We start from the raw sequence: 144,179 nt of genomic DNA, 5'->3' as shown, positions 1-144,179 counted from the left end.
CCATTAGAGAAAGGGCAAAAGAGAAGCTTTTTAATGGAAAGATTAACCTGAAAAAATCAAAACACTCTCATCAATGTTGCAGTCATTATAGGGAGGCAAACAGACATCAAGTACCTCCTAATGTGATCATTTTTGTCCCCCTAAACATAAAACTGAATTTGATCAAACCATTCTAGCAAAATCTAGAATATGGGATAATCTATAAGATACACAACAGTGTCTGTAACAAATGTGAGCAATGGCTGATATTTTGTAATAATAAGGAATTATTGTTTGTATAGTTTTTATTGTCTCCAGGCATTGAGAAGCAAACAGTGAAGGACTGTGATCCTTGAGGGGAGGGAAGCACACGTGGTGAGTCCCATGTTCAGCCAAGTATATTCTCCCTATGTGCCCTTCCCAAATTGCAGTGCAGGGCAGTAGAGTCCAAGGAGCAGCAATACTCCTGCTGGGTGAAAGAAACAAAACTCAGAATTTTGGGGCTCCTAGAGTGGTTGGGACTTTGGAATAAAGGTACTATAGTGAAGACAGGTACATGGCTATAACACCCAAAAAATTCGTAGGAGGTTCCTTGGGCCCTTAGCTGAGTCTTAAGCTGCATGTACCCAGGGTAAGACTACATTATAAAGTATGAGAGCTATGAGACATAGTCAAAATCTCCAACATATGTATAATCTGAGCTCCAGAAGGAGAGGAGAAAGGAAAAATGACAGAAGCAGAGGAGGAAAACCATGAGATAATCTCAATAGATTTAGAAAAAGTATTTAATATATTTCAACATTCATTCATGATAAAAATTCTTGACAAGCTAGGAATAAAAGGTGAGATGGTTTAAAAACATTCATAAAATCTTTGATACTTCTTCAATTGAGGTGGGGTCTGTGTCTCCTCCCCTTGAATCTGGGTGGGTTTAAGAGTGCTTCAACCAAATAAAAGTATGGCAGAAATAACACAATATGACTTCCAAGGATAGGTCCAAAAAAGCCATGCAGCATCTGCCTGGGTCTGTTGTAAGGCTTACTCTAAGAAAAAAACCAAGTGCCAAGAAAGAAGATCCACTACCCTAAGACCACCATCAGAGAGGGGCTACATGGAAGCATTCAGGTCAACAGCCTGGTTCAACTCTAATCCAAAGGCCAGCATCAACTGAGTGAGTCATCTTGGGTTTCCAGCCTAGCTGAGCCTATAGATGACTACAGTTCCAGCCAACATCTGATTGTAACTGTTTGACAGATCAAACGATAATTGGGCCCTTTCCAAATTCCTGGTCCACAAAATCAGAGACATAATAAAATGATTAATGTTCTACAACACTAAATTTGTGGGTAATCTGTATACAGCAATAGTAATTTGGAGTGAACTTCCTTCATCTGATAAGAGTTATCTACAAAAATTTATATCTAAAAATTATATTCAATGGTTAAATACTGAACGAAATGTCCCCATGAGGTTGGGAACAAGAAAACGATGCCCACTCCACCACTTTTGTTCAGCATGGTACTGGATGTCCTAGCCAGGCAATAAATAAGTTGAGGAAAAGAAAGAAATGATAGTTACAAAGATTGGAAAGGGAAGATGTTAAAAGGAAAACCACAGGCCCCAAACAGTGTCACTTAGGCCAAGTCCCCAAATATGGGCTTAATACCTAATCTAATTGCACTTTCAACCTCCCCCAGAAATGTAATCTTAACCTGTTAGTCAGGAATTTTCCATTTAGGGCCAATGAGTCTGCCACATGGGCTCTCTCCATCCCCCAAAAGAAGATGAGGTAATCTACAGGATTAGACCCCTCTCTCTTCCCCTTAAGGGAAGACCTTGGCTGGAACAATCTTTTGTGGGGCAATAATTTCTTGCCCCACCCTCCTTCCTATAAAAACTTTTCATTTCATACAACTCCTCAGGGCTCCCCTCTGTTTGCTAGATGGGATGTTGCCCCATTAATGTGTTGTTTAATAAAACCAATTAGATGTTCAAATTTACTCCATTAAATTTTGTTTCTTAAAAAAGAAAAACAAGCTTTACTCACAGATAACATAACTGTGGATGTAGAGAAATCCAAAAGAATCTACCAAAAAAAAGCTATTAGAATTGATTAATGATTTTAGCAATGTGGTTGGATTCAAAATCAAATATTTTTTTAAATATGTCATATTTCTATATACTAACAACACATAAAAATGACATTTTAGAAAAATAGTATCATTTACATAGTACAAAATATCAAATATCTAGAAAAAACAACAAAATATGTAGAATAAACACTGGAATATATAAATCATTGTTAAGATTAATTAAAAGAGAGCTAAATAAATACAGAGATAGTCCATGTTCATAAATTGACAGGGCCAATATTTTTAAGAAGTCATTTCTTCCCAAGTTATAGATTCAAGACAATGCCAACAAAATCCCAGCAGATTTTGGGGGGAAATTAAGAAACTGATTCTAAAATTTATAAGAAAATGTAAAGGATCTAGCATATTTTAAAAGATCCAAGTTACAGGATTTACACAACCAGATTTCAAGCTTCAGTAGTTAGTTAAGCCAATGCAGCACAAGGACAGATAAATAACCAATAGAAAAGCAGAGAAATTCTAGAAATAGATGCACAGATTTATTGATGAATGAATTGGAGGTTCAGTACTGTTCTATCTGCTTTTTTACCTGTTTAAAAATTGTATAGTAAAAAGCCAAAAAAAATAAAAGTAGAGCCCCACAAGACCAAATAACAACAAAAGAACAAATTATCAAATGGTCATTAAGATAAGGAATACTAATGAAGGAACAACAATGTAGTCAACAACATCCCTGCAGTAATTTACTAGTAGAGCTTATAAGAATGCTGTTTGGTAATTTCATAAGGGATCCATTAAGACTCATGGTTTTTAATCTTTTTGGTTCATCCAAATTTTGTTATCTCCGAACACAAAATGGAATTCCAATTCATTTTAGATTTATTTGATATTTAAAGAATTACAAAAGTATGATATAATCCCTGGATCTCAAAACATTTAATGTTATCCACAAGTCTAACATTAATGAAGAAAACTTAATAATCTCAAGATTTTGCTTGATTTTTCTTCATGTTTTCACGTACCTGGTTGCTGTGTTTCCCATCTTATCGTAAAGCCTCTCTCACTTCTGAAATGTTCAGAATGGAGATGAAAATAGAGGGCATTGTCACTACTGAGGAGTTCATGAGGGAGAATGGAGCCACAGAATCTTCCAAGTTGGAGCGCTGCAGAGGAATCTCCATCATGAATCTGAAGAAACTCGTGTGGACAATTGCTCACTGATTCTAACCGGAAAAAAGTGAAAGTGATACGCAGCACCTAAAAATGTAAAGGTCACAACATATTGTTTTTCATTTCCATATTAATTCTAAAGCGTTTCTCCCACTAATTAGGAAGCATTCATAGCAAGTCACCTTTCAAGAGGCATATCTATAATTTCCCAGTTATCCACAAATACATATGACAAATCTACATCTTCAATAACTTGTGTTAAAAATTGCTTAGGCTTCAGCTAATATCAGAATATATCAAAAACCTTAATGTTAATGAAATAGATTTTTAACAGCTTTATTGAGGTGTAATTGGTATACAAAGAACTGAACGTATTAAATGTGTACGAATTGATGAGTTTTTGGACGTATGCTAACACCGTGATGTCATTATCACCATCAATGTAATAGGCATATCCAACAGCTCCCAGAGTTTCCTTGTGTCTCTCTTTTCTTCTTTTAGTGGTAAGAATACAACATGCGATCACTGTCTTAACAAATGCTGAAGTGCACCATACCATGCTATTAGAGGCACAATTTTGTATATCAGATCTCTAGAACTTACACATCTGGCATAACTGAAACTTTATACCCATTGAGTTGTTACTGAATGGGTTAATGAAATATATTTAACTAGATTTCATTAAACTGTCAAGTCCATTAAATAAAGGCACCTCAAATGTATAGTTAACAATGCTTCCACATCAGTAAAATACATCGGACGTTTGAAAAATCTACCTGGAATTATATGTAACTGACAAATAATACCGTTCACAAGAATTTATACCCTGGTCACCTGAATAACCTGCAGTGTGTAGCATACCCACAAATGTTCACTGACCCCCAGAGATGCTGATTCCTGAGGGTTCTCTGAACCTTTGAACAAGATACTAACAGATTGACAAGCTCAGGTATAGACTGAGTAGGCATGGTGTACGCGTGTGTAAGGTCGGCAAGTCCTCAGGGGTTGGATATTATTAAGAGATGAGTAATACCAAGAGTGGGGAATAGGGAAAAAGTAATCTGAGGTGTTCTGAGCAAACAAGTAGAAAAGAATAAACAGAAAAATACATTTCCAAGTTAAAATGTTAGAATGTACAAACTTAAATATAATAATACAATTAATAAAATAAAAAAGATTTTGTACAGATAACATCACTTAAAAGAGCCAAACTACTAAAAGGAGGCTGTCAAATTTGATTTCCCTTATGATCTAAACCACGACAGCATTTAGCTAATGAGAAAAGATATCAGGATATTTTTGAAATTCTATGCTAGGGTATTTTTAAGATCTGTTCCCCAACATTGCATCATTTTTGTCCTTGAAGCAATTTCAATAAAACTCAAATAAATGTTCATGAATTGAACTATCCTGATTTCTATAAAATTTCTACTATATTATGTAAATTGTGGGGATAAGAAGATATGAAATCACAATAATCAAGAAAAACAGCATGATTCTTTTTTACAAATAGATAATAAAAGTATTAAAATTTTTTCACAAAATGACTTTTCTTGAAAGAAAAATGTTTTCAATGTCAGGAAATAGAATTCATGAACGCTAAATGGGAGGAAGGAAATTCACATAACATACCCACTGGGAAATCGATTTTGGAGTTGATGCTATTGTGGGGTCACCAGGCCCCAAAGAATCCTCCCATCTCAAGGGAAAAATATGTTGTGACCATTGTACAATGACCTCTGTAACATTAGTTTGCTGGAAAAAGTTCACAGAGTTTCAAGGGAAAACCTTATCTATTCAGACATACAAACTTCATTTTAATGAGTCTAGGAGTTGGTTGAGAAATAAATATTTGGAAAAGTCTGAGTAATGAATGCTGGGGATAAAAGCACTAAAAACCTCAGGGTCAGATTTAATTTGAAGAGTGTTCATGCAGGGTTCAGAGTCATTGGAGTGGAACGGCCTGGGCTTGGGTCAGGGCTTGCTACTTACAAACCATGTGACCTTGAACAAATTCCTCAGCTGCTCCAGGCTCCCTTTCCACAGATGTAAATTGAGAATAACAATTCTTATCTTTCAGGGTAGGGTTACAAGAGTTAAAATACAATGACACAATGTATACAAAGCAATTAACACAGCACAGTGGCACAGAGAAGGCTCCAATAAGAAAACCATTTTCATAGTTGTCCCCATTTTGCGTAATAATCAACAGAACACTGACTGGTCATCTTCAAACAAGACTGTCTTGGGAACAATAGGACTACAAATTCCCAGCTTGCAGTTGGCCACTCCCTTTGGAGAATCATCTCTACTGGACAAAGCATGGACTTGGAATCAGACAAACCTGACTTTGAAATCCAACTCATCTAATTACCAGCTAAAAGGTGTTTTTTTAAAAAATGACTTAAGGGCACCTGGGTGGCTCAGATGCTTAAGCGTCTGCCTTTGGCTCAGGTCACGATCCCAGGGTCCTGGGATCGAGTCCCGCATCGGGCTCCCTGCTCCTTGGGAGCCTGCTTCTCCCTCTGCTTCTCTCTCTCTCTCTCTCTCTCTCTCTCTCTGTCTCTCATGAATAAATAAAATCTTTAAAAAAATAAATAAATAAAATAAAATAAAAAATGACTTAGCTTCTCTTAGTTTCCATTATCTCGTTTATAAAATGAGGATACAATCACCTATTTCAAAGAGTTAGTGGAAGGCTTGAGAAAGGTGCATAAACTATCTAGCCCAGAGCCTGACACCTAGCAGGTCCTCAGTATATGATGGTTGGATTACCACTATATGTATTTTATGTAATATATACACATATTGCATATTCATGTATACAAATGAAAGGCACATTTGGGCAGGAGATACTACATTTACCTTTCCCTCTTCAGTTCGGATAACCCAGAAGCAGTTGACATCATGTACATAACCAACATCAGGGCTCATGTAGCTGAAACTTCCACTCATCCCTGAGAGGGACCCTCCACACACTGCAAAGGGAAAGAAGATGAATTCTGCTTTACAGAGACTCTGAAAAGGAAGAGGCTCGGCAGCTCCAACCCTGCTGCTGAAATATTAGAGAAATCTGAGTAATTAACCCTGGAGACAAATGCCCTGCCACTCTTTCCTCTCCTGGCCCTCTTTTTCCTCGGACACCCACCTAAGTAAGTCCCACCTGTTGTTCGAAGTCCACTTGGTATCTCCTTGTCACGACCGTGTACCTTCCTGCCTCTTGTTGTTTTCCCTGGCTCCCAGTCTCTCTGCCTCCGTGATACTTGACTTGAACCCACACAACTTAGTTCTAATCTTTAGCTCTTGTCTCCTCTCTGCCATTTTGTATTAGACTCATCTCCTCAACCAGAAGATAAACAGATAATATGAGGATAGTATTTTATGCTTATCTCTCCACAGTATCTACCAGAGTCCTAAACACGTAGTAAAGTCTCAATAAATGTGCTGATTCCGAATCAAGAGTTATACAAGAGGGCTGGAGTGGTCAGAAGAAGCTTGAGGAAGGAGACTGAGGCCTGAAGGTGAAGGACTCCTGAGGGACAGATACATTCAGATGTGAAGCAAAGGAAGAATCTGGAGATATCTGGGGAGAAAAATATCCCAAATAAAGGAACACAGCATGGTGGTACAAGGGGTCAGGTGATAAGAAAAGACGTCTGGCTTGGAAAGGGAGTATTATTAGGGAACTAGTGAAAAATAAGGTTAATTGGATATGGGAAGGCCAAGTTAAAGAGAATAATTGGAAACAGTCCCAATTTTTATTTAACAGGTGGGCAATGGGGAGTGACTGTGTGTTCTAGAGCAGGAGACTGGCATGATTTAGTGTAATGTTATAGGGAAATGAAACAGCTGCTGTAGAGAAAACTCTCCCTAGAGAACTATACTACCGTAGCAAATTTTATTTTCAGAACAGACATAATAAAAATGGCAAGTACTAACTTAATTCTTCCTTTGAAGGAAGGTTCTTCTGGCTTAAACCGAGATAGATATTTACCTTATAAATTCTAGACTACAGCTGCAAGGGAAGGCTTAGTTACAGGAAAGAAGAGTCCACGGCAGGACTCATTAAGGGATGATCCTTCCATGCTGTGAGCATCTGTGAGAGAAGAAATGCTGAGCGTACCTTGCTGGGGAATCTGACAGAGGAGTCCAGTCCAGAAACGTGTACATTCACAACTAAAAGCATTAACGCTATCCACACAAGTTCCCCCATTCAAGCAGGGGTTGCTCAGACATTCATTTATATTTTCTGTACAGTTGATGCCAGCCCAACCTGATTCACACTTACAAAGATAACCAGAGACTGTTTCCTAAGGAAAGAAAAACATAACGCCATAATGATAAACATGAATCAACTCAAATAACAAAGACTATTAGTGTTACATAATGTATGTAGCAGGTGTTGAGCCACAAACATCTTCTGGTAGCCTAACCTGTAATAATTCGTTGAAATGGTAATTGCTAAGTAAGGAAGAATAAAGGACTCACAATGCACTGTCCATTTAAACAGGGGTGGCTCTGGCAAATATTACTGAGTTGCACACATCCATTTGGCCCATAACCATTTCCAGTATACCCCGGGAGACAAGTGCAGAGAGGTAAGGAACCTGTTTAGAAATCAAAATGGAAATATAAATACAGATCTCCTCGATTCAGACCCAGTAACAAAACTCAGGCCCTGTTGTCTAGATGAGAAATTGCCAAAGTCAAGTCTGCATATCTCTCAGAGCAGAAACACCAGGCATAAAGAGAAAATAATAGAATCTTTTTCTATTTTTATCTTAAATATAAGAAAGGCATTATGCATTTCCAATACTTTATATACAAATTGGCACGGGAGCTGTCAGTCCATATGTCATGGTCCTGAGTTGCGGACAAGTGTGAGGTACACCAAGGGAAAGGGGAGTTTCTCATGGAGGGGCTGACAGCAGAAAAGGCTATTCTCATGCAGATGATATCTGTTGCAAGCACTGTACCCATATTGACTATAAATAGGTACTGTTTTAATCCCCATTTACAGATAAAGACAAAACACAGAAAGAACAAGCGCCTTGACAAAGGACACACGGCTAGATTATGATGGAACCAAGGAGAAAATCAAAATCTAAGCAGTATTTTTCTAGAATCCATGTTCCTAACTACTTCAGTATGCTGTTAATTATTTAATAAACATTTAATAGTCACAGTATATACATATATAAGTTCTATGTATATATTACACACATACATATATACACATGTTTTTTTTATATATGTGAATAGATATATTATGTCAGTAAAAATAAAAGTGGTACTTGGAAATAGCAAGAGTTATGATATGTTATTCAATAAATGAAGTTGGAGCCATACATTTGAACAAAAATATCAAGCTAAATGTCTATTTGATACTATAGATAAAAACAAATCCCCAAAAGATCAAGATCTTAATGTTAAAAATAAATGAAAGTACAAAAGAGCAAGCACTTGACTATTTTTAGAGTTCTGTAGGAAAGGCCTAATTCCAAGAAGAGAAAATCCTATAAGAAGAGATTTATCTTTTTGATAGCATAGAAATTTTAAACTTCTAAATAGAAAATACCACCACAAAATTAAAATAAAAATAATGTGCCAGGGAAAATACATGTAAAACATAAGACAGATAATGAGATAATATCCTTAGTACATAATGAAAATTTACAAATCAGTGAGAAAGCAGATGAACAAAGGACATGAACAAATAGAAAAAAAAAAAATAAAGCCAGTAAATATGTAAAAAGTATTAATTATTGGGGTGCCTGGATGGCTCAGGTGGTTAAGCATCTGCCTTCAGCTCAGGTCATGGATCGAGCCCCACATCGGGCTCCCTGCTCAGCCGGGAGTCTGCTTTTCCCTCTGCCTCTGCCTCTCTCCCTTTGCTTGTGCTCTCTCTCTCTCTGTCAAATAAATAAAATCTTTAAAAATAAAATAAAGCATTAATTATTCATGATCAAAAATGAATTTTGATATGGTCAAAATTAAAATAATGGGAAGGCAATTTTTACCTATAAAATTGACCAAAATGAGAAATAACAATAGTATCCATTATTGTCAAGGGTGGGATACATGTATACTTTCATGCACTGTTGGTAAGTATAAATTGATACATTTCTGGAAGAAAATTTAGCAATATATATTTTTTAAATTATAGGAGGTGAAACTCCTCTTACACAGCATTGCAGACACTGTTGGTTATTGCCCTAGATCCACTTTTCTATTTTTTAGTAGTGAATTCTTTATTTTAACTGGGGGCATAAGCACCTGAAATAAACTACATTTCCCAGCCTCCCTTGCAGCCAAGGTTAGCAACAGGGCTCAGTCCTGGCCAATGACATAGAAAAGAGAGTTGACAATGGTCCTTCCTCCTTTTCTCCTTGCTGTTTTCTCGAATACAGTCATAAATTACTTTGCTGGCTTGATTATCTTGGGAAATAATTGCGAATTTAAGGCAGACCAGAGAAGAGCATAGTCTATTACATTAAAAAATCCAAACGTATAATTTTAAAACAAGGATTACTTTTTGGTTTGAAGATCAAAATAAGAATTTTGAGGATAGGGGATTTTGTTTTTAAGATGTTGATTTGTTTTAGAAGGTCATATTTAAATACCACAAACCAGAGGGAGAGTCATCACCTAGAACGGAGGAGCATGATGCATCTGGGTGGCAGCCTCCATTATTGACTGAGCAGATGTCAATGAGTGTGCACACTCTTCCATCACCTTGATACCCTGATGACAGCAAGAGCAGGGCATAACAAACAACATTTAGAATACGGAAGAATCCCAATCCAAGAACCAAATATCATGAACCAGGCTAACCAGAGATCTTCTATCATCAGAACAGGAAAGGTAAATATGAAGCATCATACACAAATTCCTATCATTAAGAAAAAACAACAACAAGAATTGGGAGCCTGATGGCAGAAACAATGTTCTGGGTTGTTTCTAATGACAAAAATAAAAAAAAAATAAAATAAAAAGATGCATGAAACTACTGGTAGACTTAGAAAGTGCTGATACTAAGCAAACTGACATTTTCTAATTACAGTGACTTTAATGATCTGAGAGCTAAATTATCGTATAAGTCCAAAGTACTGTTGTTTCACATTAATAAAACATATAGGGTTTCAATATATCCCTTAGAACTCCCTGAACTTCTTGGGCAGTCACTCAGTTGAGATCACAGAATAGCAGTAATGACTTCTTTCCAGAAGAGAAAGGAAAATAACATACATTATATGCTTACTAGTATGCCTGTTATTTAGTTAACTTTATATATAAAACATCTCATCTCATGACTACATTGTATTAAAAATTATTTGTGGAAACAATGGAGCTATAGATCTGTGATCCACAGAGAAAATGTTTCAAATTCTGCATTTTCTCCCCACGCCCCTTCACAATTTGTAAAGGTTTGTTGTTTTCCATTGATATTAAAAATATTTTGTATTGCTTTCCATAATATAGCTTGAACTAACGTGCCCTGAATCCATAAGTTATATAAAACTTTTGGCACTACTCATATATCTCCTTAGAAAGAGTCATATTTAAAACAGCACAAGCAGGGTGCCTGGGTGGCTCAGTCAGTTAAGTGTCCGACTCTTGATTTCAGCTTAGGCTATGATCTCAGGGTCATGAGATCGAGTCCCACATTGTGTTCGGCACTGAGTGTGGAGCCTGCTTAAGATCCTTTCTCTCTCTCTCTCTCTCCCCCTGCTCCTCCCCCTCCCTCTCTCTCTCTCCCTCCCTAAAAAAACTAAAACTAAAATAAATAAAATGGAGCACGAGACCCCATTTCCAAATGTATGTTTTGCCTGTAATGGTGTCAGGAAACTTGGTGTAGCACCTGGTGGACAGGCTTCACAGTGGTAAGACCCAAATGTATTCACACAGGTGACAGGTGGAGCCACGGAACAACCACCATTATTTATCTCACATTCATTGATATCTTGGCAACTGTATCCATTTCCTTGCCAGCCTAGAAAGATCAGAAGATTTGAAAAGTTAGCTCTATAGACAAGTTGACAACAAAGAAATGCAAATTGTCAAAAATACATAAAAACCTGCTTCACTCTAAGAAACTACAGATTAAAATGAGGAAGACTCTACCTTTCAGGTTGGCAAAAAATTGTCTTAAATTCTCAAAAACAAATTCTGGCAAAGTGGTGGGCATATGAGGTACTCTTAGATGCTTTTAGTCAGAAAAGTTTAATTAGTAAAACCTACTTGGAAATAGATTTAGCAATATTCACTAAAATTTTTAAAATATATACCTGTGGACTAACAATTCCACTTCTTAAAACAGTTTCTGCAGTGATAAAAATGGCAGTATCTACAGACATAGGTAAGCAGATGTCTACTGCAGAATTGTTTAATGGGGGGAAAAAAAAAACAAAACCTCTCAGTGATCAGTAGCAGCATAGCTGAATCTATTACGACTCATCTACACCACTGATATGAAAAGCTATTTTTAATGACATGCACACACACATATTAAAAAACTTCCCCATACACACTTTAACTAATAATATAAATTTTAGAATAATATGCGGAGTCTAATCCCAATTTGGGGAAGAAATTTTTTTAAACCTGCATATGTGTCTACGTGTTTGTATGAGCAAAGGAAAATGAAGAAGAGGAGAGAGAACAATTGTTAACAGTAGTCTCATTAGGAGGGTAAGACTGAAGGTGAAGGAGGAGGGACTTTTCCTCCAGATGTTTCTGTTTAAATCAATTGTTACAGTGAGTTTTATTACTCTTATAATTCAAATGACTAAAATTATGATAAGAATGTTTAAAACCTTCTAAATTTTTAAAAATACTTCTTTTATTTGATCTAAGTGGAGTTCCTTCTAAAATTCTACCTATGGAGATTACATATCGTGGGTGAAGAATGTGCAGAAGAGAGCTGGAAGGAAACATGCCCCAATGTCAATGGTGGTCCTCCGAGTGATAAGACTATGGGCATTTTTTGCCATCTTATTTTTATATTTTTATAGTTTCTTTATATTTTATAAGTAGCATGTATTTATTTTGACATGAAGGAAAAAAATAATGTGATTAACAGGAAAACAAAAAGTTTTGTTTCTCTTTTTTTTTTCTCCAACGATAAATAAAAGAATCCTATAGTTCAAATCATTTATTTTTCTGATTTCTAGTTTTTAAAGACTGTTGCTGGCAAATTGTCTTCAAGGATGTGGTTGTTTTCAAATTTTTTTGCCCCTGAGAACTAAGAGGGAAAAACTTTTTACATGTTTTTTTTTCAGTTTCTTCCTAGTTATACAAGATCTAAGCAGGTAACATGAAGAAAGTCACTAAACCAAAAGTCACAGGAAGCAATAGGTGTGTGGGTTCCTCGATGAGAAGGATCAATGAAGTATTCAGCAGCCCAACTCAAATCCACAGTCAGGCAGACCTAGGTTTGACTCCTGACTGCTTATAAGCTATGTGATCTTGGGCAAGTTATTTATCTTCTCCAAGCCTCATGGTCTTATGTTTTAAAGTGGGAATAAAACTAATCCCTAACGTTTCTTGATTTTTGTCATAGTTGCAAGAATTAAAAATTGCCCCAGCACAGTATCTCAATGAAGTTTCATAAAATAATTATATTCTTATATGCTGTACCTTCTAACAACACACGAGGAGTGCCCAGGGGCCTTGTAGACTCCCTGAGGCCTGGTTAATTGCTCCCCTGTGCACCCAGCAAAGTGCTTTGCTCATAGTGGGAGCTCTACAAATACACGTTGATTGGATGATGATGGTCTCATATAGTGAGAGATGAAGCACAGACTGAAACCCAGGCAGCCTCTGAGCCCAGAGTCTACATTTTCCTTGACTCAGCGTGTGACCTGACCTGGAGATTCGGTCTCTCTGGGTCTGAGATGAAGCCAGATATCCCTATTTACAGCAAGACCACAGGGTCTCCCAGTGACACACACAGGTGAGGACTACTGGACTCCAGCGGTGACACTAAGAGGTGAAATCATCTGCCCAAGTTTGCAAACATCTGGCTAGTAAGGGAGGTGGGGCTGGAATAAATCCGAGTCAGCTGCCGGCCACAGCAAGCAGGTGCTTGACCCTGACCCCTGCATTTGGCTCGGGCCCTCTGCTTTCTGCCGCTGAATTATTACAGCAGAAAGATGGGCCTATGGTGGGAAATACTTGTGAAAATAGGACATGCAATGGGACTGGAAGTCTTCCTGAGCTTTCGGCAGGGGAAGGAAATCTGTTCTGGCACCTTGCCCGGCTGGGTGTGGACGAGCCCCTGTACCTGCTGGGCAGGCCCCGCAGTAGAAAGAGCCTGGTGTGTTGAAGCACTGCGCGAGTGTTGAGCACGGTGAGTGCTGGAGGCTGCACTCATCTATGTCCAGCACACAGGCCGGGCCGTTCAGTGGGGACGTCCACCCCGCATCGCAGATGCAGCTGTACTTGGGCTGGCAGAACAACAAGAGTGTGATTCAAGGCAATCAAGAAAATGAGCAAGAAAAGCCTTTGAAAATCTCACCAAGTCCCCAACTGTTGATCCTCTAGCGTTCGTTTCCATAAGGCCAATTGAGTGGCTTCTCTTCTTCTTCCCATATAATTAAGCATTTAGACCAGACCACGCAAAAAGAGAAACATCTTTATTTCGGAGTAAGGAAAACCTATAATTTGTCCCAAAGATGCCAGGGAAAGAGCAACCACAATCAAGAAATGTAAGTCAATATAATTAAAGTCAGTGCACTCAGCCTGATGTGTTTGTAGAGGGAAAAACACCCATAGAGGCACAGACCTTGGAAAATCCATTCTGTTTGTTTCCTTTTTGAAAGTCTCTCCTTCCCCTCCCACCCACTCTCTCCTCCCACCATCCCTGGAAGGGAACCGTTTTCCATCACAAGGGTAGAAAAAAAAATTGAACTAAAAATAAAGACCCGAAGGTCTCATACAAGGCCAAGTGGGCCAGGTCTGGGTGATCTTGAAGGTCAGGAGTCAAGGTTGTCAGGATCCAGAGCACAGGGGCCACTCAGGGAGGTGGCTCGGAGTCTGCAGGGCCAGAAACAATCCAGACTCCTTAGAAGGGGATGTTGCCCGCAAAAGTGGGCCTTTGGTGTTTCCATGTCTCATCACTGTTCCAACTCATGAGGCCACGAGAGGGTCATGTCTCAGAGACAGGTGGACGAAGGAATAATAAAAATGGTAGTAATTTCTATAATGATACCACCTCTGGGTCCAGTTTTCTGTTTATTTATGGACATCTCTCATCTTTCTCCTCACCTGCGCCCCACTTCAGAGCACGAAGTGACTTCCTCTCTGTTGCTCTGCCAATGCCCTGCTCATACGCAGACATGCCACGTGCTGTGGGGGACTCACCTGGTCAGCCTGCACGCGGACTAGATCCTCGCAGATGCCGTGGACACAGAGCTCCTTGGAGCCCCCTTCACAGTCATCATATCTGGATGCACATTGGGGGCCATGTGTCTCAGGTGAGCAGAGACAACTGTGGGTTACACAAGAGCATAACATCAGGGCAAGTGCCTGTTTCTTAGCAACAATTAAGAAAATAATAATTCCAACTGTAAGTCATTGACATTCACGTGGAATCCTAAACCAGAAAACCAGATTTATTGGCTGGAGTCTTGAAAGAAAATCACTCAAGTTGTAGACTGAGTACTCGTGTTATCTCTCAAATACAGTCTGAGAGGGGCACAATGTACTATCTGGGCATGACTACCACTATAAATTCTTCTGGTATCAGGTCATCAAACAGCACTTTCAAAGGTCAGACATCCATAAACGAAGGGGGATGGAGTTCATTCGGGATGGTTAAAGGGAGAGATCAAGTCCATTCATTGTCCCTCCAACTGGACCCACCAGTAAGCACAGGTGACCTTGACTGAGCTGATATATTCCCAAATGTTCTCTGGAATTGTATAACCCCACAGGCGTGGTATAGCCACATCTCAGGGAATACAGTAATTATTATCATATTACAAAGGGCACTACTTCTATCCATAAGAGATGCAATTAACATAGTAACATTTCTTTCATAGCCACATTTTAACTCGCAAATGCAATTTTACGTAATAGCCAAGCTCGCGGGCGGTGGGTGTTTTGTCATGAGAAAATTTCAGCTCGATAATAATCAGATGAGCAAAGTTGTTTTAAACCACTGCAATCCTTAAAGTTGCTGCGTTAGCTTTCTATCTGTGTTCAGCTTCAGAGGGAATGTGGAAGATGTGAGAATGGCAAGCTGGGGCAGGGAAGCAGGTGAAGGGGTCACAGAGCCTAAGCTTCTTTATTTTCACATGTTTGAGCACTTCTGCTGGAGTGGACAGCCATGCCCAGAGGTCACCATTTGCCTGCCCTTGAGCAGCACTGGCCCTCACAGAAGCCGCTGACCATGGGGGTCAAGGGTCAGAGACAAGGAACAGGGAGGACCTGGCTGGCCAGGAACTACTTTCTCAGTGTTCTGGAAAGGGGCCATTCTATAAGGTAAAGAAGCTCTTTTAACAATCCTTGTTGATGAGGCACAAGGAGCTCAGCTGATGTCAGAAGAGGAATACAAATGTGTGACTGATGTGTGGGAGAGGAGAGTCTGGAGAGCAAGAGCCACGCTCTGGGCACAGAACAGGGTATACCCACAGAAGGCCCCAGAAACATCTGTTGGGGGGGCACCTTTCCGTGGGTTCTAAGGAAGAAGAGATCACTGAGCATGGCCAGAGATGGAGAGGAAGACTACTGTGAGTATCATCCAGGCACTTACACGTAGAGCGGCCAGACATGGCAAATAAAGACACAGGATACCCAACTACACTGGAATTTCAGATAAATGAATACTTTTTTTTGGTATAAATATGTCCCGGTGCAATTTTTAACACCAATAGATAATTGTGTAAAATCTGCTTGTTAATAAATTACATATATGATCATTCCAAGGTTGCCTTTCTCATTAAGACAAGGTCATAGATTAATAGCAATAGAAGAGTAAACTTTAAAAAAGTTTTCAATTATTCATTCTCTGCCCATAACTATTTATCTTCTCATCTCTCTCTTTCCATACTCTCCCTCTCATATCCTCTCCCATCCTTACACAGAATACTCTTTTAGGATATTTCATTAGACTCTTGGAGATTATAGAACTTTACACTATTTCACATACATACTTGAGCACCGAACCCAGGTGGCTTCCATGCTAAAAGTATATTTTACCACCATTTCCACCCATCAAAAAGAATTTTTTCGAATCTTTAAGCCAGCCTCCCTAGGTTTCTGAGCTTATCCTGTATAAGAGGTCTGAGTATTCTTACCCCATGGGACAAGACTGCCCCAGTTTTAAATCCTGATACTACCTAGTAACTGTTCACCTTAGACAATATAATAACTCCCTCTGCCCCTGTTTCTTGTAACATAATAGTGCCAATCCATGAGCACTAGTTTCACCTTGGGGTCTCAAGACATTTTCCCATAGGAAGCACTCAGGAAATTGTGTTTATCTTATCACTAAGTGCTTTGCTATAGGAAAATGACTTAAGATTTGAGAGGAGATTCTGGTTCATGGACCTGCAGTTAAACCCCCTCTCTCTCTCTCCTTCTTCTTATTTGGAGATGAGTGAACTTTCATCCTACACTTTTCTCTAAAGAACTACAAAGTAGACTTCTTTCATTTAAATGTAGCTTCATGTGAGGAACCGAGGAAGGAAGGCAGCCAAGTATACCCCTAGCTTCCTTGCTATGATCCTCAAAGACAAGTATTAATTCCATTTCACTGGCTAGGTTCACATTGCCCAAGGCCACAGGATTAGGAATTGGCAGAAGATGAATTAAAACCTAGGTCTGTGTTACTCTTGCACCCATGCTCTTCTACGTCACATCCCCATATTCTGAAAGGTAGTTAGTTGAAGACTTTTCTTTTTTCTTTTTTTTTAATTTGTTTAAGTAATCTCTACACCCAACAAGGGGCTTGAGGTCACCACCCCAAGATGAAGAGCCACATGCTCTTCCGACTGAGCCAACCAGGTGCCCCGAAGACTTTACATTTTTATGTGTCTTTTTAAGCTAACAGTGTTTGCATGCAAAATATATTCTTAAGGTATCTGGATATGTCCTTTAAAGAAAAAGAGTGATAAATTATATACGTCCCAGCAGAAGTCACCACTGTAAGGACTTTCTATTGCTGGTTTGGTTCTGGGCTTTTCAGTGTTCAAGAACACTGCAAGTGCATTTGGCAATTGAAAAGAGGTCAAATACACTTTCATAGTCATAGTTTAACTTATGTTAGAGTCCATAGTTCAATATTAACATAACTGACTAACTGAAATAGGTAATAAGCTTAATACCTAACTACCACTGACCTAAAACCAGATTATCCTCATCGTTCAACCTCTGCATGTTTTAAAAACCCACCAGTGATGACAGTGGAAAGAAATAAAATAAAATATGCGAACTGTCATTGTGCCCTTGGAGGAAAAAAAAACAAACTCAACTTTTTTTTCTAGAAAGCCTTCTAGATCTGAGCCCAAAGTATATGATATACACCATCCATACATGGCAAATTTGCGTCCCAAGGTCTGTCTTAATCCAAAGTAAGCAGGAGAACAATACGCATCAATTCTTCAGAATAAAGAGGCATTAACAGCATCAGAAGTGGCAAAATATCATCTGGTGGCTGTGTAAAGCAGTTAGGGGCGGGACCTCCAGCCACAGGAATCAGTGGAAATAGACAATGGTCTCCTTGCTGTAGTTTCATTACTCGAAAAAAAGTTTTTACCCGAAAGTTTCCTATGAAACAGGGCTTCCAATTAATTAGTATCTGCACAGTGCTTTATCTTTCAGAGGTCTTTATAATTAGGAATTATTATCCCTTTAAATAAAGACTCCTTTGTGTTCCCAAGTAAACGGGTTCCAAGAGTTAAAGGCTGAACGAGGCCCCAACCCAGAGCAAACCCTTTGTTGTGATCACATTTCTCCAGGTCCAGATTATTCAACAGTGGCTCATTTTCCTTTAGCAAATGTCCGTACAAGTTTCCCGAAGAGGTTTTGAGCCTCAGGGAAGCTACTGATTAACGGGCATTTAATCTCACATAATTAATAGAACACAAGAAAGTATCTAAATGTTCTCTTTTTCATTACACAGATTCCACAAAGCAAGCATATAGTCTTATGCTCGGGCACCTTTTTCTATTTTCTGTTATTCCTCCCAAAAGTCTCCAACAAATGCCTGAATTAGAGTGTTTAGTTCATAGCTATCAATTGGAATTCATGGGGCTTCATAAACTATCCTCATATTAAGAGGAAAAAAAAATTGACTTCAATGTTCGTTCTTAACTGTCCTCCAGCAAATCTATGAAGGACACAGACTAGAAACCAAAACCGTTTCCAGAGTCACCACAATGAGTCCTTGGGTTTTTTTTTTTTTGGGGGGGGGGTTGTTTTTTTGTTTGTTTGTTTTTTTATAGGAAGGTACAAGAGAATGCAATATTGCTCATATAAAGTTGAATCTGTCATTTAGGCAGCTCCCAACAAATAAAAATGGTTCTCTCTTCCTCTTTCTCTCTTGTGATTATACGTGGAAAAAAGAACTCTAATCTCTGACATGCAGCAAATAGTTACATTAATTTTTTTTCTTTTCCATTTTGCAGGAGTAAAAATAATGTGCTGGGGGGAGACAAAAATCAATTTTGCCTGGATCTTTGAGTCCTATCCCACCTGCTGCAAATGTTTGGTATTGGTCTGCAAGACCCCAGAGGACAGTGATAATAAAGGAAGACCAGGAGTGAGATCTAATCTCCAGGACATTCCTGGATATCAGAAAGGCAAGAAAGTGTTTGCACTAGGAGTCATTTTCCTCCAGTATCTCTGAGCAGCAATTCTCATTGATAAGTGCCTATAAACAGAGATCAGGAGATAATGCTTTCAAGGAAATGAAAGATTAGACCTGCATTTTGGATCTAGCCCAAGCTTGAATGCTCATAAAAGCAGGCAGGGATCGGGGAGTTCATTAAAATGAGATACAAAGTCCTGAAAGCAGAAGTCTCTTCAATAACATAATACTTAATTTAAGTCAGAGGTGATTGATTTGGGTTTCGCACGATGATGAAGCTCATGAAAATATCTATCAGAAGTTTGAATGAATTCACTTTGTGACTTGGAATGAGCAAAAATTTTTAAGATCAGATCAAAGAACAAAAGGATCAATTACACGAAAAAGAGAAGGATTGTGACTGCTTTTTGAGAAAACAGTGTGTTAACAGATGACAAGGAAATGACAAAATTACTGCACTCAGTTTTGCTGGAAAGAATAAAATGGATATTGTTACAAGGGAATGGGAGAACAAGACAGCAGAGACATTAGTAAGAAAGCAAATAATTGTTCTTAACTCCAGTGAGATTATACCGCTGTGTATTGAAAAAATTCAAATTCATGTTATAACAGAATAAACTTTTTTACCTTTTAATAATCACAGAATATAGAAGACCAACCAAAAAAATGGGGAAAGATAATGTCTAGAGTGTTTTTTTTAAGTGATTTTAAGGAACTATACAAAAGTAGGTTTGGTGTTGATCTGCCATAAATTTCTAGATTTGATTTTTTTAAAGATTTATTTATTTAAGAGAGAGAGCACAAGTGGATGACAGGGCAAAGGGAGAGAGAGAAGCTCAAGCAGACTCCATGTTGAGCATGGAGCCTGACAAGGAGCTCAGTCTCACAAACCTAAGATCATGACCTGAGTCTAAACCAAGAGTCGGAGGCTTAACAGACTGTGCCACCCAAGTGCCCCAGACTTGATTATTTTAAAAGCTGATGTGTCAGCCACTATAGCTTTAATAACCAATACTCTTACAGTTTGATGGCAACATGGAGGTGTTGGGATGCCTAACTCAACTTAGTAAGGAAAAGGAAGTTTTCTTGGAGAGGGTGATGGCTGAGCTGAGCAGGAGGATGCTGTAGACAAGCCACTTGACAGAGTAGGTTGGAAGAGAAGATAGGAGATGTGTGATGATTGTGGTAAGGGGACTCATGGCTAATTGAGGAAAGGCAGTGAGAGTTAACTATGTGGAGAAAACCATAGTTTAGTCTCTCATCTTGTTATGGTTAACATTTTCCATAGCACTTGAATGAAGACATCCTTACTAAAGCTATCGGCTCACTTCTCTAATGAATGGGTGTGGCATGCGCTCACGGGTATGGTGGGGCAGCCCTCTTCTGCTTAAGGCTCTTCAACAGCAGCCCCTTCAGTGCTCTGACTCTCACTAACCCATGCTCTCTATGGAAGCCACCGGGGCCTTCTGGTTCCTCAGGGACTCCAGAGAAAGACTTTCTTCATGGGGTAAGAGTTGAGGACGCACAAGCTTTTCTTCATCTAAATGAATAGCTACACGTCATTAAAGAAGAGCTATATATTGCTCCAAGGAGTACCTATTGCTGGTAATACTGGTAATTAATCATGGATGCTCTTAACTATGCGATGTTTCAGTCCTTCAAAAATGTATTTAATGAAAGAAAGAAAGAAAGAAAGAAAGAAAGAAAGAAAGAAAGAAAGAAAGAAAGAAAAGAAAAGAAAGAAAAAATAAAGAAAGAAAGAAAGAAAGAAAAAGGAAAGGAAAGAGAAAAGAAAAGAGAAACATTACCTGTAACTCCCTGCTGTATTTTCACATGTGGCCCCATTCTGGCATCCCAAGGGTGTTCCTGAGTAAATCTCACATTCATTCACATCAACTGAGCACAGAGGACCCTGCATTCATATAAAGAACAAAGTCAGGTGCTATGGGTCACAGAAGGATCTGAGGCCAATATTCCTATGATATGCTCAAGGATTTATATATGCACAATAAAGAAGTCTTCAGTTAAGTGAGATACAATCACACTAATACTAATATCCAGTTATCCTTCCTCTCGAACTCAGATTTGGCCTAAGGGAGCCAAAGAGCTCTTGGTAAAATCACGCCAATCACACAAGAAGAATCCTTATACTAACTAATCCTCATGTTACTATGAGGCAATGCCTGGGAATAGTTACTTAATTATTTTAATGCACATGTTCAGGAACATTTTCACCATTAATGGAAAAGGGCAAGAAAATTTACATGGCTACGTCAAGATTCATTTAGTACTTTTAGTGCTGAACAATTTAAATTGACGCTAGCCTAGATATCATGCCCTTCCACGTAGTTATGCAGTCAAGGGGGTTGACTCCTTAAGATGGCTCAGTGGGTTATGCAGTCATGCTTGCCATTGTTTGGATTTTGGCATACATGGTGTAATTCATCCTGATTTGGGAGACCGCAGAATTCTAGAAATTTTGGATGGAGAATTAAATATATCCGAATGATTCCAAAGAAACCGCTGATGCTGACTCATTGTCATTTTTAACCAAAGACCAAGTGACTTACCTTCCACTGGGAGGGACAGATACAATAAAAGGAATCATGGAGATTGAGGCAAGTTCCCCCATTTTGGCAGGGATTGCTGCTGCAGACCTTTCTGTCAACCGTCTGAAACAAAGACAGGGCAGTCAGCAAGACCATCGTACTTTCAGCAGGCAGCAAAGGAAGGCATGTTTCAGGGCAGGGGCACATGTGAAACTACATTTTACTCCTGGTCAAGGGAGGGTCCTCCTCCAGACTTTAAATCAATTACTGAAAGTTCTTCTTCAAATCAACTCTCTCATGGAAAAAACAAAGTGTTTTACATGATCAGTCCTATGCATTTTCCTTCACCAGGGATGAGGCACAAGGGGAGAAGATACTCTATTTTTTGGAAAAGCATTGTTCACCTGAGAAATAGACGCTGGTGGACAAGAGTAAAGATTTCAGGTTGGGAATAATAATGGGCATTCCTATTGTACTAAGAAAACAAAGTGGGAATTCCGGTTCTTTTGTTGCTATTCTTCTCTTCGGTCCTTCCAGATAAGCATTTGAAATCTGATCATCTTTTGCTGCCACCCCTCCTCCTGTGGGTTAAGATGACTGAACTCTTTTCACTCCAAGTAAGTCCCTTTGTCTGAGATGTGGGCTTAATACACCCTCTACTCCCGTGCTCACATGACTACTTTCAGACCAGAGTCACGAACAGACCTGCCTTTGTCTAAACAACCTGGGGAATCTTACCATATGTCAGCTACTAGTTCCAATCTCATAAGGTTTGTAATGCCTTTGGGGGGCAGAAAACTTTAGAGAAGAGGAGTGGTTATGCAAGAAAAGTTATTTTATTAACTTCACCTATTCGTAGTCTAATTCTCTGTGTCAAAAATTAAAATAGGGCTAAAAAATAAAATTTAAAAAAAATTAAAATTAAAATAGGGGCAAATTATTCATGACTTTTTTTTTTTTTTATCCAGTGACTCACAAAGACAGTCATGTCTGTTCCCTTCATTTTACAGATGAAACAGAGCCAGAGGGTAGCCAACTAACTGACTAAGCACCATTTCTTGCCAAACCCATCTCTCCCCTCCTTTGTCAAAAGCAAGGTGACCTCGCATGTGGGGGTCTCTTTCTGGACTCTGTTTTCTTCCATGATCCCATCTATCTTTGTGCCCTGTACCACAAATAGGCCTGTTCATCAGAGGACACGATTATGGAAATTAACCACAAACTCATTAGAAGTCCTCTGGCACACAGGGGCGCCTGCGTGGCTCCGTCGTTGAGCGTCTGCCTTCGGCTCCGGTCATGATCCCAGGGTCCTGGGATCGAGCCCCGCATCGGGCTCCCTGCTCCGCGGGAAGCCTGCTTCTCCCTCTCCCACTCCCCCTGCTTGTGTTCCCTCCCTCACTGTGTCTCTCTCTGTCAAATAAATGAATAAAATCTTAAAAAAAAAAAAGAAGAAGAAGAAGAAGTTCTCTGGCACACAAAAGCAACGTTGTCTGGTGCTTTAAAACTTGAAAGCCTATGGAGCCCCAGCAGGAAATGGAATCAGTAAGCAATCAGAGGAAGATATTGGGAAATGATGGTGCCTATAGTACCAGAGAGCACTTGCCCTATTGGAATGCATAAAAGGCACTTATATCCAAAATCATTAAAAAATTCTTCCTGGGGGGTGGGGGGAGGGAGAGTCTGGGGTCATCTGACCATGGTCTCCAGCTTCTGACCTCTGGTAGCAATAATGAAACACTCTAGGAGACTGGAGGTTATAGTACTGTGCCGTGCTCCAGAGGTATGATTCTTTGCACATTTTCATTCATTCAACTACTCCCTGAAAAAGATAAAGGCTGAGGAGCAATTTATTATCAAAGGCAGGAAAGGGCATATATACATGAATTTGCTCACCAAGTTTAAAACACCAAAATGGAGGACCATACTTGAAGCATAATCACAACAGATCCAGAATATGAGAACAGGGATTTTCAGCCTGGAATCTCCTAATTTTTATTCAGAAATTTTAATATGGGGACATTCTGTGCATTTCTCTGGGTAAAAGGTTATAGCTTCCATGAAAACCTTAAAAACATCAGCCAACTTCAAAACAGATGAGAGGTCTAAAATTACAAGGACAAGTTTATAAGCATGTACTTATAAAGTTATGGAAGGTTTACTCTAAGAAACCTCTCAAATTTAATTACCAGCAAATGTACTTTTAAGGAATTTTGAAATATTTTGTGGGACGCCTGGGTGGCTCAGTCTGTTAAGTGTCTGCCTTCAGCTCAGGTCATGATCCCAGGGTCCTAGGATCAAGCCCTGTATCGGGTTCCCTGCTCAGTGAGGAGCCTGCTTCTCCCTCTCCCTCTGCCTGCCGCTCCCCCTGCTTGTGCTCTCTCTCTCTCTCTCTCTCCCACTCTCTATTTCTGTCACATGTCAAATAAATAAATAAATACTTAAAAAAAATATTTTTGTGAATACCCCAAGCCTTTGAGTTTAATGTAGAAGATGCATGGCCTTTCTTTTTTCTTTTTTGTTTAAGATTTATTTATTTATTTTAGGAAGGGGATGGGGAGAGACAGAGGGAGAGGGAAAGAATCCTCAAGCAGACTGCCCACTGAGCACAGAGCCCGACATGGGGCTTGATCCCAGGGCCCCGAGATCATGACCTGAGCCAAAATCAAGTCAACTCTACTGACTGAGCCACCCAGGCACCCTGATGCATGGCCTTTCAATACTCAGTCCTAGATGCCAGAATCAGCAAGTTGGGGGGTCACTAGCTGACAGGTTTAGCTCACATGCTTCACAAGCCCAATGACCTGGGACTGGTTACTTTATCTGAGACTCAGGTTCCTCATCCGTATCTTGGGAAGCATGAACTGTGCTGAGAATTAAATTATAGGAAAAAGCGAAGTCCTTGGTATGGATCATCCATCTACCTTAAGAATGCAAGCCCCATCAATGATTCTAGTGTATTTTCAGTGAAAGATGTCAGACAAGTAGTAGTTATGGGACCTACCTGCTGTAAGCTTTGAAATTTTCTCTCCATATCCACAAGCTAAGTAGTAGGGAAGAGAAAGCATCAGTTAGCATTTCATATGTGATATTGCCCCTTGGCGTATTTTCCTAACACCCTCTGCTGGGGACTCACTTTGCCTGTTGATTCCTTTTTTACTGCTTTTTCCCTCCTCGTTCCTCTTCCCTTCAGGCTCCCCTTCCTTCCTACTCCCTTCCATCATATAGATTTTTTTTTTTTTAAGGCGTTGATAAGTTGACTCATTGCTTCTCTACACACAGCAACTCTGGAATTTTCATAAATGACAGTGGTTCACCCACTTCACCAATAAGAAGGTTCTATCCGAACGTGGGCAAGACCTACTTATGCAATAAGCTCTTGTCACAGCATTACAACCTTCTGCCCATCACTACCTCTGCATCCCCTATTAGGCCTATGTCATCTAACTGAAAAGTCCATAATTACAATGCTAAATTTCTAAAGAGGATGAAAAGCTACTATGTCTTCTGCAAAACGGTTACTTACAAAGTTGAATTAGGAAAACCCATTTGTGCTAACAATGCGGATGTCAGACTTACCTTAGAATTAAGCTGATGGATTTGACTGGAAATATTTTGAGGTAGACCGACTGCACTCCTTTTTAAATCTATAATATCATCTTTGTTTCTCTGGATCTAATTTCAAAAAGGTAAAGGAGGAGGAGAAAGCTAGTGAAAAAGTCATGCATCTGTTATAGATACAAAATATTTTTAAAGTCGAGTCCTGTTCTTTTTTAAGCACCAAGATCTTGCCCATTATTGTAAAAATCAACACAATGCCATGTATAATAAACATCGGACTAAAATAGCCATGGCATAATTCTCTCCGCCCTTTTCAGTAACAGCACATCAAGCTACTTTCCATTTGCATTTTTTCTCATAACAGTTGGGAGTGCTCGTTGAGAGGCCTGGCCTGGAGACCGACTGCTTGGGGTTTAGATCCTGGCTCAGCCATTTCCTGGGGGTCCTTGGGCGAGCTGTTGTACTGCTGCATGTTTCCTTTACCTCCCTCACAAACGGGGTGATAATAAAGCCAAGCTCACGGGACAATTGTGGGGGTTCGATGGGATAACGCACAGCAAGTGTGGAGCACACTGGATAGCCCCGAGGAAGCTCTAAATAATGCTAGCTTCTAACATTACGACTGATACACCAGTGTGATACCGTAACTAATGGACACTGAAAACACTCAGGAAGGCAGGAGAATAACTGGCCAATCCTGTTCTCTGGCACAAGTAAACTGGTCACATATCACCTTTCTCTGGCCCCTCTCCTTCCTTCTCCTCTTGGGAAGGAGTCCCAATATGACCCTGGGGCCCTTCTTTGGGTTAGATGGATTAGAGGACATAAGCCCCCACCACGAGCCACTTCCCACTAGAACTTCTCCTTCTGCCCATCATTAACCCTGGGGCATTGTTCTTTATAGGACTTTCCTCACCTCCAGTTAGGTTCCCCGGGCTAAAGATTTAAGGTATGGATTCATATAGACCTCTTGAATTAAATGACTCTAAACGGATATACAAAATTACTTCGATATATTTCCATTGTATTACCTGATGTAAACATTCACCAAGGTCTTCCTCATTTAATTTGATTTTTCCCAGGGATCCAGTTCTGAATTCAATGTTCTGAGCAGACCCAGCAAGAAACACTAAATTTCCCCTCTCTGCAGCCATCCGAGGCCTATATAAGTCAAACCAGAGGATGCATCAATGATGAGCACATGTAATTTTTAAACAACATTTCTCACTGAATATCTGTAGACTGCTTACACCTTCGCTCTGTGGTCAGCTCAACCAAATTCTCCCTGCTAATCTGCCCTTTCTTCCCTGCAGATTTCCTAGAGATGGCTCCTAGTAATTGCATACTCGCCTTATTTGCAAAATGGTCAGTGAATAATTTAAGTAGAAGATAATCCCCTACATCAATCTAAATGTTCTTCCCTATCTATCTTCAACATCATTGTTTTCTTGAAGAAAAATTACACCTTTGCTTCTCTGGCTATTTGTGGAAACTAATGACCACCTGCCCTCAACCCTCAGCAGCAATAATCCGTATGTCTACTTACTGCTGGAGCTCAGTACTTCTCTTCTGTCTCTGCAGCTCAAGTTCACCAGTTCCACCATTTGATTCAGCAAATGTCAACAAAATAACCAAACTCCAAAGAAAAGATGATAACATGTTCCTCAGCAACCCTCCTCCGTTGTCAGGAAGAAGGAAGCCCTCCAGCCGAGTGTGGGATTTGAGAGAAAGCAAATCAGGCAGATGTACTTTGGCCTGTGAAATATCCTGCAACTTTTCAGTTCTCTCTTCTTTGCCCTTGACGGCTATGTTATTTTTCCTTCCCAAGGGGTGTAAATGATCTTAGATCTTCAACTTGTGAGAGGTCAAAATCTACCTTTAAGTGATGCACAACTTAATCATTACCTCTCTGACCTTTGAAATAGTAACAAACTGCTTTGGAAACATCCACTAAAACAATCCTTGCTTAAGAAGTAGCCACCTTTCAGCAAATGATACTAGAAAAACTGGATACTCACATGCAAAAAAAAAAAAAAAAGAAAAGAAAAAGAATCTGGACCTTACTTTACACCACATACAAAAAAATTAACTCAAAATGAACCAAATATCTAAAAGTGGGAGCTAACACTCTTTAGAAGAAAACAAAGGAGGAAAGGCTTGTGACAGTGCACTTGGCAATGATTTTTTGGATATGACACCAAAAGCATCGGCAACAATAACAAAATAATGGATACATTGGACGATTTGCAAATGAAAAAACGTTTGTATACCAAAAAACACCATCAACACAGTGAAAGACAACTCAGAGAATGCGAAAAAAATTCACTAATTATATATATGATAAGAGGTTAATATCCAGAATACATAAAGAACTCCCATAACTCACCAACAATAAAAAAGAGCCCCTTTTTAACGTGGGCAAAGAAAATAGGCATTTTTCCAAAGAAGATGTACAAATTGCCAAAAAACACATGAAAAGATGCTCATCTTCACTATTCATTAGGAAAACAAATCAAAACCACAATGAGATATCACTTCACACCCATTAGGATGGCTACTATCAAAACAAACAAACAAAACCCAGAAAAGAACAGGTGTTGGTGAGGATGTGGAGAAACTGGAGCCCTTGTGTACTCTTTGTGAGAAAGTAAAATGGTGCAGCCATTACAAAACAGTATGGCAGTTCCTTAAAAAATTAAACAGAATTGCCACGGGATCCAGCAATTGCACATCTGGATATATACCCAAGAGGCCTGAAAAAAGGAGACTCAGATAGGTATTTGTACAACCATGTTCACAGCAGCATTATTCACAATTGCCAAAATATGGAACCAATCCCAATGTCCATTGACAGATATGAATGGATAAACAAAATATGTTACATGCATACAGTGGAATATTATTCAGCCTTAACATGGAAATTCTGGCACCTGCTACAACATGGATAAACCTTGAAGACATTATGCTGAGTGAAATAAGTCAGACACAAAAGGCCAAATACTGTATGCTTCCACTTATATGAAGAACCTAAAGTAGTCAAACTCACAGAGACAGAAGGTAGCATTGGTTTCCTGGGCTGGGGGAAGGGAGAATAGGGAGTTCTTGTTTAATGAACAAGAGGTTCACTTCGGAAAGATGAAAAAAGTTCCGGAGATGAATGGTGGTGACGGTTACACAACAACGAGAAAGGAAAGTATGTAATCCCACCGACCATTAAAAATGTTTAAAATGAGAGACACCTGCATCGCTCATTAGGTTAAGCGTCAAACTCTTGGTTTCAGCTCAGATCGTGAGCCTCGCGTTGGGCTCCATGCTCAGCGTGGAGTTGGCTTAGGATCTCTCTCCCTCTCTCTCTCTCTCCCTCTGCCCCTCCCCCTGTTCTCTAAATAAATACATACATACATACATACATACATAAAAACTTTTAAAAAATGACTAAAATTATAAATTTTATGTTAGGTATAGTTTACAATTAAAAAAAATTGAAACCAGAGTTAGAAAGATGGGATGGGAACTAGTTGCTATGGGAAACCCTTTGAAGAAATAAAAGGATGCTTTGCATGTAGACTCATTGTTTTCAAAGATTTAGAAAAAATAGGCTGTGAAAAACTTGGAAGTGCCATCAAAAATTTTAGAGAGTATCTACATAAAATTCCCCCCTTAAATAAAGCAGTACAGTTTGATATGGAGAAATATAACACCATTTTACACATGTTCTATTAAAAAATAGCAAGAAAAATAGCTGGCAAGTTGCTGTTTACTTGAGGTGATACTGAGGTTAAGTAATGAGGTTTTTTTGTTATGTTGTTGTCTGTTTTAAGAAATGGGCATAATGCAATAAATGGTATCTCCAGATGAATATATTTCTTTAAACTTACAGTTGCCCAAGTTTTGTTTAAGAGCTTAACAACCTGGGGTGGGGATGGGGGAAAAGCTTGACATGGTGAACTATTTGTCAACTTAGAACTGGACGAAATAGGATGGGGTAGAATCTTCCAACACAAAGGACAATTCTATCCCTCTGAGCTATGACCATAACTATCTTCGTGATTATACTTTCTTAAGGTATATGAATGTACTCAGCAAATCTTTTTGTGCAATAGAAGAGGTCTCCAGCGTGATCTCAATAAGAACTTCCTGTTTTACTAATGTGCTTATTATTAAACAAAGTAGAGATAATTTCTTTGCTCCTAATCTAGGCATACAATTCTTAATTGTCCCTCACATTAGAAAAAAAAAAAAAAACAAGAAAGAAATATCCTTTCAAGGTCTAACTGACTTTTGGTGAGTTGGGGAATTTTACCTCCAGCTCACCTACTCAACTCTAGCTGACATCAATAGACAAGTCAGACCGTGTGCTTATGATGACTTGGTGGAAGCAATATAAAAATCAATTGCTGTTTCCATGGCATTATCATGAATTCTGTTTATCTGCCTTATTTGGAATTTCTTCAGCAAAGAGAAATTTAAAAAGTCTTAGAATCCATGACCTTCAGACTTTGAAGGTGAATAATCACCCATCTTCCCGCCCCCAAGGTAAACTTTCTACTGACCTGAAACCCTGTCTTTCATTGACTAGCAAATCTCCCATTTCCTCCCTAATCCAGAATGCATTCCACAAATATCCTGCGTGTGCCCTTTACGTATTAGCCCTTTACGCTGCAAAATGGCAGGAATACAAATGAAATACAGTGTAGATTTTTCCCTTCGAAGTCATGTCTAGGGGACACCACATGGTTGAAGGGTTATGAACATGGAGTCTGAAGCTCATGCATCCGGGTTCAAACTCCAGCTCCATCACTTCCTAACCCTGTGGCCCTATTTTTTCATCAGCAGAAAGATAATAACAGCACTGAAGGTGTATACAATGTTTAGCACATTTGGTCTCTGGCACATAAGTGCCCACGAAATAGAAACTCTTATTACCATGTGAATAAATATCATAATACCTCTCCTTCCTCTCCCACCACTTGGGTTTGGGTTCCTTAAAGCAAGAAATGATAAAAGAATTCACAGTTGATTTTGAAATCTTGGGTACAAGGAAAATCAGTGGGGTCTCATCTCTCCTCTTTTGGAAGAGGATTCCAGAACATAGACATGTACTGGGGACTTTGAGTGAGCTATATGCAATCAGGGTGGTATCCCTCTCTCCAGATCTGTGTGTCAGTGAGCTGCTAATCAACAACTCATGACTTCTGCTCCCAGTCCTGCCTCATGCTCTCACTTCCCTGCCTCTCCCCACGGCTCCACAGCAATGCTCAGAGAAGTCCCAGCTCCCTTCTCTCCTGCCTTTGCCCCTTACAAAACCACCAGACTGCAGTTGTAAGAACCAGAACTATCTTCTCCTTTCTTCTTCCTTTAACTTCTCCAAGATGTCTTTGTAAAACCTCTGCTCTTTCTGTGTCATATCCACTTCACCTCCTTTTTCTATTCTGAATCCTGAGTCCTCACCCTTCTTAATAATTACCAGCACAATGCACAAATGAAAATCCTGTGGCCATCAAAAATGTACATGGGAGGAAACCCCAATATACCAGAATTTCACATGAGGAAAACTGCTGGTTAAGAAGGGATCACTGTAGTCAAAACACTGATAAGGACAAAAGAGAAGAAAGAAAATAAAGAAAAAAAGGAAAATACTGATAAGGAATAGAATTAACTCTGCCTCAGAGGAGCAATGGCTTCCCTGGAGACCAGCAGCGTCCTACAGAACGAATACTTCCAGGCAAAGTAGAGGGATTGGGAATTCCAGAGAAAATGGCGCACGTGAAGCTTTCCAGTTAGAAAAGAAGTCCACATGGCCCAAGCAGTGCGTGTTTGTGGGAAATGAAATTTCTAAAATAGACAAGAAGTCAGATCCAGAAGGACCTTGAAATGTGATTGTAATGAGCTTAGGTTTTATTTTAAATAATAGAGAATTATGAGAGTATTGTAGGCAGGAGATTAACATGGTCATGTTTGTGTCCGACAAGCATTCCTGCAGAGCCCAAGCTCAGACCCAGAGTTGGTAAGGAGGCTGGACTACAGTGAAAGAGATGTGAACTGGGACGCTCCTTCCTCTCCCCCGTGAAGGGAGTGGCAGAGAGAGCAGGAAACAGGAAATGGTGAGAAATATTCAGGAAATGGGATCTACCAAAGTATTTGGGCAGTTAAGAGGGGATGGGTTGATGTTCAGGTTCCTTGTTTGAGAAAATGGAAGGATAGAGGTGATGATAATTGAATAAGAGAGACTAATCAGGGGAATGAGGTTTGGGGGAAAAAACCCTGAGTTCAGATTTGGCTCCAGAGATCTGAGGGTCACTGACCACCCACTGCAGCCTCACGGCCTCACTCTCGAGTGGTTTAGTCATCGATGATGGGTGCAGGGAAGGTCTGAGATGGCCCAAACTACAGCCTTGCTGCTTACTCAAAGTGTGGTCCACAGACCCAGCACAGGTGTCATGCGGGAGTTTGTCAGAAATGTAAGAATCTCAGGTTCATTCTCGAACTCACTGAATCTGAATCTGCATTTTACAAAGACCCTCCTTCCCTGCCCCAGGGTGGGAGAGCATCTTCACTCAGGAAGAGAGGCATATGGTTGCCACGGTCTGCATCCCTATTTCCATTTCTCTATTTTTCTGAGATTGATCTATTTTTTCATAGCTTTCTTTTCTGTTTTCTACTTCTTTATCTTCTTTGGTTCTACCGTATGAAAAGTTCTTCGTATTTATCTTTTAGGGTTTTATTTAAAAAACTTTCCTATTTTTAAGTTCCAAAACGCTTTCTTGTTCTCATTTCATGGTTGTAACATCCCCTGTTATTCAAAAAATATTAGAGTTGCTTTTTGAAGCTTTCTTCTGTTTACTGCATGGTCTCTGCTTTCTCTAAGCTCTTTTTCTCCTATTTGCTTGTTGGTTCTTTCTATTCCATGTTCGTGGCTTTCCTCAAATACCTATTGATCCTTAGGGGTTCATTTACATTTAAGAAGAAAACATTAAAGACTGGATGATAAGCTCTGTGTGCATGGATGGTTATGAACATAGTAAGTTTTATCATGGGGTTACAGAAGGGCAACCTGGCAGTTTCACTGGGGAACCCCAAATGTTTATTTTTGAAGGTATTTCTCCCCTGGGGACGTTCACTTTCTTCAGAAAATAGGCCTCTAGTTTTCGACCTGGATGAGAAAAATTTGCTGGATATTTTATTACTAAGTATATAGACTTTATTTAGGCCCTAGTTTTCCATCTTCCCACCAAATTCTTGGAGAGTGCCTCAACACTATCAGATTTAGTATAAATCTGATAACTGTTACTTTATATACTGAGGCTCATTTCTCATTCCCACTAGCTTCCTCCAAATTCCACTGTTTTATAGTCTTAATAAACATTTATTGCAGATATTATGACATCCTTAACATTGAGGAAAATTCAAAAGAAGTAAAGACCATGACATTCTGTGGATTGCAATCAAGTTATACGTACTTGTAAAGAGCTGTAATAGCACATTATAAAGATGGATATGACAACATGGGACCAATGTGCCATCAGGAAAATAGCATGTACCAAACTGAAAAAGAGGTCCTCAACCCAGTCTGGGTAGACTTTAGACACAGTGGCTCTGTAAGTCCAGGAGGGTCATTCTGGAGAAAGGTGGTTGGGTCACATCGGGGGCACTGATTGAGGGCCTTCAGTGGCAGGTTGAAGAATTTTGATTGGACCTGCTCTTATATCTTGAGTGAAATAAACCTGGTGGGCTATTTCTGGTAGGCCAGCTGAACTTACCTGGTGAAGGGACTGGATCAGTGTGGGAGTGAGGAGAGGGTGGAAAAGCAGAGGTGTTTTGGAGGAAGAACATCAAGATTCTCACACCCTGAATCTAGCTCCCATCTCTTTTTTATAGCTCCCCCAATCTGGCTTTGGTGCTTTCCTTGGTCCCTTTTAATTTTCATATCAGTTTAAAAGAGAACACTCTAGAATTAATCTGCGTTTTTAGCCATTAGTGGAAACATTGGTGAATATAATGATCTCTTATAACCTTTATGACACTGAGCTCATTCTCTTTTTCAGGGACATAACATTGCTTAAAAGGTACATTTACATATGCTAGTTTTGTGATTTCCTACAAAATTTTGAGGCAATACAATATCGTTCCAATTGTCTGTTCACTTTTCATGAAGGATTACATAAAATAATTATGGAAATTGGTGTAAGTTTAAAACCATTCATTTGCTCATTTTACGGAAATGCATTACCTCCTAGGAAATTAGCACATCCACTACTGTGATGAACTGATCTCTGTGAATGCAGTGTGGTCTTGACTGAGGTAACATAATCCAGGCATTTGTTCTCCATGCTCATTACAACAATGATTGCAATTATCCTTGAGCAGAATGGAAAAGAATTATGAGTTAACCATTACCATTTGAATAATTGAGGTTTGGCAGAGATTTTCCTGAGAAGGTAGATTTGTACATTATTGAGAGTTTGGAGGACTTTTCTGGGATTTTTTTTTTCAGATTTTTTTTAAAGTATGATAATCCCTACATAAACAGAGAGAATATAATCAGAAAGTTCATATTCAGAGGAAGGACTGTAATACAGGACTAGGGTTTCAGATAAGGAGCACTGGGTTGCTAAGGGCACATGCAGACACACACGTACCATCTACATGTTAAACTCATGTCACAGATTCTAGAAAACATAAAATATGGACTGGGGGCTCTTGTGTCATTGTGGGACAGGGACTGGTCCAGGATAGGGCACATACCAGAGGAAACATAAATTGCTAGACTCCGAAATTAATGGCTCCGCAAGCCAGTGAGGAAACACAGCACAGCCTTCTCTACCTCCAAAAGCTCTTGATACCAGGATTTCAGCACTTCCACTGGATTCATCTGAGCTTAATTTCTATGGAGCTGTGAGGCAGTGAAGTTGAGGTTATCTTTGGGGAGTGCCATGGGTAAACCCTCCTGACATTCCTTTGCAAGGTAACCTAAAAACAAAATAAGTTTTCGACCTGGAGACTCCTGGAATTCCCTGAATAAGGCAATGAAGTGCAAGATTCAGACACGGTGATTCATACCAGTCAAAGGAAAACGCCCGAATGCACTAACACTGAATGTCAGGGGCTGAGAAGTGTAGGTGGCAAACAATAGCAGCTTGTAGTGGACCGCATCTTTTGAAAAGGGAGAAATGCATTTCTGTAACAATATTTTGCATATGATAGAGGAAGAGAGCAAGTGAGGTGAGCCTGTCCCCACTGAGCAGGGGCAGGGGGAGGGGAGAAGAGTTTAGGGATATTTGGCACACTACAGAACTCTGCCTCTTGTATTTTTAATTGGGAAGCTACAGACAGGAGCAGCACACAGAAGCATCTTTATCTGGCAATGGGAGGCTTTGCTTCATTGATGTGATTTATGATGGGAGGAGTGTTCTCACAAGGCTGATGCCTTACAAAGCACCATCATTCCCAGGGGATTCGTTAATTGAAGTGCCACACAGATCTGTGGGAAGATAGAAGGTGTTGTCATCAGGGCAGGAAGAAGGATGGGATGACCTCAGCTCTCGGTCTTTTTCAGTGCCCTTATTCCAAGATCTGTAAAAACCGAAGCCTTTGTCCCTTTGTATTTTTTTTTATATAGGAGCTTGGGCTATATTATTATAGAAGTCCTGCTAAATCAAGCTTCGTCAAAAACTCCTAGACTATGTTTATAGGAGGCATAAACAATCCCTTAGGCATTACACACAATTCTGGTATTAAATACTTTTCCCTATAAAACCTAATGTGTTTTTCTTCTTTAAGGTGACTGATAGAATTATTCCAACAATTCCCCAAGTCGTCAAAGACCATAATGATTCGGCTACAAAACTCAGCATGCTCATATTCAAGTCAGATTAACTGGACAATTATTTATTAAGTACCCACCTTTTGTCAGCCTCTGAGAGAGGTGCTGAGCAGACAGAACTGGGTAAGATGCAGCCTCTGTCTTGAGGGGAAAACGTCTGGGGAGGAGACTGTATTACATGCCATCAGAATGCAAAGGAAGCAGTGACTTTGAAGATAGTTTAAAATGATCAGACTCCATGGTAGAGACTTGGAATAGAATATTAGTTTTGAATGAAAGATGTTTTAATAATAAAAGAAATGTAACTGTACTATATTCAATTTGCAGAGTATAAACAAGAAAACTTAGAATTACTCTAAAGTAACCCTTATCTATTATTTTATTCCAATCTACTTACAGATGAATAATTTCAGTTATAATCATAGGATATACATGTATACAATTATGTCTCCTCCTCTCTTTTTTCACATGAACCTAATTCAATGTCACCACCTAGTCTCCTTGACAATAATTATATTGTTATATACAATAAAGTTTATATACTCATATATTATTCATATACCAAATTTATAACACCATAAATTTCATCCTACTTAAGTGTACAATTAAATGCTTTTTAGTATTTTCAGAGTTTACCACCATCACCACTAATCCCAGAACATTCCCATCACCTCAAAAAGAAATTCTGTACCTCTCAAATCCCCTCTTTCCCCTTCCTCTGGAAATCACTGATCAACCTTGCCTATTCTGGACATTTCATATAAAATGAAATTATGTAATATGTGCTCTTTTGGGTCTGGCTTCTCTCACTTAGCATCGTTTCCAAGGTCCATCCATGTTTTAGCATGTGTCAGGACTTCATTCCTTTTTATGGCTGAATCCAGTGTACAGATATATACACTTTGTTTTCTTGTTCGTCAGTTGGTAAACATAATAGTCCTTTCCACTTTTCGGCCATTATGAATAATGCTGCTGTGAACATTCATGTACAAGTCTGTGTGTGGATATATGTTTTCAATTCTCTTGGGCACACACCTAAGAGTAGAATTGCTGGGTCATATGGTAACTCAAGTTTTTGAGGAACTGCCAAACTGTTTTTCAAAGGGGCTGCATCACTGCATAGCATTTTGATTGGTTTCCTAATCACTTATTTCACTATTGTCTCACTGAAGGACATTTAATATGCTTCCAGTTTTTCTATGTTTCATATTTTCATTTCTATAACCTTTTGTCCTTTTGAATTATATCATCATGGTATATTTCCCTTGTGGTTCTTGTTTGTACCATCATGTTTACATTTTTTTTTAAGATTTTATTTATTTGTTTGACAGAGAGACACAGAGCGAGAGAGGGAACACAAGCAGTTGGAGAAGGAGCGGGAGAAGCAGGCTTTCCGCTGAGCAGGGAGCCCGATGCAGGGCTCGATCCCAGGACCCTGCAATCGTGACCTGAGTCGAAGGCAGACGCTTAACGACTGAGCCACCCAGGCGCCCCCATCATGTTTACTTTCAACCCACCTGCATTATTTAATTTGAAGTGAGTTTCTTGTAAATAGCATGTAATTAAATAATGTTTTTCACCCACTCTGCCAATATCTGTATTTTAATTAGTGTATTTTCATCAATTATATTTAAGATAATTATTGATGTGATAGAGCTTGTGTGTGTACCATTTAGTTGTTTGTTTTCTGCTTGTTTCCTCCACTCCTCCGTCTTGTTCCCCTTTTCTTGCCTTCCAACTTGATTTATTTATAGAGTTTTGAGTGCATTTCTTTGTATAGTTTTTGCAGTGGTTGCTCTGGGTATTACAATATACATTTATGACTTATCACAGTCTCCTGGTATCACCATTTTACCACTTCACAGGAAAAGAAGTTTCACTTCCATTTAGGTCCCTTTACCTTCCCTACTTTTAAATATCATTGTCTTGAGCATCAGATGAAATTACAATTTTGGTCTCAATCATCAAATGGGATTCATGAAAGTCACGAGGACCCTGTTTATTGTACGCATCCCTAATTCTATTCTTTCCATTGCTCTTCCTTTCTGATGCTCCAAGATGCCTTTTATCATTTCATTTCTGTTTGAGGAACTTCCATTAGGCATTCTTTTGGAGTAGGTTTGCTAGCAACACACACTTTCAGTTTTGCTTCATTTGAAAATATCACTATTTCTCTTTCAGTCCTGCAGGATAGTTTGGAGTAGTACAGAATTTGCAATTAACAGTTCTTTTCTTTCAGCCCTTGAAAATGTTGTGCCATACCTTTCTGGCCCCCGTGGTTTCTGATGAAAATCTGCTGTCATTTAAATTGTGCTCCCCTCTAAGATTGTGTCATTTTCTCTGGCTGCTTTTGATGTCTTTTCCTTTGTTTTTAATTTTCATATTTAATTATGATGTATCTTTTGGATTTCTTTAAGTTTATCCTATTTGTGGTTCACTCAGCTTTTTGAACCTGCATGATTGTATCTTTTGCTAAATGTGAAACGTTTCCATCCATTATTTTTTTTTCTATTAAGATTTTATTTATTTGAGAGAGAGAGAATGAGAGACAGAGAGCACGAGAGGGAAGAGGGTCAGAGGGAGAAGCAGACTCCCCGCTGAGCAGGGAGCCCGATGCGGGACTCGATCCCAGGACTCCAGGATCATGACCTGAGCTGAAGGCAGTCGTCCAACCAACTGAGCCACCCAGGCGCCCTCCATCCGTTATTTCTTTGCATATTCTCCCGGCTCTATTCTATTTTTCTCCTCTACTTCTGGGACTTCAAATACATGAATATTGGCATTCTTGTTATTGTCCCACAGATCACTGACATTCATTTTTTCCCCAATCCTTCTTCTGTTATTGAGATTGCATAAACTCTATTGGTTTACTTTCAAGTTACTGATTTAATCTTCTGTCATTTCCACTGTACCATTCATTAAGTTTATTTTGGTTATTGTATTTTTCAGTTAATTACCATTATTTCTTTTTCTAAAAATTGGGATATAATGCACACACCACAGTGATTTTTTTGTTAACTTTTTAAAACTCTTTGTTACCTATTTCTTTGCTGAGGCTTTCTAATTTTTGTTCCAACAGAATTTGTAATTATTTGCAGAGGCATTTTTATGATGGCTGCTTTAAAATCCTTGTCAGATAATTCCAGTATCTGGTTCATTTTGGTGGCATCATCAGTTGACTATCTTTTCTCATTCAAGTTGTGGTTTTCTTGGTTCTCGGTATGACAAGTAATTTTAGATTGTATCCTGGATGTTAGGAGGCTCTGGGTCTTATTTTAATCATTTATTTTAGCAAGTAGTCATTCTATGTTTAGCATTCAGACCCTGGCCTGCTTTTTGGTTTGTGATTCCAGTGGCCGTTTTGGTCTGGTTGGTTTATCTGGTACTGCTGGGGTTGCATATGGTCCTTGATGGTGCTACTTTAGGGGGAACTGGTTTTCCCCTGGCACCTATAGATTGGGGTAAGGAACCTCCTATCCATGGTGAAGAAGCAGCTTCCTGGATCAGGCCTTTTGTGGTAGGATCCCCTTGCCTCTGTTCTCTGGCTGTCCAGCATTCTCAGCAAGTGAGAGGAGTCTCAGGCCTTGCAGAAGAGTGCTTCCCCTGGACACTTGTCAAGGGGGAGCCCTGTATATTGCCCTTGCTGGTGGTATCAGACTCATCTTGTGTCAGTCAGCAGGACTCCAGTTCCATCTGAGATAGGAATGAGCCATGCTGGGCTCCCTTATCTTGTGAGGTTGGGAGTCAGGAAACACCAAACATGGGTCACCTTCTTCTGTTGGGTGGGAGCTTGTAAGACATTCTGCAACCATGTTCCCCTTCCAGTCTTGGGATTACCTAGGTGTTTTCCTCTTCCCACCTTTCAGAGTCCTCTTTTTGATGTCTTTTGCATTATCTTATAATCATACTTACCCAGAATGGATAATTGTACTTAGAAGGAACAAAGAGAAATGAGCCTGCCCTCATGTCCAGGCAAGAGGTCAGAATGCAATATTTTTAACAATTTCTATCTGCACAACTTCCTCAGCCAAAAGATCAAGCCCTATCCTAGAACTGTTTTTTAAATCATGTGTTCTAAACTTGAGTAAATTTGGCTATTCGGAAGTGGCAGTAACATAAATAGTTCTCAGGAGAGTGACTTAAAGATACTGTTTAAATTCCACAGGATATTTATGGCCTTTAGGCAGCTTCTATATTGATCCAGTATGGAGACTGTAGTCACTCATCTAACAAGTATTTACTAAGGGCTCATTATGGGCCAGGTACTGTTTTAGTCCTTGGAAAGGTAGCAGTGAAAAAAAAATTAAATATCCCTGCCCTCTTGGAAGTTTACATTCTCCAAAATATGGGATGTTTTTCACTCAAAACGAATTCAAATCAACTATCAAGCTCATTGTCTAATCATCCATAGCATTAGCTTTTCAAACAGCAAACTCAACTTAAATCTACTACACAAAGACTATCACATTCCATTAGGTATCTTCAATCATTTGTGTGTGTGAGACATTTAATTGTACCTGTGTAAGGAAATAGCTAAGTGAGTAGAATAACAACTATCTGAGTAAATATGATACTCATGCTAGATTAAATTCAGAAGGCTGAAATTTGTTCAATGTCCGTATGTTCAGCCAAGCATACAAATCTGGTTGGAAATGGACATGTATGTCTTGAGGTTTCAAAGTGACATTTTCTGTTTTCCTAACATGAATCATTGTTCAGGGAAGGCTTTCTAGGGAAAACCACTTAATTAACAGAAGCTTATAAATGGAATTAGAGTGAGAAAGAAGGTGACAATGATCTTGAGTGACAGGGTTTAAACTTGGGAGAATGGGAGAGAAGCAGTATCATGAAGAGAAGTATTGAAGTTAATCGTGAGTGGAACTGATTTTTTAAAAGTAAGTTTTTAAGATTGTATTTATTTGTTTATTTATTTGAGAGAGAGAGAGAGAGCAGGGGGAGGAGCAGAGGGAGAGGGACAAGCGGACTCCATGCTGAGTGTGGAGTCTGACACAGGGCTCAATTCTACAACCCTGAGATCACGACCTGAGCCAAAACCAAGAGTCGGACGCTTAACTGATGGAGCCACCCAGGTGCCCCCAGAGGGACTGATTTTTAAGTGGAGGATGATTTACTTGTTTTTAAATACGCGAAGTTTGATGTGACAGGAAGATACTCAAGTTAAAGATGTCCCAGCCTAAACCTTCTAGAATAGGGCTTTGGAAAAATATTGGATCTGGAATTATCTGGGTATCCCGGGCAAACGAAGTTGTAGGAAAGGGTGAGACCTTAGAAAAATGGCTTGGAGAGTAAAGGGTAAAGAGAACTGAGGACTGAATCTTCAGTAATGGATGAGCTCCACCCCAGACCTCTGCTCTCCACTCTCTCTCTTTAGACTCTTCAGGTGATCTCATCTGATTATAGAGCCAACTTGGCTAAATAAACATGTTCCCTACTTACACTCTTATAATTTAAATCTGCACTGATATGAATAGACATAAAGGTGCAAACAAAATAAAATATAGAGCAAATGCTTGAAGTAAACAATGGAACTGTGGTATGTACAAGCAAAGAAATGAGAACATTCCAGAGCTATGGTGAAGAGTTCTACGGGAAAATTAACTTCCTATCTTCTAGTTTGGGAAAACTTCTATCTAGATTCCTATTTATAGGAAAAAGAAGTTTTTGAAAGCTTTAGGAATCAGGTATAGTGTACTTGAGGGAGAGCTGTAAGTGTTGGATGTAGCTGAAAATAAGACTCAGAAAACAAATTTGAGTATTTCAGAACCAGAAGCCAAAAAAGTTCTCTGCGCATGTTCATATGCGCATTCCTTATTAAAAGGAATAAACTCACAAGTCAAGACAAAAATTGTGAAATAGTTTGAGTCGTGGTTGCAAAAGATTTTGAAGAGCATGAGTATCTTAGTGTAAAATATTCTTAGAAGTCCTAAAGAGAGAAACAGACATAGAGGCTAGGAAAATAGATTAAAAAAAAAAAAACTGAAGTTTTAAAATTTTAGTAGCAAAGTAAGGGAATGATAAGAGAGGAAAAATAGTGCTGACAGGTTGGCTGATATAAACTAAAGTTGAGGAACACATCTAGGATTCTTACTGCCTTTTAATAAAATGTGCAAAGGGGCATTCCTAAATGCAGTATTAAAAGCATATCGAGATATCTTGGTATGATGAATGGAGGAAGAAGTGGCTGGATTGGATGTAGATCAAAAAAATAAATGAATATCAGGAAATTGATAGGATAGTTGTATGCAGCACACTTTGACATTAGAAGTTGAAAGGAAGAGTTCTAGTACAGGGAGGTTCAAAGGCTGTGTTGAAAAATTACATAATGAGTTCAACTAGAGGCTATGAGAAAACTGCTGGGACCGTATGACCCTCACTCAAGTTCAAAGTCCAAAGCTATTTGTAAACCAGTCTATAACTTGTGACCTAAAATAGTCATAGTTCCAAGTTGTGGACCAAATAATAAAAAGTTAGCCTTCTTTTCAATAAACTAACCACCTGAGGAAAACATGCTTTAACTACTTTGTCTAAATGGGCTTAAAGTTAGATCCTTATTATGTTATCTTGGTTTATTTGGGAACCTCTTGATTCTAAATTCTGATTTTATTTTTTTTAAGATTTTATATATTCATTTCAGAGAGAGAGAGCGAGCACGAGCAGGGGGAGAAATAGAAGCAGACTCCCCACTGAGCAGGGAGCCAGACCTGGGGCTCAATCCCAAGACCCAGAGATCATGACCTGAGCCGAAGCAGATGCATAACTATCTGAGCCACCAAGGTGCCCCTAAATTCTCATTTTAAACTATAAAGTTACCTCCCTTCCCCAAAGAAGGCACCCAGAGCCACTTTAGTTTGGATGTATCTGTCAGTATGTGCTTGAGTTTGGGCCGGCACGGCAGTTGCTTTTTCATTCTGCACTGCTGTCACTGGAATTAACCAGTTTTATGTGTCCTTAGCTTCATTTCTCCATCCTCAGAAGCCTCCAGTTTAATAACTTCTGACCCGAACCATACTGAGATTGAACCAGAGGACAGACTGGGATTTTTGTTAAGGAATCCTACCCTCTACCCACAATTTTTAAAAAGTGTTACATAGTCCTGACTTTCACAGTTTCCACTCCTGGTTTTGTCCCTTGAAAAGGCTCTAATCTTGAGAAGGGGAGCAAGTGGGCTGGCAGTCAGAGGTATTATCTCACTTTTCATGGGCACCGCCCCTGGTGTGGGTCTGATTGAAGAGCCAAAACGAAACATGCAGGGTGCTCTGAAGGTCAACTGATCCCTTAGTTACAGGGTGATTCACGCCCTCCCTCTGGTCACTTGGCTCTACTGCGTCGTAAGACTGTCGAGCTCCAGATCTTTCTCCTACGATGACTACCCATCTCCTTCTCAAAAATTCCAATATGATTCATCTTGTTTGTATTCATTCATCTGGTTATCTCTTGTTTGTTATTTTTGAATCCAAAAAAAGTTACCAAAAGTATGAGGCAGGGTAAGAACTTAAAATTATTTGGCAAGCAATTAGAAAGAGCACCAAAAGGAATGATATAAAAAGGAGGATAAAAAATCAGTTTACTCTTAGAAACGGCAAAGATTTCATTGCATACAGTTCTTTTCAGAAGAAGAGGCTCTAGTTTCCAAAATACTGCATAAATTAACAGTAAGTCCAAACATCAGAAAATAGGATTTCTAGAACAAATGTTAGGCATATTTATTACCAATAACATAGAATAGGCATTCAATAAAATAACATTTTTAAGATTAATTTTCCATGTACATATAAACGAAATAAATCACACTGTTAAATATGTCCTCTTTAAGGTGTGAGTTTTATGCTTGCTCCTTTTTTATTTTCAAGGGCAAGAATCATTATGCCTATGAATATATTTCAATAATTAAAAAAAATTCACAAAGCAAAATTCTGTCTTCTAGTTAGGAAGAAAACACTCTACAGAGCTTTCCTGGGTTTGTAGTTGGTGCACTGGACTCAGCACTTATTTTGTGTAACATTGCTCAGTGGGGCATAGGACACTATAATTATAGCTTAATCATAGTAAAACTCTGAACCTTTTTATTAGTAAGATTCTTTCAGCAGTGAAGAGAACCTAGTGAAAGTGTGCCAAAGTAATTTCAGATTGTTGTATACTAAAATTTATGAGACTTGTAATAAAGTTTGTCTTTAAACATCATACACAAAATGTAGATATGATAATTGATACATATATGCATTGGCCTACAGCTTCCCTATATCCATATTTATCTATGAGTTTTTCTGAAAAAAATTGTGGTGGGAATGATTGTTTTTTGTTAAATTGTGGTAAAATGTATATAACATAAAACTTGTCATTTTAAGGACTGCTAAGTATACAGTTCAGTGGCATTAAGTATTTACACTGCTGTGCAACCATCACCATCTATCCCCACAACTTTTTCAACACCCCAAACAGAAACTCATTAAACCCATTAAACATGAACTCCCATTACCCAGATGCCCTAAGCCCTGGTAACGCCTAGTCTACTTTCTGCCTCTATGAACTTGATGCTTTCACATACCCCATATAAGTGGAATTATAGAAAATTTGTCCTCTTGTGTCTGGCTTATTTTACTGATCATAATATCCTCAAGGGGCATCCATGTTGTTGCATGTGTCAGAATTTCTTTCTGTTCATGGTTGAATAATATTCCACTGGATGTATACACCACATTTTGTTTATCCATTCATCCATTGATGGACACTTCCATCGTTTCCACTTTTTGGCTATTGTGAATAATGCTGATATGAACATTACTGTACAAATATCTGTTCAAGTCCTTACTTTCTTTTTTCTTTTTTTTTTTTAAGATTTTATTTATTTATTTGACAGAGAAAGACACAGCGAAGAGAAGGAACACAAGCAGGGGGAGTGTGAGAAGGAGAAGCAGGCTTCCCGCTGAGCAGGGAGCCCGATGCAGGGCTCAATCCCAGGACCCTGGGATCATGACCTGAGCCGAAGGCAGACGCTTGATGACTGAGCCACCCAGGCACCCCGCAAGTCCTTACTTTCAATCCTTTTGGGTAAATACCCAGAAGTGGAATTGCTGGATCATATGGTAATTGTATGTTTAATTTTTCTTAAGGAATCATCATCTATTTTCTGCAGTGGCTGCACCATTTTATATTTCCACCAGCAGTGCACAGGGTTCCAATTTCTCCACATCAAAATGATTCTTTTAAGAATAAAAATATCATTTTTGTTTTGTGATACAATTTCTGGTCTTATTTCTTCTCAATTTTCTTCTTTTTGTCACTTGCTTTTATAACTGAAATCAAAATCACAGGATTTATGATACAAGAGTCTGATTAGAAACCCTAATTCCAAGAACTCTACTGAGAGAGAAAGCGAAAGTTTAAAAAGCTAATTCACAGAACAGTCATATGAATTGGGGTCAGAGGGCAGATATTCCTCCCTAAAATCTGAATGTCATGCTACATCCTTAGAAGGTGATGGAAAATTTAAGTTACAAGAAGTGCACAAGGAAGACAAAAGCAAGCTCTGATGATAGCAAACTGAAGGAAAGTTATTTACAAATGAAGAAGGGACAGTGAAGTTTCACAGCTCAGATGGAGATAGAATTAAAGATAATCAGATAATGTGTACCTACATCTTCTGTAGCTTCCAACGGAGAGGTAATCAAGAGTTTAGGATTATTTTTCTGACATTTTCTTCAGACTGTTGTATAAATGCTGAATGATGACACTTTGTTTTAAAATATTATATGCATTTGTTTAGATGCAATTAAGAAATGTTTAAAGGATTGGAATTAAGTAAAACATTCAATGTTTGAAACAGGCCAGAATTAGAATCATCATTTTAGAATGAGGAATTAATCATCTACCAAAAAAATGATAGGATTCATAAAGCAATTTGTTTAATTAACATACAAAAACATAATATCTCAGGTTCACTATACTATGCCTGTCATGACACTTCATAAGATACTCATGTAGACAAACTCCAATGTTCCTAAATTTGTCGATACCATAATATTAAAAAGAGAATATTTTATGTGTATATTTAGCAACTTCATATGAAAATATATTCTCCTAAAGCATAATAATAATTTCTCCTTTATAAAATATAGTAATATAAATTTAGGAAAAAAACTGTCATTTTTATGATAAATCCAAATTTCTTTTTAAAGAGATAAAGGTAGCTGGGTTGAATTTCATCAAAATCAATGCAAAACAGAATTTCAGAATTACCATCTGGATATGAAGAAATAATGTGCCCATCTTTCAGAGTCATTTTAAATTATTCATATAGGATTTTGATTAGTTTAGCTACTATATGCACATTGAGACTATTTCCAAGTAGACGATAACGCTGTTTCACTGTTATCTTCTCAGGAAATCCTAGAAAAGAGAGATAATAATTTACAATACAATCATTTAAAATATTAACTTCCAGAGATAAAAGGATAATGTAACCTTTAGTAAGAACAGAGTGGTCATTCACATAAATAAGTCCCTAAGATCTCCATGAAATTCAATTAACAAATGAGAATTTGAAGCCAAAAATATAAGATTATATTGTCTACACAATGTGATATTATCATATCACATAACAGATTATGCTCAGTGTACACATAAGTGCACCCATAACATCCATGAAACTCATTGAAATCTGTATTTTAAAGCATTTTAGGAAAAGTAGTGGCTACCATTATTTCACAGTTGTTTTCCTTTACTTAACAGCTTTATGGAGATAAAGTTCACCCTTTTAAAATGTACAATTCAGTGGTTTTTAGAATAGTCAGAGTTTTGCATGCATCTCCACTATTCAATTCCAGAACATTTTTATTACCTCAAAAAGAAAGCTGGCCCACATCTAACATCATACTCAAAAATAAAAAGCTAAAAATTTTCCTCTAAGATCAGTAACAAGACAAGGATGCCCACTCTTGCCACTTTTATTCAACATAGTATTGGAAGTCTTACCCAGAGCAATTAGGCAAAGAAAGAGATCACAGGAATCCAAAGTGGAAAGGAAAAAGCAAAACTGTCACAATTTGCTGATGACATGATATTATATATATATAAACCCCCCAAAGACTCCACCAAAAAAAAACCTGTCAGAACTAATAAATGAATTCAGTGAAGTTTCAGGATACAAAATTAATATATAAAGATCTGTTGTGTTTCTAGACACTGACAACAAACTATCAGAAAGAGAAATTAAGAAAACAATCCCATTTACAACTCCATCAAAAAGAATAAAATACCTAGGAATAAATTTAATCAAGGAGGTAAAAGATCTGTACACTAAAAATTGTAAGGCACTGATAAAAGAAATGAAAGAAGACACAAATGGAAAGACAGTCTGTGCTCATGGGTTGGAAGAATTATTAGTAAAATGTCCACTATCCAAAGCAGTCTACATATTCAAGGCAATACCTATCAACATTCCAATGGCATTTTTGACAGAAGTGGAATACACAATCCTAGAATTCATACAGAATCACAAAGGACCTAAATAGCCAAAGCAATCTTGTGAAAGAACAAAGCTGGAAGTTCTGCTCTGATACACAAATATTAACTCAAAATGGATTAAAGACTAGAATGTAAGACCTGAAGCCATCAACTCCTAAAAGAAAACACAGGCAGTAAAGTAAGCTCCTTGACATCAGTCTTGGCAACAATTTTTTGGATCTGACTCCAAAACCAAAGGCAAAAAAAAAGTAAAAATAAACAAGTGGGACTACATCAAACTAAAAAGCTTTTGCACAACAAAGCAAAGAAAACCATCAACAAAATGAAAATGCAATCTACTGAATGGGAGAGAATATTTACAAATCATATATCTAATTAGGAGTTAATATGCAAAATATATTGAGGGACTATACATTGGTGCAGCCACTATGGAAAACAGTATGGTTTCCCAACAAATTAAAAATAGAACTATGATATGATCCAGTAATTTCACTTCTGGGTATTTATGAGGTAAAAATGAAAACACTAATTTGAAAAGATACATGCACCCCATGTTCATTGTATTATTTACAATAGCCAAGATATGAAAACAACCTACACACACACACACACACACACACACACACACACACACACACACACACACTGGAATACTATTCAATCATAAAAAAGAATGAAATCTTGCCATTTGCAACAATACAGATGGACCCTGAGGGCATTTATACTATGTGAAGTAAGTCAGAGAAAAAAGGACAAATTCACTTATATGTGGAATCTAAGAAGCAAAGCAACTTGATATACCAATACTCCCTCCTCTTTATAACTAAATAGTATTGTTTTGCATGGATATACCACATTTTATTTATCCATTTATCTGCGGATAAAACTGAGTTGTTTCTACTTTTTGATTATGAATGACGTTGTTATGAGCATTACATATACATTTTTGTGTGGACGTTTTCAGCTCTCTTGGATATATTCCTGGGGGTGAAAATGCTGATTCATACAGTAACTCCACATCTAACATTTGAGGAACTGCAAAACTGTTCTCCAAAGTAGCTGCACCATTTTATACTCGACCAGCAATGTCTAAGGGATCTGATTTCTCCACATCTTTGTCAACACTGTTATTGTTTGTCTTTTTGTGAAGTGGTAGCTTCTTGTGGTTTTGATTTACATTTCCCTAATAACTAATGACGAAGACATCTTTTCATGTGCTTATTGGCCATTTGTCTATCTTCTTTGGAAAATATCTATTCAAATCTTTTGCCCATTTTTAATTGAACTATTTTTCTTTTTATTGTTGAGTTGTGAGAATTCTTTACATATTTTGGATACAAGTTTCTCACAGTTGTTTTTTATATTCCATTTCCACAAATGTGCTTTTTCATATTGGACTTCCATTTGCTATACTGTTTTTCAAAACAAAATGGCCCACAGATACAAAATTTGCTAGGACAAAGCCTTGCAAATAGCAACATAAAAGACTGTCCATGAAGTATATACTATAATGTTAGTTACAATTTTCATATTCAGTATCCTTGACATAGCAATTAAAGGAAAATTTATATAATAAAATGAAGGAAATAATTAAAAAGTATTAAGAAAAGCAAATTACATATTTTGTGAGGACCAGAAGGAAGAGTTGATTATGATAAAGTTGCTTCATCAACACTTGACATTATACTTACTGCAATAAAATTAGTGATTACATAATAAAATTATATTTGCAATTGAGCAAGATCATAAAATTGCTATTATAAAGATACTATGTCTTGCAAGCACATTAGTCATCTAAAAAATTATTTCATTCAAATTAGAAAGAGATACAAATAGATCACAGACTTTTAGAATATTCCGGGATGACCTTTTGTAATATTGCGATTACATCTCAGGGTAAGAAAGGTTTGAAAGCAAACAAGTCAGATTTGTAAAAATTATATATATGTGTGGGTGCTTGTGTATTTTATGTACAGATATAACTTTTTAAATTAAAAGGTGACTTTTTAAAAACTTAGGTACATTAAAAATCATAATAATCTTCAAAAACAAAGAAAGGTAGCATTAACAAGGTCAAGATAGCAGCTTTCATTCTGTAAGTGTAGCTTAGTGGCCTCTTCCAAAGCCTGCTATCTCACGAATGCATGCCACTAGCCACAAAAAGAACCAGCACAAAATGTATGAAAGGATCAATGCAAATCCATCATTGACAGTGGACATGCAGCTCAAACAATGCCCATTCCAGATTCAGAGTCAATAATGCCCATAAGAAGGACAGTTCTGTCACAGTGCTGCTCAGTGGTGACATCAGTCAAATCTGATTATACAAATATATCACATATTTTAAAAGAAGGCTAAGCAATTAAAAAGTCTTTCTTGTATGTATTATACATATATTTTTCAGAGAGCTGTGAAAAATCCTCATTTACCTATGTAAAATTTTTAAATGATGAAAAAAACTACTTATGAAGTAAAGGCTATAAAAGCAAATAAATGTTCATCATTTAAAAATAAAAGCTGGGGCACCTGGGTGGCTTAGTCAGTTAAGCGTCTGCCTTTGGCTCAGGTCATTATCTCAGGGTCCTGGGATTGAGTCCTGCATCAGGCTCCCTGCTCTGCGTGGAGTCTGCTTCTCCCTCTGCCTCTACCCCTCCCCCCTACTCGTACTCACGTGCGCTCTCTCTCTCTCTCTCTCTCTCTCTCCCTCTCTATCGCTCTCTCTCTCACTCTCTCTCAAATAAATAAACAAGTAAATCTTTCAAAAAATAAAAATAAAAGCTGACATTTAAATTTTATATTGTGTGACAGCGTTGTAAACATTTTATATATGTTAACTCACCTAATGGTCACAACGACCCTGTGAAGTTGGTGTGATTACCCCCATTCTACAGAGGTGTAAACTAAAGCAGAGGGGTTAAGGTGCTGCTAGGATTCAAACTCACTCAGTCTGACTCTGGGGTCCATGCTAAGTGTCAGTATTTCTACAGTGACTACCACTGCTTAAAGAAATACACACTCAAAATGTAGGAATTAGTTATTAGATAGTAAATCTCTTCTCTAGTGCTATGGAAAGTACCTTTGATTGCTCATCCTAAAAGAGGAAAAAAAAAATAGTAAGCAAAAAGGCAGACTGGGAATTAAATTCCTGAGTCCAATTCTCAGCTCTTTATTTGTTTTATGATGTTCTCACTCATTTTGTGACATAGAGTAAGACAAGGGAAGTTTGTGTTTTTCTTAAATAACACTCCCCAGGATATTTGTGACTGAATGAGATCACCAAGAAAAAGGCAGAGAGTTACAAAATAAACCTGGTTGCTGTGACTACACTCAGAGAACCAAATACCAAGAGGACAGTCAAATTATAGTCAGTTTACTCCCAGTGTACAAAAGGATGTGTGCCAAAACCTCATCTGTAAATCCATTATTTAGAATTTAAAACATGATCTATTTAACCCATTATCTGCTTCAAAAATAGTACTGTATTAATATTACAATATTGGATTTAGAAAAATTTGGCTTTTCTGCATTCAAACCCCCAAGTTATCAAAAATACATTTCCTGTTTGCATAGTCCTGGAAGCACGTTAGGGAGGTCTGTCTTTGCCCAGTCACCACCAGCCAGGTACTGGCCACACACCTACCCCAGCCTACGAAACTGATGACATCAGGATCACGGAGAGCACAGGCGTCAGGAAGGAGAGATCAGGGATGGGGCAGGGTGCTCTACAAGGCAAGGGCCATGTGTCCAATCTCTTAATGGCAACAATCCCTAGATTTCCCCCACTGCAAAGGAGTTAGGACTGAGTCTTTCTCCATCTGCAACTGTATCTTCATTTTAGTTCTTGAGATTCCCTGCCTCAGACTCCATAATCTTTTGTCCATTCTGGCATCTGTGCTCTGAGTCACCCTCTCTTTCCATTAGGAAAACTTTCCTAGACCATCTCCCCACCTTCTCTTTTCTCCACTTATAGGAAGGAGAAAAGATGAATAACTGATAAGTATGTGTCTTTGAAGAAAATAAATACAAATACACTCACCACCAAAAAAATAAATTAATTCCTCAACTACCTTGTAATTTCCTCATAAAAAGGACAATTCTGGCATTCTTTCATAAGATCTAGTGTGGGGTTTTTAGAACAGGACTTATGGAATCAAGAAAATAAAGCTGGAGACAGACATGCTATTAATATCCATCTGTGGGGAGAGGTGACAAATTGCGGGTTTGGCTCTCCTTCCCTGAAAACCACTCGGGACCATTACTGGAGTGAAGGGAGAAAGCATTGAGGCTGAAGGGAATGGACTTAGGTTATGAACAAAAACAGAAAGAGGAGGAAGGAAAATGTCAAAAATGGCATGATCAGGAAAGGAAGACGTTTTCTTACATCCATCTTTCTGGTCAAGGGTTTATTCAAAAAATACATGAGTATGAGTCCCTATTGAACTCTAGGACCTTTAATAAACGAAAGCTGGGGTCTGCGTGTATTCCACATACCGAAATCTGAAGGAAATCCAAGGAGATTTGCTATTTCTTTAGGAGTGAAATATCGAAGTTTAAGCATTAACAATTTTGTTATCTTTTCTTCTTGTGACAAATTGGTAAGGGATTTGTAGATATCCTCAATCTGTAAGAAAACAGCCAAGATAACTGATAAAGTAGAGTGCAAGTAGATTTGTTAAGATAAGATCGTCTCTTGTGAGACACTTTAAAAAGGACGAACGTAGAGTGTGCTATGATACCCGGTAGCAAAATGCACGGGGTAGAATGTCTCTTGCAATGAACTCTATAATAGGTTGATCAATGGCAATATAAACTTTGAAAATGAAATGTCTGAAAATGAGAAGCTTGATGTTGAACAAATCAGGAAGCTTTGATCCCTCAATTAAATCATAAAAAATAAACAATGGCAATATGACATAAAAGAAGTGCAGTGAAAGATATGAAAAAGAAACCTGAACAACCAATGAAATCAACTTCACAATGCGAACAAGTAGATCATGAAAATGTTTACTGTTTGTGATCAATTTCATCAAATTATTTTCTTAAAATGATAAAATACATTTGGTAAATATAAATTCTCAAATCCATTTCCCTCTAATAGGATTTTTACCATGGGTAAATTTTACTAATGGTAAGAGTTTAATTCAGTATAAAAGGAGGTAACATGATTTCACTTCGAAATTATTCAAAAGTATAGAATATTTTTGCAGTATGTCAAGCTTATTTTCAACTACGGCGCCATGAAGAGTTTACAATTGAAGTATTAATAAAGAGCCTTGCTAAGATGTAGATTTCTTTCCCTAAAAGGCAGTTTTACAGTGTGTGATCCCAAAGGAATAGTAAGAGATTTGTGCATAATTTTAGAGAACATTAACTATTGTATGCTGCATTTCAATTTACTCCTTATGGAATAAAAAGAATACCAAAGGTGAGAATAAGAAAAGAGAAAGTGAAACAGAAAATATTCTTTGTACATAAACTCATCCAGCAACAAGAAACAAAAAGGTTTATTCTATAGTAAAGAATTATTATATATATTACATATATGAGTAATATGTCTATCCACTCCCAATTAAACATGTAAAATTATTTTAATATTCTCAAATTTTAAGTATTAAATAGGTTTATTTAAAATAATTTTCAAATATTTTAGTTCTAAAGCATATACAATACCTGCACATCCTCTGTCGTCTGTAACACAGATCCCGTCCCTTCTATATAGCTTCCATAACTGAAAGATTAACATGTGTATTAGGCAGCATCTAATGTTTTTGTTAATGTGAAATTCCTTAAATATTTCTTGAACGAATTAATCAATCTACATAGTTACATCCTTCTATAATAGTCTGAAACACATAAATATGCTCTGTAAGTGAAAAATTACTGGGTGAAAGACATAAGATCATTCTATTTAAACTTCTCAGACACTAAACTTGGCATAGTGTTTTGAATTGTGTAAAACCCACTTTGATCATGCATTATTAATTATCATTTCTTTGTATTAATTGTCAGTTTCTTAATGTTCATCACTAGAAAGCATGCACTTCTTAAGACTTTATATCCAAATGCTATTCAATATTGGCATCCCTGATACATTAAACCAAATGTTATTCAGGTGAAAATAAATTGCTACTATTTTTTATAATGACTGAACCATCACTTCTCCTCATGAACTGAAAATGAAAAGCCCACTCTCCAGTACTGTGACAAACACGGGCCCGCTGAACGTGCGTCTGCCTCCTACCGTGATGCAGTGTTTTCACTCCTCTTCATACAACAAAGAGACCATTGTATAAAAAACTGTATTAAAAGTATAAAAAGCTACAGAAATACAAGGTATTAGTAGTATTTCTTCCCCTAATATCACTGCCAAGCTAGCTGTTCCACATATTATCATAATTTCTTTTCCCAAAAAGATCAATTTAAAATATAAAGACACACCAGGGAAAAATACTTTTGTAAATCTGTTTTCTCATATGTGTGTGTGTGTGCCTGTTTATATTATCTACACTAAAATAGACTTTTCTAGTAAGGCTTCCTTTATACCATCTTTATAATTACAAAAGAATTTCAAGGTTGTTTTTTATTACCAAACTGATAAGTCTTGTCTTATCAGACTTGGAAACAGACAACAGTTGAGTAAAGTCTTTTAAGGCAATGGAAAGCAATAAACCAGTTGCCCTGGAAGTACAAGGGCAGAAGATGCAAAATCAGAATAAATCTGGTATGGTTGCATCGGGACACAGCATGCATGAAAACTAGTGGGTGAAAAGAGAAAGCCTGAAGTTTCAAATCATACAGTTACTCATCAAATGAGGTTGAGTGGCATTAACAAAGCAGAGATAGGGATCTTTTACAAAATTTTCTGGAAAGGTCTAACTTTCCCCTACTTTATAGGTTTAAAAAAATTTGATGAAAAACATATTAACATTCAAAAATAACCCAAAAGTAACCAATAAAAGACATTATGATATACCATGAAAATGGAAAAGTTCTTTATGTACTTATATGTAATAATATCCAATTTATATTGTAAAATGAAAAAAGTACATAATAACAGATACAGTATATTACCATTTACTTAAAAAGGGGGGTAAAATATACATGTATATTTAAATACACCCTCACACATAATACCTTCGGAAGATTAGACAGTAAATTGAAATCTCTGGTTGCATGTGGGCAGGAAAATTGGATGAGCAAGAGACAGACAGGGAAAGGAGTCTCACAGTCTTTGTACCTTTGAATTTTGAACCATAAAAATATATCACTTATTTAAAAAACTGAATAAAATTTAAATATGCTTTAACAGCCGCCAGATGATTTAACTTTATTTCTTGATATTAAAATTTAATTTCTTCTTATACATTGATCATGAGAGTGGACATAAATTTTTGAGGTCTGATGTGCCATGAAAAGAAAGGTGTTAAAAAGTAGCAATTCAGTATCTACAGAAACCATGTTTCCACCACGGGTAATTAAGCTCTTATGAAGGTCACCAAACAAACGGCATTGTGTTTTACGAGCACTTTTGTGGGTTGTGCACATAATGTTCTGCCAGAAGGAATTTTCACTTGTGCATTCTATTGAACACGAAAGCAGGCAATTAAGGGCAAAAAAAAAAAAAAAAAGAAAGAAAAGAAAGAAAAAGAAATCATTCTAGCAGAAACATTTTGTAAAATCCTCCTCGTTTTGAGAAGAACTGAAAGAAACAATAGTCATAAAAACCTGGCTATTTTGAATATCCCATTCTAAGAGCTTTTTAAAACCTACCCTTTGGTAAAGCATGTGGACCTTCTGCAAGTGGGCTTAACAATGTCTAACAAAAGAGCGTATCGCAGCAATGACTTTGGCGGTAAGAAATACTGATTCACGTCAATATCATCTTCAAGAAAATCTTTTAACATCTGCACAGAGAGATCACTGTCCTGGTGATGTTTCCGGTCAATTTCTTCTACAGTTTCAAGCTTAAATAGAATGGCCTCTTTTCCAGAACGTTGTCTGCTCTTATCAAAGCAAATACTAGGTTCAATTTTCTTTCTTTCAATTTTATTTTCTGTAACTATTGTATTTCTTTCTGGATGTTCAGATTCAATTTTGGGAAACTCCATCAGTACCTGGCATTAAGTGAAAATACACACCTGTTCAAAGCTTTATTAAAAATAAATGACAAATTAATAATGTCTAGTCAACATTATGCAAAAAATGTCTTTAGGCTTAGAGAGTTGTCATTAAAAGATAGAGGAATTGTGATTTACGTGTATGTATACAAGTTATTGCAAGGTCTTCATCACATAGCTATAGTGTCATCAGGCTACAACTGATTTATTTCATGGAGTTACTGATTGCTGTATAGGAAGTATGCGGAATATAGATACAGTATTATATTTAAAAAAGAAGTTTAGAAAGCAACATTAGTTAGGGAAAGAATAAGTCATGGGACTAAAAAGCACAGCATTTAAAAAAAAGAAAGAAAATAACATTTCCAGAAAATGTGTATTCAATCAAAGTTTGCTATACCCCTTCATAAAAAAGGAAAAACCGGAACATACCCATGATCTAAAGGAAAACTAGTAATTAAAAAAGGGAAAGCATTTTTCCCCCTGAAAGGTATTTCTACTCATGAGCCCCGTAGGAAAACCTTTTTCCTGCAAAACATGTAACCATGCATAATGAATGCCCTATGATGTAAAAGAAAAATAGTTCCAGGAATTTTTAATGCTGATGTCTTTGTTAATATAGTTTATATATTATTTTTGGAATTGACCACCATGGAAGGGGAGATGTATTGGTATTGTATGGCAGGGGATCCAAATGACACGACTGACCCCCATTAGACTTTTGAGTTTTTACCTGTGACTATTAAGGAGAGCTTCACTGAATCACTGAAACTCTGTTTTCCACAGCAATTTTGACAGAAAGATGTACAGTTGCTTGTTTAATTAGAGATCCTATCTACAGCAATTGAGCATTTTATTCTAGTTTGTACTAATCACTACGTTTTAATCAATTAAGGCTAAACAGCACTGACTTCAAAGAAAATGCAACCAATGTGTTAAAATACTGTTAAGCAATTGTTAAGATAGTATAACTGAATTTTATCAAAAATAATCAATGGCTTCTACTGGGGGGAAAATGACAGATACAAAATAGTCAATGGTCAAAAGGGAAATGAGAGGGAGAAAGAAGGTAACAGCACTGATGTTAGTTTTTTTAACTTTTAACTTATATTTTTTTCTAATAATGAAAGAAAAGTTTTGTCTTGTTTAAAACAATAAAAACAGCAACAGGAGAGGAAAAAGCCCTAGGAAATAGACCTAGGTCATGGTCTATATAGTAGGCTCAGGAGGAAACATATAAGCTTCCACAAAGTAGTTCTTGAAATAAATTAGCAGACTGAGATATACTTAAAATATAATAATAATAATAATAATAATAATAATAATAATAACAACAACAACAATACCTGACCAGGGACTTGAAAAGGTAATGGTTCTGACTGAAGCTTTGCAATAAGGAAATACCGGAGCCTTGAATTTGGAATGCCAAGCTGGAGTAAAGCAGAGCAGTTAGTTAATATAGGAAATTAAAGAGCTCTATATCAACTGTTGCACCTAACAAAAAACTCATACAGGTATGCATTTAGTTTCTGACAAAAAAAATTCTGTTATTGATATGTGGAAGACTTTTTTGTAGCAAATTCTTAAACCTTTTAAATTGGTGCTTTGTACTTTTATTTGAATGAACAGCAATTGAATCTGATGAGTCATATGTCTTTGAGTCACTTTCATTTTCTATTTCCCAGATAAGAAGTTATATAGACATTCTCACATTCATTATTAATAATAATCATAAAAAATAAAATTCAAATATACCTACTGGCTATTTATTGCCTCACTTTATTAAAAAAGGAGGATGCACTAAATTTTAAAGGTTAGGAGGCAATAAATATGAAATAAACTTAATGAGATCAGACATAATGCCAATTTCCATAGTACATGTACATCTAATTTTTGAAACAGGTTTTCTTTTAATTTCAGGGTAAATAACTGTATAATAGGCTAAAGATAATAACAGGCTAACAAACACAATGATAAAAGAAAAAATAGATAGTGATACTTGTAATATAAAAGATCTACCAAATATCATAACCACTTACTTCAATTTCATATTCATGAAATAGAAGCAATGTTTGCATTTTATCTTATTTTATTTTAATTCCAGTAGAGTTAACATACAGTGTTATGTTAGTTTCAGGCGTAGAATTTAGTTATTTGTCACTTACATACAATACCCAGTGCTCATCACCAGGGCACTCCTTAAGCCCCATTCCCTGTTTAACCCATCCCCCACCATACCCCCCTGTAACCGTCAGTTTGTTCTCTATAGTTCTTGATTTGTCTCTCTTTTTTCTCCTTTGCTCATCTGTTTTGTTTCTTAAACTCCACATATGAGTAAAATCATGATTTTTGTCTTTCTCTGGATGACCTATTTTGCTTAGCATTATACCCTCTAGCTCCATCCACGTCACTGCAAATGGCAGGATTTCATAGTGTTTGCATTTTTAATGGTATGTCCCAAAACAACTAATTAGAAAACTATCATATGTTCATTTTGTTTTCTATTTTGGATGATTTTGAAGCATTACCAAACTACAGAACACCTGATTTGGAAATACCAAAAGTCACAGATTTTCAAAACACATTATCCTTTATTTTCTGTGAAAAGAAATTTATATTCTCAGGACCCCTGGGTGGCATAGTCGGTTAAGCATCTGCCTTCGACTCAGGTCATGATCCCAGGGTCCCAGCCCCATGTCAGGCTCCCTGCTCACTGGGGAGCCTGCTTCTCCCTCTGCCTGCCCTCCCCCCTGCTTGTGCTCTCTCTCTCTGTCAAATAAATAAATAAAATCTTTAAAAAAAAACCAGAAAGAAATGTATATTCTCTCTTCAAGCTATATAATATTTCCCATAAAATATGTGTAAATAAATCTATATGCCTGTACAATATTCTTTAGAGAGTAAGACCCATGCCTGAACTAATTTCAAGATTTAAGTATAATATTATTCAAAACAGATCTATTCTTTTTATTGAGTCAAATTCCCTTTAGGAAAATTTATAGGAATGTTGATAATTGTGGTACCTACAGAGGTTGGAGATAATAGAAATTCTTGGTACTGAAAACCGCAATTTTCTAATGTTTGTATTAACAGGTCTCTGAAAAGAAAGAATAAGAGAAAAAAGAAAAACTTTCACCCTATAGTTGGAAATGGGGTTCTTATATAAAAAAATTATACATAAACTTCATTTTATGTGAAAACTGTTCCTCCACCGAAGTTGTTTAGAAAGTGAATGATCCTAGGTCATAATTATTAAGTCCAGTACTTGAGAAATTGCATTTCTCAAAAAAAGAGATGATTTCTATTATAAATAAATAAATAAAGCTGCCAGATAATTTATCCCAACTGGGGCTATATTCTATCCAGAGTTAGAATCACTAGTCTACTGATGATAAATCTGCTATTGGGATGAACTCTATCTGTAGCAAATCAGATGGGGGAGCACTGATCAGACAGCAGCCGGTTCGAGGACACAGATACTTTCTGGCTGGGCTACCATCTGAAAGGGCTCTGATCCAGGGCTTGCTTCTCCTAACTACGGGACAGAAAATGCTTATGAAGAGGAACATTTCTTACTGAGAATATTACTACTTCTAAAGAAATCGGCAACAATGTAAGCAGCTGAAATTGATGAATACCATTCTCATTAAAATATGTACTCATTCTGCAAAAATTCAAATATATCAAAATGGGAGAGAGTCAGGTAAACCTAACTTTGTGAAACTTTATATTATTAATTAGTCAAAATCAGTATTAATGGATAAAATATATAATATATATAAAATGTCAGGATGTATGGGTTTATTTTTAAGATTTTATTTCCAAATGGCTCTTACAATATACCAAGTCTACGATGAACACATCTTATATATTTTACCTTGTAGAAGATACTTCAAAGCCTTTAACATTTTCTAAAAGAATATATTTCGGTAATTTTTGTAATCTAAAACAAAACAAAAACAAATGGAATTCTAAACATGTCATTACTAAGAAGTAAGAAGTAAAGAAAATCCTTACTTGTGGGAGATTTGAGGTAAGTAATTTTCTGAACTCTCTCTTTTTATAAAAGGACTTTATAGAGGCTAGAGACAACTTATATTTTATTCATTTTCCCCATAAAAATGGCATAGCTAATGAAGTTAACATTTGAAATGTTATTTTCCATTGAACTTTATCAGAAAATATGGGTTCACACAGAGGCTCTGAACTGCACAACTCAAAGGGCTGCCATTTATATAGGATGGCAGCTTCTAGGGTTAGCACAAGTTTCCAGGCTTTGGGCAACAGCATTCACTAACATTAGCATCATTAATACTGTAAGGAGAGGCAGTAGAATTTAGCTATTAGACTGTAATTCCCTGTCACTCACTATAGTGGCAACCGCGGAATGGCAAACATTTGCAGTTATTCTATCAGTCATGGCAGAAGAAGATAAATGACATGCTCAGTATCTGAAAGCTGCATGTATAAGCTGCTAATTGCTATAAAATGACAAATATTACATTCTTCCAGATCCAAAGTTTTAAATTTAAGGGAAGCTTGTACAAAAAAATCTAAGTTTTTACCTTGGGAGAATACCTAGAACATATAAGAGGCTATTCGTCCTTGGATCAGTCACATCACCTTGCAGGCCAATTCTAAAGGATAAAAAAAGGTACAAATAAAATTCACCAAGAATCTTCCTTACAGAAAGATACCAAATCACTTTTAAAACATCAAAACTGAGAGAAGTGAAATTAGTTGGTCTTCACAAAAAATATGATCATCTTTGTTGCTATAGAGAACAAAATGTATTTATTCACTTAATAAAAATGAAAAAACACTTGCCTATCTAATAAGTATGCTTATTATAAAACAATATGCCAAATGACTTACATGAGGCAAAGAAGAACAAATAGTCAATAGAGACTAAAATCAATTACTCTCTTAAAATCACTTTGTTTAGGAAAGACACACAAACACACATACACACAACTGGTTGATGACACCTTTTGCTCTGTCCCAGATGAGACAACAAAAGTTCAGATGAATGAGCTGGTTGGGCAGGGTGGCAACACAGAGTAATGACACTGATAACTAATTACCATCTAAGCAGACCACAGTAGGTAAGACTAAGACAATTTTGTCCAATGTAAAAGTAGAGACTTAACCTGAATGCTTGATTCTACAAGCAGCAGTTACAACTTGGTTAGACTAACTAGGTCAGAACAGGACATGTAAACAGGCAGTATTTCTGTATTTGGACTAGCAATTAGATCTTACAAGTAAGATTCAATGTGATCAAGAATCAAGCAGAAATGAAGACTTGGATTGGGCCTGGGTAGTAGGAACAGAGGACCAGGGTTTAAGACTTGGGTACTTACTAGCTTCATTGCCTAAGATGAGTTACTTGACATCACTTGTCAGTTCCCTCATACCTTCCAGCAGGGCCAGAACCATCTGTGGATCTGAGGCTCACATAGACACTTAGAGTGGGCTTGAAGAGATACCTCAGAAATCTTGGGTTCTTCTCACTGTGTCCCTTTCCTCTCGGTGTTGCAATGATGACAGTATTACAGAATCAGTTACTGCTGCCATCAGCAGCTGGACTTCGGCTGCTGGTAGTAGGGAAGACACAGCAGGCCCCACGCAGTAATGGATGAGGCTACACGGTGCTGGGGCTGCATTCTGTTCTGTACGTCCTACTTACTGTAGTTAAACAGGCCATATGCTTGCATATGTTTGGAGGCATCTTCACATGGAATGCTCTCTGCTTTCAGACACAGTTCAGATACTGCCTCTCAAAGAACTCCTGTGTCCTGGCATGCAGCAAGCCACTTTCTCCTCTGTGCTCTCATGGCACTTCCAGCATTCATTTATTATATAACTTATACCACATTATATGATAATTATTTGTCAGTCATTCCCTTAAACTATAAGCTCCTTGAGGATGGGAACTACAGTATCAAAAGCAATGCCTGGCTTATAAGTGCACAATAAATCTTTGGGAAATTAATTTCCTAGAGAGTTGTTTAAATAAAGCAAAACTTAAATGGAAATTAAGCATGAGAATATTCATTTAAATTAGAATATTTATTACATGTGATACCCCACTTAAAATCATCTTATACATTTAAGTAGGAATGTATAAAATAATTGATAAATCCTGGCTCTAACATTTTCTAATTGTATGGCCTTAAAAATATTAACACTTATCCCATAGGCTTGTTAAATTAAATGGCATACTCCATGTAAGACAGAGGATTGTTACGATTATTTAAAATAATTAAAAATATCTAAATGAAGATGGATTAGTCAAGATTTCACCTAAGATATAATTCACTGAAACACACAGCCAAATAAATACTACATAATAAAAAAATGAATTGCAAAATAGCTATAAAAAGTCAGAAATACTCGATGTACATATGAATTCTGAGAAACATAAAATTCACAAACGCATTCTTGATTAGCTTTTAAATTTTACAGTTAAGTAATTTAGGAATTTAGTATTATGAAAATTTACTAATCAGTTAAAAAGATAACTCCTGAATACTCATTAGTTTAATTAATCTGAGGTAACTTAGGCCAGAAATAAATATTGTATCTTAGGTAGGTATAAAAGAGGTCCCATACAGTCTCTGCATATCTTTTATTGACCCAACTGCTTTGCTCATTTGGTAGTAATTGCTATTTCCTTTATGATTAAAGCTGAATTATAAATATGAGTAAAGGGAATTATTTATGAAAATTTTCAAAATTATGAAAATGCAGCTAATAGTCTTCAAAGTGTCCATGCTTGAAACTATGGTTTAATTCCCTCGAAAGTACTCTTCCTCAACAGAGAAATATTTATTATACATACCTGGTGAATGGTTGACAGGGAGGGCTCATTAAAATCATATTGAAAGACAATTTGTCAAACTCCTCTAGCGTAATGCCCTAAGGAATGAACATTTGGGGGAAAAATATAAAAAGATGCATAGAATAGGGAAGAAGGAAAAATGCTAATTGTAACTGAATATATCAGAAATTATAACCCTTAATAGTTTCATTTATAATACTCAAAACTTTATATAAACACTTAACAAATTAACTTCAGTTAAACTAACTTTCCAAAGCAATCTTACAAAGGAAGTTGGAGAAGTAAATCAAAGCTATGAAAAACTAAGTGACTTCCCCCAAGACTCAGAGCTGGCCAAAGCAGAGCAGGAATGCTAATTTCCTGAATCCTAAGTGTTTCACGCCTCTGTGACACCTCAAGTCTAACACCACTGTGTTTCTGGCGTCAAACATAGAGAACTTCGTTTTATAATTAATGAATTTTTAGCATAGGACCTAAGAAAAAATTTTAACACCTCTCTATCAATAATATTTTTTATTTAGGAAATGTGATATACTGACCAGTCACCATCCCTTCCATGTAGGTCTCTGTTAAAATATCACCAAATGAAAAAAGGTCCTGTTTTCAGATATCCACAATAATTATACTGTTTTACAGTTGTGTGTAGTCAAAAAACTTCCAAAGGTAACAGATAAGATTAATCAATATAATTCCTACTGGGCTAAGCAGTTGAAAAATATGCTATTTTGCTTCTCTTTTATATATCAGAAGATAAATACAGTACAGTGGTCCTTCCCTTATGTGTGGTCTCACTTCCCGGTTTCAGTCAACCCCAGCCAATCAGGGTCCAGAAACAAATGACCCTCCTTCTGACTTATGGTCAGATCCTCCGTAGTCTAACCCTAACATCACCATGCTTACGTCATTCACCTCACCTCATCTCATCATGTAGGCATCTTGTCATCTTACACTACCACAATAAGAAGGGTGAGTGCAATATATTTTGAGAGAGAGAGACTGCAATCACAACACTTTTACTAAGGTATATTGTTACAATTGTTCTATTTTATCATGATTGTTAATCTCTTACTGTGCCTAATTTATAAACTGCCTTTATCATAGGTATGTATGTACAGGAATAAACATGGTATATACACAGAATTCGGTACCAACTGAGGGTTCAGGCATCCACTGGGGGCCCTGGAATGTAGTCCCACGTGGATAAGGGGGTCTGCTGTACACAGAAACAAGTCATGGGTTTTCCAATTCTCATTAAGCACTCTTAGTATAAATCCTTAGCCAGAAACAAGCAACCAGACTAGAATCACAACTTTCCTAATTATGACACATTTTTAAGAAGTTCAATGACATGAATAAGGCAGGACAAGCTTTATTCTGAGTTCTGTAAAGAGTGAATTAACCTGGGGAACACATCGGTTGTCTCTGTTGTATTAAAAGTTTGAATGTATGTGTCTATCATTTTTAAATCACAGGCTTTGAAGTAGTTTAAGGTGTGTATGTAACCTAAGAACAAAATAAAATATTGAAAAGTTCCTACTGCACCTCTGAATCCCTGGGTTCTCAGGAAAACAATGTGAAAATCATGCACTGACCAGTCTTGTCAGAAAACATGGGGCAAAGCAGTACAATCAGACAGCACATCCTACCAAGTTAGAGAGCCTGTCAGCACAGGGCTATTGTGATAAGCAACTTACTGATGTCCTAACTGAATATGGATTGATTAAAGCTACATTTCTAAAACTAAAGTAAAAACAAAACAATGATCTTTTACATCGGGAGCATCCTATGTCTAGAATCTGAAGGAAGTAAACAGTTACTGCCTCCAATACAGGTTGGCATAAAAAATAACAATTTTAAAGGATTCTTCAAAATAGTGATTTTTTAAAAAATCAAATGATAGGGCAGTTATGCAAGAAATAATTAGTCAAACCATTCACAACTTTATTTAACCTGGCATTGGAAGGCATTAAAATGTGTTGAAATTCAAGAAAGTAGTTACGGAGATACACAAGTTATCTTTAATAAGTTGGTATTTGCAACCTAACAAAAATCTATTCTTTTTTGATAACCTGGCCATACAAGTCATAAAAACACCTTTGCTTTCAGAGAACATTAGGTCAGCTCAGTGTGGTAGCACTGTTCATCACATGTTGATGAGCAGTTTTATTGGTCTTCTTACTAGCTTTATTACTTGTTTTTGCAGAAAGTCTCCTGGCTATGCTTATACGTAATTGTCATTTAAACTTTAGGAAAAACTTGGCAGGTTAGAAAACAACTTTTGACAATTTTGGTAAATTTTAGTTAATCTAAAGAGAACTGACATTTGTACCATATTCAGTCATACTTCCAATTTTCAAGTATCTTTTATTCCACATGGGTCATGCAGATTTCTTGTTACTTATTTCTCAGTGTTTGTAAGTTTCTTGTTACTACTATACATAGAAACTTTCTTCTATTATATTTTCTAACAGGCCTTTGTTTGCATATATAGTAAGCTACTGGTTATCATATTTTTGTAAACAGCGTCCTTAAATGCACTAGTTGTTCCTCACACTATTTTTAGGACAGTACGTTGTTTGTTTTCCAGGCCTATACAATTATTCTTTAGAATCCTCCTTAATATTTATATGCTATTTCTCCTGCATGAGTACTTTACCTAACAGTCCACAACAACATTAAATAACAGTGCCAAAGGTAGACATCCTTGTTTTATTCATTATTTTAGTGAGAATGTTTTTCAAGTTTTACCATGTAGCATGCTACTGGAGTGGGAGATATATGTGCATGTTTGTGTTTAAACAGAAATATAAACACACATACACACAAAGCCAGTAAATTACATACACATCTCTAGTAGAATGCATTTGTCCTAATTTTATTGAGAGATTAAACTTATTGGAAAACCCTGCAATTTGTCAAATATTTTCTAATACATAGTTTTGCTCTTTCCAATTATTAACATGTTGAATAATAGTAATAGAATTCCTAAGTACTGAATTACTATTATACTTTCCAAAACAAAATCCATTTTAGTTATGCTACATTATTCTTTTGATGTGCTCTTGATTATTTGGTCATATTTTACTTAGAATTACTGAGTTCATATTCATAAGATAATGATTTTCCTATTTTGCGGCTTATAGTAAGTATCCAATAAAAACTGAGTGGATATTTCCTACCATTTCCTGCTCTATGAACTCTGATGTTATCTTGTGCATAAATACGACAATCAGATCTTTATTGAGGACTATATTAATCATCATTATAAAGTAACTTTCTATGACTCTTAAATGCTCTTGCCTTGAAATCCATTCTAACTAATATCTATTCTGAAACTGTTATCATTTGTGACCATTTGCCTGGTATCTGTCCATTTTTTAGCTACAATATGTTGTTCATTCAACAACATTCAGAAAGTGATCCACCAACATTGTTGTCTGTGACAACAATGAACCAAGACACAAGGTTTCTGCTCACATGAAGTTTATATAGTAGTGACTAGTAATTCCTCATTTTCTACCTAGATGAATTACAGACTTTAGTTTTATTTTGCTAGCTATTTTATACCCAAGGAGTTCTGCTCCTGGTTATAACCCTCTCTGTGATTTTTCAGGCCTGACTGTGGGCAGTTACAAAGGCTTCATCCCACAGGCCTTGAGGGAAAGCTGCCCTTCCCACTCCAGAACTAGAACATGGTCAGCACATCAAGTCTCTGCAGGCCATTAGGGTCAAGGATTCAGGCGCCCTGGCTAGCACATTCTTCATATATTTGCATGTCTAGTTCTCTTTATCTGTGGCCTTGGGCAGAGGTCCACTGCACACAGCTCTGCCAAGACCTCCTTATGGGAGAAGGTGGTGGAAATCTGGAAGACACTTCTCCCTACTCTGGCTGGTACTCAGCACTTTCCCTTCCTAGCCCTCCTCCCTTACAATTTCCCCTAAGGCCAGGACTCCCCAACATCTGTGCTGACACACCTGCTCTCCCCCAGTGTGCTGCGGCATGTGGAAATGGAGCAGGGGGCCCTGGCGTTTTCTCTTATTTTACAGATGTGCTTATATCACCACAGTAAGTGATAAAGGCTTTACTCTTTTATTTTTGTCTTGCTGCTTTAATTAGCTACTCTGTCCTTCCCAGCTCAGCTAAGCTCCTAGTGACATTAAATAATGTCCTAAAAATCCATAGCTTCATTTATCTTTCAAATACACATACTTTTCTGAGTCTCACTTTCTTCTCCTACATCAGTCACGTTATTATTTCTACACTGCAAAGATTCACAACATTTTTACCCAGTTTTCTAACCATAATTTCTTTCCTGACATGGTAGCTTTATTCCTGCGCTCTCTTCTTGGATTCATCTCTTGCTTAGTTAGATTAAGTGAATGGGTCATTTTTTCATTAAGGGCCCACGAGTACTACAGTTCATGAATTGTTGTAGGTTTTATTTTAGGAACTTCTTCCCTCTATTTCTGTTAATATTTTTGTTCCATTTATTTTATTGTCTTTCCCAGAGATACTAATTATTTTTACTGTAGATCATTTTTGTCTTCAGTAGTTATCATTTATTCTGCAACATTTGATCTGTATTTCTTTTCCGTTTTATTTTGCTTTCTTTTTCTCAAGCTCTGTCCTTTATGATTGTTTGCAGCACTGTCCACTTTACTTTTTGCTATGCTGACCTGACTTCCATTTCTATAATGGTTTTATTTTTCTCCTCTTTCTTTTTTCCCTGACCACTGATATTTTTCCAGTCCAATCACTGTCTTATCATTGCTTTTGAGCTGGTGTATCTATTTATTTGAGTTCTTGTTTTGAAGATACCATGTTTTATTTAATGCCTGAAGCTCATGGAGGCATGTATGTTTGAAATTTTCTTCGGCTTCTTAACATAATTTTCTGTTGTATGTTTTGCTTTTTGTTTACATTTCGTACCTTATTTTTAAAGTACAATATTAGTATAGCCTCAAACTGGTTCCTTTCTCATTATTATTCATTTTTTAATGGAGGCCACTTGAATCAAGGAGTTTGCTGAAAGATGAGGTGCAATAGGTACTTTGTGGCCACACTGTTTCTGGGAAGGACCTGCACTAGCTTTTAACCTAAGAGCACGCTTCTGTCCCTAACCCATGATCTTGCATTCAGGGCGAGCAGGAAGTCTGTTGCAGTTGCAATGGCACTTTCAGCTCAGGGATCTGGATTTTTCAAATCTCTCTTCTCCTGACTTAGAACAAACAACTGCCAGGTGTATTTGGTCTTCTCCCTTGCCATTTTCTCCTTCTTGATTCTGCACAAAATATGTAGAGGTTTGCCTATGATTTTGCCATCCTCATTCAGTTCTGTCCCATTTCCACTGCACTGGACACTATTCTTCATAATTTTCTTTGTTGTTTTGGCTTATCTCTAAATCCTATTTTTATTAATGATGGTTTTCCATCCTCCCTTCCCTTCTTTTCTTATTTCTATTAGGAAAAAGGATAGAGTTTTGGAATAGAAGTATCTTTTTTTATGCCACATTCAGTCAGAAATCCCAAAGAAAACTGTTTACAAGCATATTGTAAACCCTAGAGTAGCCGCTAAGAAAATAAAACAAATATAAATAAGGTATACCTAATAAGCCATTAGTAGAGAATAATAAAGTATTAATATATCAAAAGGCAGAAAAAGAGGGATAAACAAAAAACAGATTGGAAAAATAGAAAACAAGTAACAAGGGAGTAGAATTAAATCCAAAAATATTAATAACAAGATTAAATGTAAATGGTAAAACACTCCAATTAAAAGGTAGACTCTGTCAGCCTGAATAAAAAAGCAACACCCAACTATACACTGTCTACTATAAATCTAATTTAAATACAAAGATACAAATAGGATAAAATTTAAAGGATGGAAAAACATAAACATGTAAACATTAATCATAAGAAAGCAGAGTAGCCATATTAATATCAGGAAAAGTAGAGTTCAGAACAAGAAATACTTCCTGGAGTTAAAAAGGGACATTAAGGAGCATTATCAACAATAGCCAAACTATGGAAAGAGCCCAAGTGCCCATCAACTGATGAATGGATAAAGAGGATCACACACACACTCACACACACACACACACACACACACACACACACACAATGGAGTATCACTCAGCCATCGAGAAGAATGAAATGTTGCCATTTGCAACGATGTAGCTAGAACCAGAGTGTATTATACTAAGCGAAATAAGTCAGAGAAAGACAAATAACATGATTTCACTCATACGTGGAATTTAAGAAACAAGAACGAGTGTATTATACTAAGCAAAATAAGTCAGTCAGAGAAAGACAAATAACATGATTTCACTCATATGTGGAATTTAAGAAACAAAACAGAAGAACATATGGGAGGTGGGAAAAGAGAGAGGACAACAAACCATAAGAGACTCTTAACAATAGAGAACAAACCTAGGGTTGATGGAGGGAGGTGGGCAGGAAATGGGCTAGAGGGGTGATGTGTATTAAGGTGGGCACTTGTTATGATGAGCATGGGGTGTTGTGATGAACCATTGAATTCTACTCCTGAAACCAGTATTATTCTGTATGTTAACTAACTAGAATTTAAATAAAATCTGGGGAAAAAAGGGACATTATAATGATAAAGGGGTCATTCAATCAAAAACATTATAAAGTGTAAACATTTAATAACAGAACTTTAAGATAAAATGGAGCAAAAACTGACAACACTGAAGGAAGACACATTCACGACTATGGTTGGAAATTACAGCACCCTTCTCTCAGCAACTGATAGAAAAAATCAGTAAGGATACAGAAAAATTGAACAACATTATCAACCAACTTGACCCGACTGACATTTACAGAGCATTCCACCCCATAAAAAAAGAATATATTCTTTTCAATACCATATAGAACATTCACTAGACAAACTGAATTATGGGCCATAACACAAGTCTCAACAATTTAAAATAACTGAAATTATACACAGTATGACCAAAATAAAACAGAAATGAGAAATCAGTAACAGAAAGATATCTGGAAAATATTATGAGTATTTGGAAATTGAAACCCATACTTATAAATAACACATGGGCCAAAGAAGAAATCAGAAGGGAAATTGGAAAATATTTCAAACTATATGAAATCAACACAACATATGAAAATTTGTGGAATGTAGCCAAAACTTAGGAAAATCTACAGCATTAAATGTTTATATAAAGAAAAGGGAAACAATATCAAGTAACTCATCTAAAGTCCCACTGCAAAAAGTATTAAAAAACATAAATTAAATGCAAAGTAGAAAGAAATAATAAAGATGAGCAGAAATTAGTGAAATAGTAAACAAATGGACAATAGATAGTATCAATTGCATCCAAAGCTATTTACTTGAAAAGACCAATAAAATTGGTAAGCTTCCAGCTTCACTAGCATTTTACAAATTACTAACATCAGGAATGACCTATGGTACATCTACAGAGTTCACATATAGAAAATGGATATAAGGAAATATGAAAAAATCAAGCAAATACATTTGACAAATTAGATAAAATGGATTTCTTCAAAGATCACAAATTTCTAAAACTAAATAAAAAATAAATAGGAAGCTTCACTAGTCTTTTAGCAATTAAATAAATTAAATTCATAGTTTAAAACCTTCCCACAAAGAAAACTTCAGGCCCAGATAGCCTCATTAACTAAATTCTATCAAACATTTATAGAGGAACTAATACTTGTTTTTCAAACTCTTCCAAAAAATGTAAGGTTAATATAACCCTAATACTGAAACCATACTAAAACACTGAGGAGAAATAACAAATCACCTATGAAGCTAAATGTAAAATACTTAACAAAATATTAGCAAATTGAAACCAGCATTACATAAAATAGGTAATAGATCATTACCAAGTAGGATTTATCCTGGGAATGCAATATTGACTTAACATTCAAAAACAGAAATTGATATAATCACCATATTAAAAGAATAAACGGGGAATGACATAATCATGTCAAAAGATGCAAGAAAGATAGCATTTGATGAAATTCAAAACCCATTCATTATAAAAATTCTCAGAAAATGTAATTAAAGGAAATGTCCTCAACTTGATAAAATATATCTATAAAAAATCTACAACTAACATCATCCCAAATGGTAAATGACCGAATGTTCTGCCTCTAAGAAGTGGAAGAAGGCAAGAATATCCAGTGTAATCCTATTTAATCGACACTGTATAGAAGGTCTTAGACAATGCAATAAGACAAGAAAAAAAGTCACACTGATTGGAAGGGAAAAGTAAAACTCTTTATTCTCAGACAATATGATTGTGTATGTAGAAAAAAATCCTAAAAAAATCAAAGCTATCAGAATAAGTCAATATAACAAAGTCACAAAATAGAAGGTCAAGGTGGATAAACAAAAATAAGTGTATTCCTATATGCTAGCAATAGGAAATAGTAGTATTTTAAAAATACCACTCACAATAGCATCAAAACCCACAAATATTTAGGGAAAAATTAATTAATATATGTGCAAGATTTGTACAACAAATATTACAAAATATTACTCATATAAATTAAAGACTACCTAAATAAATGAAGAGAGATACCATGTTCATGGCCTGAAAAGACTCAATTTTATTAAGATACCAATTCTTTTAAAACCAATCAGAATTCCAATCAAAATATCTTTTTGTAGAAATTGGCAAGGTTATTCTGAAATTTACACAGACATGTAAATGACAGTGTAGCCAAAATAATCTTGAAAGAAAAAACAACAGCAATTTGAGAACTTATGCTATCCGAATTCAATACGTATTATAAAGCTATAATAATCAAAAGAGTGTGCTACTGGTCTAAGGGAAAACATTCAGATACTACTGAAGAGAGGGTCCAGAAATAGACACACATTTATGACCTATTTTTTTTTATAAAGTTGTCAAGGAAATTGAGGAAAGGATAGTCATTTCAGAAAATGGTAAAAGAAAAACAAGAAAGAAAGAAAGAAAATGGTGCCAGGACAATGCTCTATGCACTTAGAAAAAAAAATAAATGACTGCTACTTCAAACTACACCAAAAAGTAACTTCAAATGGGTCATCAACCTAAATGGAAAAGCCAAAACTATAAAATTCTAGAAGGGGGGGAAAATGGGGTAAACAAAAATTTTTTTGGAACACACAGAAATGTGATCAAAAAACAAAGAAAGATAAATAACTTCTGCATTTTGATGAACACAGTTAAGGAAATGAAAAGACAAATTACTGAACTGGAGAAAATATTTGTTATATACATTTCTGAGAGATAACTTGAATCCAGAAAACTTAAACAAGTCTTACAATGAAATGATGATATTACAAGTACACCAAATAATAAAAATTGGGCAAAAAATTTCATTACAGAAGAAGACACAGAAATGCACATTTTTAGCCATCAGGAAAATGCAAATTAGAATCATCACACACAAAAGAATCACAACAGCATGACAGGCTCACTAGAATGGCTAAAATTTAAGAAATTAACAATATCAAGTGCTGGTAAGGATGTGAAACAACTGAAACATTTAAACATTGATTATGCAAATGTGAAATGGTACAAACACTCTGGAAAACAGGATTTTCTCATAAAATTAAAGAAACCTACTATATGACCCAGCAATTCCAATTCTAGGTATTCATCTACAAGAAATGAAAACAAAGGTCCACACAAAAACCTGTACATGAATGTTCACAGCAACATTTTTGTATAGTCAAAAACTGGAAATAACCTAAATGTCTAACATCATGTGACTGGATATATACATTATAGTACATAATATTTCACTGTATAGAACATTACTCAGCAATAATAACAAAGAACAGACTACTGATATGCACAACGACATGCATGAATTCAAAAAACATTATGCAAAATGAGCAAGTTACATTCATGATTTTATTTGTGATATACTGGAAATGGAAAATTTAATCTGTAATGACAGAAAGCAGATCAGTCGTTGCCTGGGCATGGGACACTAAGGAACACCAGAGGGGATAGATGTTCTAAGTCTTGACTGTGGTGGTTACACACTTGTAGTCAAAACTCAAACTACACACAAATGAGTGCAGTTTACTGTATATAAATTATAGTTTCATGAGAAATTTGCTGTAAAATTTTTCACAAGAAAATGGAGAAAAACACAATTTCATATTATTTAAAAAATAACAATGTACATCAGTGTTAAATACTTCTGCAGAGTTCATCAATGTACTTTTAACCTGTAATTTTGACAGGCTTGCTAAAATAAGAAGCATTCAATAAGTAATAGTCAGTGACTGCCTCTCTTGTTTTTACTCCTGTTATATATATGTATTGTGCATGACTATTGCTTGAAAGTAAAGAATTAAACAAAGTTTAATATTATTACAGAACCATGCATTTAGAAGTCAAGCATATTTTTACATTTTAGTCCTTTGTCTCGGAGACCAAAATACTGACCTCTCTCATTCTCATTCTCTCAAACTGAAAATTAAAAATAAATAAGGGCCAAAAAGAGCATGTCATCTTCTTATAGATTATAAAATGTTGATTCCCTTCTAAACTTTCTCATTTATATATGATTTATCCTCCAATGAAGACAACACAAATCAGTATCTTACAGTGTTTTTCAATCACACTTTCCTTGCCATATACTTATTAAAACAATAAGCAACATTACTCACTTCAATTGTCTTGGCCAGTAACTGTGTGTGAGGAAAATTATACTTGTATACTTCATTAGCGACAGTGTTCACATCAATGGCAGCCACCACTCGTGCAGGTATACAGCTTTCTGTAATGATAAGTGGAATACCTTAAAATGTGAAGTCCTTAATATCAACTTGATCACTTTACAGAAAAGTCAAAATCCAGAATTTTGTAGTACACTTCCTCACTTCCTCAATTATCTAGCTAGATCTCAGATTTCCAATGGACAACCAGGCGAGGGAGTTAGGCATGAAATGGAATATCTGCATATTTCTGGTTCATCTCTCTAAATAGCATTCTGATGCTAAAAATAAGATTTAAATGTTTTAGTCATTATCTCTTATATTTGTCTTCCTCACTCCATTAAGATGTACACTTATGAGTTAAACAGAAAGTTTCCTAAGTTAAAACAAACCAAAAATAGAAAAGGGAAGTATCTTTTTAAAAACCATATCACTTGGAACTCTACATAAATAAACTACCATTTGCTCCTCACCTTCTAACATTAATACAAAGCTGCTTCCCAATATCACTAAAAATGCTTTCACATAAATTTTGGAAGGTTTTTAACAACAGTTTTATTGAGATATAATTCACATACCACAAAATTCACTTGTTTAAGGTTTAGGTAAGTTTTTAACTGAAATGAACAATTAATTGGTGTCCAAATATAAAAACTACATAGACTAAAAATTAAAAATCTTAACAGACCAGCACAGAAAGGAGTAAGGGAAATAATTTCAAGAGCATGCCCTCACTGCCCTTCTCTCTTGCTGCTAAAAAAAAAATAATTTTGGGGGCACCTGGGTGGCTCAGTCATTAAGCGTCTGCCTTCAGCTCAGGTCATGATCCCAGGGTCCTGGGATCGAGTTCCCACATTGGGCTCTCTGTTCAGCAGGTAACCTGCTTCTCCCTCCGCCTGCCTCTCCCCCTGCCTGTGCTCTCTCTTTCTCTCTCTCTCTCTCTGTCAAGTAAATAAATAAAGTCTTAAAGAAAAAAAAAAGAATTTAGATATAAGGAGCTAGGGCTCATGTAGCAGGCACCAGAACTAAAACTCAGATCTCAGAAGATGGGGTAAACACACACACTCAGAAAATAATCACAACCATACACTGAGGCCTAAAAGAGATGATGTCCAAGACAAAACAAGGGCATAAATATCTCTAAGTAAATATTTGCTGAATGTCTACTAGGCTCAAGACACTCAGCCAGAACCAGTTATCTCCTAGGTACCCTGCTGCCTTGTATGCAGGTCACTGGAAACTCTGAGGTCCAGTTAGTAATATCATAGATAGCTGCCTCCAATTGAGTTTAGAATCAACAACTAGTTATTTGCCTTAGTATAAAGTTATAAATAATACCTTTGTCAAAGGTATCAGAGAAATCTTGAAACATAAATCAAGAAGGCTTTTAAACAAATAAAAAAATTAGTACATAAGGATTATTTTGCAAAATATCAAACCTGTTATAATTCAAATCAAGAACTAAGTTACTACTAAGCATTGTATGAGAGCTCAGAATTACATAAACTTCATTGAATTATTTTACTGTTTTGTTAAATAAGATATCTTGTCATTAGCATGATGAAGCCTGCTTGCATTTCCACTATATATGCAGCAATCTGGGACTGCCTGCAGTTGGTTAATATGACTTTTCTCTTTTTTCAGGCTGACTGACAATACACAGTGATGTGCCGAATCTGTACCACAATCAACAATTATTTTTATGTTCTTGTATTTTGTGCCTGAAAGACATAAATACTTACATAAAGCAACTGCCAAGTAAATGTTTTATGTGGCTATCCAAGAACCGATGAACCAAGAATTCTTTCTCAGAAAACAACAGATTTTAAAAGTCAGTAAGCAAAAGCACTGTTGTTTATTGCATTATTTTAGAGTGTTATTAAATTAGGATCCAGTGCATGGCCTAAAAAGTTATTTCTGTGATGAGAAATGAATGTACTAAGATATTACAATAATTCAACTTGCCTTTTCAAAACAGAATTGTTCTGGTGTACGGATGTGTTTCTAAGGAAAAAGTTAGATTTATAAATGACCATTTTAAAAAAGCGAATCTGGTTGTATGTAAGTGATGAGTCACTGAATTCTACTCCAGAAACCAATATTGTACTGTATGTTAACTGACGAAAATTTAAATAAAATGAATAAATAAGTAAATAAGCAAACCTGTCAATTCTGTCGAAATCTGAAATTGAGATCCAAAGACAAGTTGTCTTGATATTTTCTACTGTATACTTCAAATCTACAGCCTCCAAAACTCTTTGTCAAGCCATGTACACATATTTTGAAAATGTTTAACGAAAAATACCAACTCAATAGAATTTTGCATAAGTGAGCTCTATTACTTAAATCATGCAAGAGAGGTAATTCTTGCAGGGGAGAGGGAATCCATCAGGATCTTTTAGTAGCAGGGAGGGTAGGGATGTGTTTTCAGCACTATGATCTACTGCTCTCCCTGGATGTTATTCATGATATTTCAGTTATTACTCTCATTGCATATTTATCAACAGGAAGCGTGGGTATAAAAGGTACAACACTCTAGTTAGAGAAATGCATATAAATGATGTTAAAAGATTGTCAGATTGGATCTACAAGGAAAAGACAAGGGGTATCATACTCCTGTTTACATGAGGACTGAATTTAAAAAGGCAGAGTTAGTTATACCAAGAGAGACCTTCTAGGGAGATGCAAGAAATGTCACCAGCAATACATGCATAATTCCTGCTCTCATGTATGTCTCTTATTGAAGTAGGCAAGAATCAAACACACACACACATACCACATTTGAATAGCAATAATTTTCCTTCTTTTTCTGATCACTCTTTCTGGAAAAGTTGAAGGGAAGAACTTCTGGTTGGTAGTAGTGAAAGGGTACAAGTTTACACTCTTATCTGCCTTTCCTAACCAAATAAATCAGAAGGTTTAATTGTGCATAGTTATTAAGGTGGGGAAAAATTCAATTTTTAAAAATGTAAATATAAAATTAACCAACCCATTTTGAAATAAGGAAAGTAGCTTATTTTTTTCCTTCTTTTTCTTCTTTATCATTTATTTTCTGATTTGTATCTCAGATAGGTGAGTAATTACTTGAATGAGCTCATTATGATCATACCTGAGATACCTAATCAGGTATGTTAACACTGACATCTAGTTGTGAAATGGAAGATCAGTGGATCATAACCCATGTCTATTTTCCTTCATTCAAAATGACAGCTTAAGAATAAAAGTACTAAGCAAAAGCAGATCTGAAAGGATTCTGAATTTAAAGTGATTGCTAAATGTTTTATCCCTATTGGCAAAGTATATTTCTTATTTCTCTTTAAAGATTCTTGCTTTTCAAAACTTGCAAATAAATTATTTCTCTGAATTAAATAAAATTTAAAATAAGCTTCAAAATTCACCCAATTTCCTTAGAAAATCTCCTTAGAAGTTTAGCTAACAGTAAACAACAAAAAACTTACTTTGGGTCAAGACATACACTAGATCGTTGTCTCTAAGATCTAACTAAATACAAGGGCCCATCAACCAGACAGTGGACAGGAACCACTTGAGATATGTGTACAGACCAGAGCTGGGGAAGTGGCACCAGAGAAAAAGGTATCAAATTAATGTTTAAAAAGGAGCACACTGAATTTACATGGAAAGGAAAATAAAGATCCTATGCCAGATAATACAATGCAATTTGGAGAAGAGGAGGATTGTCTCCTCCATTTTGAAAAGGACATTGAGAAAGAACAAAGGTATAAGAAAGAAGAAGAACATGATAGTTTGTGCTTTCTGGCCTTTTTACTATGGTTTGTTTCTACTATTGAAAAAGAAACGTAATGGCTGGCACTCTAATCACCATGTCAGTCCATGAAGAGAAGGGCCACTTTACAGAGGTGGCGAAGCAAAGAACTGGAAGGAGTTGAGGTCCTGAAGGATTTCATGGAGTCACCATAGCAGCCCTAGATTACTATGTCTAGACTCACTTTTTTTTTTTAAGATTTATTTATTTATTTGAGAGAGAGAGAGAGGGAGAGGATCTCAAACAGACTCACCACTGAGCACTGAGCCCTACACGGGGCTCGATCTCAAGACCCTGAGATCATGACCTGAGCTGAAATCAGAGCCACCAAGCGCTCCTAGACTTACTTTATGTGAGAAACAAACTTCTACCTTCTTTAGTCACTATTATTTTGGATGTCTCTATTATTGACATTTGACATTGGATGTCTCTATTATTGACATTTGAACCTAATGCTAACAGATGCATGAACCTGATCCTAACAGTTCCTCAGTTGTTTAGATGGCTGTGTGTGTGTGTGTGTGTGTGTGTGTGTGTGTGTGTGTGTGTGTGTATCTGTGCAGGTGGTGAGAAGAGAATTTCAGGTTCAATTCCTGTTTAGACCAGATCAATATAACTCAAAAAACATTTATTGAGTAATGTGTGCCAAGCATTTTGCTAGACCCACAGGGATAGATATATAAAGTTTATATTTATGGAGTTCAGGGGAGTTTTAAAATTAAATCAACACTTTTTCTCTAAGGTACAAGAATTCCTCCTTTAATATAAAAGGTGAAAAAAATATATAAAAGGTGATGTCCCCCCAAATTTTCCTTATGAAGTGAATTTCTACCAAGCAAATACTTTCTTCATTATTTTTTAATTTTTATTATTGAATATAGTTGACATACAATATTAGCTTCAGGTGTATAACATAGTGATTCAACAATTCTATACATTACTCAGTGCTCACCACGATGTGTCGTCACCATTTGTCACCATATAATGTTATTTCTTCATTATTTTTTAAAAGTCACATCTATGTTACCCTGAGGAGAAAAACTCTGGAAGCTTGATTTAAGAGAATATAAAAATTTTGGAAAACCAAGCAAAATCATATATTCAACAAACAACTCAAAAATCTAATATGAGGGGCACCTGGGTGGCTCAGTCGTTAAGCGTCTGCCTTCAGCTCAGGTCATGATCCCAAGGTCCTGGGATCGAGCCCCGCATCGGGCTCCCCGCTCTGCGGGAAGCCTGCTGCTTCTCCCTCCCCCACTCCCGCTGCTTCTGTTCCCTCTCTTGCTGTATCTCTCTCTGTCAAACAAATAAATAAAATCTAAAAAAAAAAATCTAATATGAATAATATTAATAGGAACACCAGCACTAATAACACCACCATGGTATGTACACTCAGAATCTCAAAAGCAAAACCACTGAAACTCTGGAACAGTGATAATCAGCCTCACATATTTCCTAACCCCAGTAATCTCTTGTTAAATATTTTTGCACAGCGAGACTTCCTCAGATGATTTATCATAATACTGATTAGAAGGTGACATAAAGATACCACTAAGGAAGCTCTGGTTTCCCTTTGGAATGATGGCTGAAGTGTTACCCAAAAGCCTCTGTGGTTCTTGACATAAAACAAAGGTCAAACTATAAATATTGATAATGATTACTAAAGAGAGGACAAAACCTTAACTTCTCAGGCTTTCATGCAACAGATCTTCTAATGATTACTAAGTGTTCATAAGCCCTTTTTATAAAAGGTGCTTGGTGTTTTAAAATGATTTATTGTCCTAAGATAAAGAATGTCTCCTTCCATCAAGTTTTGATAAGTTTTAAGGCTTGGAAAGCGATATTAGATGGCTTATTTTTAAATTCTACTTTGTTTGAAGGAAAGATAAACCTTCAGCTACTACAGCCTTCTTGATGCAGTAAGGGGAGAGTGTATATTAAAATGCACCCATGGGGGATGCCTGGGTGGCTCAGTTGGTTAAGCCTCTGCCCTCGGCTCAGGTCATGATCGCAGAGTCTCAGGATCAAGCCTCATGTCGGGCCCCCTGCTCAGTGGGGAATCAGTTTCTCCCTCTCCCTCTGCCCCTCTCCCCTGCTCATGCTTGCTCCCTCTCAAATAAATAAATAAAATCTTCTTAAAAAAACGCACCCAATCCAGAAAGAACAAAACTGAGACAGATACAGAGAGAAAGAAAACTGGTTCCTGGTAACACAATTTGAGCCCCTTTAAGCTGTACCCCAAACCGAGCCTATATTTGATCTTAGTCATTACATGAGTATTTACAACTTTTATGTAAACCAGTTTGGATTGTTTTCTGTAACTTGGAAATAACAGTTCTAATAGGCATTTAAGAGAACACACACTTAAATATCATTTGTCACTAAGAGGAAATGCATTTCAAATTCCAACTTGGCAAGCAAAACAACATGAACATCAAAAGCCTTGTGAATAAGAAATTAATTCACTATATAGCTACAAAACAGAAACACTTCTCTTGATCAAACACTCCCCAAGTGTCCTAAATTGAAGCAATATTTGCAGGAGTCCCAACCTGGGAGTCAAGGACTTCATTATGGGTCTACCTAATTATTTTATCCTATACATGTATTCTAAATACAACAAATATGCAGACGGCCTTCTGTAAGCTGTATCCCCAATGTCTTTTAAGGAGCATATAGTATTTTCAGCTGAATGATCTTATTAATTCTTAAAAAATTCAAGTTCTAAAAGTAAAAATGGTCAAAATGGAAATTTCAATGACAGGCAATTCAAAATAAAGAATTCCATATGATCAATTAACATAAAATGATGCTGCACTTCACCAATAATGACAGAAATCCACATTAATCAGTTTTACTTATCAGACTAGGAAAGCTTTTGTAAGATGAACACTGTCTAGTACGAGCAAGGGTTTGAAAAAATGAGCCCTCCTTCATGTTGGCTGTAGTGTATACAGATTCAACTCCTCTATCATTCATCCAACTATTCCACTTGTGACAACTTATGCTAAGGAGATAGTTGGACAATATAAGTGTAAGACTGTCATATTAAAAATGATACCCATATATACTGATGTAGAGTGATACAGATTTTTTAACCACACACACAAAAAAAGTCACTAACTATCTTGTTCAGTAATAATCCAAGTTTTGTATAGTGTTATGTGTCTGTACCCATATTAAGGGAAAAAAAACAGCAAATTTGACAGGGGCTATCTCTTGGCGGTAAAAGGAATTTAGAAGTAATTTTTTTTCTTTCTTTAAACTTTTTTGATTACTTGGGTCTTTTTCTTAACAATAAGAATGGAATGCTTTTAAAATCAGTGAAAAGCAAACAAACATAAAATTATTTTTATCTTGGAACAAAAGAATTCAATATTTCTCTTGGTCGTGACCCTGAGAAATCACAAAGGGAAAGTATCAAGGACAGATAAGAAAGGTTTGGATACATTCTCAAAACATGCCCATTAAACTGTAATACCACACACACACACACACACACACACACACACACACACACACACACACCAGTAAACAGTTATAATTCAATGCATTATTTTATCCTACCAACTCAGTAACAGTCAAGAGAATAAAAAACAAGAATTAAGTTGCTAGGGGCGCCTGGGTGGCTCAGTTGGTTAAACGGCTGCCTTCAGCTCAGGTCATGATCTCAGGGTCCTGGGATCGAGCCCCACATAAGGCTCCCTGCTCCTCAGAAAGCCTGCTTCTCCCTCTCCCACTCCCCCTGCTTGTGTTCCCTCTCTGGCTGTCTCTCTCTGTCAAATAAATAAAATCTTTAAAAAAAAAAAGAATTAAATTGCTATAGTTCTTTAGAGATCAACAAATATGGCCTATGGCCAAAAATGTAATGAGTTGAAAGCTACCTATTTACATACTTAGAATTCAAAGGATATAAATCTGTCTTCTCCATTTTTCCCATGACATTTAAGACCTTCCTCTTAATCTCTTAAAGGCACTACCAGTGATTAAAAACATTTATTTAAATGGTTTAAGAAATAAGCAATATAAACACATGTGATCCAGCCTATTACAGGTTTAAACAACAAAGACTTTGTTTTACATAAATTTGCTTTGAATGAACGAACATCTATGAATGGTTCATCACTATAAATATATCAAAACATTCTTTGTTGATATTTTCTTTTAATTTAAAAGATGATCATTTTTTTTAAAGACAATCATTTCTGATATACTCATGGAAATCAATGAAGAAATGATATAAGCATTAGTACTATGTATCTAATCACTATGAATGAAAAAAGACTTGTAAAAATAGAATTATGTTATCAAACATAAAGATCCCAAAAATTAAACTAAAAACTCCTCTCTAAATTTGTCCTGCCATTCTGAGTCCCTCTTTGCTTTATATATAGTAAACCTTCCTTAAAGCTTATTATTTTCATCATTATTGACTTCATAAAGTTTTAAACCCTATCCCGAATTTCTGCTACAGAAATTAAGAATTAAGTTTAGGGGCACCTGGGTGGCTCAGTCAGTTAAACGTCTGCCTGCCTGTGGCTCAGGTCATAATCCCGGAGTTGGGCCCCACATCAGGCTCTCTGCTCAGCTGGGAGTCTGCTTCTCCTTCCCCCTCTGCCCCTCCCCTTGCTCATGCTCTCTCGCTCTCGCTTGCTCTCTCTCTCAAATAAATAAAATATTTTTTAAAAATAAAAATAAAAAAGAATTAAGTTTACAATTTTGAACTGAACCAGAAAGTAAAATCTGTCCTAAGACCCTAGAGTAAAAAGCACTTCAATTATTTCATTCCTTATTTTCTTTTTCTCAGTCTCCTCCCGATTATATATTTCTCTGCAAATCTTTTGCCATTAAGCCACATGGTATTCAACACTATTAGCTGTCACTGTTTTTTTTAATCAAACCAATCATAGGCACACCCTACAGAGATTCTTTATTCAGTATGTGTGTGTGTGCGTGTGTGCACGTGTGTGTGTATTCATAGGTCCTCAGAAAGATTTAGGATATGGATATCTAGCTATCTAGCTCTTTCTCTGCCTGTGTTTGAAGTTTCGCTCCACGATTTCCAGCTGTGTGACTTAGGCAAGTCACCTGACTTCATTAAGCCTCAGTGTCTTTATCTGTAAAAGTGAGAGAACAGAGATAATAAAGTACCTATGTCATAAGGTTTTCTGAGGATTAAATTAGCTAATACCTATAAAGTTTACATTTGTGCTGGCCATATACTAATTACTCAATAAATTTTTGCTATGATTATTATCAGAAGTCCAAAGACTTTTTAAACTAAGAATAGCAAATGCTAGAACGGACCGGTGTGATAGGAACCCTCACTGCAGGTGTATCAGTGGAGGATTCAGTGTTTGAGAGAGCAGTTTGGCAGTATCTAAAGCCTCCAAAACTGCTTGGACTTAGCAATTTTATACTTGGGCACATATTCTAAGGTGTGGTAGGCAGAACAGTGAGCTCCCCCCGCCCCCACCAAAAACTGTTCCCATCCTAATCCATGAAACCTGCAACAACGTTACCTTACCTGGCAACAGATATGATTAAAGATCTTAAAAAGAGGGGATTATCCTAGGTTATGCAGGTAAGGCCCAGTGTGATCACAAGAAGGATGGAGGAGGGTTAGAGTCAGAGAAGGAGAAGGGATGAAAGAAGCAGAGGTCAGAGAGAAAGACTGGAAGATGCTGCACTTCCAGCTTTGAAGACGGAGGAAGAAGTCACAAGCCAAGAAACACAGGTGACCTCTAGAAGCTGGAAAAGGCAAAGAAACGCACTGTCCCCTTGAGCTTCCAGAAGGAAATACATCGGGCAAAACCTTGATTTTAAGGCTTCCGATCTCCAGCATTATAAGATAATAAATTTGTGTTCCTTTAAGCCATTAAGTTTGTGGTAATGTGTTATAGCAGCAATAGGAAACCAATATATAAGGCAATAACAAAGATGTGAAGAAAAGATTTATATGAAGGATAAATGCTATTTTATTTATAATAGTGAGAAATCATAAGCAACCTAAATATCCCAAAATAGTTGATTGCTTTGAACAAGTGGAACTTCCATAAAATGGAGTATCACATGATTAAAAACCAAGTTTACAAATATATTTAATAACAAGGCAAACTTCAAAATATTCTCAGTGAAAAAAGAAAGCTATAATTTATTTTAATGTTAATGAACACCTGTCAAATAAAAATTGAAAGATATAATACAAATTCTCAGCAGTGTTTATCCCTGCATGAACAGTATGTATAATTTTTATTTTGAAATTTTCTTCATTTGTGTAGCATCAGTATTTTCCCAGTAAACTATAATCTCAAGGAAAAGAATATAGCTGTCTTGTTACTGCTGTATCCCCATTGTGCAACAAAGTAACTGACACAGAAACCATGCAAAAATTATGTGCTGAATGAATAACCGAATATGTTTTCAGTGTTTCCTAATGTTTTCCACCCTTGGGACTTCTGGCATTCCAGCAGAGTTATGGTTCCCAAGTTCAAATGGTCCCCTTTAATACAGTGAGAGATAAATCTTGGCAAATTCACTATAAATGTCTTGATGATTAATGTGTGCAATCATGCTGTTGGATTGGATGGATGGGGGGACAGCTTAAAAGTGCAACATTACTCTATTAATCAGGTGAGATTCCTAATTTTTAAACAAATATATAGTTAAAAATAAAAAGAACAGTAAGTGTAAAAATACTTTTAAATATTCAGCTTCACTAGTAATAAAATTAAAATAACAATTTCACGTAGTGAACTATATAGTTTTAAATATTATATTGGTATATTTATGGTCACACAAACATTACTGGATATAAACTGGTATATCCTTTTAAAAGTAACTTGAGAGGTGCCTGGGTGGTGCAGTCAGTTAAGAATCCAACTCTTGATTTTGGCTCAGGTCATGATCTCAGGATGAGATCAAGCCCCCCATCAGGCTCTATGCTCGGTGTGGAGTCTGCTTGAGATTCTCTCTCCCTCTGCCTCTGCCCCTCCACCTTGTGTTCTCTCTCACTCTCTCAAGTAAATAAATCTTTAAAAAAATAAAAATAAAAAGTAACTTGACAATATCATCAGTCTTTAAAATGTTCATGCTCTAGAACTTATTCACTCATTCAACAAATACTGAGCATCTACGATGCAACAAGTACCATTCTAGGTGCCAAGGGTATAACAGTGAACAAAATAGAATGAAACTAAAAAAAAAAAAAATCCCTACCCTCATTTTAGAAGGGGAGGCAGTCATTTGAAAACATAAACAAGCGGCGTCTGGGTGGCTGTCGGTTAAGTGGCAGACTCTTGATTTCAGCTCAGGTCATGATCTCAGAGTCATGAGATCAAGCCCCACATCAGGCTCCATGGGGAGTTGGCTTGAGGAATCTCTCCTTCTCCTTCTGCCCCTGCCCCTGCTCACTTTCTCTCTCTCTCTCTAAAATAACTAAATCTTAAAAAAAACATAAACAAGTAAAATATTTAGTATGGTAGGCAGTATAAGTGCTGAGGGGAAGAATAAATCAGGAAGGAGGATAGGGAGGCAGAGTAGAGACAGTAATTTTTGATAGTGGCCAAGGAAGCCCTGAGAAGGTGACATTTGAATAAAGACAAGGGACTAGTCATGTGTCTATATGGGGGACAGCATTCCAGACAGAGGAAACAGCAAACGCAATGGCACTAAAGCAGGAATGTTCTTGGTGTGTTTAAGGATAGCAAGGAGCTCGCTATCCCTACTCCTTCTGCAGGAGCTAACACTGATAACAGGACAATGTGCATCCTTGCTGGCCCTTTCCTATGTCCAAACTCATATGTGTTATACACAACACACACACATTCTGTATATATACAATGTATATATAAATGTACATTGTATATTTGACAAATATAAGACAACTAGAATGAAAATTAATACCCGTTCTCTGCAGGAGAATATCCAAAATTAGATGTATGGTCATTTTCATTATATAGATGATGAAAAGGTATAGCTGAAATATTCAAATGACTTCATATTATATACTTTCTTAACTTAGTTATACAAATATATTTTAAATAGCACTATCTTACTATGTCCATCTAGAAATACTGCTTTTTCCACTCAAATTTCATGGCATAACTTTATCCGACTTTCTCACATGCATCTTTGAAGTCAAAGTTTTTATCATCAATAGTCACCTTTTAAGTCATCTAACACAGTTTTCAAGATCCCATCAACTTCCCTTCAGTCAAAGTTACTTTAGAGCTAGCACTTTTTGAGTTTGCAAATGATGGTATCACTGGAAACATTATACCAACCACAAATGCCCATTAACTATTTGTGATCTCCACAAAGTAACCCCCTTCAGTATTACTCTGTAATTTCCGGAAGGTTTATTTACAATGATATCTAACCCCTGTAACTGCAAGGTCATCCCTCTAAAAATTATTTCTAAATTTTTAAATTCATCTGTTATGCTTTTTCATCAATTCCATCAAGTGACCTTAATAAGCACCCAACACTGGAATTACATTCTTCCAGGCTAACGTAACTTATCTAAGCAACATTTTACTACTTTGCTGTTCAAAATATAGTAAATTGAGGACTATGAAGATCCTTCATGAAAATTAAAATATAGGCTATAGTCTCTTTTCAAAGTATAACTTGTTTGGGAAAAATGAATATATTGTTTTGAAGAATGTATGACAAATATGTCTATAAAGGCATATGTATATATATTTGGGCTTTGTTTTTTATTTTCTTTTAAATAATGGAATCAAAAACCCTTTGATTTTTACAATCACAGGAGAAATGTAAAAGACAATCTCTTCACAGAAGCAGAACTCTAGGTTTTATGTATGTTTCCCTTGCCAAATCCTAAAAGTGCCAACCCACGAAACAACCTAGAAAAATGATAGATTCACATCTTTTCCCCCCAAGCCATGGTCACCAACATTCTGACATTTCAAAATTAACTGAGAGAAACCTCACTGGATGGAGAGCAAGGTACAGATAAATGGTCAGTATTACGTCAAATCAATAAAGACTGCCATTAAGTCTAAACAGTCAAAGGATATAATTTAAACAATTGACCCAGCAACAATAACCACAAGAGTAAACTGAAGCCACAGAAATAAAATGCCTTCTGAAGAAGCAGAGAAATTACTCTGGTACTTTATTATCATGTAAATCTCCGGGTTTTCAGGAAAAATGTAAGCAAGGCAAAACTACTTACTTAGTATCTCTAATTTGATCTATGAAAGTTCAAAGCCTAACCAGATTGTGCAACTATAAATCCTTTATATTATGGGTTCTTCCTGGACCAAAAGTCTCCTATAATTAAGGAATGTGCCAAAGCCTATAAGGGTCGTGTATATACTAAAAGACTCAGGCACTTGTTTCTTAAATTAAGTCTCACTCATTAAGTACTAAGGGATTATTAAGTTCACTATTGTGTTTGAACAAAAACTAACTAATGGATGCTAAAGAGATACTATGACTAACTCTCTGATGGGGCTGTTTTGCTTTAGTCCAAGGGTTTTTGCTCAGTTTGTGGTGATTTAAAGTCCTAGAATGAAAAGAATTAGTGGATAACAGTAAAAGAAACTATTGGTCCAGGTAAAGTAATGGTATTTGTAGTATTTTTTTATTATTTTATTATTTTTTTTAAAGATTTTATTTATTTATTTGACAGAGAGAGAGAGACAGCGAGAGCAGGAACAGGAGCAGGGGAGTGGGAGAGGGAGAAGCAGGCTTCCCGCTGAGCAGGGAGCCTGATGTGGGACTCGATCCCAGGACCCTGGGATCACGACCTGAGCCGAAGGCAGATGCTTAACAACTGAGCCACCCAGGCGTCCTATAGTATTTTTTTTTTTTTTAAATCTCAACTACATTCTACCTATTTTCCAAAACTGAGATGCATTTTTTTTGCTTTTAGGCAGGGTGAGAGCTGATTGGCACTATTTTTGGAAAAGCACTTTTTAGGGAATATTCCTGATAATCTTCCATGGGCAAAGCAAAAGGCTAAAAGAAATCCTAAACAGGCTCTAGACACCAACAAATACCAAATTCTACATGTAACCTTCATCTCCCTATTTTATGATAATAATCCTTCTGTAATTACTTACAGATTTGCTATTATATATCAACCTCTTTTCAATTTTCCACACAAAGAGGTAATATTTCTTGAGAGGAATAAAAGAGTAAAAAATAAAACACTTGAACTTCATTATTTTCACCATAGCTCATTTTAACATATGATTAAACTTCTACACTGAGTTAAAACCAACTTATTCCCAATACACTTGATTATTTTGAGAAAATTTCACGTTTTATCATGCAGTACAAAAAAAATCTGTTATCTATTAAAATGTCACATATAATCACACATACAAAAACCCTTCATGATTCTACTTATTTGGCCACTCTCCAACATACACACACACACACACACACACATGGACACGGACACATACACACACATACATACATGTTTATCTCTTACTTGATACCTATTAACATCCTTCAAAACACTACCCATGGACCACACTTTGGGAAACGCTGACTTAGCTCATTCCCCCAAAGAAAAATGATCTTTGTGATTCAGACTTAATAACTAAATTTTAAACTTATCACAGTACAATGGTATCTACTTCAAGCTATACATGTTTCATAGCAAAAATGACCCTAGTTCATTTATTCATTTGTACATTCATCCAACAAATATGTATAAGCAATGTTCTAGACAAAGTTTATCTTATTATGGAACTTATATCCTAGTGGGGCAGCAGGGGGAGAGAAACAATAAATAAATAAGTACATATTATGTCTAACGAGGAAAAGTATTATGGGAAAAAACCAAAACAGAGTAAGCCAGATAGTGTAGGAGAAGGGATTGGTTCTATTTTTGTATAGGTTGTTTAGAGAATGTCTCAATAGCAAAAACCTGAAGGAAATGAAGGAGCAGGTAGATATCTGGAAGAACTTTCTACAACAGAAGGAAAAGACACTGCAAAGGCCCAGAGATGGGAGCATGCTTATTTTGTAGGAGGAACAACAAGGAGACTGGTATTATAGACTGAATGTGCCCCCCAAAATTCTTATGTTGAAATTCTACCTCCCAATGCACTGGGAGACAGGGCCTTTGTGAGGTAACTGGGATTAGAATCAGATGAAGTCATGAAGATGGAGTCCTGATGAATAGGATGAGTGCCCTTCTAAGAGTCATGAGAGAGCTTACCTCCCCCCTCTGCTCTCAGCTATGTGAAGACAAAGGCGAAGTCAGCACTCTGAAATCTGGAACAGGGCCCTCACCAGAATTCAACCACACTGCCATTCTGATCTCGAACTTCCCAGCCTCCAGAACTGTGAGAAATAAATGTCTGGGGTTTATAAGCCCCCCAGTCTATGGTACTCTGTTACAGCAGCACAAACTTACTGAGACAGCCAGCAAGCCTGGAATGAAAAAAGCAAAAAGACAGCACAAGAAATGTGCTCGGAGAGGGAAAGGGGCTGGCTCTGGCCCAAGGAGGATTGGGGCCGGAGGACTTAAGCTTTCACTGAGTGATATGAGAAACCTCTCAGAAGTTTTAATCAGCGGAAGGACTTACCTAATACATTTCTAAAGCATCACGCTGACACCAGAGGAGTCAAAATAAACTAGAGGAGACAGAGCAGAAGCAAGGAGACCAGTAAAAAGGCTGCTGCAATAATCCTTTGCCCAGGTCTTCTAAGAAAGAACCCAAGGCAAAGCTTAGCTGCAGATACTCTTTCTGGGAGGCAAAACCCCAAAGCAGCAAGAGTAAGGGGTAGTGAGGCAAAAAGGAGGGAAAGCAAACAAAAGGCAGTGCATTACTAACCTGGTCACAGCTTCACAAGAAAACCCAGCTAACTGCTGTCATGGATGGACCACACTCCTCACGGTGGCAGGAGGGGGGGGATGTATCGAAGGTGACAGAAGCCCTGCAGTAATGACACTATTTGATCTTAAGGCAACACTTCCCACATCCCCATATGCACTTGAGCAGGGAACACTGGTAGGGAGAGGAAGAGAGAGGATATGTTTGCTGACTCCTTCCTCATCATGTTTCTTCCTGATCAGAAGTCATCCCATAAGACATGTGTAGGAAAACACTCCTGTGGTTCTCTTTTACACACTACTACATACTCACAACACTTCTGACACCAGATGGATGTCCACAGTTCACTTTAATTCTGATGCTAACTAGAGTTCGCCAAAACCCCTTAAGAGCTCAGACCCATAAGACTGCCCCAAGTCTGACACGAGTTCCAAGTAATACCTACATGCTCCAGGTTACCTACAACTTCTGTCTGACTGGGCTACAAATCAAAGGTTCCCACAACCCCCTCCTTGGGTTCCATCATTTGCTATATCAGCTCACAGAACTCATAGCAACACTTATGTTTGACAGTTTATTATATAGTAAAGGACACATACGAACAGCCAGATGAAGAGATACATAGGGCAATGTCTGGAAGAGTCCTCAGCACAGAAGCTTCTGTCCCCATGGAGCTGGGGTGCACCATCCTTACGGCATGTGGATGTGTTTACCAACCCAGTTGTTCTCTGAGCCCTAGGCTTTTAGGATTTTTATGGAGGTTTCATCACATAAGCATGATCAATCATCAACTTAATCTCCAGCCCCTCTCCTTCCCAGAGGATAAGGGGTGGGGCTGAAAGTTCCAAGCTTCTAATTACCCTCAGTCTGTCTAGTGACCAGCCCTCATTAGAACAAAAGACACTCCTGCCACCTAGAAAATTCCAAGGGATTTAGAAGCTCTGTGTCAGGAAGCAGGGTCAAAGACCACATCTGAGAACAAAAGAAGCCCCCACTGCTCTTATCACTTAGGAAATTATAAGGGTTTTAGGAGCTCTGTGCCAGGAACTGGGGGCAGAGATCAGTATGTGTGTATTTTCTATTATTGCGCAGGCATGACCCTTCCTCTCCTCTCCACCTAGGTTTGTGTTAGCCAACCCCTCCAGACAGCCTCTGCAGCCACCTTTCAGTCGGGACACTGGCGGTGGCCGGAGCGTGTTACAAGGCACGGACTGGCGGTGTTATGGAATAAGGCAACAACAGCAGAGTTGGGGGACTACACAGAACAAGCAGCTCAGGGCCCGGGAGGCAGGCGGAGACAAGTGAATCTGGGGTGGCACATAAATTAGGTCTGACAAAACAGGAGCGAGATTATGGATGAGGTGGTAAAGATGAGGAGAGAGAGGAATGATAGAATTATAAAGAGAGTTGGAAAGGCGATCCCATGGAATTTTCTGAAGTGAGTAAGAGAAGAAATATCAATGACTCGAGACTTGGGGGTGGGCCCCTGGAAGAATGGAGACACCTGTTGCTGGGAGGGGGCAGGCTGCAAGAGCATTAAGTTTTGAAGGGGTAAGGAGAACCAGAAGTTCAGTTTTGTACACCTCTAGAGAAAAACAGAGATAAGGAGAACATGAACCAATCTGGCCTTATAGAAAAACGACCGAGAAGCTTACTTTGGAGCTGGTCAGCGCTGTCAACCTCACTGGGGGTGATGCACACCGGTCCATGTGCAGAGCCCTGGCACTCACTCTCACTCGTCCACTCACTGATCCCGGCACTTCGCCCACATCTCCCTCAGTGCTCTCCTGTTGCCCAGCAGGCATTTCCCAACACGTGCTCTAAGGAACATTATTTTACAGGATGCTAATAAGTGTAATCCCCTTCCCCACTCAAAAAAAGCGTACTCATCGCTCAAATACATATGGGAAGTGCGGACTTAAACCACACAGCACCCTTCTTGCAGGGCTTCTCACCACTTTTGGTATATTATGTGGCCTGAGACTCTCATGGGACAATATCATATGAAGAGTTTCCGAAACTTATTTGACCATCAAGGCCAACTTATTAATACCCCTGAGAAGACTATTACGTAGGATACCAGCCAGGAAATGGCAACTAACTCAAGAATTCATTGTAGTCCTTAGTTCACTTGGTTTGTAATATCAGATCACTCCTTGAAATCCTCTCCTCCCTTTATCTTCATGGCACAGTGTTCTTTTGGTTCTCCTTGCTCTCTAATTTTTCCTGCTCAGTTTCCCTCTGTAAATACTATTTCTCTACCCAGCCCCACAATGTCGCTGTTCCTCAGTATTCCATACTGTTGGTCCTCTTCTCTACACTCAACACATATATAGAAACAAAAGTTTATCTCTAATCCCATCGATCCCCCAGACCAAAATGCACAAGCAGCTGCCTATTTGGCATTTCTACAGGTCGTACAGACAACTCAAACTCTGTGACTCTAAAATGGAACCTATTATTTCTCCCCTACCTTGATTTAGGACTAGCCCATTGGATAAATGACCCACGTCAGAAATGACTACCAGGTTTTGCTGATTTTTAGATCCTTATATAACCTGAGTCACCTCCTCCATTCATTGGCTCTCCCTAAATTCATTATCTCTGAACAATAATCTTCTGTCCACCATGTCTCTATACCCTGCTCCCCACCACTACCACCTTTTGGTCACATGGTACAATTTCTAGAACCTAACTGATAGGTTCTTTAACTTTCATTTGCTAACTAGACCTAGGAGATAAAAATCCAAGCACGTTATCAGATTGTATGGCATTTCGTGATTTGGTACTTCATAAACATCTACTTTTTTGTAGCACTTATATTGCAATAATATTTTAATACTTGTAGCTCTCCATGTTTGTATAGACCATGCTCTTTCATGTCTGTATGTGTACAGGAAGTTCCTTTCTGTCTGGTATAATCTTTCCCTTCTTAACTATCTGAAAAAGTCTATCATCTTCCAAAATCCTGCATGGAAAAAAATATCGTAACAAAATTGAACAGCAAATCACCAATTATAAAAAAGAATATACCAATGACAACATGAACAAGTCACAAAATAAATACAAATAAATATATGAAAATGTTCAACTTCTTAAGTAACATCAGCAGTATTACTTATATACTATATACTAGGAACTACACTAGCTCAATGTATACAGTTTCATTAATCCTCCTAGCAAGCCTGTTAGGTTAGTAGTATTATCCCAATTTTATCAATAAGGACATCCCATACAATTAAGTGAGGAAAGCTAGTTACAAAACAACGTGGGGAAAAAGAAAAGGAGCTAAGATTTACCGAGTACCTATGCTATATTTCATACATCAACTGTTTCAGTTAACATTCACAACACCTTATGAGTTTATTACAGTATCCATCTCACAGATAGGGTATCTGGGCTCAGAAAGTCAAATAGCTTTCTAGTACTCACACAGCTAATATTTGCCAGGCCTGCCTTACTCCTAAATAATGGTATTAATTTTATCACTCAGAGAAATAGATGGAGCAATTCCAAAATCACTGAATAGGAGACCAGGGAAATGAACACAAAGTAGATCCAGGTTAGGAAATTTATTCCCTCGTAGATAAGTAAGCTTTCTAGAGAATCAAGAGGGCAAAACAGAATTTTCTACTCTCTTCGCTGACCTTCTCTTTTACTTCTTCATATTCATTCCCTATCATCTTCTGTGGTTATAAATAATTCTTTCCTTCACTGATCTATTCCTGCGTAATTCAAATCTAGTCTGAAAGCTGTTTGACAACTTCGAATATTTAAAATTCTACCTGAATAAATGCTTCAAGCAGAAGTTTTTTGGTTTTTTTTTAAGATTTTATTTATTTATTTGACAGAGAGAGACACAGCAAGAGAGGGAACACAAGCAGCGGGGGGACTGGGAGAGGGAGAAGCCTGATGCGGGACTCGATCCCAGGACTCTGGGATCATGACCTGAGCTGATAGCAGACGCTTAACGACTGAGCCACCCAGGCGCCCGACAACTTCGAATATTTAATCATCAGTTTCTTCTAAAGCCATTTTTAAACAACATGCAATAACTTTCTATAACTTTAAGTAATTTTTGATTCAAGCTGCCCATATTTACTGAGCACTTACCACATTCCAAGCACTATTGACATGCTTTATTTTTATTTATTTATAATTTTCACACTTCCCCTTCGAGATAAGTACTATTATAGAAAAGGAAACTGAGGCACAGGAAGTTTATTTTTTGCCCAAGTTCACAAAGCTAGGAAGTACCAAGGCCTTCTGATAATAAAACTGTGCTCTTAACTGGGAGATGAAATGACCTCTCCCTGAAACCGTCCTATAAACACTGTCTGCTGTTACTATCTCATAGCGCTACAAACAATGATTTAAGACCAACCTACTATGAAAACAAACCATCGTATTTCAAATTATTCGGCAGTACCAAATGATTGTCAGAGGCAGTTTAAGTATGAAATATTAAAAGAATGAGATAGCATTTGCAAAATCGAAAAACGGTGACATCTGAAAGATTCCTAAAAGCATTTGGCATGTGAGTGTATGTGTTCCCCCTACTGATGTTTTTTCCAAGTGAGTGGTTTCTATTCATTTAAACTCCTCACACAGCCTATCTTTTTACTTCTTCCATGGAAGGCAGAATGACTTCTCTAATCGGCTAATTTGTGAAAAATAAACTGGGCGTGCCTGCTCAGCTCCCCCAGTCCTCCTCTGGGGATAAGCTACCCACAGGCAACATGCGTTCTGCTTGCGTCTCCAGCTGTGCCTAAAAGGTAGCTGCCTAATTGTCTGGTTGAATATTAGCTGACCCATCGGGTCCTCTCACTAAGCTACATCCTCCAACTCAGCCTTTACTAGTAATAAAAATTATACAAATTTGTATTTCCTATTTGCCTTACTCTTCTGTTTTCTTTCTCTCTTTGTTCAGAATTATGAAGAAGGGTACTATTTATTGAGCCCCCAAAAGCCCCAATACATAGGTCATAATACAAATTAAACTGGTCATCTACACATTAGGACAGGGTAAGTAATCTGATCTATGAAAAACAGTAATACTCTGCAGTGAGGTAAGCATTTCCATCACAGAAAAGATAGGTAATTCTATCATCCAATGGAAAGTAAGGGTTTCCTTTGCTGAATATACAAAATTCATCCTACTAATTTCATCTTTGCATTTCAAGTTTGGAAAAAATAATCTAATAAGTCCTGTGGCTAACAGAGAACAAAGGATACATATTTTCAAACGGGACAAATTTTTACCTCACTTCACTTTAAATCTGGCAACAAGTCATATAAGAATAACAATGGGAAAAGAGGCATGAAGAGGACATTTTTACAATCCCAAAGAAAATTAAAAAAAAAAAAATTTAGCAGTTCAAATCCTAGCTCCTTACAACCGATGTTCCAAAAACATCCCCAGGTGACATTCAGACCTATATTTACTCATCATATACTTGCCTGATTCAGTTATAAGCACACCTAATTACAAAGTGGTTCAGTAGGGTCTCAAGTTGGCATATAAGTCATTGAGAAATAAAGATAAAAGAAATTCAGAAAATAATGAGTGACAAATTGCTTGACATTTTAACAGAAAATATTAAGGCTGAGTAATTCCTACTAAATATGATTGTTATGTGACTAACACTCAAAATCAACACCTTAAAAGACCTTTAGAAATTATTTGATAGGGCAGGCCTTTTTACTTTTAAGGATGTCTCAGTAGCTGACCATATATATGATAGTAATCAGCTAGAGCTTTCTTTATTCACTATCTTACATCACATTTTAGTCTTTCTGTGATATTATACTTTATGAGAAAAACAAAATCTTATTTGCTACCCATTAAATTTGCAGGTGCCTTACAGGCCCCACCAATATATAACTCATGAAACTACTTCTACTACTTTCTGAAAGGAGATATTTGCACTTGGAAGATTCTCATTAGCCAAGACTTTATAGACTGTGCAGGCATAAATAATATCAAAGTAGTAAGTGCGTCCTATACAGGGGAACATGTATTAAATAATGTGAAAGGTATTTGTTATACTTGTGGCCATTTAGAATCTTTGCCCGTGTTTTCTATATTTGAAAATTTTGGCATATTTTGAGTCCCTTCTTTCCAAAACAGGAGCCAGAACTCACTTTCCTAGCTTCCTTTGCTGGCAGTGAGATCCAAAGCCCACCAATTAATTGCATCCATACACTACTTTCATTCAGAAGTAGCAACATGAGGTAGCAAATGAAAAACCCATCATTTTCACGACAGAGATGGGAGAAGCATCCACCCTTCAGAGGAAAACAGGGATGGCACTTCTCACATCTGCCTTCAGCATCACTGGTGAAAGCTGTGAAGTCGGTATGAAGCTTTGTGGGGGCAGGGCCCAGAGTGTGGTTTGAGCAGTGTTCCTATTCACCTAACCTGTTTGTTGGGTGTCCTATAGATTCTGTGAGCTTCCAAAAGTCCTTTGCTATATATATATATATATATATATATTTTTTTTTTCTGCTTAGGTTCGCCAGAGAATAGATTATTGGTTTGCAACTAAGAGTTTTGTATTATATAAAAATTGGAGCTGAGCAAACTATGCTTTTATCAACATAATGGCAGAATGATTACCAATCAGCAGTCATCTACAGACTGCCTGTCACAAGTGCGGTACTGTGCTAGAAGCTGTACAGGAACAAAAAGGAAGGGAAGGAAAGGCAGCAGAGGCCAGATCTCCCAGGCAGAGTAAGAAGATGGGACTGTGACTCCAACCTCAAAAAGAAGCCTCTTAAGCAGGGAAGTGAGTGACATGATCCAGTTTACTGTGCAAAAAGATCATTCTCTTTCTATGTGGAGAAAGGGTGGAGCAGGAAAGCAAAGTAGAAACAGGGGAGCAATTGGGAAACTATTTTAATAAAGTTCAGATTCAGGATGTAGCAGTGGCAACAGAAATATATGTGCACAAATTCAGGCTGCATTGGCTGATAGGAGAGAAGATACTTAACTGTTTCATTAACCAAAAAAATGCAAGTTAAAATTACACAATTACCCCAATCAAATCAGCAAAGGTTAAAAATGGCTAATACAAATCCTGATGAATACGTAGTTGAGGGAGGTACTCATAAACCTCTGAAAAGCAATCTGCTATATTATCTATCAAGTCTTAAAAAATTATCCTAATTTTTCACTTAATAACTAGCTCATAGTCTCAGATTGTTAAATGAATTAATTCAACTTTTAGAAAACACCAGTTAAAGAGAAAATTAGTATTTATGTTCAAGGCTGTAATTGTAGCACATTTATACTTGCAAAAAATTGGGGTATAATCTAATGTTCAACCCTTAAGGAGTGGTTGAATTCATAGCTTACGATAAAGTCCTACGCAAATTTTAAAATCATGTTCATTAAGGGGTTTCAAGATACGGGAAAACATGCTGACATTATAAAATCTTACAAAGTTAACAAAGAACAAAGAGTACTAGAATTTTATTTTTTTTTCTTTTTTTAAAGTTTAATTTATTTATTTAAGTAATCTCTACACCCAACATGGGCCTGGAACCCATGACCCTGAAATCAAGAGTCCCTTGCTCTTCCGACTGGGCCAGCCAGGCCGGCGCCCCTAGAATTTTCTTTTGTTTTCTTGCTGGTTAAGTTTTGATAAGAGAACTGAATGTAGAGAGCCAGCAAATAATTGGTAATAAAACTATAATAATCACTACTCTAGTCTACAATCAAAACTCAATACATAACGCTCAGAATACTTATGGGCAATTCATTATATATTATTTGTATCCTACACTATTCGTTTTTTGTTGCCCTTGGTACTAAAAAAAGGAAGCAGGCAAGTTTCGGTGTTGTGGTTGTCATAGTAATTTAAGAATAAACACGCATGTTGAAAGTCTGTCACTCTGTATCTCCAGCACCTAGACAGTACCTGGAACAGAATAGGAGTTCAAGAAATATTTTTGAGAGAACCATCACCGAAAATAAATCTTTCAGTTCCAGCTTATCACCTCAAAATGAAAGAGGTACATAAAATAGTAACAGTCATAATTTATAATGTTTTGAGTGGCAACAAGGTACGAGGCACTATGAAACATTTTACCCGCCTTATCTTTGATCCTCATAATAATCCTCCTCTGAAAAATTTACTTTTCCCATTTTAAAACCAAGAAACAGGTTCAAAGATGTTAAGGAACTAGCCCAAGGTCACAACTAAGCTTCAACTCAGCTCTTCTGGCGCCTAAATATATCTAGACAAGACACGCTGTTTCTTTTCAATGATCAGAAAGGGACAGGTTTTTCCTCAATGTTTTCTCTCCACAGTTCATTTAGGCTTCCCTAACTTCTACCTTGCCCTGCAACTACCCCTGTGAAGATCCAATCCTCACCGGCCAAGCCCCCCAGCAACCTCCCCTCCCCGCCGCGACTTCCTCGAGGGTAAAGCAGCAGGTGTCCACGCCTCTAGGTGGCAGCCACACTTAGAGGTGGGGACCGGCCCCCACCAGGGGCTCGCCCATCCCCCTTCGCCGGTACCATCTTGGTTTGACTTTCCGGCCTCGCCTCGCGGATCAGGACTCACGAACTGAGTCCACACAGACTCCGCGTCCGCCCTTCGGGCAAGCCTCGGGGCTGGAGGAAAGGGAGTCTCCGCCCGGAGCGGCCGGGCGGACACTGCGCGCTAGGGCGGTTTCCAAGACAACCGAGCGCGGCCCCGCCCCCCCGCCCAACACACACACCCTGAGCTCCTGTCTCCGCCCCCGGCGCCTCGCCGCTTCGCCCCTCCCCCGCGCCCAAGCTGGGACCAGCCCTTCGGCGGGAACGGAGAGAGAGAGATGGGGTGTGCTCTCTCACCTCTCAGCGCCTGGTGCATGCCTCCAATGCCGCTGTACAGCTCCAGGACGCGCAGGGCCTCCATGCCCACGCCGCCGCCGCCGCCTCCTCGGAGCTAGGCCTGCCGGTTCCCATCTCGTCCTTCCTCCGCCCGCCCTGCTCCCTCGCCTCTGGTTCCGCGGCTTTTCGGTTCCCCCTCGCCGGCTGCTCCGGCTCCGAGAGCTTCTAGCAGCGCGAGGCCCCCGGGGGCTGGCAGGGGTCAGCGGGGGGACAATGGGCACAAAACAATACGGCCTCCCAAGTGAATAGCAGCCCGATTTACGCTCCATCTACCTTCTAGAGTGCATTCAGGGACCTTTGTTGTCCGAAGCTCAGGAGACGAAATCTACCTTTGCCCCAAAGTGCATTCACACGGGTTAGACGCCAGAAAAAGTCGTTTCCCAGGCATACTGCTTTTCCGTCACTTGGGGCCTTAAGTGTCCAAACTTTACTAGCGTTAGTAACGTACCACGTGCCAGGTGTTGTGTCTGCTGGGGTTACCGAGATAAGTCAGCCTTCTGCGAGCGGGTCCTGGAGTTCCAAGTACAGAAACCGGCGCCCGTGCAGCCGAGCCCCTGTGCCGGCCAGTTTCGGGGGACGCCTGCTGTCATTGCTAGTGGGCTTCACTGTGTTTTAGCTTGGAAAATAGCCCCAACACAGGATCTACTGTTACTATAATGTAGAAGTACTTCGGCCCCTCCAAGTGCTAGGGCCTTGCTTCTCCAAGATGTTCCAGTGACCAAGTTTGCTAGAAGCTGGATCACAAAGTAAAAAATGGCCATAGGCACGAGAGGAAATGATCTCATTGTGCGGCGTTCTATTGTTCCCATTACCACCACACGTTAACTTGTGTTAGGAAAAATTGGAGAGTACCACTTGTAATAAGTTAATAACTGGTTTGTTAGAAACTTTCCACCTGTGCTAATGTAATAGTATAAACAAAAGTAGGACTACCCTATCTGGATTATGGAAGGGATCCATTTTTCATCAGTTTCCTATGAAATTTTTTCCTTGTAAATGTGTATTGGTCTCTAAATGGTTTGTTTTTATTGGTCACTTACAGTTAAGAAGGGTGGCAGAAAGATAACAGAAAACAGAATCTTAGCCCTGGCATTGCCAATGACTTTGCACTGAGCCTGGTTTCCCCTTCCTCAAATAAAAGGGAAGGAAGAAGGAGAAATGATTGCTGAGGGCCGACAGCTCTAAGATTCTATAGCTGAATTCCTTTCTGCAAAAGTTGAGTCCTGATTTGGCCACATGTTAGTTACCTGCTCAACTTGAAATTGTCTAGGGGCGACTGGGTGGCTCAGTCCTTAAGCATCTGCCTTCAGCTCAGGTCATGATCCCAGTGTCTAGGCTCAAGCCCTGCATCAGACTCCCTGCTCAGAGGGAAGCCTGCTTCTCCCTCTCCCACACCCCCTGCTTGTGTTCCCTCTCTATCTCTCTCTGTCAAATAAATAAAATCTTTAAAAAAAAATTGTCTAGAAGACATTTTTAAAATCTGCTTTAAGCAAATGTACTCTTAAACCAATTCCATTTCTAACATCACATATATAATGCATGAAACAAACTTTTCGAGTATTTATTACATATTAGTACAATAAATACATCAGTACATATAAAGGGGGCTATATGGGGCGCCTGGGTAGCTCAGTCGTTAAGCGTCTGCCTGCAGCTCAGGTCATGATCCCAGGGTCCTGGGATAGAGCCCCACATCAGGCTCCCTGCTCCGTGGGAAGCCTGCTTCTCCCTCTCCCACTCCCCCTGTTTGTGTCCCCTCTCTCGCTGTGTCTCTCTCTGTCAAATAAATAAATAAAATCTTAAAAAAAAATAAAGAGGGCTATATAGTCACAGTGATTTATATGCAGTCAACAACCTATATATATATATATATATATATATATATACATATATATATATATAACATACCTAGACTCTGTTTAGCATTTACTATAAATCAAAATAAATATGAGCAAGGATCTTACCCTGTAGGGGAGAGACAGGCCAAAAATATGTGGAAGAGTTCATGGAAAATAGCAATCTCCTGAGAGGAAGGGATATAGATCCCCATCCCCACACAGGCTGATTACAAACTGTTCACACTGATACTTAAGGGTCTTCACAATACAGCCCCAGACTTACTTTTCTTTGTGAACTCTGTTTCCTCCCATCCTTCAGCTCTGCTGCAAACTGAAATGGTCGGCATTCCCCTCCTTCATGCCTCAGTTTCCCTGCTTACATTCCTTCTTCACGTTCTTTACGTTGCCCAGAAATCCTAGCCTTCTTCTAGACCCACCTGGTGCAACCTTCCTTCTAGACTCCCAGGCTAGAAATCCCAACTTGTTTGATTCCCCAGTCCACGCCCTGCCAGTGTTCTGTATTTCAGAATACTGGCACTAAATCCACCTGTTCCTATCACGAAATCCTTTCAGTTCTTCCCAGCCCAGTTTTTGCCTTATACACATCATCTCTTTGCCTAGTATTTCCTCTGTAAGGCTTATCCCATGTGATAATCATTTCAAGAATGAAAACTTTCTCCATAATCATAATGTATGACCATCTCCATGGGAGCATCTATAGATGTCAGGCCCCCTCGAATGAGGTATACATTCACTTCCAAACCCTGGCACAAGTTGCCAGAGCTGGGAATGCCACCATCAGGAGTAGTTGAGCAGGAAGGTAGGATGAGCACATACAGAGAACGTGAAGATATGTATTGATTACTCTTTCCCATAGTGAATCCCAAATGTTCTTACAGGTGAAAAAACAGCTTTCCAATCTTATAATTTCCCATAAAGTTATCCTCGATGGCATTTCCAATAGAGTTATATTCTAATCACACTCAACACTCTTTTTGAAAATACAAATATTTTTAGGATATTCAGTGTATTTTCCCTCAAAACACAGAAAATGCACTTGCGAAGAAATCCAAAAATGCTAGTCAACACCTGGCACCTACAACGCATATCAGAAATAATTAAGGAGCACAATGTAACACTAAAGATATATTAGAATAACAAAAGCGTATCTCCATGATTTTAGAGCTCATTGTATAACTTGAAATCTAATGATATTGTATTCTTCCTCTCCTGGCTGTCATGTCACTGATCATTAATATCTAACAGAACTAAACAAAGCCTGCCAAATGTTTAAAATACTTTTGGCAATCACCTTTTAGTTTCCATGATCCGGGCCATTCTTTATTCCCCAGTGAAACGTGATGTGGATTCTTATACAGGCTTGCTGAAGAGAGAGAATACCCTGTTTATGCAAATTTGAGTGATGAATAAATTACATCCTGGTTTCACGCAGAAAAAGAAGGGTCTTTATGAATTGCATGGAAAATAAAAGAGTAGTCATATGGGAATAAATTGGCAGTAAATGTCCTCAAGAAAGGAAATCATATTCAGAAGAAATTTGAATCAGAAAGGCCCTGAGAGTTCATCTATCACTCGTGAGCTCCCACTTACTCAAGAAGGCCTTTTACCACCGTCCTGATGCACCAGCATGAGGCCTCAGCTATGAGCTCCTCCGGGGCACAGCGTGCTTCACAGAGCCAGGTGTTTGTGGTGAAGAGCTTGAATTAGAAGAAAATCCTTCTTTATAGTCCCACCAAATCCAGTTCCTTTTAGATTTGCCCTCTGCATTGATTTGGAAGAACTGTCCCTCTTGAATAATGAATTTCCTTGTGGTTAAAACTGTGAGCCTGAGAGCCAGAGAGTGTAAACAGGAATGGTGTATCTGCAGCCTCCTAGCCGTGTGACTTTGGGGAAGTCACTTACCCTCTCTGAGCCTATGCACACATCTAAAATGTGTAAAAATAGGACATGTGGTTGCTACAAAGATTCAGTGAGAATTTAAAACACTTAGCCCCATGCCTGGCACAACACAAAAGCAAGTTTAATAAACAGTATCCATCTAGTGACATTCTCTAAGTGACGCATCCTCAGTCCCTTCAACTGTGTCCAATGGCGTGATTCTGACCCCTGGAATTGCTCACGCTCCAGATTGGTGATGCTGGTGTTAGGAGCCATAACTGAACACTGGGCCCTAAATGAGGTCAGGTCAGCATGCTCCGGAGTGGTGTTTATAGCCATAGACCTCTAAGGACCCTAGGGGAGTTTGTGGGAGGTGTCCCGGAGTAGCCTGGGCTGGGCGTCTGCAAGCCAGAGGCATGACTAAGGGGCTGCTGAGCCTAGAAGCCCTGGCAGTAAGAAAAACGACAGCAGCATACATAGACAGCACCTCACTCAGAACTCCCACAGAGACCAGGGAAGCTTGAAAGGTGAGTCTACGGGTCTGGCAATCTTACAGGAAACTTGTGAGGGACCTCACCCAGGATGCACAGGATGCCTGAGTCGCTGTGACTAGGGGTAGAGTAGGGAGAAACCTATTAAAACCATCCCATCACTCATTGACTCCTTATGTGCCAAGCAGTGAAGAAATACTTAATTTAAAATGGTTTTATATGTAAAAATCTGTAACCTAAGCCATTCAAGTGCCAATAATAAAGAACAACTTGATGCCTTCTATCCCCTGAACGTAAGATGATTTTACCAGTTCTATTGATTCTCCAGAGCTACACTGTCCAGTAGGGTCACCACCAGCCACATCTGCCGATTTAAGTTTAAAGTAGCTTACTTAACACTGAAAACTCAGTTCATTAGTCATGCTAGGCATGTTTCAAGTGCTCAGTAGCCACGTGTGGCTGGTGGCTTCAGTATTGCTCAGCAAAGAGAGGGCATTTCCATCATCATAGAATGTTCTATTGGACAGAGCTGCTTGAAAATCAGCCTCTTGGGTGCCAGTTGGTTAAGCGACTGCCTTCGGCTCGGGTCATGATCCTGGAGTCCCGGGATCGAGTCCCACGTCGGGCTCCCTGCTCGGCAGGGAGTCTGCTTCTCCCTCTGACCCTCTTCCCTCTCGTGCTCTCTCTCTCTCATCCTCTCTCTCTCAAATAAATAAATAAAATCTTTAAAAAAAAAAAAAGAAAATCAGCCTCTTGAAGTCATGACCTTAATGGGTAGCCCATCAATAAATGAAATGTTGAAGTGTGCAGTAAGTGCTTAATTATTGTACTTGGAACACTGATTTTAAATAAGTGCCACAAAGATTTAGAGTAAAAGGAACTCCCACAAAAGCAAACCTTGTAGCCCAACACTTCTGTTCTTCCTCTGGTGTCCGGTCACCTTATTCACAGACTGTCACAAAAGAAAAGACGCAGGAAACAGCAGGTGTGTTCTATTAATGGCATAACAAGCTTCCAAGAGAAAAAGAACAGATGGAAAATGATGAACTTCACGATGTCTCGAAGGAATGGTACTTTTGTGAAGCATATTCTAGTGACTTCCGATTGTAAATATTATCTTACACTTACCTCAGAAGAATATTTTTCTGCTGAAAAGCATAGAAACCATGCAGTTTGCCTTATAGTTTGCCCTCTCAAAGTACTCAGTCACAGATTTTGACTTTGAATTTTCTCTTTCAGATTTTTTCCGAAATTTCTAATTTAAAGAAGTTTGGCAGTAAATTTTAAAGATTAGATTTTAGTTCAATTAAAGATAGTGGGATTGTCTATCTTTAAAATGGCTCTCCTACACCCATGGAAATTTAGAGCTCAAAGAAATCTTAAGGACTATTTCCCAGTGTTTTTCCAACTATTTTTAAATATAGAACCTTTTCTTCAAACAAAATCTCATCGAGAATCAGGGCAGAGGGTGAGGTAGAGTGTGTGTGCACACGCACACACACACACACACACACACACACACGTGCACACAGATGTTCTGTTGCTGAAGCATGGATAGTAGGGGGCCCAGAAGAACACCAGATCATCTCCCCTGCCCTCACCCACCCCTGTCGCTGCCTCTAAGTGACCCCAGGCGACACTGATTTCACCCAATCTTAGTTTGACAGGTGAAGACACTGTTGAGATTCAGAAAGTTGAGGTAATTTGCCCCAGCCCACAACTAGGTGGAGAACAGGGAACTTTTACTCAGGGATCCTCCAAAGGCCTTTATAGCACTAGCTCTACCATAACTTAGTACAGAAGATACTTGGCAGGTTGAGCTTTCCCATGCCTGCTGGGCCTCTACACCCGGAGTGAAAGCCGAGGGTCCAAACTAGAGCAGCCCTGGTCACTAGAATATATTACTTCCTGAGAACAGGTTGGCCTGAGGAATGAAGGTAACTTTTGAGCTCAAAGAAGGTAACATGAACTGCTCTGACAATGTGTTTTGTAAAGGCTAGACAAAAAGGTTCATTCTGCTTCACAAAAGGGAGACAACTTCAAAGACTCACAAATAAAACTTACAATTGATTGTCAGCCCAGTTACTCCTACAAAGACACCTTGATGCTGTTCAAGGAACATACAGTTCTTAGAATAAACGAGGCAATATGAATCCCGCTTCTGATACTTTCTTCATCTATGAAACAAGGGTATTATTTGCTAGCAAGGTAACTGGCTGCATTTAATCAATAATTAATTGATATATATGGAGAGAGAAAGAGAGACAGAGAGAGAGAAACTCGGTGGTGTGCCTAGAATAATAAATAACTGGTTTCCTTCCCTATCTCAGCAACTTCCCTATCTGAACAACTCATAATGGAAGATAAGATCCATTCTTTTCTAAGAATCACATACAGAGAATTATTTTCCTGGGATGCTTTCAAAAAGGGTATATTACCAAGAGACCAATTTGCATATTCTCTAATAAGATGTCTTTCCTTATTGTTTTCTATTACAGCCTTCATTTTTTCAGGTGGGAAAACAAGACCCATGATGGGAATAGAGGAGATAAAAATGAAAGAGAGCTGTTATTACTTTGCTCCTGTTCTCTGCTAATTCACCAATCATTCAGAACTGTTTGAGGTAACTAAATCCCCCTAACCAGATCCAGCAAGGCCAGGAAGAGGGAAACACACGTGCGTGCACACACATTCACACACACCCTACAGACACCACACACAAACACACACGCTCCATAAAACCCCCCATTCTTCTTCATAAACTTTTTTTTTAAATTGCTACAGTTGTCAGTACCAACAAACTAAAATGCAGAGAAAAATCAAATAAAAGGATTTTTTCACCCTACCCTTGCTAGTCAGGTACTAGTCTAGTTACCAACAATATCACTTAGGCATTCTTATAGGATCCAATAGTGATAAAAATAACCGAAATGTAATAACATTATTACTAGGTCTATTCACTCCATAAGAAAACAATGCAACTTCATGTTTACTTAAAATTGTTGAAATTGTCCTTACAATCTTTCAAAGTCACTCCAGTAAACATTATACAACGTAAGTACCACTGATGCCCCCAAACGTTCTATTTACACTGGGAATGCCCCAGAGGCCATTAACCCTGCTATTACAGAGTTACCCTGATTCCTGAAGATCAAGACTGAGTCTTTCATTCCCATCTAAGGTAATCACTGCGGAGTTAAAATATAGTACAAGTCTCAAAGGGATTTGTTCTATGTTTAGTCATTCAGAGAATACGGAATGACCAAAATAGACTATATTTCAGTGGATGGCAAAGTATGTTTTAGTAATAGGACAGTATCAATCATAAATGATAATGTAGGCCTGTAAGTTTCAAAGAGCTTTATGAATGTTTAAAATGCTCATAAACCCATTTAGGCCCTATCAGTTTTTCTTTTTTAATATTCAGGTTTTGTTTTTGTTTTTTTTACAAGGAATCAAAAGGGGAACATTTCATGTGATGAGCTGTCACATAAATCAATATTCTCCAGGTGAATAGATTTATTTACAAGTCACAAAAGCACTTTTTTAAAAGAAATCAGGAGAGAGCACCAATTTAAAAAAATCTGGAAGGTATCAAAGAATAAATGAAAGGGAGAGTTGGTATCTATTTTGAGGGGAAAAAAATCACATTAGGAGTTAAAAATCATTCTGGTTAGGAAAGAATGTCAGGAATCTGCATGGCCTATCCTTTTTACTCCTTTTACTGCAGGGCTCACTCCAAGAATAGGGTGGGAAAAGAATGCAACCCAGGGTAGTATTTACGTCTCCTTGCAGAGTTCACAGTTTGCAAACCCAAAAACTTCAGACTGCAGTTCCCTCATATTATTTGTTCCCTATAGAGGTGAGACAGTACTTTTTGAAAAACAATGTTTTTATTAACACCAAAAGTCAAAGAGACCTGATAAACATAACATCAGAAATGCCCAGAATGGGCGCCTGGGTGGCTCAGTCGTTAAGCGTCTGCCTTTGGCTCAGGTCATGATCCCAGGGTCCTGGGATGCCTGCTTCTCCCTCTCCCACTCCCCCTGCTTGTGTTCCTGCTCTCACTGTCTCTGTCTCTGTCAAATAAATATCTTTAAAAAAAAGAAATGCCCAGAGTAGTGAAAGCCCAATCCAACTCTAAGAGGACCATTCTTTCTCTTTTTGCACAACTAATAAAATATTTATGCCCATCACACATAATCTGGAAAATGGGAAAATATATTTTAAAAGAAAATCTTAGGGGCGCCTGGGTGGCTCAGTCGTTAAACGTCTGCCTTCAGCTCAGGTCATGATCCCAGGGTCCTGGGATCAAGCCCCACATCGGGCTCCCTGCTCAGCAGGAAACCTGCTTCTCTCTCTCCCACTCTCCGAGCTTGTGTTCCCTCTCTCGCTGTGTTCTCTCTCTGTCAAATAAATAAAATCTTTAAAAAGAAAAGAAAAGAAAAGAAAATCTTAAAAATCCAAAGAGATAACCATAGCTAATATTTTAGTATCTCTCTCTAGTCTATGCACTAACTATATTTTACCAAAATCATAATCTTATTGCATTTATGTTTTATACTCCGGTTTTTTTCCCATCTGACATTTTATCATGACCAGTTCTGCATTTCTATCAAAGGGATATATCACTTTTCACATGTCATCTTCACCTTTTTCTGAATTTTCTAAATAATGCATGCTAATTTGGAGGGGTAAAGCAAATTACAAAAGTAAAAAAAAAAAGATACAGCTTCCAAAAAACCTTGATTCCACCCTCATCCTTAAAAATCATCCATATTCAACGGTTCGCTGGATATCTTTCCTGCCTTAGTAGTTTCTGTAGTACATAAACAACCACAATTTCTTTTTCTAGTCTCTCAGTATTGAACATTTGAGAGGATTCAGTTTTTTTTTTGCCACATGAACAGTGCAATGAAATTCTTGCATATAAATATTCAAATGCTCTGATGTTCTCATCAGCTAGATAGAGTCTAGAAGTGGGTATTACTAGGTAAAAGACATAATTATTACCTAAGTTCTTGATGCATTTCCAAAACGATTACGAGCCCATCAGCAGTGGCTGAGAATGCTCACCTTCTGTATCCTCATGAACAAGTGCTGTCACTTGAAATTTTTGTCTATCTTATAGGCCAAAAAATTAGTGTGTTATTTTTTTTTATTAACATCAAGGGTGAATTATCACATGTTTATGGGACATCTGTAATTTTTTCTTTTGTTAGTTATTTGTCATATTTGTCCTTTTGCTACTGGGATAATATGAGTTTCTGACTGCATTACTGCAATTTTATTTTTGTTGCTATAAAGCTGTCAACCATGTGTGTTGTAAAAATGCCTCCCAGTTCATCAGTTTCCACTGGATTTGGTTTATAATATTTCATGACACAAACGTATTTAATTTTCTGCAGTCAAATATACACAGTTTTCCTTTGTCATTTATCTGATGCCTTTTTAAGCCTAGGAAGTCCTATACTTAGAAAAAAAAAATGAGCTAAATTCACCTGTATGTTATTCTCTTCCTTTATATTTCATTTTTTAAATCTATTTTGATATGTTATGCAAGGTGAGGTTTTAAACCCAACTTTTCCATAAATACCTAGATTCCCTTCCACAGTGGAAGGGAATACTTCCTCGTTCATACAATATATTCTAAGGTAGCATCATCCCCATGGCGGCTAGCCCTTCTTGGGGTATGTCTGCTATTCCTGCTGCCGAACCACATAGGCAAATACTGGAACTTGTAATACATTTTCACACCTACTAGGAACCTCCAGAATTCCTCTTCTTTTGCAAACATTTCTTGGCTATTCCTTCCAGTTCTAAGCTCATTTGGATATTTGTCCCTGATTTGGTACCAGTTACCCTCCCACCTTCTTTTATTGTAAGAGTAACAGAACATTAGATATTCCACAGAACTAGCTTTAGAAAGAGTGATACCAGGGGCAGTCTAGACTCTTTCAGCTTTAGAAGGGAGCTTTTTAAAGTTCAAGTTCATCTTGATGCTTCCTTTCTTTTTTGCTTCCAATTTATTTTTGCGTTATTTTTTTAAATAAGCTCTACGCCCAAGGTGGGGCTTGAACCCAAGGTGAAGAGTTGCAGGCTCTTCTGATGGAGCCAGCCAGGTACCCCTTGATGCCTCAGATTTAATAAAGCCTTTTTAAACCTTGATAACATACACACACACACACACACACACACACACACACACACACTCTTTGCTTTGTCTAAAGTAGAGCTCATTGCTCATTTCCCTCCTTTCCAGACCTCCTTCCAGTTTACCATCTTTGCATCCACTTTGATACACCATGCAGCCTGTTGCCACACTAAATCCTGTTTAAATTACAGTGTTGCACAAAATTTAGAAGTCTCTTTCTTTCTTTCCTTAACTGGCTCAAAGTTTACAGGTTCAGGTCATTTTTCCAAGTATCGTCATCTCCTCTGAGCACATCCCCAGCTATCTGGAAAGAAAAAGAAAGAAAGAGACAAGGAGAACAGGGAAGACAAAATGAGAGTAGAGGAAAGAAAAGAACACTAAGGTATAAGGCACCTGGCTTGCCTCATACCTTATTGTTCCCATGTATTTATTTAAAAAGTCATCAAATAGAAAGTATTTCAAGAGTAAAAAGTAAAATATTCCTCTCGTTTTTCACAATTAGGAACCAAAATACAGACCTTGTTTTTTTTTTTTTTTAATTCAGATTAGTGCCAATGTTTTATTATGATGATGACTTATTTTTAACCATGGGCAATTGTAGTACAAAATTCTAATATTTTAGAAGCCCCCCTTGGGTGGATGGATGCATAGATGGGCATTTAGTCATTATCTCAAGGTTTCACTACCCTAACTCCACCATGCCAATCAAGCATACTTGAAAAAAATAACCAAGGGCGCCTGGGTGGCTCAGTTGGTTGGACGACTGCCTTCAGCTCAGGTCATGATCCTGGAGTCCTGGGATCGAGTCCCACCCACATCGGGCTCCCTGCTCAGTGGGGAGTCTGCTTCTCCCTCTGACCCTCCCCCTCTTGGGCTCACTCTCTCCCTCTCTCTCAAATAAATAAAATCTTTAAAAAATATAACCAAATTGATATTAAGAGTTATTAGACAAATATACCTAACATACCCAATTTTTAAATTCCCAGCAATTTTTCAGAGGTCCATGTAATTTTCACAATAGTATCTAATATCTACAAAAACGCCAAAAAAGGAGGCTTACAGGACATTTCAAGTCCAAGCCCATATTCGTAGTGTACTTAGATACCTACCTCCAGAACTACCACAAGGCAATCACAGACATTTTGGGCCTGAGTTCAGAGCTGCAACAACTTATACACGTGCACCCACATGTGAGATTTCACATTAGAAAATGTTATGCCTGAAATGCAAATATGATAACGATAATTTAAAAAATTTAAACACAATACATAACATATTTAATTTGTCTCAAGACAAGTTTATTTAAATACAAGTGGGAGTTTAGGATCAGATTACAACTGGTAAAAGTTAACAGTTTTCCAACTTCATCTGAACACCATTTTTAAACACATTTTAGCTCCCAAAACAATAACATAAGTCAGCCCCAAGACTGATAATGTAAGTCACAAATAATGTAAGTCAGTCACTTTAAAAAACAAAAGCTGCCTATGAGGAAATGATTAAATATGAACATCTGAAAAAACACTCGCTCACACTGAAAGCTTTACTCTGTGATTTGGGCACTCATGAGGGTCAAACCATTGACCCTCATGCATGGACAAACCATTTTCTCCTTGGCAGCAACAACAGCTTGGGGGTGGTGGTCTAAGAAGTCAGGGCATCCCCAAGTCAGGGCATCCCCAAAATGATCCTTTCCTCTTTTCTTTAATAGGAGTTAAAATACAAGTTTCAGCTCATGCAGCACACAGTAGAAACCACATTCTGAAGTGAAATACAACACTATAATGCAAAGTTTTCAAAGGAAGGGCTCCAGAAAGTGTTACATAACTTTTACAACCATCTCTCTATCCATGCTGAAGGTATAAATGAGTTAGAGATTATTGAAGAGGAAAGTTTTTTTTTTTTTTTTAAGATTTATTTTATTTTAGGGAGGGAAAGAAACAGAACACACATGCATGAGCATGGGGTGGGGAATAAGGGAGAGAGGAAGCAGACTCCCCGCTGAGGGGGGAGCCCAGTGGAGGGCTTGATCTCATGACCCCAAGATCATGACCTGAGCGGAAACCAAGAGTTGGACACTTAACCAGCTGAGCCACCCAGGCGCCCAGAAGAGGAAGTTTTTGGAGAAAGTTGTCAGCATGCTGTGTGGATTGACCTTTTCCCCAGAAGGTCTGTGGAGCTGTTTGCTAGTCACCTCAGGCCCAACACAAAAAGCTTCAAAGGACCACCCTGGGAGTTTACAACTGTACGCATCCTCTAGCCTCTGAGTTCTAGAAAGTAAAGTCCCTTGGACCAGATCTGAACCATATAAGGGAGAGCTCGCTGTTTTTAGATCTTGTGGAGAGGATGAGCCCCTGGAAAGAAATTACCACAGCAAAAAAGAAGCAAAGAATATGGGGCGCCTGGGTGGCTCAGTCGTTCAGCGTCTGCCTTCGGCTCGGGTCATGATCCCAGGGTCCTGGGATCGAGCCCCGCATCGGGCTCCCTGCTCCGCGGGAAGCCTGCTTCTCCCTCTCCCTCTCCCTCTCCCCCTGCTTGTGTTCCCTCTCTCGCTGTGTCTCCCTCTGTCAAATAATTTAAAAAAGTATATATAAAAAAAGAAGCAAAGAGTATACTTCTGAATGACTTCTAGGGACTGTGGAAGACTAAATATGAATGCACCTCTGCATGTTAAAGACACGTTGAGAGAGCCATCCCAATGATGAGAAGTCCCCAAAGAAGCACCTGTTAGAAAAAGGGCCAGTTTTAGACACATGCCAAATGGAGATGTGTAAACTAAATCACCAACAGTACATGTCAAGAAAGAACTTTCTTATCTCCCTCACCTCTCCTCAATGATACCTAATCCTGAAGCAGCAAGAGACCTTAGTTAGCAAGATGGGAAAGGGGGAGAAGCACTTAGTAAAGAGAAATCTAGTACTCCTATTCCCTTGCATCCAGCACTCTCAGGCCTGGAGAGGGAAGACGTGTAACTTTAAAGCAAGATTGAAATTTTGATTATTAGGTAGACATGCAGATTATAAATCACTATGATTAATTTTCTCTATTAGAAACAACATTGTTTAATTTAGTAAGAGTCACCAGGAAAGCCATGGGACCTGCTTGAATTTTCATTGCAAAATTTCATTTGCAAAGACAGCCATTTCATAAGCTGTCCCCTTGTCTTCTTATTTTCTCCTGCCCTTGACTTTTCAGACGCATTGCCCCACTTCATGCTATAGTTTAATAACAACCCACATTACTGGGTGCTTACCCTGTGCCCCTCTACTATGTATTTTATATACATTTCTCACTTCACCTTCATACAGCTCTGTATGATTAACACCTCCTTTTTATATACAAGGAAACTGAGGTTTATGCAGAACTTGGGAATTTACCCAGGTAGCCTGACTCCCCAATCTGTCATCTTTCCCTGAAAGAATGAGTGAAATGTAGTCTCTCGGTTCAAAGGATAAAAAATATCAGACTTGCTTTCTTTAATAAAACATATGTGGATCTCCCTCATTTCACGGGAAAATGAAAACATTCCACTGGAGGAGAATTAGTAGAAAAGCAAACATAGCTATTTTTTGTAATCATAAAATCTGCTGATGTACACATTTATTCCAAACTCCTGGATGTCATTATGTCAACAATCACAAAGCTTCCTCAACCCAGACATAAAATAACAACAATCCTAACAACAATATCTAAAATGTGTAATGTTTGACCTTTACAAGCTGCATTTTTATATTTTAATCTAATTTTTTTTTCTCACAACAGTCCTCTGAGTAGGTATCATTGATGCTATATTTTTGTTGAGGAAACTAAGGTGAAAAGCTCTGAAAAACTGTGATTTACTTAACATCAAAAACTAATACACGACAGAGCCGGGACTAAAGGCGGTATGCGTCAAAGGGAAGTTGAAATCGCCACCCACTTCTGTATCACCTTCTAAGCCCCTCTTTACTGTCAATATCGGTATTATTTTTCCTCCTTACGCTTCACATTTTTCAGTAATCAAATCACTTCACAAATCCTCTTACATATCCTGAATCTCTGACTTCATTCTGATGAGACCATTTGTGGCAAGTAACAACGCAGATGGTTTTCAGATGCAGAAACAGGGGCCTCAAGATGCAAATGAGTTGGTGAAGCCAATGGAACATGAGAGTCTTCAAGGATTTTACAAACCTGAGTTGAATGTATGTCCTCATACGGAAAGACATGCCTTTTCTCGCAAGAGATTATTCGAGAATTTCAGAACCATGCCAATATCGTTCACAGTACCCCACTCATCCGGATTGCCCTTCTCTGGGTTCTTGCAAGCAATCAATCCTCCTCATTAAGTTCCAGACTTTTTATTTTTTGAACTCTAAAGTTAAAACATTCTTTTCTATCTATTCTTCATTTCCTCATCAACAGACTCATAAACATCCCCACTCTCCAACCAGTATATTTTTCATACTCTTCATGGCCACAGATACTAACAATTTGTGGTTCTCAGACTTCAGCACTCCTTGGAATCACCTGGAAGTCTTATTAAAAACCAGAATGGTGGGTTCTGACTCAGTCAGTCTGAGGTTAGTGTCGCCAACAAACACCAGGTTATGCTGATGTTGCCGGTCTGGGTACCGCACTTTGAGAACCACTGGACTAGCCCCTTCGCCCATGTTCCCTTAAAGGAGGCCCAAAGAAAAGGGCTCGGCTGCTAAGGCTCATGAATCGCATAAATGGTGCTCCGTGCCCTGGCCTCAGACTGAAGGTTTCTATCTGGAAGAAAAAGAAATGGTTGTCATGACTCATTGCCTTTTTCAAGCTTTTCCAGCCACAAAATTAAAAACAGAAAAGGGCCAAATTAAAAGCAAAATGAAAACAGCTACATTTTTGAGACTTACGGCACAATTTCTGGAGTTAGAACAAAAGATATAAAGACAATCCGGGGTGAGCCCTATGCTGGCCACACGAAACACTGGTATTGAGAAGGTTACCAGGCGAACCCAGAGCCTCTGTAACCAACCCCAAGAGCCCAATCACTTGGGCTTGGCTCCCAGTTTTGTCAGTAGTAAGTCCTTCCATAATTCTCCAAACACATTAACGGCCTATCACTCTTTGAATTAACTCACTTCTTCTACAACTTCTCTACTATTTTTTAACACAGAAAAATATCAGTTGTCAGTAAATACTATTAGAACAGCAAGCAGGTAGACAGATAATCTGAAGAGAGAAGCCGGCAGCAGAGTTCCCTTCTGGTTCCTTTATTTTTGTAATTATCACCTCCGGACAGCTCTCCATGGACAATTTTAATTCCATTTCTCATCTCCTTGGGGGAAAACTAAGGCATTTTAGGTTATGGTATAAAGTCCTTTAATGTGACCAGTATTTTCAATGGCAGTATTGTTACATTAAATAACAAAAAGTAACTGACAAGAAACATTGTTAATATAAGACATAACATTTCTGCTTAAAAAATAATCTTAGTTCTACATTTAATATAGCAATGCAGGGCAAGAACTACTGACCTTTTACTCTGATCACCACGAGTCCATTAAATTTCAAAACATGGGCCAGCCAGTGAATAATATGCTACTAAGTAATAAACCCGTGCCATCCAAATGTAGCTTTTTTTCTGTCCCAGTCCAAAGAAAAAGGAAAACAGAAGCCTAATGGTAAAGTCACCAAATACACAGATCTTGAAAGAAGTCGTTCTGGATGAGCATGAGTCACCAAAACTACTTCCTTAGTGATAAAAGTTGCCTAAGTAACCCAGATGCCTTTCTATGCTAAGAAGTACATGGGCCGTGTATTGAGTTTCAAACCCACTAGTCATTTCCTTTACTTAATTGCTAACTGCTCTTCCTGGCTACATTTGGGGCCTGTGTTTTATGCAGTAACCCAGCAACTAGTTATTATGCTATATTTTATCAGGGAGAGCAAAACAGTAAACTTCACATTTCCATGGATTTCAGAGTAAAAGTCACCAAGGCACTATGACTTTAGCCAGGGAGAGAAGGGGGCATTATGAAACTACTGAACTAGATCACAATGTGGCAGCAGGATCATGCAAGATCAGAGACAAAAAGATTTAGCAGAGAAGAGAGAAGTAGATTAGGTGCCCTCTGAGTGCAAGGAAGGTGCTTATTCATTTCTGCGTTCTTAGGACACCACCGGGAGCCTGGTGCACACTACAACTCAAAATACACTGACTGAAGAGGGTCACTGTTTCTCTCCCGAATAATCCAATCTACTAAGGAACTGGGCCACTACTAATTTAGGATTTCATCAGGCTCTTTAATACTTTTGTGCCTTCTTTTCCCCCTCAGATCTATAATGGGACTGTGATATTTGTTGTCTCACCCTTGTATACGTGTGCAGTGCTTTAAGGAGGCTCTGTTTTAAAACAGAGCCAGTGTTGATGAGCATTACTTGGAAAAATCTGATACACAAAGCAATGAGATGATTAGTGCACAAGAAATTTTTTAACTGGGTAGTAAACATGTATGTATTCTCAGTAACATTGTTTAGTTTGGCCTTGAGAATCCTGGCTGTCATGTGATTCACTGTCTCTCTCATATCACAGAACTCTCCCATTAGTTTTGGCCCATGCACTGTTAGTACCCTGAACATTAATGAATCTCTCTAAAATTCAAACTAATAGAGAATGAGTAGAAGATGTTCTTACTTACAGAGGCTATGCATTCCAAAAATGTTAGTTTATTTCTTTTCCACCAGTGAATGCGGTTGAGGATTTTCATTCGTGTAATTGGTGTAAGTCACACACCATCACTATCAAATCATTCTGGTGGGTTGAGTCAGAATTCAGAAATGAGATAAAAGAAAGAAAGAAGAAAGAAAGAAAGAAAGAAGAAAGAAAGAAAGAAGGAAGGAAGGAAGGAAAGAAAGAAAGAAAGAAAGAAAAAGAAAGAAAGAAAGAAAGAAAGAAAGAAAGAAAGAAAGAAAGAAAGGAAAGAAAGAAAGAAAGAAAGAAAGAAAGAAAGAAAAAGAAGAAAGAAAGGAAGGAGATCTTTACAGAAAACCCCTGAAATTGTCATGGACATCTTGATGATTCATTAAGGGCACCATATTCTCTGAATCAAAAAAGGGTCCTGTTGCTGCATCAGAACAGGGAGAGAAAAAAAAAAAGTCCAAAGAGATAGATAGATACCATGATAAGAATGCCAAAGAGACTTGGGGATGTCACCAACAGTGGCACAAAAATACCACAACATGTGAGGTATCACTGTACAGTGAAGTTTCGAGTGTGGAGCCAGAAGTCCTGGATTCAAATCCCAGGTCTGCCACGTCCTGGCTGTGTGAGCTTGAGTAAGTTACTTAACTTCTCTGTGTCTCGGTTTCTTCGTATGTATAATAGGGCTGTTGTGAGGATTAAATAAGTTAATTTGTGGCAAATAGGTTCATACTTGGCATACAGTAGGCACTCAATACATGCAAGGGTCTCATTATGCTTACCATTAGCTTTCCCATCTGGGCCAGAGTCCAGTTTTTGTCATGATATCATGGTATGCCTGGTTACCATTATCATTGTTTAGAGCTCACAAATCACGGACTGTGAAAACCAACCCAGAGTCAGCAAAATGAAAACCTTGATCCTGACATGCAAGTCACACATGTCTAAACTCCTAAAGTTCTGGAGATGCCAGATGAATGCATTACAGCACTGTATCAGAACAATTTTTCACAGTTTATGATATGGAGAAAACATATTTCATCTATATTAAGCTCAAGTTCCGTAATATTTTTGTAGTTACTCCATATATCCATACGAGTCACATTAGAGGGCATATTTCTAGGACTTAGCTAATGAGAAATACAAAACCTTACTCAGTATTTTAGAAATCACTGCAGGAGAACTACAGAGAGTGCTGCCAATCCCTTTATTCTGCTACAGTTACCTCAAAATGGTCTTTCCTAGTTATTTCTCATAATTGTAATGAATTTTCTTAATCTTTTGCCTTGCATAGTTTTATCATTATGCCATCTTATATTTCCTTCCATTTGCATTTAGGGTCACTTTGACTTATACACTTATTATTTTTCTGATACTTTGTCTTTTGATTTTCATTTCTAACCTCTACACATCATAATGATCTTTGTCAGCATACACAAGACCAAAGTTTGATGGGGTATATTTTAAACACTGAGTTTATCAAACATATCCAAAACTAAATGTAACATCCAAGGTTTTGAAGAAACTCATTTTCACTGGCTAAATGAACATGATATGCCAGAGCTAAAACATCTCCACATTTTTTTTTTGAAAGATCAGTTAATTCTTTAATCAGTTTGGAGGTAAGTAGGATAGAGTTCTTTTATTTGTCCCAAATATACAGGAAAGACATTATGGCTATATATATATATATATATTCAGTATATTTCCATTCCAACTTTACAGGTCACCATAAAGAAAAATCAGAATTTTAAAAAAATTTCTTCAGTTCTTTAAAAGAAAACTGTGCTATTAAACAGTTATTATCATTAGGCCCATTACCAAAATATCTCCTGAAAAAAACTTCCACCACTCAGGAACTAGGGGACCTCCTCAAGGTAGGCAGAGTCAATTTCCAGGATGTCAATGCCCTTGGGCAAATTTTCTTACAGTGGCATGACCTTCTCTATCCTGAAACATGGTAAAAACAACATTAGAGGCCACGAGCTTATTTTCTTGTAGTAATCTCACTTGGCCAATAACTAAACTCTGACAGTATCATTTAGGTCACTTTCAAATAAGGTCTGGTTTTTATAACTGGGCTGGTTTCGTTTTGTGTTTTGCATCCAGTAAACCAATACTGAAAATTTAGCTTCACATCTGTCTGACATCAACTTGAAATTTTTTGCACTAGGTTTTCCCTCCATATGTTGATGAACATCTCCTTTTCCCTCCTACATACTGACCACCTTCTCTTTCCTCTGTCATAGACTGCACATAGACGTAGATGAAATTATAAATAATAAATAGTTCTACAGGGAACTATGATCTGCTTTTATTTCCCCCAAAAAGATTCAAAGAGATTTCCAGGAATTCATCTTTAAGCATTTTCTCTGAACTTTAGAAACTGTTCTAGAAGATACTGCAGAAGTCCCCAATTTTACACCAGCTATGGAAACCAGACCATCACAAGGCTGTTGATATTAATTCATGTGAACATTCTGGAGAAGTGCCATAAAAGGCAGAACCGCATGATCCAGCTTATACCTCACCCGCCTTATGAGGTTTCACTGTATATAGACTACAGAAGGGAAGATACTTCCAGGTAGGAGGATTTGAATGAATCTCTTTCACCCCAAATTAATTTCCCACCTAAAAATTTTTCTTCTATGTACACCACCTCCATTCTCTCAGTTCCTATCCAGAAAGCTCTGAGCACTTTGACTTGCTTGTCTTCTAACTTCATGGCCTGTAACAATCATCCCTCTGTGCTACCACTGGACCCCCACCCCTCCATTCACCTGATCTACTGCAAATAGCCCTCAAATCGGTCTCCTCAATTCGTCCCCCACAAAATGCTAGAACAGTCTTCCTAAGGCACAGCCACAAACATGTCTTTCTCCCAGTCACAAATGACAGTGAAATCCCACTGCCCACCACACTACTTATAAACTCCTCTCCCTGGCATTTCGCCCTCCAACGCATGGTCCCATATTAGCATCCGCTCCCCCTTCTCCCCTAGCGCTGCTCCACAGTCCAGCCATACTGGGATTCCTGCTAGCCCCAAATGCCCCCCAGAACCCTGCCATCTATGTGATTTTTGCTCAGACTCTTCCATCAGTTTCAAACCTTCTTTCTCTACCAGGATAAGCTATAAAAAGTGTCCCCAAGCCTCGAGTACCACCTTTTCTAAATATATTTTCTGGTCTCCCCCAAGTGGCTATGGATCATTTTCCATCTAAACGCACTAGTATTTCATTCATATCTCCGTCGGAGCACTCACCACATTCCACCCTGTAGTACAGCACTTTCTGTGGTTCCTGATTCTTTTACAAGGCTGGGAGCTCCCGGGAGGCATGAACACTTTCTTACTTACCTAAACTAACAAGCATTGCAGGCCGGTGCAGAAAATGAGGATACCTATCTGCTGAACGGAATATGAGAAAAGACCTGAGTGCGGGAAAATACGGATTCTTCACCGAACAGAGAGAAACTTAGGGCCCCCCTGAAACTGTGGTCTGGTGAGGAGCAGCAGGAGGGATGGTTGGGCATGCTTGGCCTGGCTTTCAAAGGCCATGTTTGAGTGTCATGAGCCTCAACCTCTTTTGCAGCAAAACTTCTGTTTCCTTCACCATCTTTCTTACAAATTATGATTCCTTTGTTTGTTCCTTTACCAGAGTATTGTCCCTCTGAATCACGTATGTGCACATACAACTCAAGTCTATATTCCAAGAGCACACGCCTTGTTCACTCCCCCCGCCCACAGAGTCTAGCGGAGTGCCCGGCACATGGTAAATATGCAATAAACATATTTTGAGTCAGTGAATGCAACTTGTGGATCATAATGCCCTGAAGAGATTAAATGCAGTCACCCCTAAAGGGACTAGCACAAGGCTCGCACATATAATGGCGCTAGAAATATTCGCCTCCTCCCTCCCTTTTTCTCTCCTTCCTTCCTTCTTCTATGAATTATTCATGCATCAATCTATACATTCAAGAAATGTGCCAGGCTTCTCTAGGCACATTGAGGATAGGACAGTGAACAAAAAAGAAAAAAAAAATCCCTGCCCTCATGGACCTTAACGTTCTTTCTATTTTTATGGAGCTTACATCCTAATGAAGCAATGAGGGATTTGCTTTGGATCTTCGGGGAAGTCTTAAGAATGTGGTCATTAAGAAAAAGAGGTTGTGGCTCTGAGGAGTGGACACAGGAGACAATGATCCAGGACGGCCCCTGGATCTGAGTGACCGAAGAGGAAGGAGTGGCCATGGTGATGAAGGTTTGTCATCTTGGTAGTGTGCTGGTTGCCCTGAACAGACAGGGAAGTTGGGAGGGGAAGCCCCTGGGGTTGGTGGGTTTTAGGGTGTGAGACGAACTACACCCAATTTTGGAGATGATGCCTCTGAAGAGACGGAAAGAAATCTAGGTGAAAGGTTTAACTCTCCAAGGAACAATTTAGGGAGCAAGTGAAAACCAAACTCCTGGGCACCTGGGTGGCTCAGCTGGCTAAGCATCTGCCTTCGGCTCAGGTCATGATCCTGGAGTCCTGGGATGGAGCCCTGCGTCCAGCTCCCTGCTCAGTGGGGAAACTGCTTCTCTCTTCCCTTCTGCCCCTCCCCCCCCGCCTGTGTGCTCTCTCTCTCCAGCCAGGCCATCTCTCTCTCTCTCTCTCTCTCTCCCAAATAAATAAAATCTTAAAAAAAAAAAAACAACAAATCCCCTCCATATCTACTATGAGTCACTGTTACATCCTCTGAATAACATAAAACATGATAGTCTAAGCATCTGCCAAACTCCATTCAGAGTCTGTTCCTTCGCAACATAATCCGATAATGAACCAGTCTCTGCAGTTCCTGAAACACAGTAGGCCCTAAATAATATTTGCAAATGGTATTGGTTGACAGTGAGCAAAATTTCATCATCAAGGAAGGCAAAGAGAAAAGAAAAGTGCATTTGGAGTCAGAAAAGCCTCAACTGAAAATCTTGCCCCCTTCTTCCCTCCTCTCCTAGTCATCAGACCACGATGAGTAAATTGTAAGCCGGCATCTCAGACCCCTTCGCTGTGAAATGGACAATCAAATGCCCCTTGCAAGATGCTATGAGAGCATTTGGTAAAATGCATGCAAACTTCCTGTCATCCAATAGGTACAAAAACTAAAGCACTGCTGATATGAGTGATTATTCTCTTTATGACCACATCTTCGGGTGTAGTCATGCTTCTCACATCTCACTTTTATCCACCTTCTCATTTCTCCCATTCCATCCGGGCTGTCCTGCTAGAAGCTGTCCTCTTGGTGTGGCCTCCTGCCAACCGGCTTTCCTAAAGCCCCCACCGGCCGCTAAGCTCCTCTGTACATGGCTGGCTGCTCCGTCAGTTCAAATCACCCCATTCAACTGACATCACCACAGCTTGCAAATTCCCAAATCCCTGTTAGGACTTTAGATTTGGTCATGTTTACGCCTGGCCTAGGAGTCGGACCGCCGTGTCCGTACTAGTCATACCCCACACCATGCTGTGTTTGAAACGGCTTCCCAGTCCAGCATTTAAAAATACCTCCGAGGGTGCCTGGGTGGCTCAGATGGTTGAGCAACTGCCTTCCGCTCAGGTCATGATCCCGGAGTCCCAGGATCGAGTCCCGCACGGGGCTCCCTCCTCGGTGGGGAGTCTGCTTCTCCCTCTGACCCTCCCCCTTCTCCTGCTGCTCTCTCTCTCAGATGAATAAATAAAATCTTAAAAAATAAATAAATAAAATAAAAATACCTCCGAGCTAGGTTTTCACGGCACTCAAAAAAATAAACAGGAAAACCGAGAAAGCTAGGTCTCCACACTGTTGACTCTCAAAGGTAACTAAGAACATGCGGCACAGATAGAGCAGGATTAATGACCACACTCAAAGATGTTAGTTCAGGCATAATGATTTCCCACGCTGATGACCACCGCCCATTGGCTGAGGCCCTGTGCTAGGCACATCTATCTCTGAATGAAGTTAATTCTGTACAAAGTCTTACACATTCTACATGAATGAGTAAGAGTGTTTTTGTAACCTCCAGTTTTTTATGCTGTATAGTCCACAGCTAGCTATGGTCATTGCTAAGAGGAAGGACACCCTGGATACTCTGTGTGTGTGTGTGTGTGTGTATGTGTGTGTGTTTGCACTGTATGGCAAGTGCTATGGATGGAAAGTTTGTGTCCCACCCCACCCCCCAGCTCCAAATTCCTATCTTGGAACCCTAATCTCCAATGCTTCCATATATGGAGATGGAGCCTTTGGGTGGTAATTAGGTTTAGATGAGGTGTTGACAGTAGAGCCTCCATTAGGGGATTCCTGTACTTATAAGAAAAGGAAGAGACTACAGTTAGCTCTGTCTCCCCCATCTGAGGACACAGCGAGAAGGTGGCTGTCTGCACGCCAGAAAGCAGGTCCTTATCTGACACTGAATCTGCCGGCACCTTGATCTTGGGCTTCCTGCCTCCAGAGCTTTGGGAAATGAATGAATGTTGGTTAACCCACACGGTGCATGGTGTTTTGTTATACAGCACCTGAACTAAGACAGCAAGTGAACATACCACAGCCCTGCCTGACAATACAGACCGCGGACGAGTTAGAAAGGAGGGATACCCTTGAGATGATGAGGAAGGCCAGAGTCCATCCCAGAGGAAGTCATCATAGCCCTGAGGAATTTGCTGTGGTCACCAACAGGGCACCCTGCCACATCACACCAGAGCCTTGCCCTCACTTTCCGTGGTGAGTTAGTCAGCAAGCATCCCCTGACAGCACCACTTCATTGCCCTGGGATCAGCACTTTGGGTGGGAATAGGGTCCATCCTCTCTTCCTCCCTCCCCATTGGGAGATGGCTTTTTTTTTTTTTGTCTCATCCTAAAAATTCCAGGTACACTCACAATGGTGGCATTTGCCGGGCAGTGGCTTGAATAAAGAGCTCTCAGGGAGCAAGATGGCAACGTGGAGCACAAACTAGTCTGCCAGGGCATCAAGCCCCAGGAATGCTCCCTGGGAGCACCCCACGGCCCCCCAGCACAGGAGAGAAGAAAGGAAACACAGGGTAGGGGAGCTGTGCAGCAAAGGCCCTGCAGCTTGACTTTGGCAGTGCCATTTGCCAGAGCTGTCTGAAGTGAGGTAAATATAATATTGCCTAGACGAGGCTTGCACCAAGAAGCTAGGATAAACCCTTCATTTGGTTCTACACTATTTTTCTTAAATGCCAGGTAACGTCCAGTACCACTCCCACAGTAACCCCCACTCCAAAAAAAAGAAAAAAGAGGGAAGGATTTTGCCTTTTTTCTCTTAACTATTCACTCTAGATTTTTACAGTGGTTTTGGAGGTAATCCATCCGGTACTCAATAGGTCTTCTAAATACTCAAAAAAAAAAAAACAAACCCACGATTTTTAAATTGCTCCTTAATGACAATAAGCCTGGCTTGCCTTTCCTCCCTTCATCTCCCTTTTGGGTGTAGCACTTACTTATGTTGCAACAATAGCCCTTGAGTTGAGTGATTTACCCTAGATGGGTTTTGGTGGTGGAGTCTGAACACTCCCTGATGCTCAAGACCAGAAGTTTTCTCTGTTTGTTCTGCGGATAGTTTTATCTCCTTCACTGTAAGACCAATTGCATGAATTCTTCTAGAAAAGGGGCCGAAAGGACCTGTGACATTTCCCAGACAAGTCACCAGAATCCTGCAATGTGCCTCGCTGAACCAAAATGAACACATAAATCTATTTCCCCCAAACATTCTGTCATTTGCGTTATATAATTGCCTTTCATTAATCAAATCGGGGTTTTAAAGCAACGCTTAATTAATTCTATAATTGGCACAGATTATACCTTTAATGACTTCCACTATAGCAGAAAAACCAGTGATCACTCGATTTGATTTTGAAACTACGGACGCTGGGTTTCCTCTTTCACCCAGAACTTTCAGATCGTGTTAAAAGTCGGGTGTGGTTCCATGGGGGCGGTGGGGGGGGGGGCACTGAGAGGAGCCCAGAGGGAAGGATGGGAGGGAACTTTGCAAGAAAACCCTTCCCAGAGTGCGTTCATGCTGGAGACCCGAGTTCGGCAGCTATCCGGCCTCTGCCGAAGTTTCTTGCTAATGGGAAGTCCTCACATTCGGAGCAAAACCAGGCTTTGGAGAGTCCTTAAGAATGCAGGGGTGCTCTAGCATCTCCGCAGGCGAACCGCACAGAAGAAAGCTGAGGCTCGACTCGAAGTTAGGTGAAACTTAAGACAGTGCGCGCGGGGCCCGGGAAATCTGGAGTCAGTCTCGTCTAACGGTTTCCGAACCGCTAGAAGCCCTCAACCCCGGGGGACAGCAGAGCTCAGTGACTCACTGCCTGTGACTCAGTGACCCCACCCCTCTCCCCCGGGCTTTCCCCGGCCGCCGCCTCGAAGCTCGCGCCGTCCAAAGCCACCGAGCCCGTTAGGTCCCTGAACAGGAACCCCCCAAGACAAGAGGTTGAAAAGATTCGTGGGCCAGAGTGGGCGGTGCGCCAGGCTGCGCGGGGCCCCAGCTCTGCGTCGCCGGCCGTGCACGCCCCCACCTCGCGCTCCAATCTCAGGCACTCTTTGTTTCTTTCTTCCGATTCTCTGGATCCCTGACTCCCCCCTCTTCCTGCTTCTTGCCCGCGGGGCTCCCCACCCACACGCCCCTAACCGACCACAGCCCTGCAGCCGAGTGCCCCTCCCACCCGCCCGCCTCCTCCCAGGACTCTACCGCGCGGTGCCCGCGACCCCTCTGGTCCAGTCCCGGGCAGGGTCCCCCACCACCGCGCGACCCCGCCTTTTTCAGCACCCAGTGGGGAGCAGAGCTCAGGCCATCATCAGGAAAGCCCCCGAAAGTCCCAGCCCAACCAAAAAGTAACGGGACGGTGCGCAGTCCCGGGCTGCAGAGGAGCCGGGAGGAAGGCTCGAGGGCGCCCCCGCCCACCCTCCCCTCTTCTTGTCGGTCCCCATTGGCTGGCGCGGTCTGCGGCTGGGATGGCAGTGGGAGGGGACCCTCTTTCCTAACGGCTTATAAAAACTGCGCCCTCGGAGGGGTCCGGTCCTCTGCCACTCTCGCTTCGGGATCCCCCGCGCCAGAGACGCAGCAGCGCTCCCACCGCCCACACCCACTGCGCCCTCGCTCGCCTGTCCTCCCCGAGCCGGTCCGTGCCGCCGCAGCCGCCCGGCCCACCGCCACCCTCTGCAGCCATGTCCACCAGGTCCGTGTCCTCGTCCTCCTACCGCAGGATGTTCGGCGGCCCCGGCACCGGGAGCCGGCCGAGCTCCACACGGAGCTACGTGACCACGTCCACCCGCACCTACAACCTGGGCAGCGCGTTGCGCCCCAGCACCAGCCGCAGCCTCTATGCCTCGTCCCCCGGAGGCGCGTACGCCACGCGCTCCTCCGCCGTGCGCCTGCGGAGCAGTGTGCCCGGCGTGCGCCTGCTGCAGGACTCGGTGGACTTCTCGCTGGCCGACGCCATCAACACCGAGTTCAAGAACACCCGCACCAACGAGAAAGTGGAGCTGCAGGAGCTGAATGACCGTTTTGCCAACTACATCGACAAGGTGCGCTTCCTGGAGCAGCAGAACAAGATCCTGCTAGCCGAGCTCGAACAGCTCAAGGGCCAGGGCAAGTCGCGCCTGGGGGACCTCTACGAGGAGGAGATGCGGGAGCTGCGCCGGCAGGTGGATCAGCTTACCAACGACAAGGCCCGCTTCGAGGTGGAGCGCGACAACCTGGCCGAGGACATCATGCGGCTCCGGGAGAAGTAAGGCGGCGCCCACGCGGGGCTGCGGGAGGGAAGGGAGAAGGGAACAGGGCCTCCGCGAGAAGCTGCCACGCCCTTGGGAATGTGGCTGGGGTGGTGGCTGCCTGGGGGACAGCGGGTGAGCGGGGCTGTGGGTGCGGCGGCGCAGCCCCGCCCTGAACCCAGACCTTGCAGTTAACATTTCCCCTCCACCCCCACTGGTTGCCCAAAAACACCCCACTTCAGGTTACAGATTTCTTAAAACTACCACTGTGTCTGCAGCCGAAGGCCCTTACAAGCAATGAGCGCCATTTCCCCAAACTTTTAGAAAGTTTCCGGGCCGCTTCCGGCGGGCTGCCAGCATGGGGCGGGAGGAGGGAAGAGAGGAGGGAAGTGGCGGAAGCGAGACAAAGGGATTGCAGAGCTTCCTCGGGGGCGGAGTGGCGGCGGTCGCCTTGCAGGTTCCGGTGGCGACCGTGATTGCTTTTGCACGCTGCCGCCGAGGACCCGCTAAAACGTACGGAGGGCAGCAGTTCTAAAATCCGCAGTGCTTGGCTGCCCGCGGAGGTGGCGCAGCAGCTCCTGTCGCGAGGTGCAGCGACGTGGTGGTTGGGTGTGGCCGCCCCGCCCCTGGCGGTTTCCCAGTTCCCTTTTGGTTAATGTGCGACTGTTTCAGGTTGCAAGAGGAGATGCTTCAGAGAGAGGAAGCCGAGAGCACCCTGCAGTCTTTCAGACAGGTTTGTAGATTCTGTTCCCGCTTGCAGCCACCGGACCGCACCCGATCGACCCGCAGCAATTCTCAAAAGTTACTTACCCCGCGTCTAGATAGTGCAAAACTTCACGTCTTTGCGCAAAGCCCCCTAGTGGCAGAAAGAGCACAGTTCTTCCAATGAAAGCTCCCAATGAAAACCCTTGAATGAGTGAAGCCCTGCCTTAGGACAGAAAAACTTTTAACTTTTTACTTTGTTTCGAGATTTTTTTCAAAGAAACATTTTTTTTCCGTTTTGTTTTTGCAACACATTGACATTCTGATTCTGAACGGTTACAGTTTGATGTAGATTAAGGCTTACTAAAGTCAAGTTGGCTAACTTTTACAAGGCCACGAAAAGCACAGTTATGCCCTGTAGTTTGAAACGTAAACGTGTTGGAGGATAAGAAACTTAGTTTAACTGGACTTAAGCCAGCAAGTTTCTTTTCTTCCCTGCAAGTTCCACTGTGGCATTAAAGTTATATGGTAGTATCACTAGGCACAACTATTTTGTGATCTAATAAGGATGAAAAGGAGCCATCTGTCCCCTGGGCTGAAAGGTATTAATGGTTTCTACGGGCTTCACGATGGAATGTAGATACAGACATTCTGGCAAGTGTGGTGGCTCTGGACAGAAATAATAGGAGTCTTTGTGTTCCCAGAGAAGCTTTGCAACAGGCTACATTCTTATTGAATATGTAATGATGTAAGTGCAGTTCTAATTGGACACAGTATTTGCTAACATCCGTTATCTAATATCTGGTCCAGACTTGTGAAGTATGTGATGGGAAAAGTTCTTAAAGCTACAATCATACCTCACATTTTGAAAGGGCTTTCTTTATTTGGTTTCTTTATTCTTTAGCACTTTCTCCTTAAATGAAGAACGAACCTAGGGCCCAAGAATGGATTTTTTAAGTAAAGGACTTTTTGCTCCAAAGCTAGATAGACTTCAAGGATTTTTAGTTTGAAATTGGAATTCAAAAGCAGGAAGAGCCACTAGCATAGTTTTATTCTCCTGAACACTTACTGGGATGGCTATCTAAGCTCTCAGATGCATAGTCCAGAATAACATTTTGAAGCAGAAATACATTTACCAAATTAAGTTAAGCACTGCAATGTGTGGCCCCTTTTAGTAACTGAGCATTTGTGATCATCATATCTGTAATGTTTTCTGCAGCGTAGTGCATTAATATAAAACAAGATTGATATCAATGATCTCCTCTTTAGGGATTCAGTAAAATCCCTGATATTTTCTTCAAGGAAGTAGAAATGTCACAATGTGACGTAATTATCTTCCGCATCTTTTTTTAGGGCTTAACAAGCAAAAGTGAATTTTTCCCAAGCCAGATTTTTTTTTTAAATTATCACTCATTCCTCATTCACATTTCCATGAAGGTGAGAGAGGTCTCTCAACATTTTAAGACTTCAGTGCTATCAAGTGTACTCCACATACAATTGCTGACAAGATAAGAGGTATAAAAATTCTTATAACATTTCCCTGAGGGGAAATAAAATCTTTGGGACATAGCAGTTTGCAAGTGATGGAAACACAGGAGAGCTTGAGCAGCAAGGATTCTGCATATAGTTTCATTACATGCATTTTGACCAGTCATTCTGAAACAAGCTAAGTAACTGAATTTACAAAGTGCTAAGTGAAAAGGATGGACACACCTTTGCAGGATGCAATGGGAGTTTTAAGAGAAAATTCTACCAGATTTGGAAGCAAAGAAAATACAGTGCAGAATTACATTTCTTTTCCTTATGTGCCTGAACTGCATCTTTGCCAGTCAATTTCAGTACAAATTGAACTGGAGTATAAATCTAGCCTTGCGAGATTGCTACATACTTGCTTTGCGTTCTAAGGATACATTTGGCTCAGTCAGTTAAGCCTCCGACTCTTGATCTCAGCTCAGGTTTCGATCTCCGTCATGAGTTCAAGTCCCATCGTCGTGGAGCCCACTTAAAAAAAAAAAAAGATTTCAATAGAGAATAGAAGAGCTCAGATATGCACTGAAACTTTTGAAGCACAAATTTCTGTTTTACGTGTACTCGAGTATACACAAAATGAAATCTGGTCAACCCTATTACGTTATTTCATGACATTCTAAAAAAGATATCTTAAAAATGCGGTGACATTGATTTTTCTAGGTTTAAAAAAATAATAAAATCAAGTCAGGGAAAGACAAATACCATATGATTTTACTCATGTGGAATTTAAGAAACAAAACAGATGCACAAAGATAAAGACAAATCAAAAAACAGATTCTTAGCTACAGAGAACAGGCTGAGGGCCACCAGAGGGGAGGTGGGTGGTAAAATCGGAGATGGGGATTAAGAGCACACCGAGTATTGTACAGTGTTGCTGAATCACTATATCGTGCACCCGAAACTAATATAATATGTTAGTATCATATGGTATGTCAGTTACACTGGAATTGAAATTTTAAAAATAATGAAAAACTTCACTAGTGTAATGGAGATTCAGAGTGCAGTTTAACATTTACTTGCTTGCAATAAATTGCTTATTAGCCATCTGAATACAATACAGTGGGTCACAATTCAAATTTATTAATGAAGAGAATGAAGAGAAGAATGAAGAGAAGAAAGTATAGTATATTATCATACTGGGTGCTTTATAGACTTATTCAAAGGTCATAAAAGCTCTCAACAACCTTTTCATAGTAAAGAGACTAAGCTCATATGGTTCATTTAAAATGAATAAAGGAGATAAGCCATCGACTTCAGCACCCTCCCATCTGCCCTGTCTTTTCTCTTTTCACCAAACCAGGATGTTGACAATGCTTCTTTGGCACGTCTTGACCTTGAGCGTAAAGTGGAATCCTTGCAAGAAGAGATTGCCTTTTTGAAGAAACTGCATGATGAGGCAAGTGGAGCCACGTTTCGTGAATGAATGTGGGTGGAGTTGCCCCCATCCTGGGCATGGCTGACCTTCTGTCTGTTCTTTCTGCAGGAAATCCAGGAGCTGCAGGCCCAGATTCAGGACCAGCATGTCCAAATCGATATGGATGTTTCCAAGCCTGACCTCACGGCTGCCCTGCGCGACGTACGCCAGCAGTATGAAAGCGTGGCTGCCAAGAACCTTCAGGAGGCCGAGGAATGGTACAAGTCCAAGGTATGAAAGCAATCAGTGTGGCTAGAACAAGAGCAGAGCATTTTGTTCTGGAAACGCTCGTACCTGCCTGTGATCCCTGCACACCCTTTAGCTCCAGTCAGAAAGTTGGCCTGAACTTCTTAAACTTGAACTTCTCTTTCCAGTTGTATTTATTGCTACGGCCTCCCTATCGCTCACCCCTTCTTTCTACTCCCTTCTGAACCCTACTTCCAAGGCAATCCCAGTGCCACGCCCATGACCTCCACCCTTCTTGAATGAGGGTAATGTAAATGTATCGAATTTCTACTCGAAAACATCAACGTCAGCATTCTGCCACTCTTCCTTCGCTGTTCAGAACAGAAATGTAGACGTAGTCTGGAGAACGTGGAGCTTTGCACTTAAGATACAAAATTTGGTTTGGATCATGTGCTATGTATTTATTTGTTTGCCTACCATCTTGAAGCTTTCCCCTTTTCCCAGGCAAGGGAGAATCTTAGGGGATCTTAGGGAATCTTAGGGGACCAAGTCACGTGGGTGGTCCACATTTTGTCATTTCTTTCCGACAGTTTGCCGACCTCTCTGAGGCTGCTAACCGGAACAACGATGCTCTGCGCCAGGCAAAGCAGGAGTCAAATGAGTACCGGAGACAGGTGCAGTCCCTCACCTGCGAAGTGGACGCCCTCAAAGGGACTGTGAGTATCACACCCCACTAAAAAACGGACCATAACCCGCTTGCATCATGCACATTGACCAAGCTAATGGTGATATCTGAACAAAACTTCAAATGAAGACAAATTTATGTTTTAATCCAAAGAAAATGAGCTGCCAGGATAGATTCAAAGAGCACTTCGAGATGTAAAAGTTTTAGCTTACACCTACACTCTTGCTTCTAACGCTTGATGCTTGTATCCTTCACCTGAAGTTGGAGTGCTGCTCCTCCTCTTTGCCACTAGGGGAGCAGATTGTGGGTCTGGGGATAGCAGGGGGTTTCCTGGGAAGTAACATCCGAAGCCTCTCTTACCTCCTGCAGAACGAGTCTCTGGAACGCCAGATGCGTGAAATGGAAGAGAACTTCGCCGTCGAAGCTGCTAACTACCAAGACACTATTGGCCGCCTGCAGGATGAGATTCAGAACATGAAGGAAGAGATGGCCCGTCACCTTCGGGAATACCAGGACCTGCTGAATGTCAAGATGGCTCTCGACATTGAGATTGCCACCTACAGGAAGCTGCTGGAAGGCGAGGAGAGCAGGTGTGGCACAAGGGCTTATGCACGTGTGTGAATAGCTACCCTTTGTTAGGAATTATGCCCTTTGCTTTACCTACGTGCGTTACCTCTTCATCTTTAGAACATTTCTTCAACGTAGCTGCTGACCACTTCTTATAGATGTGGAACCTTAGGTTTGGGAGATTTGGTAACTTGCCCTAATCGGTGTTAATCAGTAGCAGAGCTGGGATTTGAACTCACAACTCTGGGAGCGCCAACACTTTTCCCACTCTGCAGTGCTCAGAGAAAACACTCAAAGGAAAAGATTTTAAATGTACTAATGAGACCAGTCATAGGTAAATACTTCGGAGGCAAATCCCTCACTTAATGAACTACAAGAATACATTCTCTTATTTGATGAAAACAAGAAGTTGAGGAAATTCGTTCCTTATTGTTTGAGTCGTTTAACAAAAATTTTACTGTTCTTCTTTATCCCTATATAGGATTGCTCTGCCTCTTCCAAACTTTTCTTCCCTGAACCTGAGGGGTAAGTATTTGATCTCCCCTTATGAAAAATTTCAGCAGCTTGTAGCCAGTCCGTTTATGATAAAGCACTAATTTGCTAAATGATTTTTTGAAAATGCCATACAAGATAAACTCCTGTAAAACATCCATAATTTTTAGACCCAAGTACTGTCTTACAATCTGTGCTGCCAGTTAAAATTTCAACTCCCTTGGACTTCTTCCTTTGGAGTATGCACTGAAATAGTCCATCCTGATGCTACCGCGTTACCAGGCCCTGGTAAAGTCTTAAGTCTTGAGAATTATTTTGGAAGGAGTGCTTTCGACAGTTGTGAACAACGATCATAATTCTTTAGGCAAAATAGTTACTTGTCTTTTTTAAAATTTCACTTTTACTAATTTTGGGCGATTTTTCTTTATTCAGAAACCAATCTGGATTCCCTCCCTCTGGTTGATACTCACTCAAAAAGGACACTTCTGATTAAGACGGTTGAGACTAGAGATGGACAGGTTGGTATCTTTCAGTCAAAACGCATAATCTCAGGCAGACATCGATAGCCTTGTGAATCAATAAGTCTCTATCTCAGGTAACACCTGGCTCATTGGGGAGGTTTTGGTTTCACTCATGACTCCTCAAAAGAGAATAGGCCTTTTTGCCCGGCACGACACACAGCCAACTGTTTGCCTCCTGAATATGAAGGTGACATAGCAGTCTTCCCACTGTCCAAAATAAGTGATTGTTTTTCTACGTTCCTTAATTTAAGATCGGCGCACAGCTTCCTTAAGTTACTTCCTAGACTCATTCCATGAGCTACTTCAGTAGACTCCCTCAATATCAGAAATGTTTTGATCCTGGACATACGGCCTTCTCTACTGACCGCCACCTGAATACTCTTAGGCCCTTTGACATAGCGCAAGGACATGCCGGATAATCAGTTCGTTTCTTGTTACTTCTCTACGCCAGGAAAGAAATGGCCGAAATCTGTTGCAATCTTCATGGAATCTTCCCTTGCACATACACTTAAAATGCACTTGACTGTACAGTTTAGTCCGTCTTCAGGGCTTTTAAACTTTGCTGCATAGGATTATCACAGCATCCTTCATACACAGTTTTAAGTTTTCTTTTTTTAAGTGCTAACATTCCATAGGATGCTTCTTTTGCATGTAGGTGAAGAGCATCTTACACACGTATCTGTCCCTCCTAGCTGTGACCTTGGCCATGCACAGCTAACGTAACTTGCCTATTTTCACCATCAATGATACCTACTTAGGAGGGTTTTCCTTTGTCATGCTTATCGGGGTAATTTCATCTTCAGCAGGTATTCTATTTGATTCGAATTTTTTTGTTAACAGGTTATCAATGAAACTTCTCAGCATCACGATGACCTTGAGTAAAGAGGGCACAGAGTCGATGCAGCAATACTACCAGCAAGAATAAAAAAAGAAATCCGTATCTTAAAGAAACAGCTTTCAAGTGCCTTTCTGCAGTTTTTCAGGAGCGCAAGATAGATTTGGAATAGGAATAATCTCTAGTTCTTAAGAACCAACACTCTTAAAAGATTTAGGAGAAAGTTTACAACATAATCTAGTTTACGAAGAAAACTTGTGCTAGAATACTTTTTAAAAAGTATTTTTGAATACCATTAAAACTGCTTTTTTTCCAACAAGTATCTGACCAACTTGTTTCTGCTTCAATAAATCTTTGGAAAACTCTTTTGGTGTGTTACTTATTTGTTTCTATCAAAACAGTTCTCTAAACTTTATGAGAATCTGTGTGTCAGTGACTTTTTTTTTTTTTTTTTTGGTCCTAAACTGGTGAATTTGCCACAAAAATCAAGTTTCGGTTAACTGGATAAATCCAACTTATTTCTGCTTCAGATATCATTCTTACTTTGCCCATTGTAGGTATACTTCACTTCTTTCTTTTTTTTTTTTTTAAAGATTTTTTTATTTATTTGACAGAGCACAAGTAGGCAGAGGGAGAGGGAAAAGCAGGCTCCCCGCTGAGCAAGGAGCCCATTGTGGGGCTCGATCCTGGTACCCTGGGATCATGACCTGAGCGAAGGCAGATGCTCAAATGACTGGGCCACCCTGGTGCCCTGACTTCACTTTTTTTCAATGAAGTTCTTTAAATTTACAAATAGCTGGCCTAGAATAGAATAACTTACACAAAAATGCTGATAGGTCTTTACACAAAATGAGGTCAGCTGGGGCCATGCCCCTGTGTGATTTCAATTCTAACAAATACACTTCCTAAAATTAAAGACTTTGGCTAAAGGGAACTTCTGGGGGCACATGCAGCAGGTGGAGTAGCCCAGAGGCCACTGTGGGAGTTAGAACATGGGGCAACGGCAGGATAGAGGGGCTGTGGCGTCCTCAGCAAGATGCGGAGAAGGGACAAGTCCATCAAGCTTGCAAAACCTGGAGCAGTGAGAATGAGTGATAAAGCCCTGAAAACCTTCAGGCCTCTGGAGGTTGTATAGAGTTAAGATAAATAGGGGAGGGAGGATATTGCCCAGAGGCCATAGAGTTGTCACTGGTTGGTAGTGTGTGTGTTCTGAGGGAAACTCTTTTGGGCAAAACCCTGGGCTTCTTGACGTCCCAATTTCCCATATAACTACTACCCCCTCTCCTCCAGGACAGAGGTGGTAGGCTTTTGCCATCATTTTTAGGTGCTCGCTTCTGCCTCGCTTGAGTTGCTGAGGGGAGTGGTAGGTGGTTAATGGAAAGCCCACCTAAGGGCCAGACATTAAGTGCTAACTAACACTGGCTGAGATGTTCATCATTTCTGTTCGGGGGGCAGTGCAGGAGTAAAGAAGGGATTGGCTGCATTACTTAGTAATAGTGCCCCCTTTAGGCTCATAATTGTACTTGTTTGGACAATAGATTATAACTGGTCATCTGACCCTCAGTATAATCTTACAGGAAAGGGTGTTTATCCTGAGAGTCCTTGAGTGTGCCTGCTCCCTCCCCCCCCCCCCCCCTATTTTAAAAAACTGGTGTGTTTAATGGTGCAATCAGCATTACCACAGCAAACATCCAATACTCGGGGCCCTAATAGACATTTTCTATTTGATTTTTGGTTATCTTTTCTGTCCGTTAGCCATTCCTACCACCATCCCCACCAACCCTATTTTTCCTGCCTCCTCTGCCATTTCCATTCCACCTCTGGCTTAGGAGGATTATCCAGGGAAGACAAGAGCTCCATGTTGGTTTTCTTCAAACATGTGACCTTTCATTATTTAAAAAAAAAACAAAAAACAAAATACATTTTTTTTCCCCAGGAAAAAGGAACCAGGATAACAAGGAGTTCCACCCCTGTACTCTGAGACTGGTGGGTTCCCCAGCCTTCAAAGTCCCTTACAGCTCTTTCTAAAATCACCTCCCCAAATTGGCAAAGATGAGCCAGCCTCCCTTATCTGTGACTGTCAGAAATGAGCCCTTCCTGAAAAGCCTCGTAGGGGCTCACCTCATAGGAATTTAAATCTCTTTAAGTCTTTTTTATTTTTATCTTTAATTATACTTCTAGCATTTTCCTTATCTTCCACTTTGAAAAACTGTTAAAAAGAAACTATGTTCTCACCACCTATGGTGAAACAAAGATTAACGCTTGGTTCTTTTATATATAACATTAATCCAAGACTAAAGGAGATAAAAAAAAAAAATAGGAGGTAGAGTGAAGGAAATGATGACTTAAAGTGATGGCTGGAAAAAGTTACCACAGGGACCGTGAGCTCCAGAGAAATAATGTGAAAATTGAGTCTGGCTCAGTTTTCTCACAGTAGTGACAGATGGAGGAGGGGACTGGGGAATGAGACAAATGTTGGACTTCGTTACAACATACCTGATGGAGGATTCGCCTTCCCACCACCAGCCTCTGACAAAGGCACTGGGACAAACGAACTCTTTCTTTCCTGATTGTAGGGAGGGGTGAATGTTGGGGAGGGGGGGGTGGAAGGGAAGGGAAGGGGGGTGCACAGCGGCTTCCCCTCCTGTTTTCCTGAAGAAAGCAAGGAAAGAGCAAACACTATGGCTGCAAGAAGGCTTTCTCTCCGACCTGCCAGGCTTCAGCTAAATGAAGGGTCTGAATCAGTCTCTTGTGGCGACCATAACAAAATAACACAGCCTGGGTCTTAAACAACAGAAATGCATTGCCTCACAGTTCTGGAGACCGGAAGTCCAAGATCAAGGTGTTGGCAAGGCGGGTTTGTTCTGAGTCTCCTCTCCTTAACTAATCTCTTCCTATAAGTAAACAAGTCACACTGAAATAGGGGCCACCCATAGGACCTCATTTTATCTTAATTACCTCTTGAAAGACCTTATCTCTAAATACAGTTACTTTCTGAGGTATGAGGGGTTAGGACTTCAACGTATGACTATGGGGCTGTGGGGGAGGGGACACAATTCCGCCCCTACCAGGGTCACAGTTAAACATTTGGAGAACATTCTTGTCTGTATTCGAAGTAAGTCTGTGATAGAGATTTTCAAAGGGGCATAATTAATTTAAAAAAAAAGAAAGAAAAGTGATATGGTGTTGAGACTATCTGATGGTATACCCAGTTAAGACTAATAAACGTTTAAAATTTGACAGGCATATGTGGAGACCTAGTCCTCTCATGGCCACCAAGACAAGCCTCATATATAAGTTGCCTTGCTTGTTAAAACTACTATCTACCAACCTACCAGCCAGCCTCTTTCTTTGGTCTTTCCCTGCTCGCCACATGCAGGTGCTGGTTTCAGATTTCACTCAGGTGGCTTGCTAAGCAATGTAAGGAGAGATGCCACCATTGTATACCCAAAGCTTTTTCTGAAGGCTTTTTGTAATATGGACCCAGTATTCTCTTTTGGCCACCTTCTCGCTGACCTTGAAGCAATGTGTACCTCTTTGAGAAAAAGATGATGAGTGATGGTTTTAATGTCCTTTTACATCTTGCCAAAGACAATTCCATACCTAATCGTTCAACATCTATGAACAACATTAATTTTATATAATAGTCTGACATTAACTCCAGGAAGCCTACATTATGTTTGACAGTCTCAAAAGCGTTTCTCTTCCTATTCACTGTCTATTTCGCCACACCACAACAAACCCCATCTTTCCATTTCCAACTAAATATGGATAATATAAGCTACCTCCGTATAATCTCCTAGGTGCAGGGTTATGAGCTCAGTCAGACACTTGAATGTTCTCCTTACCACCTCCAGATAAACTCTTTTCCCCTGTCTCCAAGGTGGTAGATAGGATGAACTGCTCATGAAACAACGCAATCAGGTCCAGGCCGAATACATTTCAAAATGTTTCTCCCTATGGGGTTTGACAGAAACAGGTAATTTTTGTTCTCCTTGCCATGCACTTCAGCAAATCATCCTGGCTCTTCTGAGTACTCACCTTTCAAGCCCACGAGTTTCCATCTGAGTTCTTTTGCTTCAAACTGACAGGGTAATGCTGAAGCAGAATGTCATCCGTCAAGTTCCAGGCTGTTTTAGTCGAGAATCAGATACACTCAGACCCATGCTGGCTTTCAGTACCATGGGGTAATGACATTTTTTGGCTCGACCATAAAGTCCTCTTGACCATACTGGGTTGAGGAAAATGTTATGGTTTTCACTAAAATCAATAAAGAACAAGTGAGATTTTGTGAGGGAAAGAACCATCTAAAATGGTTGATCAGAAAAACTACGAAGTCGGGGTGGCTGGGTGGCTCAGTTGGTTAAGCGTCTGCCTTCGGCTCAGGTCATGATCCCAGGGTCCTGGGATGGAGCCCCACATCGGACTCCCTGCTCCGCGGGAAGCCTGCTTCTCCCTCTCACACTCCCCCTGCTTGTGTTCCCTCTCTCGCTGTCTCTCTCTCTGTCAGATAAATAAAATCTTAAAAAAAAAAAAAAAAAGAAAGAAAAAGAAAAACTATGAAGTCGCTATTCCAAAACAACTCTGCATTCACACGATTTGGCTAAGGGGCCTTCTTTTAAATAGACCTCTGTGGATAAAGTTTGGGTTCATAAAATTGGATCTACCATAATGATGCAAAGTTGAATTTCAAATAAGGCCAAAGCTTGAGAAGATGAAGTATAGCATTCAACCATCTACCCAGAAGAGAGAGAGGCATGCATTTTAAGGATATAGGATCCCCAAAGCTATCACATGACCCAGGGGCAGGCAGGCTTTCTTGATGTACTAATCAGATTCAGCAATAGCTAGACTGTCTTTGGGAAAGGTACCCATGCAAGTACGCCCCCATGTGGCCATCAACCTGCCATTCTGGCAGCTCTGTTCATATGCCCATTGTTCCAGTCCCAGCGTGGTCAGTAACCACGCTGGCCAATGTCAAATGGGCCGAATCATTTTGTCTACTTCATTGGTCGGTGTCTCGTGGTGAGATGCTTTTTGGTAGGCATTAATATGTGCTACAAAGTCGTCACACTTTCCCAGCCCTCCTTGGGTCTAATTGTCCAGACCTTTTCTTTCTATGCCCTTGGCCAGCCAACTAGGTGATTGGTCTCAGCCTCTAGAGTTGATGTGTTCTAGGTCTGAACATTGGCTCAGTGTGAGAACTGAGCAAGGCATCACAACATGATTGGGTGATTGCCTTCTGTTCCTCCATCTTTGCCTCCCTCAGGTTATAAAAATTAAGAGGTACCTTGTTGGCTATTTTGCCTATAAGGAAGCCAGGGTCTATTAACCATTTCCACAACTTCCTGTGGGTCACGCCATCTTGGTTGCCCTTCCAACTTTGCCAGTCATGGTAATTGCGACTCCTTGGCTTCTAATGGTTAAGAGACCCCTCGTGGCCCCATCTTTTTTTCAACATCCCATATTAAAGGCCTGTTAACAAAGCCAGCTCTGTGTCTGTCTCACCTACCATCAGTCCTAGCCTGGAGAATTCATCTTACCACCTGTTTTCCCTATTTCTGCTTCCAACTGTGTGTGTTCAGGTCTTCCATGAAGTAGAAGCCAAGACAAGATTAGGCTGGAAATAGCCTACTGGCAGCAGTGATTAAGAAGGAAGACAGAGGTGGGTCCTGAAGTGTGACAGTCTGAGGCACAGAATCAGCAATGTTCCATAGCAGTTTCTCTCTCTCTTTTCATTTTTTTAATCTAAATTCAATTAATTAACATATAATGTATTATTGGTTTCAGAGTTAGAGGTCAGTGATTCATCAATCTTATATAACACCCAGTGCTCATTATATCCCGTGCCCTCCTTAATGTCCATCCCCCATCTACCCCATCCCCCTCCCCTCCAGCAACCCTCAGTTTTTTTCCTATGATTAAGAGTCTCTTACCGTTTTTCTCCTTCTCTGGTTTCATCTTGTTTCATTTTTTCCCCTCTCTTCCCCTATGATCCTCTGCCTTGTTTCTTAAATTCCACATATCAGTGAGATCATATGATAACTGTCTTTCTCTGATTGACTTATTTCACTTAGCATAATACCCTCTAGTTCCAACCACATCGTTGCAAATGGCAAGATTTCATTTTTTCGATGGCTGAATAGTATTCCATTGCATATGTATACCACATCTTCTTTATCCATTCATTTGTCGATAGACATCTGGGCTCTTTCCATAATTTGGCTATTGTGGACATTGCTGCATAGCAGGTTCTCTTGAGGAGAGTTCTGAACCTCCATGGTCACCTCACCCAGGACCACACAATAGTTCTTGTCAAAGAAAACATTTCTTTAGATACAGCAGAATCTGCAGAGATTCTTCTGATCCTCCAAGGATAGGAAAATATTCCATGATGAACCTGAGCGGTGTCTGCTGCTTTTTCATTCTCTTGTTTTCTCAGATTGGACCCTGGCTGTATCTGTGTTTGAGAGAAGAAATCCATTACTTACCCAGCCGTCTCGTGATGGCCTCTCTTTAGCTACTTGGAAACCCTGCTATAGTCTTGAAATAATCATTTTCCTTTAATATCACCTTCTTGAAGAGACTTCCCATGACTTTTTCCTTTCCTTTCTTTTCCTTTACCTTATTTTTCTCCAACATACTTATTACTGTCTGTGTGATGTTATTACATACTTGAGTGTTTGTCTACTTGCTCATTTTTCCATGTCTCCTCTTAGAATATAAATTCCATGACAGGTGGGACCTCCTTTGCCTTGTTCATTGCTCTATCTTCAGTGTTCAGCACGCACATGCCTGACACACACAGTATGTGCTTAATATATGATTATTGAATGAGTACATCAATTATTAGGCAGGCCAGCCTCCCCCACACATAGCTAAAACCAGCCCCAGGAGGAGGGAATGAGGACAGAGAAAAGATGTTTTTCTAGTTCCTTTATGGATACCTCTGAAGGATCCTATAAATCAAGCATTATAATGCCCATTTTGCAGATGACTAAACTGAGGTTCGTAGGCATAATGTTTACAAAGCCACCCAGTTGGTAAATGATGGAGCTGAGATTTGAATCCAGACCCAAAGTGGATGCTCTCAACCACTACAGGATGCTAATAAGAACAACAAGAACAACAAAACCCCCAAACCTAGCTTCTAAATTGATGAGTTCTGGCAAACAATAAACTAGGTCTGTCTCCAGACTTCTTGAGTGGGATGACTCTCACTATCAATCTACATAATTGCTAAATTACAAAACAGGCATAGTGAATAACCCTAAAGCGCTTCTAAATTTTCCAGCCAACAACTGCTTACATCTTCTCCTGCGAAGTGAAGTAAAACTGTTTGCTAATCAGGCCTCAGGAGGGCTTAACTGTTTCCACACAGAATATCAGAAATCTAGAGAACCATTAAGTCATTACCTAGTGCCAAATTGAATGCTACAGTGTATTTTTCTGGGATTTTAACCTGTCTAGCATCTAATGACTCAGAAAGTGTGTCTCTTATTTAATCCCCTCTCAAGATTTGTTTCTCACCAAGAAGCTACTAATGACCTCCCTTGTCAGGGAAGTTAGTCCCTTCAGATACCTGTCAAATAATTTTATGTAGTTATTCTAAAGCAAAGGTAAAAAAAAAAGTAGCTGAATGATTCTGGAAAGCAAACAAGTCAAAGCTCTCAGCTGGGAAGAGTCTAATTGTTATTAGCACCTCCCCTGATGGTGGGGGCATGAAAAGCCACACAAATCAAACACCAGAGTCTAAAATCAAATTCACGTCAACTTAAATCCTAGTCTTCCATTAACCTGGTAAATTATTCAACCTTCTTGCACATTTAATAAAACTCTGAAACAGGCTCCAGAAAATATTTGCATATAAAATATTATTTGAGAAATAAATAAAGCCTTAGTAGAAGGCTATGGTCTTACCCAACCAACTCTGATAACAAAGTACCCAAAGCAAGCTGCCTGTCCTGCAGATTTCTGAGTCACTTCCTTCAAAGGGCAATTCCTTTTGGATTGGTGTTTATTAGCGTGGTAGTTGCTTAATTCCTGGTGAGTGGGGTCAGCTTGATTTACCAACCAGAGGTCTTGACAAAATCTGGCTTAAGTATCCTCAAATGTCTTTTCCCCAACCTCTGCACAGACAAATCTCCTCGGGAGAAAATCCTTTGTTTGAATCTTTCCCCTAAAAGTGTGCGTGTGTGTGTGTGTGTGTGTGTGTGTGTGTGTGTGTGTGTGAGAGAGAGAGAGAGAGAGAGAGAGAGAGAGATTCAGAGAGAAACAGAGACAGAGAGACAGAGAAACAGAAAAAGATACAAAAGATCACGTTTGGGTCATTGAAGATTCCCGTCCAAGAAGATTCCTCCAACCAAGTGAAATGTAGAAGAAACCTCTGGACATTCTTCAAAGACAATTGACTGCTTGACAAAGAACGAACGGTGAGGCAAAACCTGAGGTCATTGCGGTGTCCAAAGAAATACTGACATCTACCGGTGGGTATAGAAGTCACAGGACTTTTCCAAGGGCCACATTAAACTGTATGCAACTGGAGGGATTAAAATCCAACAGACACAATTCAGGACTCTTTTAAGCAAGAAATGATTTTCTTATGACCATGAAGACTATTTTTGAACATTTCTATTATGTATTATAGTCCTTTTATGGCAAGATAGATAACTGATCATTGACTAAATCCCTACATCTGCGACATTTAGCCTGCGAGAAGCACAGTCAAGGCAAGAGTAAAATAAACCAAATTCCTTTCTAACTTTTTTGTGACCCCCAGAACATACCTCTTAAAAACAGTGCTTTAAAAAAAAGCAAGAACAATAGGAAGTAGTACTGCTTCATCAAAAGATCGACCTGTGTTTCAATCTCAAAACCTCCATTTGGCTTTGTAATTTCTACCAAATTACTCACTCTCTCTAAATCTCAGTCTTCGCAACTGAAAAAGAGGATTAAGAATACATTCCCCCAAATGATAATTTGAGGCGATTAACACAAAATGCTTTGCTCACCTTAAATACTCCATGGAGTTGTTAACATGTTTAAAAACACAGGAAAGAAAATGGGACCATTTGGTTCATGATGACCAAGCTGTGATTTAGGAGATTGCCTCTCAAACTTTAAGTGGCACACAAATCACCAGGGAATCTTGTTAAAATGAAGGTTCTGATGCAGTCAGTCAGGGACGGGGCTTACAAACGGAATTTCTAGCAAGCTCCCAAGTGAAGCAGCCGTTCCTGAGGGACCACTGTGAGTAGCAAGGATGTATGGGTCCACTGCCCTCTGGTGGTCAGGAGTGTTGTAATGGCCTCGAGCCACTGCCTTCTGCTCCCCAGGGGATTTTTGACAGGCGGGTCAATAGCTCTGAAAATCTCAAGTCATTCCAATACATGGACGAAGAGAGCGCAAGAAAGCTCTGCGCAAGGATGAATCTGTCGAAAAATGGAAAACCTCCTTCTCGGGCCTTTCCGATTTACGGATTCACCTTCTTCTAAGAGAGACAAGGTATTTGGGTTCTGAACCGAAACGACCCCCATAAGAGGGGTTCAGGGAATTAGAGCCCAGCAGTGAATTTATTGTTAACAGCTCTAGGCTTTCGGCAGGCTCTGGCAATGGGGAGTGATTAAGATCGTGGGCTTCAGAGTCACAGGTGAGTGTGCATCTTGGCTTTGCCACCCGCCATCAGCAAGGTCTGGGGCCAGTTCCTTAACTTGTCTAGGCCTTAGATTTCTCCGACTATACTGGGAAAGCTAAGCGAGATAACACAAAGAAGGCCTTAGCCCACATACTGCTCAATAAATGATAGTATTATTATTGTTCTCAGGACAAAACAGCCCAGCTCCTGTTTCCCATGGTGTTTTTGTTTGTTTGTTTTGAATCTAGTGCTGCCACTTTGGGGAAGGGTGTGTTAGAACAGGCAGTGGGACATCAAAGAATCCGGTTTTGGAGGAAGCAAGATTCGGGTTCAAATCCTGGTTCCGCCACTAGAGGGGATCAGTCCCAGCAAAGTGCTATAGCATCTCTGAGCTTCCAGGTCCATCTGCACAATAGGGGAAGGGTAACTTACCCCATGGTGTGAGGATTAGAAATGCTAGTTTCTAACTAACATTAGAAATGTTAGTTTTGGGGGCGGAGCAAGATGGCAGAGGAGTAGGAGACCTGGATTTTTTCTGGTCTCAGGAATTCAGCTGAATAGGGATCAAACCATTCTGAACACCTACGAACTCAACAGGAGATCGAAGAGAAGAAGAGTAACAACACTCTGAACAGAGAAGCGCCCACTTTCTGGAAGGTAGGACGTGCGGAGAAGTGAATCCGAGGCGATAGTCGGGAGGATAAACGGCGGGGGAGGGGGCCTCCGTGGGCCGCTTCTGGCAAGTGATAGAGCCGCGGAGCACAAAATCGGAACTTTTAGAAGTTGGCTCCGCGGAGGGACGTCGCTCCAGTGGCTAAGCGGGGGGTGGAACCCTCGTGGGACAGTGTGGTCTCAGGACCCTTGGGGTCACAGAAAGACCGGGGGTGCCTGAGTGCGGCAGAGCTCCCAGGGATCGGAGCGGGGAAGCCGGCTGCAGAGACGGAGCCGAGGCGCGGGCTCTCAGCTCGGGGTGGCCATAAACCGTGATCCGCGGCCCAGTCGGGCCACTGCTCCTCCAGCAGGGACCCAACAAGCAGCAGAGCCGGGGAGACTCCCCTTCCTCCCCGGGGCAGAGGGATCTGCAGGGTTTGGAGACTCCACACCGAGTCGGTGCCAGAGATAGAAATGTTTGGCGGGAGACTGGGGGGATGGGAGTGACTGACTGCTTTTCTCTGGGGGCGCACTGAGGAGCGGGGCCCTGAGTTCTCGACTCCTCAGGGGTGGAGATTGGGAGGCCACCATTTTCACTCTGGTCCTCCAAAGCTGTACCGAGAGCTTGCAGGGAACAAAAGCTCCTGAGAGCAAACCCGAGCAGCTTGCTTAGCCCGGACCGACAAGGGCGGGGCAGTTCCGCCTCCGGCAAAGACATTTGGGAACCACAGCAACGGGCCCCTCCCCCAGAAGATCAGCACGAACAGCCAGCAAGCCAAGACCAAGTTGATCAATCAAGGAGAACGGGAGAACTCCAGCGCTAGGGGAATACTGCACATAGAATTCATGGCTTTTTTTTACCATGATTCATTAGTTTTTCAAAGTTAATTTTTTTACCTCTTTTTCTTTTTAATTTTTCTTTTTCCCTTTTTCAACCAACATCTTATCAATCCCTTTTTAAAAAAAACATTTTTTATTTTTCATTTTTAGAGTCATATTTTATCCCTTCATAGTAGTTACCCTTTTTTTTGGCATATATATATAAGTTGTTCTCTCTTTAAAATTTTGAGATACAGTTTCACCTAACAGATCAAAATATACCCTAAATCACTAGTGTATGGCTTTGTTCTACTCTCCTGCCTGATCACATTCTCTCCCTTTTCTTTTTTCATCTTTTTTAAAAAAATCTTCTTTCTTTTTTCAAACAACTTCTTATCAATTCCTTTTATAAAATCTTTTATAATTTTCATCTTTACAATCATCTTCCATCCCTTCATTGTATCAACCCTTATTTTGTACATATATAAGTCTTTCTTCCTTTAAAGTTTTAGGAGGCACTTTTTTCTAACAGACCAAAATACACTCAAAATCTAGTGTGTGGCACAGATCTATGCACTAGCCTGATCATATTTGATCATATTCTGTTTTTTTTGTATTGTTCTGCTTTGTTTTTATCTTTTTCTTTTTCTTTTTTTTCCCTCTTTCTTTTTTCTTTCTTTCCCTTTCTTTTCCCCTGGTTTCAGGTCTTTTCTGATTTGTATAGAGTATATTTCCTGGGGACGTTGTTAACCTGTTAGCATTTTGTTCTCTCATTCATCTATTCTCCTCTGGACAAAATGACAAGACAAAAAAAATCACCTCAGCAAAAAGAGCAAGAGGTAGTACCATCTGCCAGGGACCTACTCAATACGGACGTTAGTACAATGTCGGACCTAGAGTTCAGAATCATGACTTTAAAGATACTAGCTGGGCTTGAAAAAAGCGTGGAAGTTATTAGAGAAACCCTTTCTGGAGAAATAAAAGAACTAAAATCTAACCAAGTCGAAATCAAAAAGGCTATCAATGAGGTGCAATCAAAAATGGGGGCACTAACTGCTAGGATAAATGAGGCAGAAGAGAGAATCAGCGATATAGAAGACGAAATGATGGAAAGTAAAGAGGCTGAGAAAAAGAGAGATAAACAAATACAGGATCACGAGGTCAGAATTCGAGAGATAAGCGATACGATAAGATGAAACAACATTAGAATAATTGGGATCCCAGAAGAAGAAGAAAGACAGAGAGGGGCAGAAGGTATATTGGAGCAAATAATAGCAGAGAACTTCCCTAATGTGAGGAAGGAAACAGGCATCAAAATCCAGGAGGCACAGAGAACCCATCTCAAAATCAATAAAAATAGGTCAACACCCCGACATCTAATAGTAAAACTTACGAGTCTCAGAGACACAGAGAAAATCCTGAAAGCAGCTCGGGAGAAGAGATATGTAACCTACAATGATAGAAATATTAGTTTGGCAACAGACCTATCCACAGAGACCTGGCAGGCCAGAAAGGACTGGCATGATATCTTCAGAGCACTAAACGAGAAAAATATGCAGCTAAGAATACTATATCCAGCTAGGCTGTCATTGAAAATAGAAGGAGAGATCAAAAGCTTCCAGGACAAACAAAAACTAAAGGAATTGGCAAACATGAAACCAGCCCTCCAAGAAATATTGAAAGGGGTCCTCTAAGCAAAGAGAGAGCCTAAAAGCAGCATAGAGCAGAAAGGAACACAGACAATATACAGTAACAGTCACCTTACAGGCAATACAATGGCACTAAATTCATCTTTCAATAGTTACCCTGAATGTAAATGGGCTGAATGCCCGAATCAAAAGACACAGGCTATCAGATTGGATTAAAAAACAAGACCCATCCATATGCTGTCTGCAAGAGACTCATTTTAGACCCAAAGACACCCCCAGATTGGGGTGGAAAACCATTTACCATGCTAGTGGACACCAAAAGAAAGCTGGGGTGGCAATCCTTATATCAGACAAATTAGATTTTAAAACAAAGACTGTAATAAGAGATGAAGAAGGACACTATATCCTACTTAAAGGGTCTATCCAACAAGAAGATCTAACAATTGTAAATATCTATGCCCCTCACATGGGAGCAACCAATTATATAAGGCAATTTATAACAAAAGCAAAGAAACACATTGACAACAATGCAATAATAGTGGGGGACTTTAACACCCCCCTGACCAAAATGGACAGATCATCTAAGCAAAAGATCAACAAGGAAATAAAGACTTTAAATGACACACTGGACCAAATGGACTTCACAGTCATATTCAGAACATTCCATCCCAAAGCAACGGAATACACATTCTTCTCTAGTGCCCATGGAACATTCTCCAGATTTGATCACATCCTACGTCACAAATCAGGTCTCAAGTGGTACCAAAAGATTGGGATTATTCCCTGCATATTTTCAAACCACAATGCTTTGAAACTAGAACTCAATCACAAGAGGAAAGTCGGAAAGAACTCAAATACATGGAGGCTAAAGAGCATCCTACTAAAGAATGAATGGGTCAACCAGGAAATTAAAGAAGAATTAAAAAATTCATGGAAACCAATGAAAATGAAAACACAACTGTTCAAAATCTTTGGGATACAGCAAAGGCAGTCCTGAGAGGAAAGTATATAGCAATACAAGCCTTTCTCAAGAAACAGGAAAGGTCTCAAATACACAACCTAACCCTAC

General features: G+C 39.1%; 3 protein-coding genes across 13 annotated transcripts in view; 1 reads left to right on the top strand and 2 right to left on the bottom strand.

Moving 5' to 3' along the window:
- CUBN (cubilin) overlaps positions 1 to 26,837 on the bottom strand; it is a 265,058-nt gene extending 238,221 nt beyond the window's left edge. Inside the window, exons 1-14 of the mRNA XM_073879866.1 lie at positions 26,710 to 26,837; positions 26,195 to 26,324; positions 25,182 to 25,277; positions 24,607 to 24,645; positions 21,627 to 21,728; positions 20,865 to 20,968; positions 14,607 to 14,733; positions 13,528 to 13,690; positions 11,104 to 11,235; positions 9,891 to 9,986; positions 7,731 to 7,849; positions 7,366 to 7,552; positions 6,108 to 6,220; positions 3,095 to 3,329 (exon numbers count right to left, since the gene is read on the bottom strand). Of these exons, the coding sequence (XP_073735967.1) occupies positions 3,095 to 3,329; positions 6,108 to 6,220; positions 7,366 to 7,552; positions 7,731 to 7,849; positions 9,891 to 9,986; positions 11,104 to 11,235; positions 13,528 to 13,690; positions 14,607 to 14,733; positions 20,865 to 20,968; positions 21,627 to 21,728; positions 24,607 to 24,645; positions 25,182 to 25,277; positions 26,195 to 26,324; positions 26,710 to 26,822 (1,756 nt within the window). The 5' untranslated portion in view covers positions 26,823 to 26,837. The remainder of the gene's footprint in view (positions 1 to 3,094; positions 3,330 to 6,107; positions 6,221 to 7,365; positions 7,553 to 7,730; positions 7,850 to 9,890; positions 9,987 to 11,103; positions 11,236 to 13,527; positions 13,691 to 14,606; positions 14,734 to 20,864; positions 20,969 to 21,626; positions 21,729 to 24,606; positions 24,646 to 25,181; positions 25,278 to 26,194; positions 26,325 to 26,709) is intronic.
- A 15,240-nt stretch (positions 26,838 to 42,077) lies between these two features.
- Positions 42,078 to 113,567, bottom strand: TRDMT1 (tRNA aspartic acid methyltransferase 1). Of its 11 annotated transcripts, none has more exons than XM_025853636.2 (11): positions 99,792 to 99,869; positions 72,104 to 72,213; positions 61,432 to 61,508; positions 59,153 to 59,224; positions 58,465 to 58,530; positions 57,615 to 57,684; positions 55,934 to 56,017; positions 54,241 to 54,584; positions 52,141 to 52,198; positions 50,962 to 51,091; positions 42,078 to 45,393 (listed from the first exon to the last, which is right to left on the bottom strand). In XM_025853636.2, exons 3-11 carry the CDS (start codon positions 61,467 to 61,469, stop codon positions 45,293 to 45,295), a joined length of 963 nt encoding a protein of 320 aa, XP_025709421.1. In that variant the 5' UTR covers positions 61,470 to 61,508; positions 72,104 to 72,213; positions 99,792 to 99,869; the 3' UTR covers positions 42,078 to 45,292. The 11 variants fall into 11 exon arrangements, with proteins under 11 accessions (XP_025709421.1, XP_025709412.1, XP_025709422.1 ...); XM_025853627.2 differs by lacking the exon at positions 99,792 to 99,869 and adding an exon at positions 96,603 to 97,019; XM_025853637.2 differs by lacking the exon at positions 99,792 to 99,869 and adding an exon at positions 96,285 to 96,354.
- A 9,174-nt stretch (positions 113,568 to 122,741) lies between these two features.
- Positions 122,742 to 130,722, top strand: VIM (vimentin). Its single transcript, XM_025853425.2, has 9 exons — positions 122,742 to 123,442; positions 124,098 to 124,158; positions 126,958 to 127,053; positions 127,141 to 127,302; positions 127,848 to 127,973; positions 128,312 to 128,532; positions 128,991 to 129,034; positions 129,434 to 129,519; positions 130,363 to 130,722. Exons 1-9 carry the CDS (start codon positions 122,880 to 122,882, stop codon positions 130,402 to 130,404), a joined length of 1,401 nt encoding a protein of 466 aa, XP_025709210.1. The 5' UTR covers positions 122,742 to 122,879; the 3' UTR covers positions 130,405 to 130,722.
- The last annotated feature ends 13,457 nt before the right edge of the window (positions 130,723 to 144,179 follow it).

The sequence above is a fragment of the Callorhinus ursinus genome, unplaced genomic scaffold, assembly GCF_003265705.2.
Source record: "Callorhinus ursinus isolate GAN/ISIS: 27379988/994484 unplaced genomic scaffold, GSC_fseal_2.0 scaffold36, whole genome shotgun sequence".
NCBI lineage: Eukaryota > Metazoa > Chordata > Mammalia > Carnivora > Otariidae > Callorhinus > Callorhinus ursinus.
The sequence above is the reverse complement of the archived record's forward strand: the minus strand, read 5'-3'. Positions and strand labels throughout refer to the sequence as shown.

Excerpts from the sequence above, each read along its gene's own strand:
- TRDMT1 (XM_025853627.2), bottom strand. The coding sequence starts at position 96,666 with ATGGAGGCCCTGCGCGTCCTGGAGCTGTACAGCGGCATTGGAGGCATG. Across the intron at positions 58,531-59,152 it reads GTTCTAGGTATTCTCCCAAG|ATTACAAAAATTACCGAAAT; the intron begins GTAAAAACTTAG and ends GTTTTGTTTTAG. Across the intron at positions 56,018-57,614 it reads TTCTATTATCTCCAACCTCT|CTTGGCATTCCAAATTCAAG; the intron begins GTAGGTACCACA and ends GCTTTACTCCAG.
- VIM (XM_025853425.2), top strand. The coding sequence starts at position 122,880 with ATGTCCACCAGGTCCGTGTCCTCGTCCTCCTACCGCAGGATGTTCGGC. Across the intron at positions 124,159-126,957 it reads CCCTGCAGTCTTTCAGACAG|GATGTTGACAATGCTTCTTT; the intron begins GTTTGTAGATTC and ends TCACCAAACCAG. Across the intron at positions 127,054-127,140 it reads TGAAGAAACTGCATGATGAG|GAAATCCAGGAGCTGCAGGC; the intron begins GCAAGTGGAGCC and ends TTCTTTCTGCAG.